This window comes from Canis lupus, chromosome 35 (assembly GCF_048164855.1).
Source record: "Canis lupus baileyi chromosome 35, mCanLup2.hap1, whole genome shotgun sequence".
NCBI classification, from domain to species: domain Eukaryota; kingdom Metazoa; phylum Chordata; class Mammalia; order Carnivora; family Canidae; genus Canis; species Canis lupus.
The window spans coordinates 33,163,739-33,307,917 of record NC_132872.1 but is presented as its reverse complement, the minus strand read 5'-3'; positions in this window follow the sequence as shown (position 1 = coordinate 33,307,917).

Sequence of the window (144,179 nt, the reverse complement as noted above, 5' to 3'; positions counted from 1 at the left end):
GGCTTAAAAAGCAGGATCCGGGATGCCTGGGTGGCACAGGGGTTGAGCCTCTGCCTTTGACTCAGGGTGTGATCCTGGAATCTGGGATCCAGTCCCATATTGGGCTCCTGGTGGGGAGCCTGCTTCTCTCTCTGCCTAATTTTCTGCCTCTCTCTCTCTCTCTCTCTCGCTCATAAATAAAATCGTTATTAAAAAAACCAGATCCATCGGTATGCTGTCTACAAGATGCTCACGTTAGACCTATAGACACCGGGAGATTGAAAGTAGGGCATGGAAAACCATCTATAAAAGGAATGGATATCAGGGGATCCATGGGTGGCGCAGCGGTTTGGTGCCTGTCTTGGCCTAGGGCGCAATCCTGGAGACCCGGGATCGAATCCCACATCGGGCTCCCAGTGCATGGAGCCTGCTTCTCCCTCTGCCTATGTCTCTGCCTCTCTCTCTTTCTCTCTCTGTGAATATCATAAATAAATAAAAAAAATTAAAAAAAAGTAATGGATATCAAAAGAAAGCTGGAAGACCCACACTTATATCAGACTAACTAGATTTGAAACCAAACCCTGGGAGACACCTGGTGGCTCAGTGGTTGAGCATCTGCCTTCAGATCAGGGGGTGATCCTGGGATCCAAGGATCGAGTCCCACATCGGCCTCCCTTTGGGGACCCTGCCTGTCCTTCTGCCTATCTTTCTGCCTCTTCTTCTCTGTGTATCTCTCATGAATAAATAAATAAAATATTTACATTTCAATAAAGAAAGAACAAATACTGTAAAAAGCGATGAAGAAGGGCATTATTTCATAATTTAAAAGACCCTCTATCAAGATCAAAAAACTAAATATTTATGCTGCCAACATGGGAGTACCTAAATATAGAAACCAATTAACAACAAACGTACAGAAACTCACTGATGATAATACAATGATAGGGGATTTTAACACCCACTTATGGCAATGGACCGATCGTCCATAGAGAAAATCAACAAGGGAAAAATAGCCTTGACACACTGGACCACAGGCACACAACAGATAGAGTCTGAACATTTCAACCTAAAGCAGAATACACATTCCTTTCAAGTGCACATGGGACATTCTCCAGAACAGATCATATCATGGTCCACAAATCAGCCCTCAACAGGTACAACAGGTACAAGAAGGTTGATAGCACATCCTGTACATTTTCAGACCACGACGCTATGAAAATCGAAGTCGACAGTAAGAAAAAATTTGGACATAGCAAAAATACGTGGAGATTATGAACATCCTACTAGAGAATGAATGGAGCAACCAGGAAATTAGAGAGGAAATTTAAAACAAATGAAAATGAAAACATGTTTCTCCAAACCTCTGGGATGTAGCAAAGGCAGTCCTAAGAGGGAAGTACATAGCAATACAGGCCTACCTCAAGAAACAAGAAGTCTCCAATGCACAGCCTAACCCTACACCTTAAGGAGCTGGAAAAGGAATAGCAAACAATGCCTAAAGGCTATAGAAGAGGGGGAAAAATGAAAGCAGAAATAAACAATACAGAAACAACAAAGCAGTAGAATGGAATAACAAAACAAAGGGACGGTTCTTCAAAACAATTAAGAAAATGGATCAAGCCCTAGCCACCCTTATCAACGGGAAAAGAGAAATGACCTAAACAAATAAAACCACAAATGAGAGAAGAGAGATCACAATCAACACCAGAAAAATTAGACAATTATAAGGGAATACTATGAAAGCTTATACGCGGGATCCCTGGGTGGCGCAACGGTTTTGCGCCTGCCTTTGGCCCAGGGCGCGATCCTGGAGACCCGGGATCGAATCCCATATCGGGCTCCTGGTGTATGGAGCCTGCTTCTCCCTCTGCCTGTGTCTCTGCCTCTCTCTCTCTCTCTGTGTGTGACTATCAAAAATAAATAAAAATTAAAAAAAAAAGAAAGCTTATACGCTAACATACTGGGAGACCTGGAGGAACTGGACAAATGCCTAGAAATGTGCAAATGAGTAAAACTGAAATAGGAAGAAATAGAAAATGTGAACAGACCCATAACTAGCAAAGGAATTGAATCAGCAATGCACCTGGGTGCCTCATTGGTTGAGCATCGGCTTTGGCTCAGGTCATGATCCCGGGGTCCTTGGGAATCAAGTCCCACAACAGGCTCCCCGCATGGAGCCTCAATTTCCCTCTGCCTATACCTCTGCCTCTCTGTGTCTCTCACGAATACATAAATATAATCTTTAAAAAAGAAAAAAGGTGAAAAGATGAGAAAGGACCCAAATAAAATCACAAATGAGAAAAGAGAAATAACAACCAACACTAGAGAAACACAAAGGATTATAAGAGAACATTATGAAAAATTATATGCCAGCAACCTAGAACCTGGAAGAAATAGATCAATTCCTAGAAATATTTAACACAGCAAAAATGAAAAAGGAAGAAATAAGAAACTTGAACAGACAGATAACCAGCAAAGAAATTGAATCAGCAATCAAGGGTCTCCTAACAGGAGATGCTTAGAACAATAGATCAGAATGGAAATCCGAAACAAGATACAAACCTGTAACTCTATGATTCATTAATCGACAACAAGGCAGGAAGGAATATCCAAAGGCAGAAAGACACTCTCATCAACAAACCCTAACCCTGAGCCCAGGATAAGAACAAATGGTGTTGGGAAAACCAGGCAGCCACATGCAAAAGAATGAAACTGGACCACTTTCTTACACCATATATATAAAAAATGAATTCAAAATGGATGAAAGACCTAAAAGTGAGACCTGAAACCATACAAAGAAGAAAAGATAGGCAGCAACGTCTTTGACATTGGCCATTGGATCTTCTTTCTAGATATGCCTCTGAGGTGAGGGAAACAAAAGCAAAAATACTATTGGGACTTCATCAAATTGAAAAGCTTCCACAAAGTGAAGGAAACAACCAAAGCTAAAAGGCAACAAACAAAATGAGAGGTGATATTTGTAAACAATACATCCAATAAAGAGTTAGTATGCAAAATTCATAAAGCAAATATAAATCTCAGCATCCTAAACACAAATTATACAACTGCAGATGGGCAGAAGAAATGAATGTACTTTGTCTCTGACAAGACATCCAGATGGCCACCAGACACACGGAAAGACACTCAGCGTCACCCATCATCAGGGAAATGCAAACCAAAACCACCATGAGATGTCACCTGACATCTGACAGCTGCCAGAATGGCTAAAATTAACAACACAAGAAACTATAGGTGTTGGTGAGGCTATGGAGAAGGGGGATCCCCCTTACACTCCTGGTGGGCATGTGAAAATGTGCAGCCACTGTGGAAAACAGTGTGGAGCGTCCTCGAAAATTTAAAAATAGGGGATCCCTGGTGGCGCAGCGGTTTGTCTCCTGCTTTTGGCCCAGTGCATGAACTTGGAGACCCAGGATCGAAACCCACATCGGGATCCAGGGACTCCTGTCAGGGTGATGCAGGCCCAGGGGCTCCTATCAGGGTGATTCAGGGTTATGCGGGCCCAAGGGCTGCTGTCAGGGTGATACGGGCCCTCATCTTTCTGAAGCCTCCCCGAGGGTCCTGAGGCGGCCCAGGGGCTCCTGTCAGCATGGATGCGGGCCCACAATTTCCTGAAGCCTCCCCGTGGGTCCTGAGATGGCCCAGGGGCTCCTGTCCGGGTGGATTCTGCCCCAAATCTTCCTGAAGCCTCACCGCGGGTCCTGAGGAAACCGGGACTCCTATCAGCATGAACACCGCCCAATGTCCCCCTGAAGACTGCCCGCGGGTCCTGAGGAGGCTGCAGCTCACCAGGGTGGACCCGTACCCACGTCCTCCTCAGGCCTCCCCAGCAGAGGCAGGCTCCTTTTAGTGCAGACAGAAGAGGCCGACTGGGCATGCGCGCCTCCTGTGTGGGGCCTGGGCTCGGGAGCCCCCTGCGGGATGCTCAGGCACTGCAGGAGGCCCTGCAGGAGGCAGCGGGGGCTCCAGGGGCCGCACCTGCCTCCTCCCAGGCTCCAGCTATGGCCTGTTAGTTTTGGAAACGTCTCATTGAAACGGAGCCCAACACCCGGCTTCCCCAGAAATACTTAAGGACGACGAATTGGTGCCTACAGGACACGAAATGAAATGTGGACCAGACTTTTACCACGTTCTGCAAAACTCACTCAACCCTTTCCACTGTGGGAGGGACTGCAGGTTGGTGCAGCTGCCCTGGAAACAGTGTGGAGGCTCCTCAGGAAGTTACAAATAGAGCCGCCCTGCGACCAGCAGGTGTAGGACCTGGAGCTCAATCCGAAGATAAAAATGCAGTGAGACTCAGGACACCTGCACCCCAATGTCCACAGCTGCCGGGTCCACAGTAGACACATTGTGGGAGCAGCATCAGTGCCCTCTGGCAGATGATGGATAAAGAGGATGGGAGATAGATAATGGTCATAGAAAGAGGAATGGAATGAAACTATCAAAGAGAAGGAAATCTTGCCATTTGCAATGACGTGGATAGTACTAGAGGGATCATGTTAATTGAAATAAGTCAGTCGGGAAAGAGAATGACCGGGTGGAGTCATTCATACGTGGAATTAAAGAAGCAAACCAGATGAACATCTGGAAGGAAAAACAAATAAGATGAAAACAGATGTAGGAAATACAGACTCTTAATGATAGGAAACAAACTGAGGGTCGCTGGAGGGGAGGGGAGGGGGGAGAGGATAACAGGCGACCGGCATGAAGAAGGGCACGTGATGTCACGAGGACTGCTGTTATCTCCAACTGGTGAATCCCTGAATTCTTCCTCTGAAAGTATAATACATTATACGTTAATTAATTGGGTTAAATTAAGTTAAGATAAAAAAAATCAGTTGTATCAGAATACATTTCCATCTGGACTCTCTGTTTTGCTCTTTCAGCTTATGCCGGGACCACCCCCCGAGGGTCTGGCTTGTTTAAGTAGGCACCACACCTAGTCCATGGCCCAGGCCAGGGCTAGAACTCACGACCCCTGAGATCAGGACCAGAGGAGAGGTCAGGAGTCGGATGCTTAACCGACGGAGCCAGCCGGGGGCCTGAGAACCACACTGCTTTCTCCTGTGTCTCTGTGACATCCTTTGAAATAGGAAAGTGCTGCATCCTGCTCTGTCCTGCTTCTCCAATACTGAGGTATTTGTGGGGGCGGATGGATGTTAGGGAGTTTTGTCCTATTTCTAAGATCTGCCACCATGATTTTGATAGGAATGACATTGAAACTGAGGGTGGCTTCAGGAACTGCGGATATTTTCACAAGATGGGGCTCCCACCCCACGAGCCCAGGACGGCCTCCCAGAGCCTGGTATGGCTCAGTGCACAAGTGTTGTGCTCCTTTGGTTCAGTCTCATTATTTATTTTCCTTGATGCTCCTGAGAAGGGAGTCACGTCCTTCATTTCCTTCCTGCGTGCTCATTGTCAGGACACAGCAAGGCTACTCTGCTCTGTAGCGTCAGTTTGGGTCCCGTGACTTTACTGAACTCACTCCTTAGTTCTAACAGGTTTTGGTGGAGGCTCTCGGGTTTCCTGTTTCTAGTACATGTCTTCAGCATATAGGGACAGTGTGACGTCCCTCTTCCAGATGTGGAACCTTTGTGTTTACAGCTTAATGTCCTAGAAAGCCCAGCAATTGAATAAAAACAGAGCCCAGGCCAAGGGCAGGAAGCCCCTATTAGAATGAGAACAGAGCTCAATGCCCAAGAAGTCCCCATATCAAAATGTAAACAGGACTTGAGGAATTGCTCCAGCCCTTCTGGATGTCCCCGAGACCAGCCCTTAATACTAAACTAAAACCCACCTCAGGGACCAAGTCCCTGCTCCGCTGTGTTGGGTATACTTGGACACAAGCTCGAGCATGGAAATAAACCCTCGTGTGTTTGCATCGGTGTCGGCTTCTCGGTGGTTTCTCGGATTCACAATCTTGGGGACAACAGTCTGAGAATAAAAAACAAAACCAAAAGAAGCTGGAACACAGGCAAAATAAATGCAGGGTATGGAGAGAAACGGCAGAGACCCGGGGGCTTGGGGAATCTTCTGTGAAGGCCCCTGCAGACTGGGGAGCGGGATGCTCAGCCCCAGAGCCACAGTACCCAAGCCCCACCGGCGTCTGGCCCAGTCTCAGGGAGCAGCACAGCGCCGCATGCTGGAGGCCAGAGGCGCTGACGCCCACCCCGCCTCTGACCCCGCAGGTGCATCTCCCAAGCAGATGTGCATTGGACAACCAGCGCCATGGCCCATCCCCAGACCCCGCACAGACCACCCGCTGCCACCAAGTTGTGGAACCACAGAGGCTGCAGAGCTTCATCTTCAGCTCTGCCTGGAAAGTAGGGTCTAGCCTCCTTTGTACTTTGTGCTTTATATTCATGTATTTTCTTTGATTCTTTTTTATTATATGCCTTATTTTAATTTTTATGTATGTACCTTATATATTTCTTATTTTTACTTTTATGGTATTTTAATTGTGTTTCTTTTTTTAATTATTTAAAATTTATTTATGATAGTCACAGAGAGAGAGAGAGAGAGAGGCAGAGACACAGGCAGAGGGAGAAGCAGGCTCCATGCCAGGAGCCCAACGTGGGATTCAATCCCGGGTCTCTAGTATTACGACCTGTGCCAAAGACAGGCGCTAAACCGCTGTGCCACCCAGGGATCACTTTAATTGTGTTTCTTATTTTGGGATTTAGAATCTTTTAACGAGCAGGCCAAAATAATCTTTTTTTTTTTTTTTTTTTTTTGAGGGCAGTCGTTATTGTTTTTCTTGGTTTTTCTTTTTCTTCCCTCATTCTTTTCTGGAAAAAAACAATGAGATTGAGAAATTCACCTCCATAAAATAACATGAGGTTCTACTCACAGCCAGGAAGTTCATTAATACACATATATGATGTCTAACTACAGTTTAAAACAATGATTATAAAGATAGCTGCTGGGCTGGAAAAAAAGCACAGAAGAAAACTAGAGAATCCCTTACTGTAGAAATAAAAGAATTAAAACCTAGTCACGCCAACGTTAAAAATGCTATAACTGAGATGCAGTCCCAAGTGGAAGCCTTAAAAACAAGAAAGGTTATGGACCATAGAGGCAGATTTAGGGAACTCAGCCACTTATTAAAACAATAACATTCATATCATAGGAGACTCAGAAGATGAAGAGAGAGAACAGGTGGGCCTTGCTCAGCCATTAGGAACGACAAATACCCACCATTTGCTTCAACGTGGATGGAACTAGAAGGTATTATGCTGAGTGAAGTAAGTCAATCGGAGAAGGACAAACATTGTATGTTCTCATTCATTTGGGGAATATGGATAATAGTGAAAGAGAATATAAGGGAAGGGAGAAGAAATGAGTCGGAAATATCAGAAAGGGAGACAGAACATAAAGACTCGAAACTCTGGGAAATGAACTAGTGGTGATGGAATGGGAGGAGGGCGGTGGGTGGGGGTGAAAGGGTGACGGGCACTGAGGGGGGCACTTGATGGGATGAGCACTGGGTGTTATTCTGCATGCTGGCAAATTGAACACCAATAAGAAAATAAATTTATTATTAAAAAAGAAAGAAAGAAGAAAGAAAGAAAGAAAGAAAGAAAGAAAGAAAGAAAGAAAGAAAGAAAGAGTGGTACTTGGGTGGTCATTCAGTTAAGCTTCTGCCTTAGGCTCAGATCAAGATCCAGGTCCCAAGTCAGGCGACCTGTTCAGCAGGGAACCTGATTCTCCCTCTCCCTCTGCCCCTCTCGCTCATGCTTTTTCTCTCCTCTCTCTCACAAATAATTAAACAACATCTTTGAAAAAGAAACAAACCCAGAAGGAAGAGAAATCTTCCATGTAGAATAATTTCAAGCAATTTGTGTAGACATTCCACCCTCAAGTTCATGAGCATGTGTGCAATGCTTATGTGTGCATTCTTATGTGTGCAATACATACAGTAAATTGCTTCTAGAAAATATATTATGAAAAACTTAAAATAACGATAATATAATAATAATAATAATAATAATAATAATAATAATAATAAAGAATCACTTTACTACGGAGAAAGCTGACAAACACCTCAGCAAGATGACCAGATCGATACCAAGACTGATAAATCTTGTAGATAGTATCTATTTTTTATATGATATAATGAAAATGGGAGTATATCTCTGTATATAATCCAAAAAAACAGTTCACTCATGAGATAAACAACAGAGATGTCCCACCTGAGGGAAATTTTACAAAATATTCTACTTCTCAAAGTGTTCCAGTTCAACAACAACAAGGAAATGCTGAAAGACTGTAACAATCGAGAGGAGCCTAAGAAAACAGGAGGACAAATGGAATGTGATATGAGGGGTGGTAACTTAGCAAAAACTAAGGAAATCTGAATAAAGTATGGTCTTTGGTTAATGCAACTATTTTAATATTGATTCATTAGCTAATATTTGTACCGTACTAATATAAGATATCAATAATTGGAGAAATTGAGTGCAAGTGCATGCGAATGCTCTGTACTATCTTCTCAATTTCCCTGTAAATCTTTGTTTTTTTCCTAATAAATAAGATTTATTTTGAAAATTGACTTAAATGAATCAGGCTCCAAGTCTGAAGACATTTTAAGAATCATTGAATGAACTTTTGCCTTATTCTTAAAGAGTTCCTTCGATGGGAACAAAGTAAGAATTTTATATCAGAAGGAAAGAAAAACACTTATGAACACGTATAATGCCTCCTCAACCTGAAAAGCAGGAACGGATACTAAATAGCAAAAATCAGATAAAAATACTTCTATTATAATAGACACCATATTGCAAGTGCATTTAAAATTAGCAGCGCATAACATTTATCTCCTTGACATTTGTCTTCCAAAGAGTTCACAGTGTTTCAGTGTCAGTTGAAACAGGGGAAGAATCTCAGGGAAGAATCCTTCACATAATAATAGGACCATTGGTACTAATGTCTCTCAATTAATTCCAAATCCATACAGATGCATTTCCTGATGAGTGACTGAGATGTGAAGAAAGAGATGAGAAACCCTCATCCCTCTGAATTACTTGTGTCAGAATATTTTCACCATAGTACTACAGAATGTAAATTATCCTTATTAACAGGAAATACGTCTCAGATTGGAATCTGAGCAATCAGATGGGCAGAGAAAAAACGCTTTGACTCGCTCCTCATCTTTTAAAGACAAAGGAGAGGTTTTCTATGTACAAAGTCAGTTGCCAAGAGAGCCTTAGGGAATAAGAGCCTGCAGCATCGAATCCCGCTGCACAACTGGGACGCCCGCGCCCCAGATCTTCCTGATCCCAAATCCCTGGGCCTGTCCCCCAACACACACTGCCAGGCTGAGGTCATTTGCAATTGCTCTCTTAGGAGCACCGGGGAAGGGTGAAGGAGCTAGATAGGATGGGAAGGGATGCAAGGAGGCCAAGAAAATGAAGGCCTATCCACTTTACGTTCAGCGTTTGAACAAATCCAGCCATCACAGGCCCCTGTGAAGAAGAGCTGAAATTTACATTACTTCAGTTACAGGAAAAAAAACAAAAGTTTACAGCTTAATGTCCTAGAAAGCCCCCACAATAAAATAAGAACTGAGCCCACGTCAAGGGCTGGTAGTGCCTATTAGAATGAGAAACTCCACCACAATCATACTTTTGCCCCCACACCATCTACCCCCACACCATTTATCCCGAGCAAGGACCCAGTACAGGTGCCCCCTGTGGGACATGCTCATCTCCCCGGGGTTCTTGGCATATCCTGATCCCATTAGAAGCCCGGGTGTCCCATAGAGTACCCAAAGGTTGCAGGGAGGAGGAAAGACAGGGAGCCCCCGACAGGGTGGGTGCACCTGAGTGGTGCAGAGGATGCGTCATGCCCTGCCTCTGCCCACTGTCCCTCATTTAGAGCGGCACACCCTGCACAGGACACCAGCCCCTAACCCATAGGGACCTGTGCTGACCTGGCCCTGGGCTCTGTGGGGGCTGAGTTGTTTTGAGCTCCCACCAGGCCCAACACAAAGACTAATAGGATCCAGCCCCCCATGGCCCTGGCCAGCCCTGGAATCTGGCCCCAGGCTGAGCGAGCCCTCTCACAGCTGGATGTGGCCTCTTGGGCCCTGGGTGTACCCCACAGATCCAGGTCGCTGACCTAGGGTGCCCTGTGGATCCTGGGACACCTCAGGGTGGGGAGGCAAGGGTAGGCCGTTGGGCCCCACCCGCACCCACACCAGGAGGCAGGCTTCTCTAGGTGCTGGGGCCCCAAGGACCCTGAGGCCGGGGACCAAGTGCCCTTCGAGGACCCATCACAGGAGCCCATGGGCTGTAGGTCCAGGTCAGCTCTGCTGTCCTCAGAACCGTCTCTCAGGCTAAAACCTCAGGACACATGTCCCCACCTGGATTCCACACATGCTCACAGGTGGGGGACTCCAGCACCCGCCCCCCCAACCCATGTCATACGTGCCCTCCCCTAAAGGACAGAATGGTCTCCCTCCCCAGGGAAGGCACGCACCCTCGGCTCTGAGCCCATTTGCTGTAGAAAGTAAATGAAGTGTTGTGGTGGGAAAATGCACAGCCAGCCCATTTCTGTGTCTCCCAGTAAACTGTGCATGGGGCTTAGAGAGACCCCCAGAGAGGAAGAGGGGGCACAACCCAGGCCCCACCAGCCCCTGCAGGGCGCAATGCACACACAGCCGACTTCCCCATGTGCCTTGCAGGGGCAGCCAGACGCCAGGGTCAGGACCTGACAGACTTTACTGGGACTCAGGCTGTGCCCCGCAGGCCAGGAGGGGTGGGACGGAGTGACAGCCAGGAAGCCTCAGGTCACCAGGGTCTGTGCAAAGCCACCCGGAGGTCTGTGCTCCCTCTGTCCAGGGGGCAGGGGCTGGCTGGGTTCCGGGGCAATTCCTCCACCCATCATCCCCGTGCCTGTGTGCCTGGGGCAGAGAGGGCCTGCGCGGTGGTCAGCATGGCCCTGGACGGGATGTCAGGACAGCAGTCCCTTGTGTTGTGCCCAAGATTGTGAATCCAAGAAACCACCGAGGAGCCAACACCGATGCAAACTCCCAAGGGTTTCTTTAGAAGCTGGAGCTTGTGTCCAAGTGCACCCGACACAGAGGAGCAGGGACTTGGACCCCGAGACTAAAAGGCGTAGTAGCTTTATAGGGGCCAGTGCACATGCATATGCAGAAAGTTGCACAGTCATGTCGGTTCACATGCAGGTAGCCGATTGAATTACACCTTACCCTATAGTATCCACTTGAGCTGGCGTATTACTTTGGTGAGAATCGGGGCACAGTTTTGGGGGGCACAAAGCAGGGTTACATTGTTATGAGCTGATTTCTGATTAGGGTGAGCCCAGCGGCCTGACTATGTTGGGGCAGTGCCTTAAGCCATAAGCAGGTCATGTGGGGGTCATCCTGGAGATGGCGGGTGTAGCACAAAATGGAAACAGTCCTGCACTGCTTGTCCAGGGCTAGGAGATTTTTGTAAAATTTCTTGGGTCCCACACTTGCAGCTCACGCACCTGAGCCACCCTCACTAGGTGGACTCAGCGTGCACACCTTGTGGTGTGGGATCTCTCACACCAGAGTGTGGAGGGCACCCTCCTTGCCCGAGTGAGTAGGGGCTGGGTGAGCATGGGGCTCGGCCTGAAGGCCAGGCATCACAGCAGACCGAGGAACCCCAGCCCCATCCCCACCCCAACTCCCACACACAGGGAGCCCCTGCGCTCTCCGTCATGGGCACCCAGCTCCTCAGGAGCTCCCCCCAGGGTGGCACCGAGGTCTAGCTCCCTGCTGGAGAGGCATCCGGGAGAAGATAAGCAGCCAGCGCATGGCACGACCCACTGCCGCACATGAGAATATGGCCAAGCCGGACCTTCCAGCTCAGCTGAACCTCCAGCAGAAAGTCACTGCACGAGCGAGCCCTGGGTCTGCCAGGAGAGCCTAGCTATCTGCCCATCACCAGCACCAGAAATGATGTTGTGCCAACCGTTTTGGCATTTGGGTGACCTAGCCAGAGGATCCAATAGCTGCATATGATAGCTGCATGTGATAGAGACACACACAGCACAAAACCAACAAAAGTCGGATTCCCCCCAGTGTTGTCTATCACCAGCCGGATGATTCCATACACGACGCTGTGGTCCCAAATAGGATACATGGAAGATGCAATAAACCATGACTGCAGTGCTTGAGGCACAGAGATGCAGTGTGCTTGAGGCTCAGAGACTGCAGTGCTTGAGGCACAGAGATGCAGTGCTTGAGGCACTGTGCTTGAGGCACAGAGATGTGCCTGCTGGGTTCCAACAAGGAGCACAGAGGGGAAGGAAGCATCCTACGGAGGGGAGGCCCTTCCTTGGAAAGGTCATCATGTCCCTGTGAAGGCTACAGATGGAGAAATCTGTCCTCCTCTCTTTCAGCTTCTGGTTTTCCTCCTAAATGCCATTTTCCTCAATCATAAGACCAAAAATTTATTTTATGTTTTTAAATTTCTTTTTATTGGAATCCAATTTGTATGAATTCTTGCTTCAGCAAGGGTGTCATTCAGGAGAGAAGGAGAGAGAACAATTTTCCCAGACAGGCAAAATATAAAGGAGTTCATGACCACTTAAACATTCCAGTAAGGAATTTTAAGAGGGACTCTTCTGGTGGGGGAAAAAAAGAGAACAAAAGCAACAAAGACTAGAAAGGCCCAGAGAACGTCACCAGAAACATCAACTCTTCCGGTAACACAAAGGCACAAAGTTCATATCTTTGAATAATCACTCTGAATGCTGATAGACTAAATGCTTCAATCAAAAGATATAGGGTACCCCAATGTTTATAGCAGCAATGGCCACGATAGCCAGACTGTGGAAGGAGCCTCGGTGTCCAACGAAAGATGAATGGATAAAGAAGATGTGGTTTATGTATACAATGGAATATTACTCAGCTATTAGAAATGACAAATACCCACCATTTGCTTCAACGTGGATGGAACTGGAGGGTATTATGCTGAATGAAGTAAGTCAGTCGGAGAAGGACAAACATTATATGTTTTCATTCATTTGAGGAATATAAATAATAGTGAAAGGGAATATAAGGGAAGAGAGAAGAAATGTGTGGGAAATATCAGAAAGGGAGACAGAACGTAAAGACTGCTAACTCTGGGAAACGAACTAGGGGTGGTAGAAGGGGAGGAGGGCGGGGGGTGGGAGTGAATGGGTGACGGGCACTGGGGGTTATTCTGTATGTTAGTAAATTGAACACCAATAAAAAATAAATTAAAAAAAAGATATAGGGTATCAGAGTGGCTTAAAACACATGATCTGGGATGCGAGGGTGGGTCAAGGGGTTGAGCATCTGCCTTTGACTCAGGCTGTGATCCTGGAGTCTGGGATCGAGTCCCATATTGGGCTCCTGGTGGGGAGCATGGTTTTCTCTCTGCCTAATTTTCTGCCTCTCTTTCTCTCTCTCTCTGTCTCTCTCTCTCTTTCTCATAAATAAAATCGTTATTAGAAAAACAAGATCCATCAGTATGCTGCCTACAAGATGCTCACGTTAGACCTATAGACACCAGCAGATTGACAGGGGAAGGAAAATCATCTACCACATTATGGATATCAAACAAAAGCTGGAGGACCCATACTTATATCAGACAAATGAGATTTGAAACCAAACCCTGGGGGACACCTGGTGGGTCAGTGGTTGAGCATCTGCCTTCGGCTCAGGGTGTGATCCTGGGATCCCAGGATCAGCCTCCCTTTGGGGAGCCTACCTCTCCCTCTGCCTGTGTTTCTGCCCCTGCTTCTCTGTGTATCTCTCATGAATAAATAAATAAAATATTTATATTTCAAAAAAGAAAGAATACTGTAAGAAGTGATGAAGAAGGGCATTATTTCATAATTAAAAAGGCTCTCTATCAAGAACAAACTACTAAATATTTATTTTCTGCCAACATGGGAGTACCTAAATATAGAAACCAATTAAAAACAAACATACAGAAACTCACTGATAATAATACAATGACAGGGGATTTTAACAACCACTTATGGCAATGGACCGATCGTCTATACAGAAAATTAACAAGGGAAAAATAGCCTTGACACAGTGGACCACAGGGACTCAACAGATATATTCTGAACATTTCAACCTAAAGCAGAATACACATTCCTTTCAAGTGCACATGGGACATTCTCCAGAACAGATCATTCATGGCCCACAAATCAGCCCTCAACAGGTACAACAGGTACAAGAAGGTTGATATCACACCCTGTACATTTTCGGACCAGGACGTTATGAAACTCAAAGTCGACAGTAAGAAAAAATTTGGACAGACCAAAAATACGTGGAGATTATGAACATCCTACTAGAGAATGAATGGAGCAACCAGGAAATTAAAGAGGAAATTTAAAACAAATGAAAATGAAAACATGTTTCTCCAAACCTCTGGGATGTAGCAAAGGTAGTCCTAAGAGGGAAGTACATAGCAATATAGGCCTACCTCAAGAAACAAGAAGTCTCCAATACACAGCCAAACCCTACACCTTCAGGACTGGGAAAAGGAGAGCAAACAATGCCTAAAGGCTATAGAAGAGGGGAAAAAAAGATGAGAGCAGAAATAAGCAATACAGAAACAACAAAGCAGTAGAATGGAATAACAAAACAAAGGGTCGGTTCTTCAAAACAATTAAGAAAATGGATCAAGCCCTACTCACCCTTATCAATGAGAAAAGAGAAAAGACCTAAATAAATAAAACCACAAATGAGAGAAGAGAGATCACAATCAACACCAGAAAAATAAGACCATTTTAAGGGAATACTATGAAAGCTTATACATTAACATACTGGGAGACCTGGAGGAAATGGACAATTGCCTAGAAATATGCAAAGAAATTGAATCAGCAATCAAGGATCTCCCAACAGGAGATGCTTAGATCAATAGAACAGAATGGAAAGCCGAAACCAGATACAAACCTGTAACTCTATGATCCATTAATTGACAACAAGGCAGGAAGGAATATCCAAAGCACAAAGACAGTCTCTTCAACGAACCCTATCCCTGACCCCTGGATAAGAACAAATGGTGTTTGGAAAACCAGGCAGCCACATGCAAAAGAATGAAACTGGACCACTTTCTTACACCATATATATAAAAAATAAATTTGGGATCCCTGGGTGGTGCAACGGTTTGGCGCCTGCCTTTGGCCCAGGGCACGATCCTGGAGACCTGGCATTGAATCCCATATTGGGTTCCCGGTGCATGGAGCCTGCTTCTCCCTCTACCTGTGTCTCTGCCTCTCTCTCTATCTCTCTGTGACTATCATAAATAAATAAAAATTTAAAAAAATATTTAAAAAAGGAAAAATAAATAAATTCAAAATGAATGAAAGACCTAAATGTGAGACCTGAAACCATACAAAGAAGAAAAGATAGGCAGCAACATCTTTGACATTGGCAATTGGATATTCTTTCTAGATATGCCTCTGAGGTGAGGGAAACAAAAGCAAAAATAATATTGGGACTTCATCAAATTGAAAAGCTTCTGCAAAGTGAAGGAAACAACCAAAGCTAAAAGGCAACATACAGGAGGAGGGGCAAGATGGCGGAAGAGTAGGGTCCCCAAGTCACCTGTCCCCACCAAATTACCTAGATAACCTTCAAATCATCCTGAAAATCTAAGAATTCGACCTGAGATTTAAACAGAGACCAGATAGAATGCTACAGTGAGAAAAGTTCGCGCTTCTATCAAGGTAGGAAGATGGGAAAAAGAACTAAAGAAACAAAAGGCATCCAAGGGGGAGAGGCCCCACGAGGAGCCGGGCTAAGGCCAGGGCGAGTGTCCCCCGGTCAGGAGAGCTCTGTATCAGAGAGGAGGAGCTGCACCAATCTTCCAGGGTGGAATGGCGTCCACAAGGAGTCAGAGCAGTACCCCAGGAGGGCAGAAATACCCTCGGGCTCCATGGGACACTCCCAGGAGAGTGCACCTAGCTCCTTAAGGGCTGCAGGGCACATGGATTGACCCAGGAGCAGCTCTGAGGGGCTCGGGTGGTGGCTCTGTGCGGAGGGGGTTGCCGGTCCCTGGGAGCAGCTAGGTGGCGGGGCCTAGGCCAGAGGAAGTAACTCCTGGAGCAGCTCAGAGGGGCTTGGGCGGCAGCTACATGGAGAGGTGGCTGCACGGCTGGGAACGAGAATCCAACTGCACAGGTTCCGGAGAATAGGTCGCTGGGACACAGCCCAGGATTTGGCCTCCCCCTGGACAGGCAGAGCCCCGGAAGGCCCAGGACAGTAAGGATGCTCCTGCCAAGAGCTCCGCAGATCAGCAGCCCCACCCCGGGCCCCCAGGCCCTGCAGATGGACTGCTCTGGAATTACTGTGGGGGTTGAATACCGGTTTTCAGACCTGGCCACTGTCACTGGGGTTGTTCCTTCTTGGGCTTCACGGGGTAAACAACCCCCACTGAGCGCTACACCAGGCAGGGGGAGAGGAGCTGCCCCAAGGGCTAACACCTGAAAATCAGCACAAGCCCCTCACCCAGAAGACCAGCTAGACGGACAAGTTCCAAGGGATGTCAAGGGACTTAAAGTATACAGAATCAGAAGATACTCCCCCAATTTTTTTTTAATTCTGATTGCTTCCCCCACCATTTCCCCCCCTTTCTTTCTTTTTCTTTCTCATTTTATTCTCTTTTTTGCATTTTTCCTCCTTTTTCCTTTTCTTTTCCTCTTCTCTTTCCTTCTTTCTCTCCTCTCTTTTTCTCCTTTTCCCAATACAACTTCTTTTTGGCCCCTCTGCACTGAGCAAAGTGATTAGAAGGAAAACATCACTTAAAAAGAAAAAAACAGTCCGCTCTCCCACAGAGTTACAAATCTGGATTACAATTCAATGTCAGAACAACAATTCAGAAGCACTATTATACAGCTACTGGTGGCTCTAGAAAAAAACAAAAAGGACTCAAGAGACTTCATGACTGCAGAATTTAGATCCAATCAGGCCGAAATTAAAATCAATTGAATGAGATGCAATCCAAACTAGAAGTCCTAATGACCAGGGTTAATGAGGTGGAAGAACGAGTGAGTGACATAGAAGACAAGTTGATGGCAAAGAGGGAAACTGAGGAAAACAGAGACAGACAACTAAAAGACCAGGAAAACAGATTAAGGGGAAAAAACGACAGACTGAGAAAGAAAAACCTATGTGAAATTGGGGTTCCCAATGGTGCCGAAATGGACAGAGGACCAGAATATGTATTGGTACAAATCATAGCTGAAAATTTTCCTAATCTGGGAAGGGAAACAGGCATTCAGATCCAGGAAATAGGAGATCTCCCCCGAAATCAATAAAACCTGTCCAACACCTTGACATTTAATAGTGAAGCTTGCAAATTCCAAAGGTAAAGAGAAGATCCTTAAAGCAGCAAGAGACAGGAAAATCCTGACCTTTATGGGGAGGAGCATAAGGGTAACAGCAGACCTCTCCACAGAGACCATGCACGCCAGAAATGGCTGGCAGGATATATTCAGGGTCCTCCATGAGAAGAACATGCAACCAAGAATACTTTATCCAGCAAGGCTCTCATTCAAAATGGAAGGAGAGATAAAGAGCTTTCAAGACAGGCAGGAACTGAAAGAATCTGTGACCTCCAAACCAGCTCTGCAAGAAATTTTAAGGGCGACTCTTAAAATTCCCCTTTAAGAAGAAGTTCAGTGGAACAATCCACAAAAACAAGGACTGAATAGATATCATGATGACACTAAACTCATATCTGTCGATAGTAACTCTGAACGTGAACAGGCTTAATGACCCCATCAAAGGTGCAGGGTTTCAAACTGGATAAAAAAGCAGGATCCATCTATTTGCTGTATAGAAGAGACTCATATTAGACAGAAGGACACGTACAATCTGAGAATAATGGGTTGGTGAACCATTTACCATTCAAATGGTCCTCAAAAGAAAGCAGGGGTAGCCATCCTTATATCAGGTAAACTAAAATTTACACCGAAGGTTGTAGTGAGAGATGAAGACAGACACTAAATCATACTTAAAGGATCTATCCAACAAGACGACTTAACAATCCTCAATATAAATGCCCCGAATGTGGGAGCTGCCAAATATTTAAACCAATTAATAATGAAAGTGAAGAAATACTTAGATAATTATTATCTTATACTTGGTGACTTCAATCTAGCTCTTTCTACCCTCGATAGGTCTTCTAAGCACAACATCTCCAAAGAAAGGAGAGCTTTAAATGATACACTGGAGCAGATAGATTTAGCAGAAATCTATAGAACTTTACATCCAAACTGAACTGAATAAACGTTCTTCTCAAGTGCACATGGAACTTTCTCCAGAATCGACCACATACTGGGTCACAAATCACATCTGAACCGATATCAAAAGATTCAGATCGTCCCCTGCATATTCTCAGACCATATGCCTTGAAATTAGAACTAAATCACAACAAGAAGTTTGGAAGGACTTCAAACACGTGGAGGTTAAGGACCATCCTACTAAAAGATGAAAGGGTCAACCAGGAAATTGAGCAACAATTAAAAAGTTTCATGGAAACTAATGAGAATGAAGATACAACCGTTCAAAATCTTTGGGATGCAGCACAAGCAGTCCTAAGGGGGAAATACATCACAATACAAGCATCCATTCAAAAACTGGGAAGAATGGAAATACAAAAGCTAACCTACCTCATAAAGCAGCTAGAGAAAAAAACAGCAGATAGATCCTACACCCAAAAGAATAAGAAAGTTAATTAAAATTCGAGCAGACCTCAAGGAAATCGAGACCAGAAGAAATGTGGAACAGATCAACAAAACCAGGAGTTGGTTCTATGAAAGAATTAATACCATACATAAAACATTAGCCAGTCTTATTAAAAAGAAGAGAGACAAGACTCAAATTAATAAAATCATGAATGAGAAAGGAGAGATCACTACCAACACCAAGGAAATACAAACGATTTTAAAAACATATTATGAACAGCTATACGGAAATAAATTACACAATGTAGAATAAATGGACGCATTCCTGGAAAGCCACAGACTACCAAACTGGAACAGGAAGACATAGAAAACCTGAACAGACCAATAACCAGAGAGGAAATTGAAGCAGTCATCCAAAACCTCCCAAGTCACAAAAGTCCAGGGCTAGATGACTTCCCAGGGGAATTCTATCAAACGTTTAAAGAAGAAACCATACCTCTCCTACTAAAGCTGTTTGGAAAATAGAAAGAGATGGAGTACTTCCAAATTCGTTCTATGAAGCCAGAATCACCTTAACTCCAAAACCAGACAAAGACCCCACCAAAAAGGAGAATACAGACCAATAGCCCTGATGAACATGGATGCAAAAATTCTCAACAAGATACTAGCCAATATGATACAACAATACATTAAGAAAATTATTCACCATGACCAAGTAGGACTTATCCCTGGGACATAAGGCTGGTTCAACACTCGTAAAACAATCAATGTGATTCATTATATCAGCAAGAGAAAAGCCAAGAACCATATGATCCTCTCATTAGATGCAGAGAAAGCATTTGACAAAATAGAGCATCCATTCCTGATCAAAACACTTCAGAGCGCAGGGATAGAGGGAACAATCCTCGATTTCTTAAAAGCCATCTAGGAAAAGTCCACAGCAAATATCATTCTCAATGGGGAAGCACTGGAAGCCTTTCCCCTAAGATCAGGAACAAGACAGGGATGTCCACTCTCACCACTCCTATTCAACATAGTACTGGAAGTCCTAGCCTCAGTAATCAGACAAAAAGACATTAAAGGCATTCAAATTGGCCAAAAAGTATTCAAACTCTCCCTCTTCACCGATGACATGATACTCTACCTAGAAAACACAAAACCCTCCCCGCAGGATTGCTAGAACTCATACAGCAATTTGGTAGTCTTGCAGGATACAAAATCAATGCCCAGAAATCAATGGCATTTCTATACAATAACAATGAGACTGAAGAAAGAGAAACTAAGGAGTCAATCTCATTTACAATTGCACCCAAAAGCATAAGATATCTAGGAATAAACCTAACCAAGGAGGTAAAGGATCTATACCCTAAAAACTATAGAAAACTTCTGAAAGAAATTGAGGAAGACACCAAGAGATGGAAAAATATTCCATGCTCATGGAATGGCAGAATTAATATTGTGAAAATGTCAATGTTACCCAGGCCATGTTCACGTTTAATGCAATCCCTATCAAAGTACCATGAAATTTCTTTAGAGAGTTAGAACAAATTATTTTAAGATTTTTCTGGAAACAGAAAAGACCCCGAATAGCCTGGGGAGTTTTAAAAAAGAAAACCATATCTGGGGGCATCACAATGCCAGATTTCAGGTTGTACAACAAAGCTGTGTTCACCAAGACAGTGTGGTACTGGCACAAAATTAGACACATAGATCAATAGAACAGAATAGAGAACCCAGAAGTGGACCCTGAATTTTATGGTCAATTCATATTTGATAAAGGAGGAAAGACTATCCATTGGAAGAAAGACAGTCTCTTCAATAAATGGTGCTGGGAAAATGGATATCCACATGCAGAAGGATGAAACTAGACCACTCTCTTTCACCATACACAAAGATAAACTCAAAATGGATAAAAGATCTAAATGTGAGACAAGAGTCCATCAAAATCCTAGAGGAGAATACAGGCAACACCTTTTTTAACCTTGGCCGCAGTAACTTCTTGCAAGATATATCCACGAATGCAAAGAAACAAAAGCAAAAATGAGCTATTGTGACTTCATCAAGATAAGAAGCTTTTGCACAGCAAAGGATACAGTCAACAAAACTCAAAGACAACTTACAGAATGGGAGAAGTTATTTGCAAATGACGCATGAGATAAAGGGCTAGTTTCCAAGATCTATAAAGAACTTATTAAACTCAACACCAAAAAAACAAACAATTCAATCATTAAATGGGCAAAAGGCATGAAGAGAAATCTCACAGAGGAAGACATTGACATGGCCAACATGCACATGAAAAAATGCTCTGCATCACTTGCCATCAGGGAAATACAAACCAAAACCACAATGAGATACCACCTCACACAGGTGAGCATGGGGAAAATTAACAAGGCAGGAAACCACAAATGTTGGAGAGGATGCGGAGAAAAGGGAACCCTCTTACACTGTTGGTGGGAATGTGATCTGGTGCAGCCACTCTGGAAACTGAGTGGAGGTTCCTCAAAGAGTTAAAAATAGACCTGCCCTACGACCCAGCAATTGCACAGTTGGGGATTTACCTCAAAGATTGAGATGCAATGAAAGCCCGGGACACCTGCACCCTGATGTTTATAGCAGAAATGTCCACAATAGCCAAAATGTGGAAGGAGGCTTGGAGTCCATCGAAAGATGAACGGATAAAGATGATGTGGTTTATGTATACAATGGAATATTACTCAGCCATTAAAAACGACAAATACCCACCATTTGCTTCAACGTGGATGAAACTGGAGGGTATTACACTAAGTGAAGTATGTCAATCAGAGAAGGACAAATAGTGTATGTTCTCATTCATTTGGGGAATATAAATAATAGTGAAAGGGAATATAAGGGAATGGAGAAGAATTGTGTGGGAAATATCAGAATTGGAGACAGAACATAAAGACACCTAACTCTGGGAAACGAACTAGGGGTGGTAGAAGGGTAGGAGGGTGGGTGGTGGGGAGAATGGTGGTGGACACTGAGGGGAGCACTTGATGGGATGAGCACTGGGTGTTCTTATGTATGTTGGTAAATTGAACACAAATAAAAAATTAATTTTGTAAAAAAATAGATTCATGGAAACTAATGAGAATGAAGATACAATTGTTCAAAATCTTTGGGACGCAGCACAAGCAGTCCTACGGGGGAAATACATCACGATAGAAGCCTACATTCAAAAACTGTAAAGAACTCGAATACAAAGGTAACCTTACACATAAACTAGCTAGGGAAAAAACAGCAGATAAATCCTACACCCAGCAGAGGAAGAGAGTTATTTAAGATTCGAGCAGAACTCAATGAAATCGAGACCAGAAGAACTGTAGAACAGATCGACAAAACCAGGAGTTGCTTCTTTGAAAAGAATAAGATACATAAACCATTAGCCAGTCTTATTAAAAAGAAGAGAGAGAAGATTCAAATTAATAAAATCATGAATGAGAAAGGAGAGATCACTACCAACACCAAGGAAATACAAACGATTTTAAAAACATATTATGAACAGCCATACACCAATAAATTAGGCAATCTAGAAGGAATGGACGCATTCCTGGAAAGCCACAAACTACCAAACCTGGAACAGGAAGAAATAGAAAACCTGAACAGGCCAATAAGAAGAGAGGAAATTCAAGCAGTCATACAAAACCTCCCAAGACACAAAAGACCAGGGCCAGATGGCTTCCCAGGGGAATTCTATCAAACGTTTAAAGAAGAAACCATACCTCTCCTACTAAAGCTGTTTGGAAAGATAGAAAGAGATGGAGTACTTCCAAATTCGTTCTATGAGGCCAGCATCACCTTAATTCCAAAACCAGACAAAGACCCCACCAAAAAGGAGAATACAGACCAATATCCCTGATGAACATAGATGCAAAAATTCTCAACAAGATACTAGCCAATAGGAGCCAACAGTACATTAAGAAAATTATTCACCATGAAAGAGTAGGATTTATCACAGGGACACAAGGCTGATTCAACACTCGTCAAACAAACAATGTGATTCATCATATCAGCAAGAGAAAAACCAAGAAGCATATGATCCTCCCATTAGATGCAGAGAAAGCATTTGACAAAATAGAGCATTCATTGCTGATGGAAACCCGTAAGAGCATAGGGATATCGGGAACATTCCTCGACATCTTAAAAGCCATCTACGAAAAGCCCACAACAAATATCATTCTCAATGGGGAAGCACTGGAAGCCTTTCCCCTAAGATCAGGAACAAGACAGGGATGTCCACTCTCACCACTCCTATTCAAAATATACTGGAAGTCCTAGTCTCAGCAATCAGACAAAAAAAGACATTAAAGGCATTCAAATTGGCCAAAAAGTAGTCAAACTCTCCCTCTTCACTGATGACATGATACTCTACCTAGAAAACCCAAAAGCCTCCATGCCATGATTGCTAGAACTCATACAGCAATTTGGTAGCATTGCAGGATACAAAATAAATGCCCAGAAATCAATGGCATTTCTATACACTAATAATGAGTCTGAAGAAAGAGAAATTAAGGAGTCAATCTCATTTACAATTGCACCCAAAAGCATAAGATACCTAGGAATAAACCTAACCAAGGAGGTAAAGATCGAAACCATAAACACTATAGAACTCTTCGGAAAGAAATTGAGGAAGACACAAAGAGTTGGAAATATATACCATGCTCATGGATTGGCAGAATTAATATTGTGAAAATGTCGTGTTACGCAGGGCAATGTACACGTTTAATGCAATCCCTATCAAAATACTGTGGACTTTCTTCGGAGAGTCAGAACAAATTATTTCAAGATTTGTGTGGAATTAGAAAAGACCCCGAATAGCCAGGGGAATTTTAAAAAAGAAAACCATATCTGGGGGCATCACAATGCCAGATTTCACGTTGTACTACAAAACTGTGGTCATCAGGGCAGTGTGGAACTGGCACAAAAACAGACACATAGATCAATGGAACAGAATAGAGAACCCAGAAGTGGACCTTGAACTTTATGGTCAACTAATATTCGATAAAAGAGGAAAGACTAGGGATCCCTGGGTGGCGCAGTGGTTTGGCGCCTGCCTTTGGCCCAGGGCGTGATCCTGGAGACCCGGGATCGAATCCCACGTCGGGCTCCCGGTGCATGGAGCCTGCCTCTCCCTCTGCCTGTGTCTCTGCCTCTCTCTCTCTCTGTGACTATCATAAATAAATAAAAAAAAATTTAAAAAAAAGAGGAAAGACTATGCATTGGAAGAAAGACAATCTCTTCAATAGATGGTGGTAGGAAAATTGGACATCCACATGCAGAAGAATGAAACTAGACCACTCTCTTTCACCATACACAGAGATAAACTCAAAATGGATGAAAGATCTAAATGTGAGACAAGAGTCCATCAAAATCCTAAAGGAGAACACAGGCAACACCATTTTGAACTCAGCCTCAGTAAATTCTTGCAAGATTCATCCACAAAGGCAAAAGAAACAAAAGCAAAAATGAACTATTGTTACTTCATCAAGATAAGAAGCTTTTGCACAGCATAAATACAGTCAACAAAACTAAAAGACAACCTACAGAATGGGAGAAGATATCTGCAAATGACGTATCAGATAAAGGGCTAGTTTCCTAGATCTATAAAAAAATCTTAAAATCAACACCAAATTTTCCCAGCACCATTTATTGAAGAGACTGTCTTTCTTCCAATGGATAGTCTTTCCTCCTTTATCGAATATTAGTTGCCCATAAAGTTCAGGGTCCATTTCTGGATTCTCTATTCTGTTCCACTGATCTATGTGTCTGTTTTTGTGCCAGTACCACACTGCCTTGATGACCACAGCTTTGTAGTACAACGTGAAATCTGGCATTGTGATGCCCCCAGATATGGTTTTCTTTTTTAAAATTCCCCTGGCTATTCGGGGTCTTTTCTGATTCCACACAAATCTTAAAATAATTTGTTCTAACTCTCTGAAGAAAGTCCATGGTATTTTGATAGGGATTGCATTAAACGTGTATATTGCCCTGGGTAACATTGACATTTTCACAATATTAATTCTGCCAATCCATGAGCATGGAATATTTTTCCATCTCTTTGTGTCTTCCTCAATTTCTTTCAGAAGTGTTCTATAGTTTTGAGAGTATAGATCCTTTACATCTTTGGTTAGGTTTATTCCTAGGTATCTTATGCTTTTGGGTGCAATTGTAAATGGGATTGACTCCTTAATTTCTCTTTCTTCAGTCTCATTGTTAGGGTATAGAAATTCCATTGGTTTCTGGGCATTGATTTTGTATCCTGCAACACTACCAAATTGCTGTATGAGTTCTAGCAATCTTGGGTTCGAGGCTTTTGGGTGTTCTAGGTAGAGTATCATGTCATCTGAGAAGAGGGAGATTTTGACTTCTTCTTTGCCAATTTGAATGCCTTTAATGTCTTTTTGCTGTCTGACTGCTAAGGCTAGGACTTCCAGACTATGTTGAATAGCAATGGTGAGAGTGGACATCACTGTCTTGTTCCTGATATTAGGGGAAAGGCTCCCAGTGCTGCCCCACTGAGAATGATATTTGCTGTGGGCTTTTCCTAGATTGCTTTTAAGATTACGAGAAATATTCTGTCTCTCCCTACGCTCTGAAGTGTTTTGATCAGGAATGGATGCTGTATTTTGTCAAATGCTTTCTCTGCATCCAATGAGAGGATCATATGGTTCTTGGTTTTTCTCTTGCTGATATGAAGAATCACATTGATTGTTTTACGGGTGTTGAACCAGCCTTGTGTCCCAGGGATAAATCGTACTTGGTCATGGTGAATAATTTTCTTAATGTATTGTTGGATCCTATTGGCCAGTATCTTGTTGAGAATTTTTGCATCCATGTTCATCAGGGATATTGGTCTGTAATTCTCCTTTTTGGTGGGGTCTTTGTCTGGTTTTGGAATTAAGGTGATGCTGGCCTCATAGAACGAATTTGGAAGTACTCCATCTCTTTTTATCTTTCCAAAAGCTTTAGGAGAATAGGTATTGGACATCCACATGCAGAAGAATGAAACTAGACCACTCTCTTGCACCAGAAACAAAGATAAACTCAAAATGGATGAAAGATCTAAATGTGAGACAAGATTCCTTCAAAATCCTAGAGAAGAACACAGGCAACACCCTTTTTGAACTCGGCCATAGTAACTTCTTGCAAGATACATCGACGAAGGCAAAAGAAACAAAAGCAAAAATGAACTATTGGGACTTCATCAAGATAAGAAGCTTTTGCACAGCAAAGGATACAGTCAACAAAACTCAAAGACAACCTACAGAATGGGAGAAGATATTTGCAAATGACATATCAGATAAAGGGCTAGTTTCCAAGATCTATAAAGAACTTATTAAACTCAACACCAAAGAACAAACAATCCAATCTTGAAATGGGCAAAAGACATGAAGAGAAATCTCACAGAGGAAGACATAGACATGGCCAACATGCATATGAGAAAATGTTCTGCATCACTTGCCATCAGGGAAATACAAATCAAAACTACAATGAGATACCACCTCACACCAGTGAGCATGGGGAAAATGAACAAGGCAGGAAACCACAAATGTTGGAGAGGATGCGGAGAAAAGGGAACCCTCTTACACTCTTGGTAGGAATGTGATCTGGTGCAGCCACTCTGGAAAACTGTGTGGAGGTTCCTCAAAGAGTTAAAAATAGACCTGCCCTATGACCCAGCAATTGCACTGTTGGGGATTTACCCAAAATATTCAGATGCAATGAAATGCCGGGACACCTGCACCCCGATGTTTTTAGCAAGAATGTCCATAATACCGAAACTGTGGACGGAGCCATGGTGTCCATCGAAAGATGAATGGATAAAGAAGATGTGGTTTTTGTATACAATGGAATATTACTCAGCCATTAGAAACAACAAATACCCACCATTTGCTTCTACGTGGATGGAACTGGAGGGTATTATGCTAAGTGAAGTAAGTCAATCGGAGAAGGACAAACATATGTTCTCATTCAATTAGTTAATATAAATAACAGTGAATGGGAATATAAGGGAATGGAGAAGAAACGTGTGGGAAATATCAGAAAGGGACACAGAACATAAAGACTCCTAACTCTGAAAAAAGAACAAGGGATGCTGGAAGGGGAGGAGGGCGGGGTGTGTGGGTGAATGGGTGAAGGACACTGAGGGGGTCCTTTGCCGGGATGAGCACTGGGTGTTATTCTGTTGTTTGGTAAATTGAAGAACAATAAAAAATAAATTTATCTTAAAAAAAAGTTCAAACAACTAAATACTGATGCTGCCAACATGGGAGTACGTAAATATAGAAACCAATTAACAACAAACATACAGGAACTCACTGATAATAATACAATGACAGGGGATTTTAAAACCTACCCACTTATGGCAATGGACCGATCGTCTATGCAGAAAATCAACAGGGGAACAATAGCCTTGACACACTGGACCACAGGGACTCAACAGATATAGTCTGAACATTTCTTCCTAAAGCAGAATACACATTCCTTTCAAGTGCACATGGGACATTCTCCAGAACAGATCATATCATGGCCCACAAATCAGCCCTCAACAGGTACAACAGGTACAAGAAGGTTGATATCACACGCTGTACATTTTCAGACCATGACTCTATGAAACTAGAAGTCGACAGTAAGAAAAAAATTGGACAGACCAAAAATACGTGGAGATTATGAACATCCTACTAGAGAATGAATGGAGCAACCAGGAAATTAAAGATCAAATTTAAAACAAATGAAAATGAAAACGTTTCTCCAAACCTCTGGGATGTTGCAAAGGCGATCCTAAGAGGGAAGTACATAGCAATCCAGGCCTATCTCAAGAAACAAGAAGTCTCCAATACACAAACTAACCCTACGCCCAATAGGCTGGAAAAGGAATAGCAAACAAAGCCTAAAGCCTACAGAAGAAGGGAAAAAATAAAGATGAGAGAAGAAATAAACAATGCAGAAAAAAACAAAACAGTAGAATGCAATAATGAAACTAAGAGCTGGTTCTTCAAAATAATTAATAAAATGGATCAAGCCTTAGCCAGCCTTATCAACGAGAAAAGAGAAAAGACCTAAATAAATAAAATCACAAATGAGAGAAGAGAGATCACAATCAACACCAGAAAAATTAGACAATTATAAAGGAATACTATGAAAGATGATATGCTAACAAACTGGGAGTCCTGGAAGAAATGGACTAATCCCTAGAAATGTGCAAACGAGCAAAACTGAAATAGGAAAAAATAGAAAATATGAACACACCCATAACTAGCAAAGAAATTGAATCAGCAAGGCACCTGGGTGCCTCAGTGGTTGAGCATCTGCTTTGGCTCATGTCATGATCCTGGGGGAATCACGTCCCACATCAGGCTCCCCACATGGTGCCTCATTTTCCCTCTGCCAATAATTCTGACTCTCTGTGTCTCTCATGAATACATAAATAAAGGTGCAGCCACTGTGGAAAACAGTCTGGAGGATCCTCGAGAAGTTAAAAATAGGGGATCCCTGGGTGCGCAGTGGTTTGGAGCCTGCCTTTCGCCCAGGGCCTGATCCTGGAGACCCGGGATCGTATCCCACGTCGGGCTCCCGGGGCATGTAGCCTGCTTCTCCCTCTACCTGTGTCTCTGCCTCTCCCTCTGTGAGTATCATAAAAAAAATTTTTTTTAAAAGAAGTTAAAAATAGAGCTACCCTACGATTCCAAAATTGCACAGCTAGGTATTTACCCCGAGGATACAAAAGTAGTTTAGTAGATTTGAAGAAGAACACGCAGCCAAGTGTTGGTAGAAGCATTATCAACAACAGCAAAACTGTGTATACACCCCAGATGTCCATCGACAGATGAATGGGCAGAGATGATGTGGTAAATATACACACTGCAACATCACTCGGTCATCAGGAAGGATGAAATGAAGCCATTTACAATGACGTGCGAGAAGTGGAAGACACTTATGCTAAATGAACTCAGTCAGAGAAAGACAGATACCAAATACCATACAATTGCATTCACATGTGAATTTTAAGAAACCAAACAAACTGGCAAAGGGGCAGAGGGGAGGAGGAGAGAAACAAACAAACAAAAAAAACACTCTTAGTCACAGAGAATAAAGTAATCAATACCAGAGGAAGGTGGGGGGGATGGGGAATCAGGGGATGGGGATAGTGGAGGTCACCTCTGACCAGTACCAGGCGTTGTATCCAAGGGTTGAATCACTATGTGGTAAACCTGAAACTATATCATACTGTGTTTACAAAGAGGAATTCAAGTAAAACTTTAAAATAATAATTGATAGTATTGATGAAACATGTACACACTAGAGATAAAATCAGAAAGGCAACTGAAAATCCAAATAAAGAATCTTTAGAGCCACAAATCCCCTCCTTACCTCAGCTCAGGAGAAGCCTGCCATGCCTATTCTCACCCCAGCAGAAGCCTGGATTTTGATTCTCTGGGGAGGCCACTGACTTGGTGGTGTCAGGCTACCTTTGAACCTGAAACCTAAATAGATGGCATAAAACTAAACTACCCAAGATGCTAGGATTCCCAGTGCAGGCACATGCCAAGACCCAAACTCTAACCATACACAGACATAACCCTAACCATACACTTAAGCCTAATGTTAAGGTCATCCTTAAACAAGAACTATCACTAATCAAAAACCAAACACAAACCCCAAGACCGAAACACATTGACTGAACCTTCCTGCCAGCCCTCACCCTAACTCTTAAACCTATTTTAAACCCTTAACTCTGACCCTTACCTAAAAACTAACCCTAAGCATAACCTCTAACCCTAACCTTATCTTAATGTACTCAATTCCTAATCCTAACCTTAACCTGTACACTAACCCTAACCCTCTAATACTAATCCTATCTTATACTCCAAACTGTACAATAAACTGTACCCTAAAACTAATCCCTAACCCACTGCCTAACCCTCTCTTACCCTTTTCCAAAACCGTACCCTGACCCTGACCTGCCCCTAACCCTAACCCCTAAACAAACACTAAACCTAACCCTAGCCCTAACCCCTATCCTAAACCTAACCCTCACCCTAACCCTAAACCTAGCCCTAACTTTAACTCTAACCCCTAACCCTAAACATTAACACTAACTCACAACCTAACCTGTAACCCTAACTGCAAATCTAGCCCAACCCAAACTCTAAGCATAACCCAAACCCCAACTCCTAATCTCCTGCCCTAATCCCTAAAGTCTAAACCCTAACCCTAACTCTAACTCCTGTCCCTAACCCAAACCCCCATCGTAACTCCTAACCACTTACCCTTACCCTTATCCCTCACCCTAACCTCTAATCCAGAACCATAAGCATAATGACTAAACCCTAACATGACTAAGTCCTAGGCCTAACCACAAACTGCCTCCCCTCCCCTGACCGTACCATTCATTCTACCCATTCACTTACCCTATGGTTTTGAGGAGTCCCTTCTGACATGGACGAGGCCCACAACGGCGCCTCCAGTGTCCTCCAGGGGGTCCTGAGGACGCGGGGCTCCTGTGAACGTGGACGTAGCTCCACGTGTTCCAGAGTCATAGTCAGCGGGTCCTGAGTACGCCTGGTCTCCTGTCACTGTGGAGTATTCCTCACATCCTCTGGAAGCCTCACAGCAGGTTCTCAGGAGGCCGGGGGCTCCTGTCAGCCTGGACATGGCCCCATGGCCCCTGAAAACTCACCCCAAGTCCTGAGGAGGCTGTGGGTTCCTGTCAGCCTAGACGCAGCCCCATGTGTCCCGAAGCCAAAGTGCAGGTCCTGAGGAGGACGGGGGTCCTCTCAGTCTTGACGTGGCCCCAGAATTGCCTCAGCCTCACCATAAGACCTGAGGAGGCTGGGGGCTCCTGTCAGAATGGACGTGGCCCCAAATCATCCCAATCATTCACAGTGGGTCCTGAGGAGGCCAGATACTCCTGTCAGTGTGGATTCGGCATCCACATTTTTCTTAGGCCTCACCACAGGCTCTGACAAGGCTGGGGTGTTCTGTCCAAATGGATGAATCCCGATATTTCCCAATGTCTACACCGGGGGTCCTGAGGACATCAGCGTCTGGTTGTGTGGACATGGCCCCATGTCCTCCTGAAGCGTCACTGCAGGTTCTAAGGTGGCCAGGGCTCCTGTCACTGTGGATGCGGCCCCCAGCTTCCAGAAGACTCAACTTATGTCCTGAGGGGCCCATTAGCTCCTGCCAGAGTGGTTGTGGCGCCACATGTTTCAGAAGCCTCCCCGCATGTCCTGAGGTGACCCAGGGGCTCCTGTCAGCGTGGATGCGGGCCCACATCTTACTGAAGCCTCCCCGTGGGTCCTGAGGCAGCCCAGGGGCTCCTCTCAGGGTGGGTGTGGGCCAACTATTTCTTGAAGCCTCCTGGGAGGTCCTGAAGTGGTCCAGGGGCTCCTGTCAGGGTGGATGTGGACCCACATCTTCCTGAAGCTTCACCGTGTGTCGTGAGGAGACTGGGACTCCTGTCAGCGTGAACGCTGAGCAATATCCCCCTGAAGACTCCCCACAGGCTCTGAGGAGGCTGTGCTCATCAGCGTGGATGTGTCCCCCCGTCTTCCTCAGGCCTCCCCAGCACAGGCTGGCTCCTGTTACTGGAGGCAGAGGAGGCCTACTGCGCATGAGTGCCCCCTGTGCAGTGCCTGGGCTCGGGCGCCCCCTGCGGGATGCTCAGATGCTACAGGAGGCTGTGCAGGAGGCACCTGCCCATCCCTGGGCCCACCTCTGCCTCCTTCCAGGCTCCAGCTGGGGCCTGTTAGCTTCGGAAACATCTCACTGAAAAGGAGCCCAACACCCGGGTTCCTCAAAAATACTTAAGGAGAAGGAATTGGAGCCCAAAGGACACGAAATGAAATGTGGACCAGACCTTTACCACGTCCTGTAAAACTCACTCAACACTCTTCCACTGTGGGCGTGACAGTGGGCTGGTGGAGCCGTCCTGGAAACAGTGTGAGGCCCCTCAGGAAGGTACAAGTAGAGACGCCCTGCGACCAGCAGGTGTACGGCCTGGAGCTCACTCCGAAGATACAGATGCAGTGAGACTCGGGACACCAGCACCCCAATGTCCACAGCAGACGTGTCCACAGTAGTCACATTGTGGGAGGAGCCTCGGTGCCCTCTGACTGATGATGGATAAAGAGGATAGGAAATAGATGATGGTCATAGAGAGAGGAATGGTACTCAGCTATCAAAGAGAAGGAAATCTTGCCATTTGCAATGACGTGGATAGAAGTAGAGGGATCATCTTAAGTGAAATAGGTCAGTCGGAAAAGAGAATGACCGTGTGGTGTCATTCATAGGTGGAATTAAAGAAGCAAAGCAGATGAACATCTGTGAAGGGAAGGAAAAACAAATAAGATGAAAACAGATGCAGGGAATACAGACTCTTACATATAGGAAACAAACTGATTGTCGCTGCAAGGGAGAGGACGAGGGAGGGGATAACAGGGGACCAGCATGAAGGAGGGCACATGATGTCACGAGGACTGCTGTTAGCTCCAACTGGTGAATCCCTGAATTCATCCTCTGATAGTATAATACGCTATACGTTAATTAATTGGCTTTAAATTAAATTAAGTTAAAAAATCAGTTGTATCAGAGCACGTTTCCTACTGGACTTTCTGTTCTGCTCCTTCAGCTTATGCTGGGACCACCCTCGTGGGTCTGGTTTGTTTACGTAGGCATCAGGCCTCGTCCATGGACCAGCCCTGGGCTAGAACTCACGGCCCCGAGATCAGGACCGGAGGAGAGGTCAAGAGTCAGATGCTTAACCAACAGAGCCAGGCGGAGTCCCGAAGACAACACTGCTTTATCCTTTGTCTCTGTGACATCGTTTGTTTTATTATTTTTTTTACATATTTTTTTTAATTTTTTAATTAACTTATAGTCAGAGAGAGAGGCAGAGACACAGGCAGAGGGAGAAGCAAGCTCCATGCACTGGGAGCCCGACGTGGAATTTGATCCCGGGTCTCCAGGTTCGCGCCCTGGGCAAAAGGCAGACGCCAAACTGCTGCGCCATCCAGGGATCCCTGTGACATCGTTTGAAATAGGAAAGTGCTGCGTCCCGCTCTGTCCTGCTTCTCCAATACTGATTTGCTCTCCGGGGTCATTTGTGGGGGCTGTTGGATGCTTTGGGTTTTTTTTTCCTATGTATAGGATCTGCCACCATGACTTGACAGGAATGACATTGAAATTGAGGGTGGCTTCAGGAACTGCGGACATTTTCACAAGATGAGGCTCCAAACCAAAGAGCCCAGGACGGCCTCCCAGAGCCTAGTGTGGCTCAGTGCACAAGTCTTGTGCTCCTTTGGTACAGTCTCATTATTTATTCTCTGTGATGCTCCTGAGAAGGGATTCACGTCCGTCATTTCCTTCCTGATTGCTCATTGTCTGGACACAGCAAGCCCCACAATAGAATAAAAACTGAGCCCAGGCCAAGGTCAGGAAGCCCCTATTAGAAAAGATCCACTGCCCTTGAAGGCCCCATATCAAAATGTAAACAGAACTTGAGGAATTCCTCCAGCCCTTCTGGAGGTCCCCGAGACCAGCCCTTAAAACTAAGCAAAAACCCACCTCGGGGTCCAATTCCCTGCTCCGCTGTGTCAGGTATACTTGGACAAAATATTGAGCTTGAAAATGGTCCCTCGTGTGTTTGGATTGGAATTGGCTTCTCGGTGGTTTCTCAGATTCGCAATCTTGGGCACAACAGTCTGAGATAAAAAAACAAAACCAAAAGAAGCTCGGACGCGGGCAGAGAGAAAGCAGGGTTCTGAGAGAAGTGGCGGAGACCCGGGGGCTTGGGGAATCTTCTATGGAGGACGTGCAGACTGGGGGGCGGAATGCTCAGCCCCAGAGCCAGAGGACCCAGAGACCCCACCCGCATACCGCCCATCAGTGTCGAGTCTCAGGGAGCAGCACAACACTGCCCACTCGAGGCCAGAAGTGCTGACGCCCACCCTGCCTCTGACCCCGCAGGTGCATCTCCCAGGCAGATGTGCACCTGACAATCAGCGCCATCGCCAAACACCAACCCTGCACAGACCACTCGCTGCCACCAAGGTGTCGGACCACAGAGGCTGCAGAGATTCAGCTCTGCCTGGTAAGTATGGTCTAGTTTCCTTTGTACTTTGTGCTTTATTGTCATTTATTTTCTTTGATTCTATTTTATAAATTGCCTTATTTTATTTTTATGTATGTACCTTATATATTTCTTATTTTTAGTTTCATGGTACTTTAATTTTGTTTCTTCTTTTGGGATTTAGAATCTTTTAACAACCAGGCCAAAATAATCTGGTGGTTTTTTTTGGGAGGGCAGTTTTTATTGTTTTTCTTTTTCTTCCTTCTTTCTTTTCTTGGAAAAAATAAAGAGATGGAGAAAATCGCCTCCATAAAATAACATGAGGTAGTACTCACAGCCAGGAAGTCCATCAATACAAATATATGATGTCTAACTACAGTTTAAAACAATGATTATAAAGATAGCATCTGGGCTGGAAAAAGAGCACAGAAGAAAACTAGAGAATCCCTTACTGTAGGAACAAAAGAACTAAAATCTAGTCAGGCCAATGTTAAAAATGCTATAACTGAGATGCAGTCCCAAGTGGAAGCCTTAAAAACAAGGAAGTTTATGGACCACAAACGCAGACTTGGAAACTCAGCCACTTATTAAAACAATAGCATTCATATCATGGGAGACTCAGAAGATGAAGAGAGTGAAAAGGTGGGCCTTGCTCAGCCATTAGAAATGACAAATAACCACCATATCCTTCAACGTGGATGGAACTGGAAGGTATTATGCTGAGTGAAGTAAGTTAATCAGATGAGAACAAATATTGTATGTTCTCATTCACTTGGGGGATATAGACAATAGTGAAAGGGAATATAAGGGAAGGGAGATGAAATGTGGGGGAAATATCAGAAAGGGAGACAGAACATAAAGACTCCTAAATCTGGGAAACGAACTAGGGGTGATGGAAGGGGAGGAGGGCGGGAGTGGGGGGTGAATGTGTGATGGGCACTGAGGGGGGCACTTGATGGGATGAGCACTGGGTGTTATTCTGTATGTTGGCAAATTGAACACCAATAAAAAGTAAATTTAGTATTAAGAAAAAAAAAAAGAAAGAAAGAAAGAAAGAAAGAAAGAAAGAAAGAAAGAAAGAAAGAAAGAAAGAAAGACAGGCACCTGGGTGGCTCAGTCTGTTAAGCTTCTGCCTTAGGGTCGGATCATGATCCAGGTCCAAGGAAGGCTCCCTGTTCAGCAGGGAACCTGCTTCTCCCTCTCCCTCTGCCCCTCTAGCACATGTTTTTCACTCCTCTCTCTCTCAAATAAATAAATAGCATCTTTGAAAAAGAAACAAACAAACCCAGAGGGAAAAGAAATCTCCCATGTAGAAGATTTTCAAACAATTTGTGCAGACATTACACCGTCAAGTAATAATATTAGTAGTAATAATAATAATAATCACTTTACTACAGAGAAATCTGACAAACACTACCTCAGCAAGATGATCAGATCGATACCAAGACTGATAAATCATGTTGATAGTATCTATCCTTTATATGATATAATGAAAATGGCAGTATATCTCTGTATATAATCCACAACAACAGTTCAGTCATGAGATAAACAACAGACATGTCCCAGCTGAGGGAAATTTTACAAAATACTCTACTTCTCAAAGTGTTCCAGTTCAACAACAACAAGGAAATGCTGAAAGACTGTAACAATCGAGAGGAGCCTAAGAAAACAGGAGGACAAATGGAATGTGATATGAGGTATGGTAACTTAGCAAAAACTAAGGAAATCTGAATAAAGTATGGTCTTTGGTTATTGGAAAAATTTTATTTATTTATTTATTTATTTTTATTTATGATAGGCACACAGTGAGAGAGAGAGAGGCAGAGACACAGGCAGAGGGAGAAGCAGGCTCCATGCACCGGGAGCCCGACGTGGGATTCGATCCCAGGTCTCCAGGATCGCGCCCTGGGCCAAAGGCAGGCGCTAAACCACTGCGCCACCCAGGGATCCCGGAAAAATTTTAATATTGATTCATTAGCTAATATTTGTACCGTATTGATATAAGATATCAATAATTGGAGAAATTGAGTGCAAGTGCATGAGAATTCTCTGTACTATATTCTCAATTTCCTTATAAAACTTTGTTTTCTTCTTAAGAAATAAGATTTAATTTGAAAATTGACTTAAATGAATCAGGCTCCCGTGTGAAGACATTTTAAAAATCGTTGAATTAACTTTTGCCTTATTCTTAAAGAGTTCCTTCGATGGGAACAAAGTAATAATTTTATATCAGAAGGAAAGAAAAACATTTATGAACATGTATAATGCCTCCTCAACCTGAAGCAGGAAAGATAATAAATAGCAAAAATCAGATAAAAATACTTCTATTATAATAGACACCATATTGCAAGTGCATTTAAAATTAGCAATGTATAACATTTATTTCCTTGACATTTGTCTTCCAAAGAGTTCACAGTGTTTCAGTGTCAGTTGAAACAGGGGAAGAATCTCAGGGAAGAATCCTTCACATAATAATAGGACCATTGGTACTAATGTCTCTCAATTATTTCCAAATCCATACAGATGCATTTCCTGATGAGTGACTGAGCTGTGAAGAAAGAGATGAGAAACCCTCATTCCTCTGAATTACTTGTGTCAGAATATTTTAACCATAGTACTACGGATAGTAAATTATCCTTATTAACAGGATATGTCTCAGATTGGAATCTGAGCAATCAGATGGGCAGAGAAAAAATGCTTAACTTGCTCAACTTCTAAAGACAAAGGAGAGCTTCTCTATGTACAAAGTCAGTTGTCAAGATAGCCTTAGGGAAAAAGAGTCTGCAGCATGGAATCCTGCTGCACAGCCGGGACGCCCGTGCCCCAGGTCGTCCTGATCCCAAATACCTGGGCCTGTCCCCCAACACATGCTGCCACGCTGAGGTCATTTGCAATTTCTCTCTTAGGAGCTCCAGGGAGAGAGGCATGAGCTAGATAGAACGGGACGGGATGTGTGGAGGCCGAGAACATTACGGCCATTCTACTTTAAGATCAGTATTAGCACAGGTCCAGCAATCCCAGGCCCCTGTGAAGAAGAGCTGAAATTTGCATTATTTCAGTTACTGGAAAAAAACAAAAGTTTACAGCTAATGTCTTAAAAGCCCCACAATAGAATAAAAACTGAGCCTAAGCCAAGGGCTGGAAGCCCCAATTAGAATGAGAAGAGAGCACAATGCCCTTGAAGGACCCATATCAAAATGTAAACAGAACTTGAGGAGTTGCTCCAGCCCTTCTGGAGGTTCCCGAGACAAGCCCTTAAATCTAAGCTAAAACCTTCCTTGGGGTCCAAGTCCCTGCTCCACTGTGTGGTGTATACCTGGAACCATGCTCGAGTTTTGAAATCAACCCTCGTGTCTTTGCATCCGTGTCTGCGCCTTAGTGGTTTCTCAGATTCGCAATCTTTGGCAAAACACCCCCATGACCCCTCCCCACCTGGACTGACCCCCTGTCCCCTCCCACCCAGGCTGACCCTCAGTCACCTCCCCACTGACAGCTGGGCACAGGCCCTCACACAGTTCCATGGGCATGGTGGGCACTCCAACTATCCCCAGCCTCCCAGGGGAAGGAAGGAGGGTTTGGCAGGACACACTCCCATGGTGACCCCAGGGCTCCCTGCCCAGGAGAGCACCTGGTGACAGGTCGGGGTCTGTGTTCCTGACGCCAGATCCTCCTCCCCAGTTTTCCCACTGGAAATGAAGGAGGAGGCCCTGGTCTCCTCCAGGGACATCACGCAGGTGGACCTGGACGTCAACAGGACGCTCAGCAGTCACATCATATTTTGGGACTACTACGGGGTAGGGTGAGGTTGAGGGGCCAGGGTGGATCAGGACCCATGGGCGGACCGGGGGATTCTGGGTAGGGAAAACGGGGCTTCTGAGGCAGGGGGCAAAACAGCAGCCAACGACACACCGCTCCATGGTAGGGTCTTGGGGATAACCTCTATGCCCACACCCCTGGGGCCACGGGGATGAGGAGGCCACTAGGATGGGGCCTCCAGGGCTTACCATGGGAGTTGAACCCCAAAGGGGAGAGGGACTGCCCCCTGAGAAGCAGGGGATGGGGTGGGGGACATGAGGGGCATGAACCGGACCTGGGGGCCAGGCGGCATGGCCGTGGAGCAGGGATTTGGACCCTGAGACTAAGAAGCGTAGCAGCTTTAAAGGGGCCAGTGGCCCATGGGATACACAGAAAGTTGCACAGTCGTGTCGGTCCACACGCAGGTGGCCGATTGAATTACACCTTACCCTATAGGATCCACTTGACCTGGCCTATTACTTTGGTCAGAATTGGCGTGCAGTTTTGGCAGGCACAAAGCAGGGTTACATTGTTATGAGCCGATTTCCGATTAGGTTGTGCCCAGCGGCTTGACTGGGTTGGGGCAGCGCCTTAATACATAAACAGGTTATGTGGGGGTCATAGGGGAGGTGGCAGGTGTATCACAAAATGGAATGAGTCCTGCTCTGCTTGTCCTTGGGTAGGGGCTTTTTGTTAAATTTCCTGGGTCCCACACTTGCAGCTCATTCACCTGGGCCACCCTCACCAGGTGGACTCAGTGTGCACACCTTGTGGTGCTGGATCTCACATCAGCGTGTAGAGGGCACCCTCCTCACCCTAGTGAGTAGGGGCTGGGTGAGCATGGGGCTCGGCATGAATGCCAGCCAGCATAGGGGACCGAGGAACCCCAGCCCCATCACCACCCCTACTCCCACACACAGGCTGCACCATGGCTCCCCGTAATGGGCACCCGGCGCCTCTGAAGATCCCCCCAGGGTGGCCCCAAGGTCCAGCTCCCTGCTGGAGAGGCATCGGGGAGAAGAGAAGCAGCTGGCTCTCAGCGGGAACCACTGCCAGACATGGGAATGTGGACGAGCCAGTCCTTCCAGCTCAGCTGACCTTCCAGTGGAAAGTCACTGCATGAGCCATCCCCGGGTCGGCCAGGAGAGTCCAGCAAGCTGCCCAGCGCCAGCACCAGAAATGATGTTGTGCCAACCATGTCGGTGTTTGGGTGACCCAGCCAGAGGATCCGATAGCTGCACGTGATAGCTGCATGTGATAGACACACACACACACACACACACACACACCCTGAAACCAACAAGAGTCGGAATCCCTCAATGTTGTCAAACAGCAGTCAAATGGTTACATACACGACGCTGTGTTCCCCAATAGGATACATGGAAGACGCTATAAATCACGACTGCAGAGGTGCTGGAGGCACAGAGATGTGCCTGTTGGGTTCCAACAAGGAGAGCAAAGGTGCAGGAAGCATACTTCAATGGGGGGGCCCCTCTTAGGAAAGGACACCAGGTCCCTGTGAAGGCTACGGATGGTGAAATCTTTCCTCCTCTCTTTCAGCTTCTGGATTTCCTCTTCCTTTGTTCTTCCTAATTCTAGTTTACCTCCACCCTGCATCCAAAACAATGACCAAAGAGGCTTCTTTATGATATCTGGTCCTAAAAGGAGGCTGAGCTCTGGCTACCGGGTTCAGAAACGATCATTTTCTAGGTGTATACTGATCCCCTGAACTCGTACCTTCATGACTCTTCTCTCCCTGCAGAACGAGGGGAACCACAGGTCTTACAACGAAAGATGCCCACTTCCACTCGGGCAGGACTGTCCCTTGTGGAGGACGTCATCTGGGCCATGTAGTGCAAGTGGGGTGATCAAGAATAGGTCGCAGGTGAGACATAAGCAAGCACTTACCTTTGATATCATGCTTTATTTTTTCATCCATTTAATATTTGTTAACTATTTTTTTAAATTTACTTATGTATGATAGTCACAGAGAGAGAGAGAGAGAGGCAGAGACACAGGCAGAGGGAGAAGCAGGCTCCATGCACTGGGAGCCCGATGTGGGATTTGATCCCGGGTCTCCAGGATCGCGCCGTGGGCCAAAGGCAGGTGCTAAACCGCTGCGCCACCCAGGGATCCCCTAACTATTTTAATTTTATGTCCTGTCTATACCCAACACGGTGTTCAAACTCATAACCCTGAGTTCAAGATACCCCAACCAGGACAGCCAGGAACCCCAGTCCCATGTTTTAAAACTCTTTGCTTCATTGCCTATCTCTGCATCGAACAGGAACATTGAGTCCATGACGGGGAGCTTTAGTAACCTCCGAATCCTAGAACGTTCTCACTGTATCCCAATCCTAGATTGACATTTACCATTGAATAGCACTTTAAGTAGTCAGTAAAATAACTACTACAGAAAAGGAAATTATCTAATTTTCACGTATGTGGTCCCTGCTCCCTGGGCTCCCAGGGAAGCTGTGGTTTCTTTAACATTGATCAAGGTCCAAATGACTCCACCACACCTCAAAGCGTGGGCTCAGTTTCTGCCCTGACACATGCAACACCCCTGCTTCAATTAACATGTATCAATCAATCAAAGGGAGCCTAACTGGCTCGGTGTGGTTTGTAAGAACATGGGACTCTTGTTCTTGGGGTAGCATGTTCAAGCCCAATGTTGGCTGTAGAGATTACAGAAAAATGAAATCTTAAAAAAAATCAATCAGTTTATCTTGGCGAGACATAGCCCCTGATCCCACAAGGGCAGGGAGCCAGCTGATGGTTCTACACACAATATTATGCAGCAGAGCACAAAATGTGAACTTTCAGAAGTCTCCTAGAGTGGGGGACACACCAGCTTTAAGGTGTTCAGGTGGAGAAGTCAGGGGCAGTCCCTGGAGCGACAGGGTGGGCTCAGGATCCCATGGGTCCCAAGGATGGTGGCACCAACTGTTCCCAGGCACAGGAGCGGGAATGCGGCTGAGAGTAGCAGGACTTGGGCCAGCTGTCTGCCCTGTGTGGCCAGAAGCTGCAAACCCCTGTGCAGTCACGGTGCCGCATTCCTGAGACAGACCAGCAAAGGCCAGGAGTGGGAGGACACCCTCCCGGGCAGGAAGAGCACAGGTGTCCACCAGGGCAGCCCCTAAAATTTGGAGTTTTAAACTTCAATATCTTGTCTGTGTGGAGGCTGACAAAATTGAGGCGGTTCCACTTTAAGTTCACTGTTAGCACAAGTACTGCCATCCCAGGCCCCTGTGAATAAGAGCTAAAATTTGCATTATTTCAGTTACAGGAAAAAAAGAAAAAAAAGCTTACAGCTTAAAGTCGAATAAAGCCCCATATTAGAATGAGAACAGAACTCAATGCCCTTGAAGACCCCATATCAAAATGTAAACAGAACTTGAGGAATTGCTCCAGCCCTTCTGGATGTCCCTGAGACCAGCCCTTAAAACTAAGCTAAAACCCACTTCGGGGTCCAAGTCCATGTTCCGCTGTGTCGGGTGTACTTGGGCGCAAGCTCGAGTTTGGAAATCAACCATTGTGTGTTTGCATCGGTGTGGGCTCCTCAGTGGTTTCTCAAATTTGCTATCTTGGGCACAAAACCTCCATGTCCCCTCCCCACCTGGGCTGACCCCACATCCCCTCCACCCCAGGCTGACCCTCAGTCACCTCCCCACCCACAACAGCTTGGGACAGGCCCTCACACAGGTCCCATGGGCTCAGTGGGCACTCCCGCCATCCTCGGCCTCCCAGGGAAAGGCAGGAGGTTTCAGCAGACCCACTCCCATTGTGGCCCCAGGGCTCCCTGCCCAGCATGGCAGCTCGTGACAGGTTGGAGTCTGTGTCCCTGACGTGGGCTCCTGCTCCCCGGTTTTCCCACAGGAAATGAAGGAGGAAGCCCTGGTCTCCTCCAGGGACATCACGCAGGTAGACCTGGACGTCAACAGGACGTTCAGCAGCCACACTATGTTTTGGGCCTGCTAGGGGGTTGGATGAGGCTGATGAGCCAGGGGGCTTAGGGGCCCCAGGGGAGGCTTGGGGACTTCGGGGTAGGGAAAACGGGGCTTCTGAAGCCGGGGGGAGCAACAGCAGCCAAAAACACACTGCTCCATGATAGGGTGATGGGGATGACCCACATGCCCCCAACCCCGGGGCCTCAGAGATGAGGAGGCCAATTGGATGGGGCCTCCAGTGGTTGCCATGGGAGCTGAACCCCAAAGGGGAGAGGGATGGCCCCCTGAGAAGCAGGGGATGGGGTGGGGGAAGTGGGGGGCAGGAACCAGATCTGGGGGCCAGGAGGCATGGCCGCGGCTGGAGCAGGACACACATCAATCCCATGAGGGTCGGACGGGACAGAGTGACACCCACTCTCGGTGCTTTATATATTTCTAAATTCTATGCATTTCATTTGAGACAATTTGCAATTTGAAAACATACATAGTATGATGACCCCCAGATAATGACCCCGGTCCAGCCAGGGCCCTGCACAGACCACACGGTGCCACAGGGACAGGTGTCACAGCAAACCCCAGACTGGGGTCGCCTATAACGGTAGACATCTCCTTGTGCATCTTAGAGGAAGGGGATGCCCTGTGTCCACAGGCCCCCCACGCCATCATGCTCATTCCCTACCCCCACATCATCCCCCTACATCATAATCCCCAATGGCATTCCACAAAACACCATCCCCCTCACAGCCACACAGCCCCACACAATCCTAAACCACACTACACCACTACACCATCCCCCCTACACCATCCCCCACACTCCACCACCATCATACCCCTAGTCCCACAACATTTACCCCACACCATCGGCCCCCAGCAAACCCGGTGCAGGTGCCCCCATGGGACATGCTCAGCCTCCCTGGGGTTCTCTGGATACCCTGTTCCCATCAGAAGACCGGGTGTTCAATAGAGCACACAGGGGTTGCAGGGAGGAGGGAAGCCAGGGAGTCTCCAACAGAGTGGGTGTAGGTGATTGGTGCAAAGAACCCACTGTGCCCTGCCTCCGCCCACTCTCCCTCCTGGAGGGTGACACAACATGCACAGGACAGCAGCCCCTAACCCAGGGGGACCTGGGCTGCCCTGGCACCAGGATCTGTGGGGGCTGAGTTGATTTGGGCCCCCCCATGGCAACACAAGTACGAATGGATTCCAGCCCCCCATGGCCCTTGCAGCCCTGGATTCTGGCCCCACGCTGAGCGAGCCCTCTCACAGCTGGGTGTGGCCTCCTGGGCCCTGGGCGTGACCCACAGATCCAGTTCGCAGACCTAGGGCAGCCCTGAGGATCCCGGTACACCCCAGGGTGGGGAGAGCAGGGGTAGGCCAGTGGGCCCCACCCGCACCCACACCAGTAGGCAGGTTCCTCCAGATACTGGGGCCCCAGGGGGTCCGAGGCCGTGGTCCAGCTGCCCTGCGGGAACCCAGCCCAGGAGCCCATGAGCTGCAGGTCCAGTTCAACTCTGCTGTCCTCAGAACCGTCTCTCAAGCTGAAACCTCAGGACGCACGCCCCCAACCGGAGTCCACACATGCTCCAGGTGGGGGACTCCAGCACTCGACCCCCAACCCATGTGATTCTTTTCCTCCCGTAAAGGACAGAAAGGTCTCCCTCCCCAGGTGAAGGCATGCACCCACGCCTCTGAGCCCGTTTACTGTAGAAAGTCAATAAAGTGTTGTGGTGTGAAAATGCACAGCCAGCCCTTTTCTGTGTCTCCCAGAACTCTGTGCACGGGGCGTCGAGAGACCCACAGAGAGGAGGGGGCATCACCTGGGCCCCAAACAGCCCCTGCAGGGGCACCACAAGGCACACACTGCTGATGTCCCCATGTGCCTTCCAGGGGTGGACAGACGCCAGGATCAGGACCCCACAGACTATACTGGGACTCATCCTGTGCCCCGTGGGCCAGAATGGACTAGGACAGAGTGACAGCCAGGGAACCTCAGGTCACCAGGTTCTGTGCAAAGTGACCTGTGAGGTCTGTGCTCCCTCTGTCCAGGAGGCCAGGGCTGGCCTGGTTCCGGGACATGTACTACCCTCCCCGCATCCCCATGCCAGTGTGCCTGGGACACAGAGGGCCTGTGGGGCGCTCAGTGTGGCCCTGGATGGGATGTCAGGAGAGTAGGCCCTAGTGTTGTGCCCAAGACTACGAATCTGAGAAACCACTTAGGAGCCAACACCTATGCAAACTCCCGAGGGTTTCTCTACAAGCTGGAGCTTTGGTCCAAGTGCACCTGACACAGCGGAGCAGGGACTTGGACCCCGAGACTAAGAGGCATAGCAGCTTTATAGGGTCAGTGGACCGTGGGATATGCAGAAATTTGCACAGTCATGTTGGTCCACACGCAGGTGGCTGATCGAATTGCACCTTACCCTATAGGATCCACTAGACCTGGCCTATTACTTTGGTCAGAATCGGTGCGCAGTTTTGGGGGACACAAAGCAGGGTTACATTTTTATGAGCCGATTTCCGATTAGGGTGTGCCCAGCAGCTTGACTTGGGTGGGGCAGCACCTTAAGATATAAGCTGGTCATTTGGGTGTCATAGGGGTGGTGGCGGGTATAGCACAAAATGGAATCAGTCCTGCTCTGCTTGTCCAGGGGTAGGGGATTTTTGTTAAATTTCCTGTTTCCAACTTGCAGCTCACGCACCTGGGCAACGCTCACCAGGTGGACTCAGCGTGCACACCTTGTGGTGCTGGATCTATCACACCAGCCTGTGGAGGACACACTCCTCGCCTTAGTGAGTAGGGGCTGGGTGAGCATGGGGCTCGGCCTGAAAGCCAGGCAGCACAGGGTCTGAGGAACCCCAGCCCCATCCCCACCCCGACTTCCACAAACAGGCAGCCTCAGGGCTCCCCGCCATGGGCACCGGGCTCCTCAGGAGCTCCCGCCAGGGCAGCCCCGAGGTCTGACTCCCTGCTGGAGAGGCATCGGGGAGAAGAGAAGCAGCTGGCGCTCGGCAATACCCATTGCCGGACATGAGAATGTGGCTGAGACAGACCTTCCACCTGAGCTGACCCTTCCAGCTGAAATTCACTACAGGAGCGAGCCCCGGGTCAGCAAGGAGAGCCCAGCTAGCCGCCCAGCATCAGCACCAGAGATAATGTTGTACCAACCATTTCGGTGTTTGGGTTACCCAGCCAGAGGATCCGATAGCTGCACGTGATGGCTTCATTTGATAGACACACACACACCCCACAACCAACAAAAGTCAGAATCCCCCCAATGTTGTCAAACAGCAGATGAATGGTTACATACACGACGCCATGGTCCCCAATAGGATACCTGGTAGACGCTATAAACCATGACTGCAGAGGTGCTGGGGGCACGGAGATGTGCCTGCTGTGTTACAAAAAGAAGCGCAGAGGGGCAGGAAGCATCCTACGGAGGGGGGGGGGCCTCCTAGGAAAGGACACCAGGTCCCTGTGAAGGCTACGGATTGTGAAATCTTTCCTCCTCTCTTTCAGCTTCTGCTTTTCCTCCTAAATGCCATTTTCCTCAATCATAATAGCAAAAATTTATTTTATGTTTTTAAATTTTTTTTATTGGATCCAATTTGTATGAATTCTTTCTTCAGCAAGGGTGTTATTCAGGATAGAGAGAAAGATTTTCCCAGAAAGGCAAAGTATAAAGGAGTTCATGACCGCTAAGCCAGTCCAGTAAGGAATTTTAAGAGGGACAATTCTAGTGGAGGGGAAAAGAGACCAAAAGCAACAAAGACTAGAAAGGACCAGAGAACGTCACCAGAAACAGCAACTCTACTGGTAACACAAAGGCACAAAGTTCATATCTTTGAATAAGCACTCTGAATGCTGATACTAAATGCTCCAATCAAAAGATATAGGGTATCAGAGTGGCTTAAAAAACAGGATCCAGGATGCCTAGGTGGCTCAGGGGTTGAGCCTCTGCCTTTGACTCAGGGTGTGATCCTAGAGTCTGGGATCGAGTCCCATATTGGGCTCTTGGTTGGGAACCTGCTTCTCTCTAGGGCTAATTTACTGCCTCTCTCTCTCTCTCTCTCTCTCTCTCTCTCTCTCATGCTCTCAAAAATAAAATTGTTATTAAAATAACAAGGTCCATCGGTATGCTGCTTAGTAGATGCTCACCTTAGAATTATAGACAACAGCAGATTGAAAGTCAGAGGATGGAAAATCATCAATCACGCTAATGGTTATGAAAAGAAAGCTGGAGTACCAATACTTATATTAGACAAACTAGATTTGAAACCAAACCCTGGGGGACACCTGGTGGCTCAGTGGTTGAGCATCTGCCTTCAGCTCAAGGTGTGTTTTTGGGATCCCAGGATCGAGTCCGACATCGGCATCCCAATGGGGAGCCTCTCTCCCTCCGCCTATGTTTCTGCCTCTGCTTCTCTGTGTATCTCTCATGAATAAATAAATAAAATATTCAATCTCAAAAAAGAAAGAATACTGTAAGAAGTGATGAAGAAGGGCATTATTTCATAGTTAAAGGACTCTCTAATAGGATCAAACAACTAAATATTTATGCTGCCAACATAGGAGTACCTAAATATGGAACCCAATTACCAATAAACGTACAGGAACTCACTGATAATAATACAAGGACATTGTATTTTAAAACCTACCCACTTATGGCAATGGACCGATCATCTATACAGAAAATCAACAGGGGAACAATAGCCTTGACACACTGGACCACAGGGACTCAACAGATATTTTCTGAACATTTCTTCCTAAAGCAAAATATACATTCTTTTCAAGTGCACATGGGACATTCTCCAGAACAGATCATATCATGGGCCACAAATCAGCCCTCAAGAGGTACAACAGGTACAAGAAAGTTGATATCACACCCTGTAGATTTTCGATACGGCGCTATGAAACTTGAAGTCGACAGTAAGAAAAAATTTGGACAGACCAAAAATACGTGGAGATTATGAATATCTTTCGAGAGAATGAATGGAGCAACAAGGAAATTAAAGAGGAAATTTAAAACAAATGAAAATGAAAACATGTTTCTCCAAACCTCTGGGATGTAGCAAAGGCAGTCCAAAAAGGGAAGTACAAAGCAATACAGGCCTATCTCAGGAAACAAGAAGTCTCTAATACACAACCTAACCTTACACCTAAAGGAGCTGGAAAAGGAATAGGAAACAAAGCTTAAAGCCTACAGAAGAAGCGAAAAAATAAAGATGAGAGCAGAAATAAACAATACAGAAACAGTAGAATGGAATAACGAAACTAAGAGCTGGTTCTTCAAAATAATTAATAAAATGGATCAAGCCCTAGCCAGCCAAATGAACAAGAAATGAGAAAAGACCTAAATAAATAAAATCACAAAAGAGAGAAGAGAGATCACAATCAACACCAGAAAAATAAGACAATCATAAGGGAATACTATGAAAGATTATATGTTAACAAACTGGGAGACCTGGAAGAAATGGACAAATCCCTAGAAATGTGCAAAGAAGCAAAACTGAAAAAGGAAGAAATAGAAAATGTGAATAGACCCATAACTAGCAGAGGAATTGAATCAGCAAGGCACCTGGGTGCCTCAGTGGTCGAGCATGTGCTTTGGCTCAGGTCATGATCCCAGGGTCCTGGGGAATCAAGTCACACATCAGGTTCCCCGCATGGAGCCTCATTTTCCCTGTGCCTATACCTACGCATCTCTCTGTCCCTCATGAATACATAAATAAAATCTTTAAAAAAGAAAAAAGGTAAAAAGATGAGAAAGGACCGAAATAAAATCAGAAATGAGAAAAGAGAAATAACAACCAACACTAGAAAAATACAAACAATTATAAGAGATTATGATGAAAAATTACATGCCAGCAGCCTAGAACCTAGAAGAAATAGATCAATCCCTAGAAATATATAACATAGCAAAAATGAAAAATGAAGAAATAAGAAATTTGAACAGACAGTTAACCAGCAAAGAAATTGAATCAGCAATCAGGGTTCTCCCAACAAGAGACGCTTAGATCAATAGAACAGAATGGAAAGCCAAAACAAGATACAAACATGTATCTATGACCCATAATGGACAACAAGGCTGGAAGGAATATCCAATGGCACAAAGACAGTCTCTTCAAGAAACCCTAACCCTGAACCCAGGATAAGAACAAATGATGTTGGGAAAACCAGGCAGCCACATGCAGAAGAATGAAACTGGACCACTTTCTTACACCATATATATAAAAAATGAATTCAAAATGGATGAAAGACCTAAATGTGAGATCTGAAACCATACAAAGAAGAAAAGATAGGCAGCAATGTCTTTAACATTGGCCATTGGATCTTCTTTCTAGATATGCCTCTGAGGTGAGGGAAACAAAAGCAAACATCCTATTGGGACTTCATCAAATCGAAAAGCTTCCTCAAAGTGAAGGAAACAACCAAAGCTAAAAGACAACATACAGGAGTAGGAGCAAGATGGCGGAAGAGTAGGGTCCCCAAGTCACCTGTCCTCACCAAATTACCTAGATAACCTTCACATCATCCTGAAAATCTAGGAATTCGGCCTGAGATTTAAACAGAGAACAGATCGGATGCTACAGTGAGAAAAGTTAGCGCTTCTATCAAGGTAGGAAGACGGGGAAAAAGAAATAAAGAAACAAAAGGTATCCAAGTGGGAGGGGCCCCACGAGGAGCTGGGCAAATGCCAGGGCGAGTACCCCCTGGTCAGGAGACCTCTGTCCCAGAGAAGCAGGATCTGAACCAATCTTCCTGGGCGGAATGGCGCTTGCAGGGATTCAGAGCAGGACCCCAGGAGTGCGGGGATACCCACGGGCTCCCTGGGACACGAACAGACACCTGCACTCCCAGGAGAGTGCACCAAGCTCCCTAAGGGCTGCAGGGCACATGCACTGACTTGGGAGCAGCTCAGAGGGGCTCGGGCAGCGTTCTTCGTGTAGGGGGTTGCATGCCCCGGGAGCAGCTTGGCGGCGGTGCCTCTGGCAGAGGAAGCGGCTCAGTGCAGTGGGGGCTGCGTGGCTCCAGGAGCAACACGGAGGTGCTCAGGCGGAGGCTCCCTGAGGGGGCTGCGCGACCAGGAGCATCTCAGAGGGGCTGGGCGGCAGCTCTAGGAATAGGCGGCTGCACAGCCAGGAGCGCGAATCCAACAGCACAGGCCCCAGAGCACAGGGCGCCAGGACACATCCCAGGATTTGGCCTCCCCCGGGACAGGCAGAGGGCCGGAGGGCCCAGGACAACAAGGACGCTCCTGCCCAGAGCTGAGCAGATCAGCGGCCCCACCCCAGAGCCTCCAAGCCCTGCAGATGGACTGCTCCCGAGTTACTGCGGGGGCTGAATACAGGTTTCCAGAGGTGGCCGCTGCCACTGGGGTTGTTCCTCCTTGGGCCTCACAGGGTAAACTATCCCCACTGAGCCCTGCACCAGGCAGGTGACAGAGCAGCTCCCCCAAGTGCTAACACCTGAAAACAGCATAACAGGACCCTCCCCTAGAAGACCAGCTAGACGGACAAGTTCCAGGAGGAAGTCAAGAACTTAAAGTATACATTATCAGAAGATACTCCCCCATGTTTTTTTTATTCCTGATTGCTTCCCCCACCCTTTTTCCCCCCGTTTCTTTCTTTACATTTCTGTTTTTATTCCCTTTTTTCTTCTTTCTTCCTTTATTCTTTTTTCATTTTCTCTTTTCTTTCCTTCTTTCTCTCCTCTCTTTTTCTCCTTTTCCCAATACAACTTGTTTTTAGCCACTCTGCACTCAGCAAAATGACTAGAAGGAAAACCTCAACTCAAAATAAAGAATCAGAAACCGTCCTCTCTCCCACAGAGTTACAAAATCTGATTTACAATTCAATGTCAGAAAGCCAATCCAGAAGCACTATTATACAGCTACTGGTGGCTCTAGAATAAAGCATAAAGGACTCAAGAGACTTTATGACTGCAGAATTTAGATCCAATCAGGCCGAAATGAAAAATCAATTGAATGAGATTAAATCCAAACTAGAAGTCCTAACAATGAGGGTTAACAAGGTGGAAGAACAAGGGAGTGATGTAGAAGACAAGTTGATGGCAAAGAGAGAAACTGAGGTAAAAAGAGACAGACAACTAAAAGACCAGGAAGACAGATGAAGGGAAATAAACGACAACCTGAGGAAGAAAAACCTATGTGTAATTGGGGGTCCCAGGGGCACCAAAATGGACAGAGGGCCAGAATAAGTATTTGAACAAATCATACCTGAAAACTTTCTTAATCTGGGAAGGGAAACAGGCATTCAGGTCCAGGAAATAGAGAGATCCCCCCCTAAAATCAATAAAAACCGTCCAACACCTCGACATTTAATAGTGAAGCTTGCATATTCCAAAGATAAAGAGAAGATCCTTAAAGCAGCAAGAGACAAGAAATCCCTGACCTTTATGGGGAGAAACATTAGGGTAACAGCAGACGACTCCACAGAGACCTGGTAGGCCAGAAAGGGCTGGAAGGATATATTCAGGGTCCTCAATGAGAAGACCATGCAACCAAGAATACTTTATCCAGCAAAGCTCTCATTCAAAATGGAAGGAGAGATAAAGAGCTTTCATGACAGGCAGGAACTGAAAGAATATGTGACCTCCAAACCAGCTCTGCAAGAAATTTTAAGGGGGACTCTTAAAATTCCCCTTTAAGAAGAAGTTCACTGGAACAATCAACAAAAACAAGGACTGAATAGATATCATGATGACACTAAACTCATATCTGTCCATAGAAACTCTGAACATGAACGGGCTTAATGACCGCATCAAAGGCGCAGGGTTTCAGACTGGATAAAAAAGCAGGACTAATCTATTTGCTGTCTACAAGAGACTCATTTTAGACATAAGGACACCTGCAATCTGAAAATTAAATGTTGGAGAACCATTTACCATTCAAATGATCCTCAAAAGAAAGCAGGGGTAGCCATCCTTATATCAGATAAACTAAAATTTACCCCGAAGACTATAGTGAGAGATGAAGAGGGACACTAAATCGTACTTAAGGGATCTATCCAACAAGAGGACTTAACTATCCTCAATATATATGCCCCGAATGTGGGAGCTGCCAAATATTTAAACCAATTAATAAACAAAGTAAAGAAATACTTAGATAATAATACATTTATACTTGGTGACTTCAATCTAGCTCTTTCTACCCTTGATAGGTCTTCTAAGCACAACATCTCCAAAGAAACGAGAGCTTTAAATGATACACTGGACCAGATGGATTTCACAGAAATCTACAGAACCTTACATCCAAACTCAACTGAATGCACATTCTTCTCAAGTGCATATGGAACGTTCTCCAGAATAAACCACATACTGGGTCACAAATAGGGTCTGAACCGATACCAAAAGATTGGGATCGTCCCCTGCATATTCTCAGACCATATGCCTTGAAATTAGAACTAAATCACAACAAGAAGTTTGGAAGGACCTCAAACACGTGGAGGTTAAGGACCATCCTGTTAAAGATGAAATGGTCAACCAGGAAATTAAGGAAGAATTAAAAAGATTCATGGAAACTAATGAGAATGAACATACAACCATTCAAAATCTTTAGGATGCAGCAAAAGCAGTCCTAAGGGGGAAAAACATCACAATACAAGCATCTATTAAAAAACAGGAAACTACACAAATACAAAAGCTAACATTACACATAAAGAGGCTAGAGAAAGAAAAGCAGATAGATCATACACCAAACAGAAGAATAGAGTTAATTAAAATTCGAGCAGAATTCAAGGAAATCGAGACCAGAATAATTCTGGAACAGATCAACGGAACGAGAAGTTGGTTCTTTGAACGAATTAATAAGATAGATAAACCATTAGCCAACCTTATTAAAAGGAAGAGAGAAAATATTCAAATTAATAAAATCATGAATGAGAAAGGCGAGGTCACTACCAACACCAAGGAAATACAAACGATTTTAAAAACATATTATGAACAGCCATACACCAATAAATTAGGCAATCTAGAAGAAATGGACGCATTCCTGGAAAGCCAGAAACTACCAAAACTGGAACAGGAAGAAATAGAAAACCTAAACAGGCCAATAACCAGGGAGGAAATTGAAGCAGTCATCCAAAACCTCCCTAGACACAAAAGTCCAGGGCCAGTTGGCTTCCCAGGAGAATTCTATCAAAGTTTAAAGAAGAAACCACATCGGGGGATCCCTGGGTGGCGCAGAGGTTTGGCGCCTGCCTTTGGCCCAGGGCGCGATCCTGGAGACCCGGGATCGAATCCCACATCGGACTCCCGGTGTATGGAGCCTGCTTCTCCCTCTGCCTGTGTCTCTGCCTCTCTCTCTCTCTCTCTCTCTATCATAAATAAAAATAAAAAAAAAGAAGAAACCACATATGTCCTACTAAAGCTGTTTGGAAAGATAGAAACAGAGAGAGTACCTCCAAATTCGTTCGAGGAGGCCGGCATCACCTTAACTCCAAAACCAGACAAAGACTACACCAAAAAGGAGAATTACAGACCAATAGCCCTGATGAACATGGATGCAAAAATTCTCAACGAGATACTAGCCAATAGGATCCAAAGGACATTAAGAAATTTATTCAGCATGACCAAGTAGGATTTATCCTCGGAACACAAGGCTGGTTCAACACTCGTCAAACAATCAATGTGATTCTACATATCAGCAAGAGACAAACCAAGAACCATATGATCCTCTCATTAGATGCAGAGAAAGCATTTGACAAAATAGGGCATCCATTCCTGATCAAAACACTTCAGAGCATAGGGAGAGACAGAATATTTCTTGTAATCTTAAAAGCAACCTAGGAAAAGCCCACAACAAATATCATTCTCAGTGGGGCAGCACTGGGAGCCTTTCTCCTAATGTCAGGAACAAGACAGGGATGTCCACTCTCACCACTGCTATTCAACATAGTCTGGAAGTCCTAGCCTTAGCAGTCAGACAGCAAAAAGACATTAAAGGCATTCAAATTGGCAAATAAGTAGTCAAACACTCCCTCTTCTCTGATGACATGATACTCTATCTAGAAAACTCAAAAGTCTCCACCCCAAGATTGCTAGAACTCATACAGCAATTTGGTAGCGTTGCAAGATAAAAACTCAATGCCTAGAAATCAATGGCATTTCTATACACTGACAATGAGACTGAGGAAAGAGAAATTAAGGAGTCAATTTCATTTACAATTGCACCCAAATCATAAGATACCTAGGAATAAACCTAACCAAGGAGGTAAATGATCTATACCCTAAAAACTATAGAAAACTTCTGAAAGAAATTGAGGAAGACACAAAGAGATGGAAAAATATTCCATGCTCATGGAATGGCAGGATTAACATTGTGAAAATGTCAATTGTACCCAGGCAATGTACATGTTTAATGCCAAACCTATCTAAATACCATGGACTTTATTCAGAGAGTTAGAACAAATTATTTTAAGATTTGTGTTGAATCAGAAAAGACCCCGAATAGCCAGGGGAATTTTCAAAAAGACAACCATATCTGAGGGCATCACAATGCCAGATTTCAGGGTGTACTAAAAAGCTGTGGTCATGAAGACAGTGTGGTACTGCCACAAAAGCAGACACATAGATCAATGGAACAGAATAGAGAACCCAGAAGTGGACCCTGAAATTTATGGTCAACTAATATTCGATAAATGAGGAAAGACTATCCATTGGAAGAAAGACAGTCTCTTCAATAGATGGTGCTGGGAAAATGGTCATCCACATGGAGAAGAATGAAACTAGACCACTCTCTTTCACCATACACAAAGATAAACTCAAAATGGATGAAAGATCTAAATGTGAGACAAGAGTCCATCAAAATCCTAGAGGAGTACACAGGTAACACCCATTTTGAACTCAGCCACAGTAACTTCTTGCAAGATTCATCCACGAAGGCAAAAGAAACAAGAGCAAAAATGAACTATTGTCACTTCATCAAGATAAGAAGTTTTGCACAGCAAAGGATACAGTCAACAAAACTGAAAGACAACCTACAGAATGGGAGAAGATATTTGAAAAAGACGCATCAGATAAAGGGCTAGTTTCCGAGATCTATAAAGAACTTCTTAAACTCAACACCAAAGAAACAAACAATCCAATCATGAAATGGGCAAAAGACATGAAGAGAAATCTCACAGAGGAAGACATTGACATGGCCAACATGCACATGAAAAAATGCTCTACATCACTTGCCATCAGGGAAATACAAATCAAAACCACAAAGAAAACCACCTCACACCAGTGAGAATGGGGAAAATTAACAAGGCAGGAAACCACAAATGTTGGAGAGGATGCGGAGGAAAGGGAACCCTCTTACACTGTTGGTGGGAATGTGAACTGGTGCAGCCACTCTGGAAAATGTGAGGAGGTTCCTCAAAGAGTTAAAAATAGGGGTCCCTGGGTGGCGCAGCAGTTTGGCGCCTGCCTTTGGCCCAGGGCGCGATCCTGGAGACACGGGATTGAATCCCACATCGGGCTCCCGGTGCATGGAGCCTGCTTTTCCCTCTGCCTGTGTCTCTGCCTCTCTCTCTCTCTCTCTGTGTGACTATCATAAATCAAAATTTTAAAAAAAGAGTTAAAAATAGATCTGCCCTAAGACCCAGCAATTGCACTGTTGGGGATTTTCCTCAAAGATTCAGATGCAATGAAACGCTGGGACACCTGCACCCCGATGTTTATAGCACCAATGTCCACAATAGCCAAAATGTGGAAGGAGGCTTGGAGTCCATTGAAAGATGAATGAATAAGGAATATGTGGTTTATGTATACAATAGAATATTACTCAGCCTATAGAAACGACAAATACCCACCATTTTTTTCAACGTGGATGGAACTGGAGGGTATTATGCTGAGTGAACTCAATCGGAGAAGGACACACAGTGTATGTTCTCATTCATTGGGGAATATAAATAATAGTGAAAGGAATATAAGGGAATGGAGAAGAATTGTGTGGGAAATATCAGAAATGGAGACAGAACATAAAGTCTCCTAACTCTGGGAAACGAACTAGGGGTGGTAGAAGGGGAGGAGGAAGGGGGATGGGGGTGAATGTTTGACGGGCACTGAGGGGGCTACTTGACGGGATGAGCATTGGGTGTTATTATGTATGTTGGTAAATTGACCACAAGTAAAAAGTTAATTTATTAAGAAAAATTTCATGGAAACTAATACGAATGAAGAAACTACCGTACAAAATCTTAGGAATGCAGCAAAAGCATTCTAAGGGGGAAATACATCACAGTACAAGCATCCATTCAAAAACCTGAATGAACTCAAATAGAAAAGCTAACATTACTCATAAAGGAGCGAGAGAAAAAGCAGCAGATAGATCCTACACCCAACAGAAGAGAATTAATTAAAATTCGAGCAGACCTCAAGGAAATCGATACCAGAAGAAATGTGGAACAGATAAACAAAACCAGGAGTTTGTTCTTTGAAATAATTAATAAGATACCTAAACCATTAGCCAGCCTATTAAGAAAAAGAGAGAATAAAGTCTCAAATTAATAAAATCATGAATGAGAAAGGAGAGATCACTACCAATACCAAGGAAATACAAACAATTTTAAAACATATTATGAACAGCCATATGCCAATAAGTTAGGCAATCTAGAAGAATTGGAAGCATTCCTGGAAAGCCAGAACCTACCAAAACTGGAACGGGGAGAAATAGAAAACGTGAACAGGCCAATAACCAGGGAAGTAATTGAAGTAGTCATCCAAAACCTCCCAAGAAACAAAAGTCAAAAGCCAGATGGCTTCCCAGGGGAATTCTATCAAACGTTTAAGAAAGAAACCATACCTATCCTACTAAAGCTGTTTGGAAAGATAGTAAGAGATGGAGTACTTCCAAATTCGTTCTATGAGGCCGGCATCACCTTAACTCCAAAACCAGACAAAGACCCCACCAAAAACTAGAATTATAGACCAATAGCCCTGATGAACATGGATGCAAAAATTCTCAACAAGTACTAGCCAATAGAATCCAACAATACATTAAGAAAATTATTCAGCATGACCAAGTAGGATTTATCCTCGGGACACAAGGTTGGTTCAACACTTGTAAAACAATCAATGTGATTCATCATATCCGCAAGAGAAAAACCAAGAACCATATGATCTTCTCATTAGATGCAGAGAAAGCATTTGACAAATAAAGCATCCATTCCTGATCAAAACACTTCAGAGCGTAGGGATAGAGGAAACATTCCTCATCATCTTAAAAGCCATCAATGAAAAGCCCACAGCAAATATCATTCTCAATGGGGAAGCACTGAGAGCCTTTCACCTAAGATAAGGAACAAGACAGGGATGTCCACTCTCACCAGTGCTATTCAACATAGTACTGGAAGTCCTCGCCTCAGCAATCAGACAACAAAAAGACATTGAAGGCATTCAAATTGGCAAGGAAGCAGTCAAACTCTCCCTCTTCGCCGATGACATGATACTCTACCTAGAAAAACCAAAAGCCTCCACCCCAAGATTGCTAAAACTCATACAGCAATTTGGTACCATTGCAGGATGCAAAATCAATGTCCAGAAGTCAGTGGCATTTCTATACACTAACAATGAGACTGAAGAAAGAGAAATTAAGGAGTCAATCCCATTTACAATTGCACCCAAAAGCATAAGATACCTAGGAATAAACCTCACCAAAGATGTAAAGGATCTATACCCTCAAAACTATAGAACACTTCTGAAAGAAATTGAGGAAGACACAAAGAGATGGAAAAATATTCCATGCTCATGGATTGGCAGAATTAATATTGTGAAAATGTCAATGTTACCCAGGGCAATATACACGTTTAATGCAATCCCTATCAAAATACCATGGACTTTCTTCAGAGAGTTAGAACAAATTATTTTAAGATTTGTGTGGAATCAGAAAAGACCCCGAATAGCCAGGGGAATTTTAAAAAAGAAAACCATATCTGGGGGCATCACAATGCCAGATTTCAGGTTGTACTACAAAGCTGTGGTCATCAAGACAGTGTGGTACTGGCACAAAAACAGACACATAGATCAGTGGAACAGAATAGAGAATCCAGATGTGGACCCTGAACTTTATGGGCAACTAATATTCGATAAAGGAGGAAAGACTATCCATTGGAAGAAAGACAGTCTCTTCAATAAATGGTGCTGGGAAAATTGGACATCCACATGCAGAAGAATGAAACTAGACCCACTCTCTTGCACCATACACAAAGATAAACTCAAAATGGATGAAAGATCTAAATGTGAGACAAGATTCCATCAAAATCCTAGAGAAGAACACAGGCAACACCCTTTTTGAACTCGGCCATAGTAACTTCTTGCAAGATACATCCACGAAGGCAAAAGAAACAAAAGCAAAAATGAACTATTGGGACTTCATCAAGATAAGAAGCTTTTGCACAGCAAAGGATACAGTCAACAAAACTCAAAGACAACCTACAGAATGGGAGAAGATATTTGCAAATGACATATCAGATAAAGGGCTAGTTTCCAAGATCCATAAAGAACTTATTAAACTCAACACCAAAGAAACAAACAATCCAATCATGAAATGGGCAAAAGACATGAACAGAAATCTCACAGAAGAAGACATAGACATGGCCAACATGCACATGAGAAAATGCTCTGCATCACTTGCCATCAGGGAAATACAAATCAAAACCACAATGAGATACCACCTCACACCAGTGAGAATGGGAAAAATTAACAAGGCAGGAAACAACAAATGTTGGAGAGGATGTGGAGAAAAGGGAACCCTCTTACACTGTTGGTGGGAATGTGAACTGGTGCAGCCACTCTGGAAAACCGTGTGGAGGTTCCTCAAACAGTTAAAAATATACCTGCCCTACGACCCAGCAATTGCACTGTTGGGGATTTACCCCAAAGATACAAATGCAATGAAACGCCGGGACACCTGCACCCCGATGTTTCTAGCAGCAATGGCCACGATAGCCAAACTGTGGAAGGAGCCTCGGTGTCCAACGAAAGATGAATGGATAAAGAAGATGTGGTTTATGTATACAATGGAATATTACTCAGCTATTAGAAATGACAAATACCCACCATTTGCTTCAACGTGGATGGAACTGGAGGGTATTATGCTGAGTGAAGTAAGTCAGTCGGAGAAGGACAAACATTATATGTTCTCATTCATTTGGGGAATATAAATAATAGTGAAAGGGAAAATAAGGGAAGGGAGAAGAAATGTGTGGGAAATATCAGAAAGGGAGACAGAACATAAAGACTGCTAACTCTGGGAAACAAACTAGGGGTGGTAGAAGGGGAGGAGGGCGGGGGGTGGGAGTGAATGGGTGATGGGCACTGGGTGTTATTCTGTATGTTAGTAAATTGAACACCAATTAAAAAAAAAATTTCTTGTGTCCCAGCTTGCAGCTCATCCACCTGGGCAATACTCACAAGGTGGACTCAGCGTGCACACCTTGTGGTGCTGGATCTCTCACAACAGCATGTGGAGGGCACCCTCCTTGCCCTAGTGAGTAAGGGCTGGGTGAGCATGGGGCTCGGCCTGAAAGCCTGGCAGCACAGGGGACTGAAACCCAGCCCCGTCCCCACCCCGACCTCCACACACAGGCAGCCCCAGGGCTCCCCGCCATGAGTAACCGACTCCTCAGGAGCTCCCCCCAGGGTTGCCCTGAGGTCTGACTCCCTGCTGGAGAGGCATCGGCGAGAAGAGAAGCAGCCGGTGCTCGGCGAGACCCATGTCGGACATGGGGTTGGCTGAGCCAGTCCTTCCACCTCAGCTGAACCTAGAGCTGAAATTCACTATAGGATCGAGCCCCGGGTCAGTCAGGAGAGCCCAGCTAGCCACCCAGCGCCAGCACCAGAAATGATGTTGTACCAACCATTTCGGTGTTTGGGTTACCCAGCCAGAGGATCCGATAGCTACACGTCATAGATTCATGTGATAGACAAACACACACCCCACAACGAACAAAAGTCAGAATCACCCCAATGCTGTCAAACAGCAGTTGGATGGTTACATACATGACGCCGTGGTCCCCAATAGGATACATGGAACACGCTATAAACCACGACTGCAGAGGTGCTGGAGGCATGGAGATGTGCCTGCTGGGTTCCAAAAAGGAGCGCAGAGGGGCAGGAAACATCCTACGGAGGGGGGCCCCATTAGGAAAGGACACCAGGTTCCTGTGCATGCTAAGGATGGTGAAATCTGTCCTCCTCCCTTTCAGCTTCTGCTTTTCCTCCTAAATGCCATTTTCCTCAGTCATACGAAAAAAATTTATTTTATGTTTTTAACTTTCTTTTTATTGGAGTCCAATTTGTATGAATTCTTTCTTCAGGAAGGCTGTCATTCAGGAGAGAAGGAGAGAGAACGATTTTCCCTGACAGGCAAAGTATAAAGGAGTTCATGACCGCTAAACCAGTCCAGTAAAGAATTTTAAGAGGGTCTCTTCTAGTGGGGGAAAAAAAGATACCAAAGGAACAAAGACTAGAAAGGCCCAGAGTACGTCACCAGAAACACCAACTCTACCACTAAGAACAAGGCACAAAGTTCATATCTTTGAATAAGCACTCTGAATGCTGATACTAAATGCTCCAATCAAAAGATATTGGGTGTCAGAGTGGCTTAAAAAACAGGATCCGGGATGCTGGGTGGCTCAGGGGTTGAGTTCTGCCTTTGACTCAGGGTGTGATCCTGGAGTCTGGGATCGAGTCCCATATTGTGCTCCTGGTGGGGAGCATGCTTCTCTCTCTGCCTAATTTTCTGCCTCTCTCTCTCTCATGCTCTCAAAAATAAAATTGTTATTAAAAAAACAAGATCCATCAGTATGCTGCCTACTAGAGGCTCACCTTAGACCTATAGACACCAGCAGATTGAAAGTCAGGGAATGGAAAATCATCTATCACACTAATGGTTATGAAAAGAAAGTTGTAGGACCAATACTTATATTAGACAAACGAGATTTGAAACCAAACCCTGGGGGACACCTGGTGGCTCAGTGGTTGAGCATCTGCCTTCAGCACAGGGGTTGATCCTGGGATCCCAGGATCGAGTCCCACATTGGCATCCTTTGGGGAGCCTGTCTCTCCCTCTGCCTATGTTTCTTCCTCTGCTCCTCTGTGTATCTCTCATGAATAAATAAATAAAATATTTAAATCTCAAAAAGAAAGAACAAATACTGTAAGAAGAGATGAAGGAGGGCATTGTTTCATAATTAAAAAGACTCTCTATCAGGATCAAACAAATAAATATTTATGCTGCCAACATGGCAGTAACTAAATATGGAACCCAATTACCAATAAACGTACAGGAACTCACTGATAATGATACAATGACAGGGGATTTTAACACCTATCCGGTAATGGCAATGGACTGATCGTCTATGCAGAAAATCAACAGGGGAACAATAGCCTAGACACACTGGACCACAGGGACTCAACAGATATAGTCTGAACATTTCTTCCTAAAGCAGAATACACATTTCTTTCAATTGCACATGGGACATTCTCCAGAACAGATCATATCATGGGCCACAAAACACCCCTCAACAGGTACAAGAATGTTGATATTACACCCTGTACCTTTTCGGAGCATGGTGCTATGAAACTCGAAGTCAACAGTAAGAAAAAATTTGGACAGACCAAAAATACGTGGAGATTATGAACATCCTACTAGAGAATGAATGGAGCAACCAGGAAATTAAAGAGGAAATTTAAAACAAATGAAAATGAAAACATGTTTCTCCAAACCTCTGGGATATAGAAAAGGCAGTCCAAAGAGAAAAGTACAGAGTAATATAGGCCCACCTCAAGAAACAAGAAGTCTCCAATACACAGCCTATCCCTACACCTAAAGGAGCTGGAAAAGGAATAGCAAACAAAGCCTAAAGCCTACAGAAGAAGGGAAAAAATAAAGATGAGAGCAGAAATAAACAATACAGAAATAAAAAAACATTAGAATGGAATAACGAAACTAAGAGCTATTTCTTCAAAATAATTAATAAAATGGATCAAACCCTATCCAGCCTTAGGAACGAGAAAAGAGAAAAGACCTAAATAAATAAAATCACAAAAGAGAGAAGAGTGATCACAATCAACACCAGAAAAATTATAAGGGAATACTGTGAAAGATTATATGCTAACAAACTGGGAGACCTGGAAGAAATGGACAAATCCCTAGAAATGTGCAAATGAGCAAAAGTGAAATAGGAAGAAATAGAAAATCTGAACAGATCCATAACGAGCAAAGGAATTGAGTCAGCAAGGCAACTGTATGCCTCAGTGGTTGAGCATGTGCTTTGGCTCAGGTCAGGATCCCAGGATCCTGGTGGATCAAGTCCCACATCAGGCTCCCCGCATGGAGCCTCATTTTCCCTCTGCCTATACTGCTGCCTCTCTGTGTCTCTCATGAATACATAAATAAAATCTTTAAAAAAGGAAAAAGATAAAAAGACGAGAAGACCCAAATAAAATCACGAATGAGAAAAGAGAAATAACAACCAACACTACAGAAATAAAAACAATAATAAGAGAATATGATTAAAAAGTATATGCCAGCAACCTAGAACCTGGAAGAAATAGATCAATTCCTAGAAATATATAACATATCAAAAATGAAAAATGAAGAAATAAGAAACTTGAACAGACTGTTCACTAGCAGAGAAATTGAATCAGCAATCAGGGATCTCACAACAGGAGATGCTTAGATCAATAGAACAGAATGGAAAGCCAAAACAAGATACAAACCTGTAACTCTATGATCCATTAATCGACAACAAGGCAGGAAGGAATATCCAATGGCACAAGGACAGTCTCTTCAAGAAACCCTAAACCTGACCCCAGGATAAGAACAAATGGTGTTGGGAAAACCAGGCAGCCACATGCAGAAGAATGAAACTGGACCACTTTCTTACACCATATATATAAAAAATGAATTCAAAATGGATGAAAGACCTAAATGTGAGACCTGAAACCATGCAAAGAAGAAAAGATAGGCAGCAAAGTCTTTGACATTGGCCATTGGATCTTCTTTCAGGATATGCCTCTGAGTTGAGGGAAACAGAAGCAAAAATACTATAGGGATTTCATCAAATTGAAAACCTTCTGCAAAGTGAAGGAAACAACTAAAGCTAAAAGGCAAAATACAGGAGGAGAGGCAAGATGGCAGAAGAGAAGGGTCCCCAAGTCACCTGTCATGACCAAATTACCTAGATAAACTTCAAATCATCCTAAAAATCTAGGAATTCAGCCTGAGACTTAAACAGAGACCAGATAGAATGCTACAGTGAGAAAAGTTCACACTTCTATCAAGGTAGGAAGATGGGGAAAAAGAAATAAAGATACAAAAGGAATCCAAGGGAGAGGGGCCCCACAGAGCCAGGCTAAGGCCAGGGCGAGTGCCCCCCGGGCAGGAGAGCTCTGTCCCAGAGAAGCAGGAGCTGCACCATTCTTCCAGGGGGAAATGACGCCCGCAGGGATTCAGAGCAAGACCCCAGGAGGGCGGCGATACCCCTGGGCTCCATGGACACAAACATACACCTGCACTCCCAGGAGATTGCACCGAGCTCCCTAAGGGCTGTAGGGCACATGCACTGACCCAGGAGCAGCTCTGAGGGGATCCGGCAGCGGCTCTGTGCGGAGGGGGCAGTGGGTCCCTGGGAAAAGCTAGGTGGCGGCACCTAGGGCAGAGGAAGTGGCTTCGTATGGAGGGGGCTGCGGGGCTCCAGGAGCAGCTCAGAGGGGTTATGGCGGCTCCGTGGAGAGGTGCCTACCCGGCCGGGAGCGAGAATCCAAGAGTGCAGGTCGGGGAGCACAGGGTCGGGACACAGCCCAGGATTCGGCCTCCCCTGGGACAGGCAGAGGACTGGAGGGCCCAGGACAGCAAGGACGCTCCTGGTCAGAGCTGAGAAGATCAGCAGCCCTGCCCCAGAGCCTCCAGGCCCTGCAGACGGACTGCTCCAGAGTTACTGGGGAGGCTGAATACAGGTGTTCCGACCTAGCTGCTGCCACTGGGGTTGTTCCTCCTTGGGCGTCACAGGGTATACAACCCCCACTGAGTGCTTCACCAGGCAGGGAGAGAGGAGCTCCCCCAACGGCTAGCACCTGAAAATCAGCACAACAGGCCCCTCCCCCAGAAGACCAGCTAGACGGACAAGTTCCAGGGGAAGTCAAGGGACTTAAAGTAGACAGAATCAGAAGATACTCCCCCATGTTTTTTTTAAATTTCTGATTGCTTCCCCCATCCTTCCCCCCTTTCTTTCTTTTTCTTTCTCCTTTTATTCTCTTTTTTGCTTTTTTCTTCCTTTTGACTTTTTTCTTTTTCTCTTCTCTTTTTTTCTTTCTCTCTTCTCTTTTTCTCCTTTTCCCAATACAACTTGTTTTTGGCCACTCTGCACTGAGCAAAATGACTAGAAGGAAAACCTCACCTCAAAAGAAAAAACAGTCCTCTCTCCCACAGAGTTACAAACCTGAATTACAACTCAATGTCAGAAAACTAATTCAGAAGCACTACTATATAGCTACTGGTGGCTCTAGAAAAAAGCATAAAGGACTCAAGAGACTTCATGACTGCAGAATTTAGATACAATCAGGCAGAAAGTAAAAAACAATTGAATGAGATGCAATCCAAACTAGAAGTCCTAATGACGAGGGTTAACGAGGTGGAAGAACGAGTGAGTGACATAGAAGACAAGTTGATGGCAACGAGGAAAACTGAGGAAAAAAGAGACAGACAATTAAGAGACCAGGAAGACAGATTAAGGGAAATAAACGACAGCCTGAGGAAGAAAAACCTATGTGTAATTGGGGATCCTGAGGGCGCCGAAAGGGACAGAGGGCCAGAATATGTATTTGAACAAATCCTAGCTGAAAACTTTCCTAATCTGGGAAGGGAAACAGGCATTCAGATCCAGGAAATAGAGAGATCTCCCCTAAAATCAATAAAAACCGTCTAACACCTCGATTTAATAGTGAAGCTTGCAAATTCCAAAGATAAAGAGAAGATCCTTAAAGCAGCAAGAGACAAGAAATCCCTGACCTTTATGGGGAGGAGCAGACCTCTCCACAGCGACCTGGCAGCCCAGAAACTGCTGGCTGGATATATTCGGGGTCCTCCATGAGAATAACATGCAACCAAGAATACTTTATCCAGCCAGGTTCTCATTCAAAATGGAAGGAGAGATAAAGAGCTTTCAAGACAGGCAGGAACTGAAAGAATATGTGACCTCCAAACCAGCTCTGCAAGAAATTTTAAGGGGGACTCTTAAAATTCCCGTTTAAGAAGAAGTTCAGTGGAACAATCCACAAAAACAAGGACTGAATAGATGTCATGATGACACTAAACTCATATCTGTTGATAGTAACTCTGAACGTGAATGGGCTTAATGACCCCTTCAAAGGCACAGGGTTTCAGACTGGATAAAAAATCAGGACCCAACTATTTGCTTTCTACAAGAGACTCATATTAGACAGAAGGACACCTACAATCTGAAAATAATGGGTTGGAGAACAATTTACCATCCAAATGGTCCTCAAAAGAAAGCAGTGAAAAAAAAAAAGAAAGAAAGCAGTGGTAGCCATCCATATATCAGATAAACTAAAATTTACCCCGAAGACTGTAGTGAGAGATGAAGACGGACACTAAATCATACTTAAAGGATCTATCCAACAAGAGGGCTTAACAATCCTCAATATATATTCCCTGAATATCGGAGCTGCCAAATATTTAAACCAATTAATAACGAAATTGAAGAAATACTTAGATAATAATTATCTTATACTTGGTGACTTCAATCTAAGTCTTTCTACCCTCGATAGGTCTTCTAAGCACAACATCTCCAAAGAAACGAGAGCTTTAAATGATACACTGGAGCAGATAGATTTCACAGATATGTACAGAACTTTACATCCAAACTGAACTGAATAAACATTCTTCTCAAGTGCACATGGAACGTTCTCCAGAATAGACCACATACTGGGTCACAAATCATGTCTGAACCGATACCAAAAGATTCAGATCATCCCCTGCGTATTCTCAGACCATAATGCCTTAAAATTAGAACTAAATCACAACAAGAAGTTTGGAAGGACCTCAAACACGGGGAGGTTAAGGACCATCCTGCTAAAAGATGAAAGGTTCAACCAGAAAATTGAGGAAGAATTAAAAGGATTCATGGAAACTAATTGGAATGAAGATACAAATGTTCAAAACCTTTGGCATGCAGCAAAAGCATTCCTAAGGGGGAAATACATCACAATAGAAGCATCCATTCAAAAACTGGAAAGATCTCAAATACAGAGATATTTATGCATATTTATGCTGCCAACATGGGAGTACCGAAATATAGAAACGAATTAACAACAAACGTACAGGAACACACTGATAATAATACAATGACTGGGGATTTTAACACCCACATTTGGCAATGGACCGATCGTCTATGCAGAAAATCAACAGGGGAACAATAGGCTTGACACACTGGACCGAAGTGACTCAACAGATATAGTCTGAACATTTCTTCCTAAAGCAGAATACACATTCATTTCAAGTGCACATGGGACATTCTCCAGAATACATTATATCATGGACCACAAATCAGCCCTCAACAGGTACAACGGGTACAAGAAGGATGGTATCACACCATGTATATTTTCGGACGACAACGCTATGCAACTTGAAGTCGACAGTAAGAAAAAATTTGGACAGACCAAATATTTGTGGAGATTATGATCATCCTACCAGAGAAGGAATGGAGTAACCAGGAAAATATTATTTTTTTTAATTTCTTTTTTTTAAATTTTTTTATTTATTTATGATAGTTACAGAGAGAGACAGAGAGAGGTAGAGACAAAGGCAGAGGGAGAAGCAGGCTCCATGCACCGGGAGCCCGATGTGGGATTCGATCCCGGGTCTCCAGGATCGCGCCTGGGCCAAAGGCAGGCGCCAAACCGCTGCGCCACCCAGGGATCCCGTAACCAGGAAATTAAAGAGGAAATTTAAAACAAATGAAAATGAAAACATGTTTCTTCAAACCTCTAGGATGTAGCAAAGACAGTCCTTAGAGGGAAGTAGATAGCAATACAGGCCTACCTCAAGAAACAAGAAGTCTCCAATACACGACCCAACACTACACCTAAAGGAGCTGAAAAAGGAATAGGGAACAAATCCTAAAGCCTCCTTAAGAAGGAAAAAATAAAGATGAGAGCAGAAATAATCAATACAGAAACAACAAAACAGTAGAATGGAATAATGAAACTAAGAACTGATTCTTCAAAATAACTAAGAAACTGGATCAAGCCCTAGCCAGCCTTATCAACAAGAAAACAGAAAAGAACTAAATAAATAAAATCACAAAAGAGAGAAGAGAGATCACAATCAACACCAGAAAATAAGACAATTATAAGGGAATAGTATAAAAGATTATACGCTAACAACCTGGGAGACCAGGACGAATTGGAGAGATCCCTAGAAATGTGCAAACGAGCAAAACTGAAAGAGGAAGAAATAGAAAATGTGACTAGACCCATAACTAGCAAAGGAATTTAATCAGCAAGGCACCTGCATGCCTCAGTGGTTGAGCATCTGCTTTGGCTCAGGTCATGATCCCGGGGTCCTGGGGAATCATGTCCCACATAAGGCTCCCTGTGTGGAGCCTCAATTCCCCCTGCCTATACCCCTGCCTCTCTGTGTCTTGCATGAATACATAAATAAAATATTTAAAAAAGAAAAAAGATAAAAAGATGAGAATGGACCCAAATAAAATCACGAATGAGATAAGAGAAATAACAACCAAAACTAGAGAAATAAGAACGTTTATAAGAGAACATTATGAAAAATTATATGCCAGCAACCTCGAACCTGGAAGAAATAGATCAATTCCTGGAAATATATAACACAGCAAAAATGGAAAAGGAAGAAATAAGAAACTAGAACACACAGATAACCAGCAACGAAATTGAATCAGCAATCAGGAATCTCCCAACAGTAGATGCTTAGATCAATAGAACAGAATGGAATGCTGAAACAAAATACAAACCTGTAACTCTATGATCCATTAATCGACAACAAGGCAGCAGGGAATATCCAATGGCACAAAGACAGTCTCTTCAACAAACCCTAACCCTGACCCCAGGATAAAAACAAATGGTGTTGGGAAAACCAGGCAGCCACATGCAGAAGAATGAAACTGGACCACTTTCTTACACAATATATATAAAAAATAAATTCAAAATGGATGAAAGACCTAAATGTGAGACCTGAAATCATAAAAAGAAGAAAAGATAGGCAACAACGTCTTTGACGTTGGCTATTGGATCTTCTTTCTAGATGTGCCTCTGAGTTGAGGGAAACAAAAGCAAAAATACTCTTGGGACTTCCTCAAATTCAAAAGCTTCTGCAAAATGAAAGAAACAACCAACGCTAAAAGGCAACATACAAAATGAAAGGAGATATTTGTAAATAACACATCCAATAAACAGTTAGTATGCAAAATACGCAAAGCATATATAAATCTCAACCTCCTAAACACAAATTATCCAACTGCAGATGGGTAGAAGACATGAATGGACTTTGTCACTGACAAGACAACCAGATGGCCACCAGACACCGAAAGACACTCCACGTCACCCATCATCAGGGAAATTCAAATGAAATCACAATAAGATGTTACCTGACAGCCGACAGAATGGCTAAAATTAACAACAGAAGAAACAACAGGTGTTGTTGAGGCTATAGAGAAGAGGGAGCCCCCTTACACTCCTGGTGGGCATGCGAACAGTTGCAGCCACTGTGAAAAACACTGTGGAGGGTCCTCGAGATGTTAAAAATAGGGGATCCCTGGGTGGTGCAGTGGTTTGGTACCTGCCTTTGGCCCATGTCGCGATCCTGGAGACCTGGGATCGAATCCACATCGGACTAACAGTGCACGGAGCCTGCTTCTACCTCTGACTGTGTCTCTGCCTCTCTCTCTGTGACTATCATAAAAAAAATTAAAACAGAAGTTAAAAATAGCGCTACCCTACGATTCCAAATTTGCAGAGCTAGGTATTTACCCCGAGGATACAAAAGTCTTTTAGTAGATTCCAAGTAGGACACGCAGACCAGTGTTTGTAGCAGCGTTATCAACAACAGCCAAACTGTGGATACAGCCCAGATGTCCATCGACTGATGAATGGGCACAGACGATGTGGTAAATATACCCACTGCGACATCACTGGGTCATCAGAAGCGATGAAATGAAGCCATTTACAATGATGTGGGAGAAGTGGAAAGGACTTATGCTTAATGAACTCAGTCAGAGAAAGATATGAAATACCATACAATTGCATTCACATGTGAATTTTAAGAAACCAGACAAACTGGCAAAGGGGCAGAGGGGAGGATTAGAGAAGCAAACAAAAAAACACACTCTTAACCACAGAGAATCAACTAATAAATACCAGAGGAAGGTGAGGGAGATGGGGAATCAGGGGATGGGGATAGTGGAGGGCACCTGTGGCCAGTACCAGGCGTTGTATCCAAGGGATGAATCATTATGTGGTAAACCTGAAACTATATCATACTGTGTATACAAACAGGAATTCAAGTAAAACTTTAAAATAATAATTGGTAGTATTGATGAAACATGTATGCACTAGAGATAAAATCAGAAAGGCAACTGAAAATCCAAATAAAGAGTCTTTAGAGCCACAAATCCCCTCCTAGCTCAGCTCGGTAGAAGCCTGCCATGTCTATTCTGACACCATCAGAAGCCTGGATTTTGATTCTCTGGGGAGGCCACTGACTTGGTGGAGTCAGGCTATCTTTGAACCCAAAACCTAAATAGAGTGCATAAAACTAAACGGCCCAAGATGCTAGGAGTCCCAGTGCAGGCACATGCCAAGACCCAAACTCTAAACATACACAGACATAACCCTAACCCTACACTTAATCGTAATGTTAACCTAACCCTTAAACAAGACACATCACTAATCGAAAAACAAACACAAACCCCAAGACCAAAACACATTCACTGAACCTTCCTGCCAACCCTCACCCTAACTCCTAAATGCAGGTGCACCTAAACTTAGGTTTCCTTAACCCTGACCCCTACATTAAATCTAACACGGACCCTAACCTCTAACCGTATCCTTAAAATAAGGTATTCAAATCCTATTCCTAACCTTAACCTGTACCCTAACCCTAAGCCTCTAATACTAATCCTATCTCATACCGCAAACTGTACCCTAACCCATACCCTAAAGCCAACCCCTAACCCACTCCCTAACCCTATATCTTGCCCTTTTCCAAAACCGTATCCTGACCCTGACCTGACCCTAACCCTAAACCCTAACCAAACACTAACACTAACCCTAGCCCTAACCCCTGTCCTAATCCTACCCTCGCCCTAACCCTAAACCTAGCCCTAACTTTAACTCTAACCCTTAACTCTAACCCCTAACTCTAACCCCTAACAATAACTCACACCCTAAACCCTAACCCTAACTGCAAACCTAAGCCCAATGCTAACTCTAACCATAACCCTATCCCCAACTCCTAACCTCCCGCCCTCATCCCTAGAGCCTAAACCCTAACCCTAACACTAAATCCTGTCCCTTACCCTAACCACCATCCTAACTCTTAACACTGACCAATACCCTTATGCCTCACCTAACCTCTAATTCGTAACCATAAGCATAATCACTAACCCCTAACATCTAACCTAAGGCTAACTACCAACTTCCTCCCCTCCCCTAACCCTACCATTCATTCTACCCTTTCACTTACACTGTGGTTCTGTGGAGTCCCTTCTGATATGGACGTGGCCCCCAATGGCTCCTCCAGATTCCTCCAAGGGGTCCTGAGGAAGCCGGGCTTCTGTGAGTGTGGACATGGCCCCACGTGTTCCTGAGTCATAGTCAGTGGGTCCTGAGGACGCTGGGTCTCCTGTCACTGTGGACTATGCCTCACATCCTCTGCAAGCCTCACAGCAGGTTCTCAGGAGGCCGGGGCTCCTGTCAGCCTGGACATGGCCCCACATCCCCCAGAAAACTCACCGCAGGTCCTGAGGAGGCTGTGGGCTCCTGTCAGCATACACGCAGCCCCTTATGTCCCGAAGCCAATGTGCAGGTCCTGAGGAAGACAGGGTTCCTGTCAGCATTGACGTGGTCCCACATTTTCCTCAAGCCTCACCATAAGACCGGAGGAGGCTGGGGGCTCCTGTCAGCATGGACGTGGCCTCAAGTCTTCCCAAAACTTCACAGTGTGTCCTGAGGAGGCTGGAGACTCCTGTCATTGTGGATGCGGCACCCACAGTTTTCTTAGGCCTCACCACAGTCCCTGACAAAGCTGGGGTCTTCTGTCCACATGGACGCATCCACATATTTCCCCAAGTCTACACCAGGTGTCCTGAGGGAGTCAGCGTCCTGTTGTGTCCATGTGGCCCTAAGTCCTCCTGAAGCGTAGCCGAGGGTTCGGGGAGGCCAGGGTTCCTGTAACCATGAATGCGGCCCCCTGCTTCCAGAAGCTTCAACTTATGACCTGAGGGGCCCGGGAGCTCCTGCCAGAGTGAACACGTCGCCACATCTTCCTGAAGCCTCCCCACAGTTCCTGAGGCTGCTCAGGGGCGCCTGTCAGCGTTGATGTGGGCCCACAATTTCCTGAAACCTCCCCGCCAGTCCTGAGGTCCTCAGGGCTCCTGTCACCGTGAATGTGGGCCCACATCTTCCTGAAGCCTCCCCGCGGGTCCTGAGGCGGACCAGGGGCTCTTGTTAGGGTGGATGCGGGCCCACATCTTCCTAAGGCCTCAACGCAGGTCGTGAGGAGACCGCGGTTCTTGTCAGCATGAATGTGGCCCAATTTCCCCCTGAAGACTCCCCGCGGGTCCTGAGGAGGCTGCAGCTCATCAGCATAGATGCGTCCCCATGTCTTCTGCAGGCCTCCCCAGCATAGGCTGGCTCCTGTTAGTGCAGACAGAGGAGGCCTACTGCACATGCCTGCCCCATGGGAGGTGCCTGGGCTCAGGCGCCCCCTGCGGGATGCTCTGGTGCTACAGGAGACTGTGCAGGAGGCAGCAGGTGCTCTATGGGCCGCACCTGCCTCCTTTCAGGCTCCAGCTGGGGCCTGTTAGCTTCCGAAACATCTCACTGAAAAGGAGCCCAACACCCGGCTTCCCAGAAATACTTAAGGACAAGGAATTGGAGCCCACAGGTTGTGAAATGAAATGTGGACCAGACTTTTACCACGTCCTGCAAAACTCACTCAACCCTCTTCCACTGTGGGCGGGACCGCGGGTTGGTGCAGCCACCCTGGAAACAGTGTGGAGGCCCCCCAAGAAGTTACAAATAGAGCCGCCCTGCGACCAGCAGGTGAACGGCCTGGAGCTTACTCCGAGGATACAGATGCAGTGAGACTTGGGACACCTGCACCCCAATGTCCACAGCAGCTGGGTCCACAGTAGCCACACTGTGGGAGGAGCCTCGGTAACCTCTGCCAGATGATGGATAAAGAGGATGGGAGATAGATGATGGTCATAGAGAGAGGAATGGTACTCAGCTATCAAAGAGAAGGAAATCTTTCCATTTGCAATAATGTGGATAGAACTAAAGGGATCATGTTAAGTGAAGTAAGTCTATCGGGAAAGAGAATGACCGTGTGGTTTCATTCATAGGTAGAATTAAAGAAGCAAAGCAGATGAACAACTGTGAAGGGAAGGAAAAACAAATAAGATGAAAACAGATGCAGGAAATACAGACCCTTATTGATAGGAAACAAACTGAGGGTAGCTGGAGGAGGGCAGATAACAGGGGACAGGCATGAAGGAAGGCACGTGATGTCTCGAGCACTGCTGTTATCTCCAACTGATGAATCCCTGAATTCTTCCTCTGAAAGTATAATACACTATACGTTAATTAATTGGGTTTAAATTAAGTTAAAAAAATCAGTTCTTTCAGAGCACATTTCCTTCTGGACTCTCTATTTTGCTCATTCAGCTTATGCCGGGACCACCCCCCGTGGGTCTGGTTTGTCTACGTAGGCTCCACGCCTCATCCTTGGCCCAGCATAGGGCTAGAACTCACAACCCCTGAGATCAGGACCGGAGGTGAGGTCAGGAGTCGGATTCTTAACCGACGGAGCCAGCCAGGAGCCTGAGAACCACACTGCTTTATCTCTGTGACATCTTTTGAAATAGGAAAGTACTGCGTCCCACTCTGTCATGCTTCTCCAATACTGATTTGCTGTCCGGGGTCATTTGTTGTGGGGGTTGGATGTTATAGGGTTTTTTTTCCTATTTCTAACATCTGCCACCATGATTTTGATAGGAATGACATTGAAACTGAGGGTGGCTTCAGGAACTGCGGACATTTTCACAAGATGAGGCTCCCATCCCACAAGCCCAGGACAGCCTCCCAGAGTCTGGTTTGGGTCAGTGCACAAGTCTTGTGCTCCTTTGGTTCAGTCTCATTATTTATTTTCCTTGATGCTCCTGAGAAGGGCGTCACATCCTTCATTTCCTTCCTGAGTGCTCATTGTCAGGACACAGCAAGGCTACTCTGCTCTGTAGGGTCAGTTTGTGTCCCGTGACTTTTGAACTCACTCCTTAATTCTAACAGGATTTGGTGGAGGCTCTCGGGTTCTAGTACCTCTTCTTCAGCATATAGGGACAGTGTGACTTCCCCCTTCCAGGTGTGGAACCTTTGCTGTTTACAGCTTAATGTCCTAGAAAGCCCCACAATTGAATCAAAACTGAGCCCAGGCCAAGGGCAGGAAGCCCCTATTAGAATGAGAACAGGGCTCAATGCCCTTGAAGGCCCCATATCAAAATGTAAACAGAACTTGAGGATTTGCTTCTGCCCTTCTGGAGGTCCCCAAGACCAGTCCTTAAAACTAAGCTAAAACCCACCTCAGGGTCCAAGTCCCTGCTCTGCTGTGTCGGGTATACTTGGATACAAGATCAAGCTTGTAAGTAATCCCTCGTGTGTTTGCATCGGAATCGGCTTCTTGGTGGTTTCTCATATTCGCAATCTTGGGCACAACAGTCTGAGGTAAAAAACAAAACCAAAGAAACTCGGACGCGGGCAGAGTGAAAGCAGGGTTCTGAGAGAAGCGGCAGAGACCCGGGGGCTTGGCGGCTCCTTTGGTTCCTGCAGCCTGCAGACTGGGGGACGGAATCCTCAGCCCCAGAGCCAGAGGACCCAGCGTCCCCACCCGCATCCCCCCATCAGCGCCGAGTCTCAGGGAGCAGCTCAGGGCCGCCTGCTGGAGCCCAGAGATACTGACGCCCACCCCGTCTCTGATCCCCGCAGGTGCATATCCCAGGCAGATGTGCACCTGACAATCTGCACCACATCCCATCCCCAGACCCCACACAGACCACTCGCTTCCACCAAGTTGTCAGACCACAGAGGCTGCAGAGCTTCAGCTCTGCCTGGAAAGTATGGTCTAGCTTCCTTTGTACTTTGTGCTTTATTTTCATTTATTTTCTTTGATTCTTTTATATTAATTGCCTTACTTTAATTTTTATGTATGTACCTTATAAATTTCTTATTTTTACTTTCATAGTATTTTAATTGTGTTTCTTTTTTTTAATTTTTTCAATTTATTTATGATAATCACAAACAGAGAGAAACAGAAAGAGAGAGAGAGAGAGAGAGAGGTAGAGACACAGGCAGAGGGAGAAGCAGGCTCCAGGCACTGGGAGCCCGATGTGGGATTTGATCCAGAGTCTACAGGATCGTGCCCTTGGCCAAAGGCAGGCACTAAACTGCTGCGCCACCAGGGATCACTTTAATTGTTTCTATTTTGGGAGTTAGAATCTTTTAACAAGCAGGCCAAAATAATCTGTTGTTTTTTTTGGGGGGGGGAGGGCAGTTATTATTGTTTTTCTTGAATTTCATTTTCTTCCTTCTTTCTTTTCTGGAAAAAATAATGAGATGGAGAAATTCACCTCCATAAATAACATGAGGTTCTAATCACAGCCAGGAAGATCATCAATACACATATATGATGTCTAACTACAGTTTAAAACAATGATTATAAAGATAGCAGCTGGGCTGGATAAAGAGCACAGAAGAAAACTAGAAAAACGTTTACTGTAGAAATAAAAGAACTAAAATCTAGTCAGGCCAATGTTAAAAATGCTATAACTGAGATGCAGTCCCAAGTGGAAACCTTAAAAACAAGAAAGGTTATGGACCACAGAGACAGACGTACGGAAGCCAGCCACTTATTAAAACAATAACATTCATACCATAGGAGACTCAGAAGATGAAGAGAGAGAAAAGGTGGGACTTGCTTAGACATTAGAAACGACAAATTCCCACCATGTACTTCAAGGTGGATGGAACTGGAAGGTATTATGCTGAGTGAAGTAAGTCAATCGGAGGACAAACATTGTATGTTCTCATTCATTTGGGGAATATAGATAATAGTGAAAGGGAATATAAGGGAAGGGAGAAGAAATGAGTGGGAAATATCAGAAAGGGAGACAGAACATAAAGACTCCTAACTCAGGGAAATGAACTAGGGGTGATGGAAGGGGAGGATGGCGGGCGTTGGGGGTGAATGGGTTACGGGCACTGAGGGGGGCACTTGACAGGATGAGCAGTGGGTGTTATTCTGTATGTTGGCAAATTGACACCAATAAAATATAAAATTATTATTAAAAATAAAGGAAGAAAGAAAGAAAGAAAGAAAGAAGAAAGAAAAGACACCATATTGCAAGTGCATTTAAAATTAGCAGCGCATAACATTTATTTCCTTGACATTTGTCTTCCAAAGAGTTCAAAGTGTTTCAGTGTCAGTTGAAACAGGGGAAGAATCTCAGGGAAGAATCCTTCACATAATAATAGGACCATTGGTAATAATGTCTCTCAGTTCATTCCAAATCCATAAAGATGCATTTCCTGATGAGTGACTGAGCTGTGAAGAAAGAGATGAGAAACCCTCATCCCTCTGAATTACTTGTGTCAGAATATTTTCACCATAGTACCACGGATAGTAAATTATCCTTATGAACAGGAAATATGTCTCAGATTGGAATCTGAGCAATCAGATGGGCAGAGAAAAATTGCTTTGACTCACTCTTCATCTTTTAAAGACAAAGGAGAGCTTCTCTATGTACAAAGTCAGTTGTCAAGATAGCCTTAGGGAATAAGAATCTGCAGCATGGAATCCCGCTGCGCAGCTGGGATGCCCGTGCCCCAGGTCTTCCTGATCCCAAATCCCTGGGCCTGTCCCCCAACAGAGGCTGCCATGCTGAGGTCATTTGCAATTGCTCTCTTAGGAGCTCTGGGGAAGGGGCCAGGAGATAGTTAGGATGGAACGGGAAGCCTGGAGGCCAAGAAAATTAAGGCCATTCCAATTTAAATTCAGTGTTAGCCCAAGTCCACCCATCCCAGGTCCCTGTGAAGAAGAGCTGAAATTTACATTACTTCAGTTACAGGAAAAAAAACAAAGTTTACAGCTTAATGACCTAGAAAGCCCCACAATAGAATCAAAACTGAGCCCAGGCCAAGGACAGAAAGCCTCTATTAGAATGAGAACAGAGCTCAATGCCCTTGAATGTCCCATATCAAAATGTAAACAACTTGAGGAATTGCTCCAGCCCTTCTGGAGGTCTCTGAGACCAGCCCTTAAAACTAAGCTAAAACCCGCTTCAGGATCCAAGTCCCTGCTCCACTCTGTTGGGTATACTTGGACACAAGCTCGAGCTTGTAAATAAACGCACGTGTGTTTGAATCAGTGTCAGCTTCTCCGTGGTTTCTTGGATTCGCAGTCTTGGGCACAACACTCTGAGATAAAAAAACGAAACCAAAAGAAGCTCGGACACAGGTAGAGTAAACGCAGGTTTCTGAGAGAATCAGCCAGACCCGGGGGCTTGGGGGCTCTTCTGTGGAGGCCCATGCAGACTGGGGGACCAGATGCTCAGCCCCAGAGCCAGAGGACCCAGAGACCCCACCCGCATCCCGCCCATCAGGGGGGTCTCAGGGAGCAGCACTGCACCGCCCACTGGAGGCCAGAGGTGCTTAGAAGGCCCACCCCGCCTCTGACCCCGCGGGTGCATCTACCTGCACCTGATAATCAGTGCCAGTGCCCATCCCCAGACCCTGCACAGACCACCCACTGCCACCATGTTGTCGGATAAAAATGGATGTTCTTTCTAGATATGCCTCTGAGGTGCGGGAAACAAAAGCAAAAATACTATTGGGACTTCATCAAATTGAAAAGCTTCTGCCAAGTGAAGGAAACAACCAAAGCTAAAAGGCAACATAGAGGAGGAGGGGCAAGATTGCGGAAGTGTAGTGTCCCCAAATCACCTGTCCCCACGAAATTACCTAGATAACCTTCAAATCATCCTGAAAATCTACGAATTCGGCCTGAGATTTAAACAGAAACAAGATCGAATACTACAGTGAGAAAAGTTTGTGAATCTATCAAGGTAGGAAGATGGGAAAAATAAATAAAGAACAAAAGACATCCAAGGGTGAGGGGCCCTGCAAGGAGCCGGGCTAAGGCCGGGGCGAGTGCCCACAGGACAGAAGAGCTCTGTCCTGGGAGAAGGAGGAGCTGCACTAATCTTCCAGGGTGGAATGGCGCCTTCAAGGAGTCAGAGAAGGACCCCAGGAAAGTGGAGATGCCCTCGGGCTCCCTGGGACACTAACAGACACAGCACTCCCAGAAGAGTGCACCGAGCTCCCTAAGGGCTGCAGGGCACATGCATTGACCCCGGACCAGCTCTGAGGGGCTTCGGCGGTGGCTCTGTGTGGAGGGGTTTGCATGGCCCCAGGAGCAGCTTGGTGGCGGCGCTTCCTGCAGAGGAAGAGGCTCCGTGTGGAGGGGGCTGCGGGGCTCCGGGAGCAACTCGGAGGGGCTTGGGCGGTGCCTCCGCAGTGTGGCGGCTATGAGGCTGGGAGTGAGAACCCAACAGGGCAGGCCCTGGAGCACAGGGCGCCAGGACACAGCCCAGGATTCAGCCTCCCCTGAGACAGGAAGAGGCCCAGATGGCCCAGGACAGCAAGGACGCTCCTGCCAGAGCTGAGCAGATAAGCGGCCCTGCCGCAGAGCCTCCAGGCCCTGCAGATGGACTGCTCCCAAGTTACTGCGGGGGCTGAATACAGGTTTCCAGAGCTGGCCGGTACCACTGGGGTTGTTCCTCCTGGGGCCTCACGGGTTAAACTACCCGCACTGAGACCTGCACCAGGCAGGGGACAGAGCAGCTCCCCCAAGTGCTAACACCTGAAAATCAGCACAACAGGTCCCTCTCCCAGAAGACCAGCTAGACGGATAATTTCCAGGGGAAGTCAAGGGACTTAAAGTATATAGAATCAGAAGATACTCCCCCATGTTTTTTTTCATTTCTGTTTGCTTCCCCACCCTTTTCTCCCCTTTCCTTCTTTTTCTTTCATTTTGTTCTCTTTTCTCCTTCTTTCTTCCTTTATTCTTTTTCGTTTTTCTCTTTTCTTTCCGTCTTTCTCTCCTCTCTTTTTCTCCTTTTCCCAATTCAATTTGTTTTTGGCCACTCTGCACTCAGCAAAATGACTAGAAGGAAAACCTTACCTCAAAGAAAGAATCAGAAACAGGCCTCTCTCACACAGAGTTACAAAATCTGGATTACAATTCAATGTCAGAAAGCCAATTCAGAAGCACTATTATACAGCTACTGGTGGCTCTAGAAAAAAGCATAAAGGACTCAAGAGACTTCATGACTGCAGAATTTAGATCCAATCAGGCCGAAATGAAAAATCAATTGAATGAGATGCAATATAAACTAGAAGTCCTAACGACGAGGGTTAAGGGGGTGGAAGAACGAGGGAGTGACATAGAAGACAAGTTGATTGAAAGAGGGAAACTGAGGAAAAAAGAGACAGACAACTAAAACACCAGGAAGACAGATTAAGGGAAAAAACGACAGCCTGAGGAAGAAAAAGCAACGTGTAATTTGGGTTCCCGAGGGCGCCGAAAGGGGCAGAGGGCCAGAATAAGTATTTGAACAAATCCTAGCTGAAAACTTTCCTAATCTGGGAAGGGAAACAGACATTCAGATCCAGAAAATAGAGAGATCCCCCCCTAAAATCAATAAAAACCGTCCAACACCTCGACATTTAATAGTGAAGCTTGCAAATTCCAAACATATAGAGAAGATGCTTAAAGCAGTAAGAGAAAAGAAATCCCTGACCTTTATGGGGAGGAGCATTAGGATAACAGAAGACCTCTCCACAGAGACCTGGAAGCCCAGAAAGGGAAGGCAGGATATATTCAGGGTCCTAAATGAGAAGAACAAGCAACCAAGAATACTTTATCCAGCAAGGCTCTCCATTCAAAATGGAAGGAGAGATAAAGAGCTTTCATGACAGGCAGGAACTGATAGAATATGTGACCTCCAAAGCAGCTCTGCAAGAAATTTTAAGGGGGACTCTTAAAATTCCCCTTTAAGAAGAAGTTCACTGGAACAATCCACAAAAACAATGACTGAAGAGATATCATGATGACACTAAACTCATATCTGTCGATAGTAACTCTGAACGTGAACAAGCTTAATGACCCCATCAAAAGGCGCAGGGTTTCAGACTGGATAAGAAAACAGGACCCACCTATTTGCTGTCTACAAGAGACTCATTTTAGACAGAAGGACACCTACAATCTGAAAATAAAATGTTGGAGAACCATTTATCATTTAAATGGTGTTCAAAAGAAAACAGGGGTAGCCATCCTTATATCAGATAAACTAAAATTTAACCCAAAGAGTGTAGTGAGAGTTGAAGAGGGACACTAAGTCATACTTAAGGGATCTATCCCACAAGAGGACTTAACAATCCTCAATATAGGCCCCGAATGCGGGAGCTGCCAAATATTTAAACCAATTAATAACCAAAGTGAAGAAATACTTAGATAATAATTATCTTATACTTGGTGACTTCAATCTAGCTCTTTCTACCCTTGATAGGTCTTCTAAGCACAACATCTCCAAAGAAACAAGAGCTTTAAATGATACACTGGACCAGATCGATTTCACAGATATATACAGAACTTTACATCCAAACTCAACTGAATACACATTCTTCTCAGGTGCACATGGAACTTTCTCCAGAATAGACCACATACTGGGTCACAAATAGGGTCTGAACTGATAACAAAGGATTGGGATCATCCCCTGCATATTCTCAGTCCATAATGCCTTGAAATTAGAACTAAATCACAACAAGAAGTTTGGAAGGACCTCAAACACGTCGAGGTGAAGGATCATCCTGCTAAAAGACGAAAGGGTCAACCAGGAAATTAAGGAAGAATTAAAATGATTCATGAAAACTAATGAGAATGAACATACAAGCATTCAAAATCTTTGGGATCAGCAAAAGCAGCCTTAAGGTGGAAATACATCACAATGCAAGCATCCATTCAAAAACGGGAAACTACTCAAATACAAAAGCTAACGTTACACATAAAGGAGCTAGAGAAAATACAGCAGATAGATCCTACACCCAACAGAAGAATAGAGTTAATTAACATTCGAGCAGAACACAAGGAAATCAAGACCAGAAGAACTGTGGAACGGATCAACGGAACGAGGAGTTGGGTCTTTGAACGAATTAATAAGATAGATAAACCATTAGCCAACCTTATTAAAAAGAAGAGAGAGAATATTCAAATTAATAAAATCATGAATCAGAAAGGAGTGGTCACTACCAACACCAAGGAAATAAAACGATTTTTAAAACATACTATTGGCTATAATATTATTATAATATTGGCTATAATTATTATTATATTATTGGGTATACACCAATAAATTAGGCATTCTAGAAGAAATGGACGCATTCCTGGAAAGCCAGAAACTACCAAAAAAATGGAACAGAAAGAAAGAGAAAAAATGAACAGGCCAATAACCAGGGAGGAAATTGAAGCAGTCATCCAAAACCTCCCAAGACACAAGAGTCCAGGGCCAAATGGCTTCCCAGGGGAATTCTATCAAACGTTTAAAGAAGAATTCATACCTATTCTACTAAAACTGTTTGGAAAGATAGAAAGATGGAGTACTACCAAATTCGTTCCATGAAGCCAGCATCACCTTCATTCCAAAACCAGACAAAGACCCTGCCAAAAAGGAGAATTACAGACCAATATCGCTGATGAATATGGATGCAAAAATTCTCAACAAGATCCTAGCCAATAGGATCCAACAGTACATTAAGAAAATCAACATGAACATGGAAAAATGTTCTGCATTACTTGCCATCAGGGAAATACAAATCAAAACCACAATGAGAACCACCTCACACCACTGAATGGGGATAATTAACAAGGCAAGAAACAACAAATGTTGGAGAGGATGCGCAGAAAAGGGAAGACTCTTACACTGTTGGTGGGAATGTGAACTGGTGCAGCCACTATGGAAAACTGTGTGGAGGTTCCTCAAAGAGTTAAAAATAGACCTGCCCTACGACCCAGCAATTGCACTGTTGGGGATTTACCTCAAAGATTCAGATGCAATAAAACGCTGGGACACCTGCACCCTGATGTGTATAGCAGCAATGTCCACAATAGCGACACTGTGGACGGAGCCATGGTGTCCATCGAAAGATGAATGGATAAAGAAGATGTGGTTTATGTATACAATGGAATATTACACAGCCATTAGAAATGACAAATACCCACCATTTGCTTCAATGTGGATGGACTGGAGGGTATTATGCTGAGTGAAGTAAGTCAATCAGAGAAGGACAAACGTATGTTGTCATTCAATGCGTTAATATAAATAATAGTGAAAAGGAATATAAGGGAATGGAGAAGAAATGTGTGGGAAATATCAGAAATGGAGACAGAACATAAAGACTCCTAACTCTGAGAAAGTAACTAGGGATGCTGGGAGGGGAGGAGGGCAGGGAGTGCGGGTGAATGGATGACGGGCACTGAGGGGGACACTTGACGGGATGAGCACTGGGTGTTATTCTGTATGTTGGCGACATGAACACCAATAAAAAATAAAATTATTATTATTATTTTTTTTATTGGTGTTCAATTTACTAACATACAGAATAACACCCAGTGCCCGTCACCCATTCACTCCCACCCCCCGCCCTCCTCCCCTTCTACCACCCCTAGTTCGTTTCCCAGAGTTAGCAGTCTTTACGTTCTGTCTCCCTTTCTGATATTTCCCACACATTTCTTCTCTCTTCCCTTATATCCCCTTTCACTATTATCTATATTCCCCAAATGAATGAGAACATACAATGTTTGTCCTTCTCCGACTGACTTACTTCACTCAGCATAATACCCTCCAGTTCCATCCACGTTGAAGCAAATGGTGGGTATTTGTTGTTTTTAATGGCTGAGTAATATTCCATTGTATACATAAACCACATCATCTTTATCCATTCATCTTTCGATGGACACCAAGCCTCCTTCCACATTTTGGCTATTGTGGACATTTCTGCTATAAACATCAGGGTGCAGGTGTGCCGGCGTTTCATTGCATCTCAATCTTTGAGGTAAATCCCCAACTGTGCAATTGCTGGGTCGTAGGGCACATCTATTTTTAACTCTTTGAGGAACCTCCACACAGTTTTCCACAGTGGCTGCACCAGATCACATTCCCACCAACAGTGTAAGAGGGTTCCCTTTTCTCCGCATCCTCTCCAACATTTGTGGTTTCCTGCCTTGTTAATTTTCCCCATTCTCACTGGTGTGAGGTAGTATCTCATTGTAGTTTTGATTTGTATTTCCCTGATGGCAAGTGATGCAGAACATTTTCTCATATGCATGTTGGCCATGTCTATGTCTTCCTCTGTGAGATTTCTGTTCATGTCTTTTGCCCATTTCATGATTGGATTGTTTGTTTCTTTGGTGTTGAGTTTTTTTTTTTTAATTTTTTTTTATTTATTTATGATAGTCACAGAGAGAGAGAGAGAGAGGCAGAGACATAGGCAGAGGGAGAAGCAGGCTCCATGCACCGGGAGCCCGACGTGGGATTCGATCCCGGGTCTCCAGGATCGCGCCCTGGGCCAAAGGCAGGCGCCAAACTGCTGCGCCACCCAGGGATCCCTGGTGTTGAGTTTAATAAGTTCTTTATAGATCTTGGAAACTAGCCCTTTATCTGATATGTCATTTGCAAATATCTTCTCCCATTCTGTAGGTTTTCTTTGAGTTTTGTTGACTGTATCCTTTGCTGTGGAAAAGCTTCTTATCTTGATGAAGTCCCAATACTTCATTTTTGCTTTTGTTTCTTTTGCCTTCGTGGATGTATCTTGCAAGAAGTTACTATGGCCGAGTTCAAAAAGGGTGTTGCCTGTGTTCTCTAGGATTTTGATGGAATCTTGTCTCACATTTAGATCTTTCATCCATTTTGAGTTTATCTTTGTGTATGGTGAAAGAGAGTGGTCTAGTTTCATTCTTCTGCATGTGGATGTCCAATTTTCCCAGCACCATTTATTGAAGAGACTGTCTTTCTTCCAATGGATAGTCTTTCCTCCTTTATCGAATATTAGTTGCCCATAAAGTTCAGGGTCCACTTCTGGATTCTCTATTCTGTTCCACTGATCTATGTGTCTGTTTTTGTGCCAGTACCACACTGTCTTGATGACCACAGCTTTGTAGTACAACCTGAAATCTGGCATTGTGATGCCCCCAGATATGGTTTTCTTTTTTAAAATTCCCCTGGCTATTCGGGGTCTTTTCTGATTCCACACAAATCTTAAAATAATTTGTTCTAACTCTCTGAAGAAAGTCCATGGTATTTTGATAGGGATTGCATTAAACGTGTATATTGCCCTGGGTAGCATTGACATTTTCACAATATTAATTCTGCCAATCCATGAGCATGGAATATTTTTCCATCTCTTTGTGTCTTCCTCAATTTCTTTCAGAAGTGTTCTATAGTTTTGAGGGTATAGATCCTTTACATCTTTGGTGAGGTTTATTCCTAGGTATCTTATGCTTTTGGGTGCAATTGTAAATGGGATTGACTCCTTAATTTCTCTTTCTTCAGTATCATTGTTTGTGTATAGAAATGCCACTGACTTCTGGGCATTGATTTTGTATCCTGCCACGCTACCGAATTGCTGTATGAGTTCTAGCAATCTTGGGGTGGAGACTTTTGGGTTTTCTATGTAGAGTATCATGTCATCGGCGAAGAGGGAGAGTTTGACTTCTTCTTTGCCAATTTGAATGCCTTTAATGTCTTTTTGTTGTCTGATTGCTGAGGCTAGGACTTCCAGTACTATGTTGAATAGCAGTGGTGAGAGTGGACATCCCTGTCTTGTTCCTGATCTTAGGGGAAAGGCTCCCAGTGCTTCCCCATTGAGAATGATATTTGCTGTGGGCTTTTCATAGATGGCTTTTAAGATGTCGAGGAATGTTCCCTCTATCCCTACACTCTGAAGAGTTTTGATCAGGAATGGATGCTGTATTTTGTCAAATGCTTTCTCTGCATCCAATGAGAGGATCATATGGTTCTTGGTTTTTCTCTTGCTGATATGATGAATCACATTGATTGTTTTACGGGTGTTGAACCAGCCTTGTGTCCCAGGGATAAATCCTACTTGGTCATGGTGAATAATTTTCTTAATGTACTGTTGGATCCTATTGGCCAGTATCTTGTTGAGAATTTTTGCATCCATGTTCATCAGGGATATTGGTCTGTAATTCTCCTTTTTGGCGGGGTCTTTGTCTGGCTTTGGAATTAAGGTGATGCTGGCTTCATAGAACGAATTTGGAAGTACTCCATCTCTTTCTATCTTTCCAAACAGCTTTAGGAGAATAGGTATGATTTCTTCTTTAAACGTTTGATAAAATTCTCCTGGGAAGCCATCTGGCCCTGGACTCTTGTGTCTTGGGAGGTTTTTGATGACTGCTTCAATTTCCTCCCTGGTTATTGGCCTGTTCAGGTTTTCTATTTCTTCCTGTTCCAGTTTTGGTAGTTTGTGGCTTTCCAGGAATGCGTCCATTTCTTCTAGATTGCCTAATTTATTGGCATATAGCTGTTCATAATATGTTTTTAAAATCGTTTGTATTTCCTTGGTGTTGGTAGTGATCTCTCCTTTCTCATTCATGATTTTATTAATTTGAGTCTTCTCTCTCTTCTTTTTAATAAGGCTGGCTAATGGTTTATCTATCTTATTAATTCTTTCAAAGAACCAACTCCTGGTTCTGTTGATCTGTTCCACAGTTCTTCTGGTCTCGATTTCGTTGAGTTCTGCTCGAATCTTTATTAACTCCCTTCTTCTCTTGGGTGTAGGATCTATTTGCTGTTTTTTCTCTAGCTCCTTTATGTGTAAGGTTAGCTTTTGTATTTGAGTTCTTTCCAGTTTTTGAATGGATGCTTGTATTGCGATGTATTTCCCCCTTAGGACTGCTTTTGCTGCATCCCAAAGATTTTGAACGGTTGTATCTTCATTCTCATTAGTTTCCATGAATCTTTTTAATTCTTCCTTAATTTCCTGGTTGACCCTTTTATCTTTTAGCAGGATGGTCCTTAACCTCCATGTGTTTGAGGTCCTTCCAAACTTCTTGTTGTGATTTAGTTCTAATTTCAAGGCATTATGGTCCGAGAATATGCAGGGGACTATCCCAATCTTTTGGTATCGGTTCAGACCCGATTTGTGACCCAATATGTGGTCTATTCTGGAGAAAGTTCCATGTGCGCTTGAGAAGAATGTGTATTCAGTTGAGTTTGGATATAAAGTTCTGTAGATATCTGTGAAATCCATCTGGTCCAGTGTATCATTTAAAGCTCTCGTTTCTTTGGAGATGTTTTGCTTAGAAGACCTATCGAGTATAGAAAGAGCTAGATTGAAGTCACCAAGTATAAGTGTATTATTATCTAAGTATTTCTTCACTTTGGTTAATAATTGATTTATATATTTGGCAGCTCCCACATTCGGAGCATATATATTGAGGATTGTTAAGTCCTCTTGTTGAATAGATCCTTTAAGTATGATATAGTGTCCCTCTTCATCTCTCACTACAGTCTTTGGGGTAAATTTTAGTTTATCTGATATAAGGATGGCTACCCCTGCTTTCTTTTGAGGACCATTCGAATGGTAAATGGTTCTCCAACCTTTTATTTTCAGGCTGTAGGTGTCCTTCTGTCTAAAATGAGTCTCTTGTAGACAGCAAATAGATGGGTCCTGCTTTTTTATCCAGTCTGAAACCCTGCGCCTTTTGATGGGGTCATTAAGCCCGTTCACATTCAGAGTTACTATTGAGAGATATGAGTTTAGTGTCATCATGATATCTATTCAGTCTTTGTTTTTGTGGACTGTTCCACTGAACTTCTTCTTAAAGGGGAATTTTAAGAGTCCCCCTTAAAATTTCTTGCAGAGCTGGTTTGGAGGTCACATATTCTTTTAGTTGCTGCCTGTCTTGGAAGCTCTTTATCTCTCCTTCCATTTTGAATGAGAGCCTTGCTGGATAAAGTATTCTTGGTTGCATGGTCTTCTCATTTAGGACCCTGAATATATCCTGCCAGCCCTTTCTGGCCTGCCAGGTCTCTGTGGAGAGGTCTGCTGTTACCCTAATACTCCTCCCCATAAAGGTCAGGGATTTCTTGTCTCTTGCTGCTTTAAGGATCTTCTCTTTATCTTTGGAATTTGCAAGCTTCACAATTAAATGTCGAGGTGTTGAACGGTTTTTATTGATTTTAGGGGGAGATCTCTCTATTTCCTGGATCTGAATGCCTGTTTCCCTTCCCAGATTAGGAAAGTTTTCAGCTAGAATTTGTTCAAATACATATTCTGGCCCTCTGTCCCTTTCGGCGCCCTCGGGAACCCCAATTAAACGTAGGTTTTTCTTCCTCAGGCTGTCGTTTATTTCCCTTAATCTATCTTCATGGTCTTTTAATTGTTTGTCTCTTTTTTCCTCAGTTTCCCTCTTTGCTATCAACTTGTCTTCTAGGTCACTCACTCGTTCTTCCACCTCGTTAACCCTCGTCGTTAGGACTTCTAGTTTGGATTGCATCTCATTCAATTGATTTTTAATTTCTGCCTGATTAGCTCTAAATTCTGCAGTCATGAAGTCTCTTGAGTCCTTTATACTTTTTTCTAGAGCCACCAGTAACTGTATAATAGTGCTTCTGAATTGGCTTTCTGACATTGAATTGTAATCCAGATTTTGTAACTCTGTGGGAGAGAGGACTGTTTCTGATTCTTTCTTTTGAGGTGAGGTTTTCCTTCTAGTCATTTTGCTCAGTGCAGAGTGGCCAAAAGCAAGTTGTATTGGGAAAAGGAGAAAAAGAGAGGAGAGAAAGAAGGAAAGAAAAGAGAAAAAGCAAAAAGAAAAAAAGAGAAGAAAAAGAGAAAGAAAAAGAAAGAAAGGAAAAAAAGGGGTGGGGGAAGCAAACAAATCAAAAAGCAAAAAAAGAAAACAAAACAAAACAAAAAAACCACGGGGGAGTATCTTCTGATTCTGTGTACTTTAAGTCCCTTGGCTTCTCCTGGAAGTTGTCAGTCTAGCTGGTGTTCTGGGGGAGGGGCCTGCTGTGCTGATTTTCAGGTGTTAGCAGTTGGGGGAGCTGCTGTGCCCCTGCCTGGTGCAGGGCTCGGTGGGGGTTGTTTACCCCGTGAGGCCGCAGGAGGAACAGCCCCAGTGGCGGGGCAGCTCTGGAAACCTGGATTCAGCTCCGGCAGGAACTCTGGAGCTCTCCGTCTGCAGGGCCTGGAGGCTCCGGGGCGGGGCCGCTGATGTGCTCAGCTGGGGCAGGAGAGTCCTTGCTGTCCTGGGCCCTCCCGGCTTCTGCCTGTCCCGGGGGAGGCCGGATCCTGGGCTGTGTCCCGGCGCCCTGTGCTCCGGGGCCTGCGCTGTTGGATTCGCGCTCCCGGGCCGCGCAGCCCCCTCCGCGGAGCCGCCGCCCAAGTCCCTCCGAGCTGCTCCTGGAACCGTGCAGCCCCCTCCGCACGGAGCCTCTTCCTCTGCCCGAGCCCCTTCAGCTGCTCCGGGTCCCGCTGGGTCCCGCCGTGCGCGCTGCAGCCCTTAGGGAGCTCGGCGCACTCTCCTGGGTGCGCAGTTGCTGTTACTGTCCCCGGGAGCCCGAGGGCATCCCCGCCCTCCTGGGTCCTGCTCCAACTCCCCGCGAGCCCCTTTCCCCCGGGAAGGTCGGTGCAGCTCCTGCTCCTCCGGGCGGGGCTCTCCTGCCCTGGGACACTCGCCCCGGCCTCAGCCCGGCTCCTCGCGGGGCCCCTCCCCCTTGGAGGCCTTTGTTCCTTTATTTCTTTTTCCCCGTCTTCCTACCTTGATAGATGCGCGAACTCTTCTCACTGTAGCATTCCAGCTGGTCTCTCTTTAAATCTCAGGCCGAATTCATAGATTTTCAGGATAATTTGAAGGTTTTCTAGGTAGTTTGGTGGAGACAGGTGATTTGGAGACCCTACTCTTCCGCCATCTTGCTCCTCCCCCAATAAAATTATTATTAAAAGAAGAAGAAAGAAAAAAGAAAGAAAGAAAGAAAGAAAGAAAGAAAGAAAGAAAGAAAGAAAGAAAGAAAGGAAGAAAGAAAGGGGAAGGAAGGAAGGAAGGAAGGAAGGAAGGAAGGAAGGAAGGAAGGAAGGAAAGAAGAGTGGCACCTTTGTGGCTCAGTTAGTTAAGTTTCTGCCTTAGGCTCAGATCATGATCCAGGTCCCAAGGCAGGCTATCTGTTCAGCAGGAAACCTGTTTCTCCCTCTCCCTCTGCCCCTCTCGCTCATGCTTTTTCTCTCCACTCTCTCTCAAATAAATAAAAAATATATTTGAAAAAGAAACAAACCCACAAGGAAGAGAAATCTCCCATGTAGAAATATTTCAAACAATTTTTGCAGACATTCCACCGTCAAGTTCATGAGCATAGTTTCCCACTCTTATGTGTGGAATACACATAGTAACTTCCTTCTACAAAATATAATGTGAAAAACTTAAAATAATATTGATAATATAATAATAATAATTAATAATAATAATAAAGGGTCAGTTTACTGCGGAGAAAGGTGACAAACACTACCTCAGCAAGATCATCAGATTGATACCAAGACTGACAAATCATGTTGATAGTATCTATCCTTTATATGATATAATGAAAATGGCAGTATATCTCTGTATATAATCCACAAAAACTGTTCAATCATGAGATAAATGAGACATGTCCCAACTGAGGGAAAGTTTACAAAATACTCTACTTCTCAAAGTGTTCCAGTTCAACAACAACAAGGAAAGGCTGAAAGACTGTCACAATCCAGAGGAGCCTAAGAAAACATGAGGACAAATGGAATGTGATATGAGGGATGGTAACTTAGCAAAAACTAAGGAAATCTGAATAAAGTATGGTCTTTAGTTATTGTGACTATTTTAATATTGATTCATTAGCTAATATTTGTACTGTACTAATATAAGATATCAATAATTGGAGAAATTGAGTGCAAGTGCATGTGAATGCACTGTACTATTTTCTCAATTTCCCTATAAATCTTTGTTTTTTTCCTAATAAATAAGATTTATTTTGAAAATTGACTTAAATGAACCAGGCTCCAAGTGTGAAGACATTTTTAGAATAGTTGAATTAACTTTTGCCTTATTCTTAAAGAGTTCCTTTGATGGAAACATAGTAAGAATTTTAGATCAGAAGGAAAGAAAAACACTTATGAATACGTATAATGCCTCCTAAACCTGAAAAGCAGTAAAGGATAACAAATAGCAAAAGTCAGATAAAAATACATCTAGTACAATAGACACCATATTGCAAGTGCATTTAAAATTAGCAATGCATAACATTTATTTCCTTGACATTTGTCTTCCAAAGAGTTCACAGTGTTTCAGTGTCAGTTGAAACAGGGGAAGAATCTCAGGGAAGAATCCTTCACATAATAATAGGACCATTGGCAATAATGTCTCTTAGTACTTTCTAAATCCATAAAGATGCATTTTCTAATGAGTGACTGAGCTGTGAAGAAAGAGATGAGAAACCCTCATCCCTCTGAACTACTTGTGTCAGAATATTTTAACCATAGTACTACCGATAGTAAATTATCCTTATTAACAGGAAATACGTCTCACATTGGAATCTGAGCAATCAGATGGGCAGAGAAAAAACACTTTGACCTGCTCCTCATCTTTTAAAGACAAAGGAGAGTTTTTATATGTACAAAGTCAGTTTTCAAGATAGCCTTAGGGAATAAGAGTCAGCAGCATCGAATCCTGCTGCACAGCTGGGACACCCACACACCAGGTCTTTCTGATCACAATCACTGGGCCTTTCCCCCCAACACAGGATGCCACGCTGAGGTCATTTGCAATTGCTCTCTTAGGAGCTCTTGGGAAGGGGGAAGGAACTAGATAGGATGGGACAGGACACATGGAGCCCGAGAAAATTAAGGCCATTCCAATTTAAATTCAGCATTCGCACATGCCCAGCCATCCCAGGCCCCTGTGAAGAAGAGATGAAATTTACATTACTTCAGTTACAGGAAAAAAACAAAAGTTACAACTTAATGTCCTAGAAAGCCTCACAATAGAATCAAAACAGAGCCCAGGCCAAGGGCAGGAAGCCCCTATTAGAATGAGAGCAGAACTCAATGCCCTTGAAGGCCCCATATCAAAATGTAAACAGAACTTGAGGAATTGCTCCAGCCCTTCTGGAGGTCCCTGAGACCAGCCCTTAAAACTAAGCTAAAACCCAACTCCGGGTCCTAGTCCCTGCTCCGCTGTGTTGGGTGTACTGGGACGCAAACTCGAGTTTGGAATTCAACCCTTGTGTGTTTGCATTGGTGTCAGCTCCTTAGTGGTTTCTCGGATACGCAATCTTGGGCACAATACCCCCATGTCCCCTCCCACCTTGGCTGAACCCCTATCCCCTCTCAACCAGGCTGACACTCCGTCACCTCCCCGCCCACAACAACTGGGCACAGGCCCTCACAAAGGTCCCATGGGCACGGTGGGGACTCCCCCCATCCCTGGCATCCCAGAGGAAGGAAGGAGGTTTTGGCAGGACACACTCCCATGGTGACCACAGGGCTCCCTGCCCAGCACAGCAGCTCGTGACAGGTCGGGGTCTGTCCCTGACTCCTGCTCCTCCTCCCTGGTTTTCCCACAGGAAATGAAGGAGGAGGCCCTGGTTTCCTCCAGGGACATCACGCAGGTAGACCTGGACGTCAACAGGACGTTCGGCAGCCACATCATATATTAGGACTGCTAGGGGTCGGGTGAGGCTGCTGGGCCAGGGGGCTTTGGGGCCCCGGGGGCTTCTGTGTAGGGAAAACGGGGCCTCTGACACCAGGGGGAGCAACAGCATCCAACAACACACCACTCCATGGTAGGGTGATTGGGATGACCACCGTGCCCACCCCTCTGGGCCTCAGGGATGAGGAGGCCACTAGGTTGGGGCCTCCAGGGGTTGCCATGGGAGCTGAACACCAAAGGGGAGAGGGACGGCCCCATGAGAAGCAGGGGATGGGGTGGGAGATGTGGGACCTGCAGGAACCGGACCTGGGGGCCAGGTGGCATGGCCGCGGCTGGAGCAGGATACACATCGATCCCATGAGGGTTGGACGGGTCAGAGTGACACCCACTCTCGGTGCTTTATATATTTCTAAATTCTATGCATTTCATTTGAGACAATTTGCAATTTGAAAGCATGCATATTATGATGACCCCCAGATAATGCCCCTGGTCCAGCCACGGCCCTGCACTGACCACACCGCGCCCCAGGGGCAGGTGTCACAACAAACCCCAGACTGGGGTCGCCTTTAACTGTAGATGTCTCCTTGTGCATCTTAGGGGAAGGAGATACCCTGTGTGCGCAGGCCCCCCACGACATCCCCCTCATTCCCCACTCCCACTCCATCCCCCTACATCATCATCCCCAAAGGCATCCCACCTAAATGATCCCCCTCACACCCACACAGCCCCACACAATCCCCACCCACACTATATCCCAACACCATCCCCCCTACACCATCCCCCACACTCCACCACAATCATACCCCTGCTCCCACAGGATCCACCCCCACACCATTTATCCCTAGCAACGACCTGGTGCAGATGTCCCCTGTGGGACATGCTCAGCCTCCCCGAGTTTCTCTGTATAACCTGATCCCATCAGAAGCCCGGGTGTCCCATAGAGTACCCAGGGGTTGCAGGGAGCTGGAAAGACAGGGAGCCCCCGACAGGGTGGGTGCAGGTGAGTGGTGCAGAGGATCCACCGTGTCCTGCCTCCGCCCACTGTCCCTCCTGGAGGGCGGGCACACCCTGCACAGGACACCAGCCGCTAACCCATAGGAACCTGGGATGACCTGGCCCCGGGCTCTGTGGGGGCTGAGTTGATTTGAGCCCCCCCCAGGCCTAACACAAAGACTAATGGGATCCAGCCCCCCATAGCCCTGGCCAGCCCTGGATTCTGGCCCCGGGCTGAGCAAGCCGTCTCACAGCTGGATGTGGCCTCTTGGGCCCTGGGCGTACCCCACCGATCCAGGTGGCTGACCTAGGGTGCCCTTTGGATCCTGGGACACCCCAGTGTGGGGAGAGCAGGGGTAGGCTGGTGGGCCCCACCCATACTCACACCAGGAGGCAGGCTGCTCCAGGTGCTGGGGTACCTGGGAGCCCGAGGCCGGGGTCCAGCTGCCCTGCGGGGACCCACACAGGAGCCCATGAGCTGCAGGTCCAGGTCAGCTCTGCTCTGACATTGGCCATTGGATCATCATATATATATATATATATATATATATATATATATATATATATATATTTGTTTGTTTTTTTAATTTTTATTTATCTATGATAGTCACACACACAGAGAGAGAGAAAGAGACATAGGCAGAGACAGAAGCAGGCTCCATGCAGGGAGCCTGACGTGGGACTCGATCCCAGGTCTCCAGGATCAGGCCCTGGGCCAAAGGCAGGCGCTAAACCGCTGCGCCACCCAGAGATCCCTGGACCTTCTTTCTAGATATGTCTCTGAGGTGAGGAAACAAAAGCAAAAATACTATTGGGAATTCATCAAATTGAAAAGCTTCCGCAAAGTGAAGGAAAAAAACAAAGCTAAAAGGCAACATACAAAATGAAAGGAGTAATTGGTAAACAACACATCCAGTGAAGAGTTAGTATGCAAAACACATAAAGGAAATATAAATCTCAAGATCCTAAAAACAAATTATGCAACTGGAGATGGGCAGAAAAATGAATGGACTTTGTCTCTGACAAGACAGCCAGATGGCCACCAGACACACGGAAAGACACTAAGCGTCACCCATCATCAGGGAAATGCAAACCAAAGCCACAATTATATGTCACCTGACAACCATCATAATGGCGAATATTAACAACACAAGAAACAACAGGTGTTGGTGAGGCTATGGAGAAGGGGTAGCACCCTTACACTCCTGGTGGGCATGCAAAAAGATGTAGCCACTGTGGAAAACAGTGTGGATGGTCCTCGAGAAGTTAAAAAAAGGGGATCCCTGGGTGGTGCAGTGGTTTGGTGCCTGTCTTTGGCCCATGTCGCGATCCTGGAGACCCGAGATGGAATCCCACGTCGGGCTCCCAGTGCATGGAGCCTGCTTCTCCCTCTGCCTGTGTCTCTGCCTCTCTCTTTGTGACTATCATAAAAAAAATTTTTAAAAAAGGAGTTAAAAATAGAGCTACCCTACGATTCCAAAATTGCAGAGCTAGGTATTTACCCCGTGGATACAAAAGTACTTTAGTAGATTCTAAACACGCAGCACAGTGTTTTTAGCAGCGTAATCAACAACAGCCAAACTGTGAATACAGCCCAGATGTCCATCGGCAGATGAATGGGCAGAAAGATGTGGTAAATATACACACTGCGACATCACTCGGTCATCAGAAGGGATGAAATGAAGCCATTTGCAATGACGTGGAAGGAGTGGAAAGGATTTATGCTAAATGAACTCAGTCAGAGAAAGACAGATACCAAATACCATACAATTGCATTCACATGTGGATTTTAAGAAACCAAACAAACTGGAAAAGGGGCTCAGGGGGGATGAGAGAAGCAAACCAAGAGACACACTCTTAGTCACAGAGAATAAACTAATAAATACCAGAGGAAGGGGGGGGATGGGGAATCAGGGATAGGGACAGTGGAGGGCACCTGTGACTAGTACCAGGCGTTGTATCCAAGGGTTGAATCACTATGTGGTAAACCGGAAGCTATATCATACTGTGTTTACAAACAGGAATTCACGTAAAACTTTAAAATAATAATTGGTAGTATTGATGAAACATGGGCGCAGTAGAGATAATATCCGAAAGACAACTGAAAATCCAAATAAAGAGTCTTTAGACCCACAAATCCCCTCCTTAGCTCAGCTCGGGAGAAGCCTGCCATGTCTATTCTGACCCCAGCAGAAGCCTGTATTTTGATTCTCCGGGGAGGCCACTGACTTGGTGGAGTCAGGCTATCTTTGAACCCAAAACCTAGAGTGCATAAAACTAAACTGCCCAATACTAGGAGTCCGAGTGCAGGCACATTCCAAGACCCTCACTGTAGCATTCACTAACCTCACTAACCATAAACAGACATAACACTAACCCTATACTTAATCCTAATGTTAACGTAACCCTTAAACAAAACCCATCACTAATCGAAAACCAAACACAAACCCCAAGACCAAAACACATTCACTGAAACTTTCTGCCAACCCTCACCCTAAATCCTAAACCTATTCTAAACCCTTAAGCCTGACCCCTACATTAAATCTAACCCTAACCTCTAACCTTAACCTTAACTTAATATACTCAAATCCTATTCCTAACCTTAACCTGTACCCTAGCTTTAACCCAATACCAATCCTATCACATACCCCAAACTGTACTCTAACCTGTACCCTAAAACTAACTCCTAAACTACACCCTAAACCTATCTCTTACCCTTTTCCAAAACCATACCCTGACCCTGACCTGACCCTAATCCCTAACTAAACACTAACCCTAAACCTAGCACTAACCCCTATCTTAAACCTAACCCTCGCCCTAACCCTAAACATAGCCTTTTACCCTAACCGCTAACCCTTACCCCTAACCCTAACTCACACCCTAACCCCTAACCATAAATGGAAACCTAAGCCCAACCCTAACTGTAACCATAACCCTAACACCACCTCCAAACCTCCTGCCCTAATCCCTAAAGCCTAAACCTTACTCTAAATCCTATCGCTGGGATCCCTGGGTGGCGCAACGGTTTGGCGCCTGCCTTTGGCCCGGGGCGCGATCCTGGAGACCCAGGATCGAATCCCACATCGGGCTCCCAGCATGGAGCCTGCTTCTCCCTCTGCCTGTGTCTCTGCCTCTCTGTCTCTCTCTGTGTGACTATCATGAATAAATAAATAAAATAATAAATAAATAAATAAATAAATCCTATCGCTAACCCTAACCCCGTTCCCTAATCCCTAACACCCATCCTAACTCCTAACCACTGACCCTTACCCTTATCCCTCACCTTAACCTGTAATCCGTAACCATAAGCTTAATCACAAACACCTAACATCTAACCTAAGCCTAACCACCAACTGCCTCCCCTCCCCTGACCCTACCATTCATTCTACCCATTCACTTACTCTGTGGTTCTGAGTAGTCCCTTCTGATGTGGACTTGGCCCCCAACGGAGCCTCCAGAGTCCTCCAGGGGGTCCTGAGGAAGCAGGGCTCCTGTGAGTGTGGACGTGGCCCCACGTGTTCCTGAGTCATAGTCAGCGGGTCCTGAGGATGCTGGGTCTCCTGTCACTGTGGACTATGCCTCACATCCTCTGGAAGCCTCAAGCAGGTCCTCAGGTGGCCGGGGGCTCCTGTCAGCCTGGACATGGCCCCACATCCCCCAGAAAACTCACGGCGCATCCTGAGGAGGCTGTGGGCTCCTGTCAGCATAGACCCAGCCCCATATTTCCATAAGCCAAAGTCCAGGTCCTGTCAGGATTGACGTGGCCCCACATTTTCCTCAGCCTCACCATAAGACCTGAGGAGGCTGGGGGCTCCTGTCAGCATAGATGTGACCACAAATCTTCCAAAAACTTCACAGTGGGTCCCGAGGAGGCTGGAGACTCCTGTCAGTGTGGATTGGCCACCCACATTTTTCTGAGGGCTCACCACAGGCCCTGACAAGGCTGGGGTCTTCTGTCCGCATGGACGTATCCCATATTTCCCCAAGTCAACACCGGGGGTCCTAAAGAAGTCAGCATCCTGTTGTGTAGATGTCACCCAACGTCCTCCCGAACATCACTGAGGGTTCTGAGGAGGCCAGGCTCCTGTCACCGTGAATGCGGACCCCAACTTCCAGAAGCCTCAACTTATGTCCTGAGGTGGCCCAGGGGCTCTTGTCAGCGTGGATGTGGGCCCATATCTTCCTGAAGACTCCCCGTGGGTCCTGAGTGGCCCAGGGGCTCCTTTCAGCCTGGATGCAAGCCCACAATTTCCTGAAGCTGCGGCTCATCAGTGTGGACGCTTCCCCACATCCTCCTCAGGCCTACCCCAGCACAGGCTTGCTCCTGTTATTGCAGGCAGATTAAGCCTACTGCCCATTCATGCCCCCTGGGTGGGGCCTGGGCTCGGGCGCCCCCTGTGGGACGCTCAGGCTTTGTAGGAGGCTGTGCAGGAGACAGCGGGCGCTTCAGGGACAGCACCTGCCTCCTTTCAGGCTCCAGCTGTGGCCTGTTAGCTTCGGAAACGTCTCACTGAAAGGGAGTCCAACACCCGGCTTCCCCAGAAATACTAAAGGACAAGGAATTGGAGCCCACAGGACACGAAATGAAACGTGGACCAGACTTTTACCACATCCCACAAAACTCACTCAACCCTCTTCCACTGTGGGCGGGACTGCGGGCTGGTGCAGCCACCCTGGAAACAGTTTGGAGGCTCCTCAGGAAGTTACAAATAGAGCCGCCCTGCGACCAGCAGGTGAAAGGCCTGAGCTCACTCCGAAGATACAGATGCAGTGAGAATCGGGACACCTGCATGTCCTGATGTTCACAGTATCCGGGTCAACAGTAGCCACACTGTGGGAGGAGCCTCGGTGCCCTCGGGCAGATGATGGATAAAAAGGATGGGAGATAAATGATGGTCATAGAGAGAGGAATGGTATTCAGCTATCAAAGAGAAAGAAATCTTGCCATTTGCAATGACGTGGATAGAACTAGAGGGATCATGTTAAGTGAAATAAGTCAGTCAGGAAAGAGAATGACCGTGTGGTGTCATTCATAGGTGGGATTAAAGAAGCAAAGCATATAACAACTGTGAAGGGAAGGAAAAACAAGATGAAAACAGTTGCAGGAAATACAGACTCTTAATGATAGGAAACAAACTGAGGGTCGTTGGAGGCGGGGTGGTGGGTTAACAGGAGACCGGCATGAAGGAGGGCATGTGATGTCATGAGCACTGCTGTTATCTCCAACTGGTGAATCCCTGAATTCTTCCTCTGAAAGTATAATACACTATCCGTTAATTAATTGGGTTTAAATTAAATTAAGTTAAAAAATCAGTTGTATCAAAGCACATTTCCTTCTGGACTCTCTGTTTTGCTAATTCAGCTTATACTGGGACCACCCGCCGTGGGACTGGTTTGCCTACATAGGCTCCATGCCTCGTCCATGGCCCAGCCCAGGGCTAGTACTCACCACCCCTAATATCGGGTCAGGAGGTGTGGTCAGGAGTCGGATGCTTAACCAACGGAGACAGGTGGGGGCCCGAAAACCACACTGCTTTATCCTGTGTCTCTGTGACATCATTTGAAATCGGAAAGTGCTGCATCCCGCTCTGTCCTGCTTCTCAAATACTGATTTGCTGTCCCGGGTCATTTGTGGGGGCGGATGGATGTTATGGATTTTTTTTCCTACTTCTAAGACCTGCCACCATGATTTTGATAGGAATGACATTGAAACTGAGGGTGCCTACAGGAACTGCAGACATTTTCATAAGATGAGGCTCCCACCCCACGAGCCCAGGACGGCCTCCCAGAGCCTGGTATGGCTCAGTGCACAAGTCTTGTGCTCCTTTGGTTCAGTCTCATTATTTATTCTCCTTGATGCTCCTGAGAAGGCCTTCACGTCCTTCCTTTCCTTCCTGAGTGCTCATTGTCGGGACACAGCAAGGCTACTCTGCTCTGTAGGGTCAGTTTGTGTCCGTGAATTTACTGAACTCACTCCTTAGTTCTAACACGTTTTGGTGGAGGCTCCTGGTTTTCCTGTTTCCAGTACCGCATTTTCAGCATATAGCAACAGTGTGACATACCCCTTCAGGTGTGGAACCTTTGCTGTTTACAGCTTAATGTCCTAGAAAGCTCCACAATAGAATCAAAACTGAGCACAGGCCAAGGGCAGGAAGCCCCTATTAGAATGAGAACAAAGCTCAATGCCCTTGAAGGCCACATATCAAAATGTAAACAGAACTCGAGGAATTCCTCTAGCCCTTCTGGAGGTCCCTGAGACAAGCCGTTAAAACTAAGCTAAAACCCACCTCGGGGTCCAAGTCCCTGCTCCGCTGTGTCGGGTATACTCGGACACCAGCTTGAGCTTATAAATAAACCATTGTGTGTTTGCTTCGGTGTGGGCTTCTTGGTGGTTTCTCGGATTCGCAATCTTGGGCACAACAGTCTGAGGTAAAGAAACAAAACCAAAAGCAGCTCAGACGTAGGCAGAGTGAAAGCAGGATTCTGAGAAATGAGCTTGGGGGCTCCTCTGTGGAGGGCCTGCAGGCTGGGGGTGGGATGATCAGCCTCAGACCCAGAGGACCCAGCATCCCCACCGGCATCATGCCAAACAGCGCTGAGTCTCAGGGAGCAGCACAGTGCCACCCGCTGGAGGCAAGAGTCACTGAAACCCACCCGGCCCCTGACCCTGCAGGTGCATCACCTAGGCAGATGTGCACCTGACAATCAGCACCATGGGCCATCCCCAGACCCTGCACAGACCACTCACTGCCAACAAGTTGTCGGACCACAGAGGCTGTAGAGATTCAGCACTGCCTGGAAAGTAGGGTCTAGCTTCCTTTGTAATTTGTGCTTTATTTTCATTTAATTTCTTTCATTCTATTTTATTAATTGCCTTATTTTAATTTTTATGTACGTACCATATATATTTCTTATTTTTACACTCATGGTACTTTAATTGTGTTTGTTATTTTGGGATTTAGAATCTTTTAACAAGGAGGCCAAAATAATCCGGTGTTTTTTTTTGGGGGGGGGGAGGGAAGTTGTTATTGTTTTTCTTGTTTTTTCTATTTCTTCCTTCTTTCTTTTCTGGAAAAAATAATGAGATGTAGAAATTCAACTCCATAAAATAACATGAGGTAGTACTCACAGCCAGGAAGTCCATCAATACAAATATATGATGTCTAACTACAGTTTAAAACAATGATTATAAAGATAGCATCTGGGCTAGAAAAAGAGCACAACAGAAAACTAGAGCATCCCTTACTGTAGAAATAAAAGAACTAAAATTTAGTCAGGCCAACGTTAAAAATGCTATAACTGAGATGCAGTCCCAAGTGGAAGCCTTAAAAACAACGAAAGTTATGGACCACAGAGACAGATTTAGGGAACTCAGCCACTTATTAAAACAATAACAATCATGTCATAGGAGACTCAGAAGATGAAGGGAGAGAAAAGGTGGGCCTTGGTCATCCATTAGAAAAGACAAATACTCACCATTTGCTTCAACGTGGATGTAACTGGAAGGTATTATGCTGAGTGAAGTAAGTCAATTGGAGAAGGACAAACATTGTATGTTCTCATTCACTTGGGGAATATAAATAATAGTGAAAGGGAATATAGGGGAAGGGAGAAGAAATGTGTGGGAAATATCAGAAAGGGAGACAGAACATAAAGACTCCTAACTCTGAGAAACGAACTAGGGGTGATGGAAGGGGAGGAGGGCAGGGGTGGGTGTGAATGTGTGACGGGCACTGAGGGGGGCACTTGACGGGATGAGCACTGAGTGTTATTCTGTATGTGGGCAAATTGAACACCAATAAAAAGTAAATTTATTATAGAAAGAAAGAAAGAAACAAACAAACAAAGGAAGAAGGAAACAAAGAAGAAAGAAAGAAATAGGGGCACCTGGGTGGCTCAGTCAGTTAAGCTTCTGCCTTAAGTCAGATCATGATCCAGGTCCCAATGTAGGCTCCCTGTTCAGCAGGGAACCTGCTTCTCCCTGTCCATCTGCCCCTCTCACTCATGGTTTTTCTCTCCTCTCTCTCTCTCTCAAATAAATAAATAAATAACATCTTTGAAAAAGAAAAAAAAACAACACACAAGGAAGAGAAATTTCCCATGTAGAAGAATTTCAAACAATTTGTGCAGACTTTCCACCGTCAAGTTGGTGAGCATAGCTTCCCACTCTTACGCGTGGAATACACATAGTAACTTCCCTCTACAAAATATATTATGAAAAACTTAAAATAATAATGATAATATAGTGATATTAATAATAATAATAGGAAGAAGAAGAAGAAGAAGAAGAAGAAGAAGAAGAAGAAGAAGAAGAAAGAAGAAGAATCACTTAACTACGGAGAAAGATGACAAACACTACCTCAGCAAGATGATCAGATCGATACCAAGACGGATAAATCATGTTGATAGTATCTATCCTTTATATGATATAATAAAAATGGCAGTATATCTCTGTATAGAATCCACAAAAACAGTTCAATCATGAGATAAACAACAGACATGTCTCAACTGAGGGAAATTTACAAAATACTCTACTTCTCAAAATGTTCCAGTGCAACAACAAGGAAAGGCTGAAAGACTGTCACAATCCAGAGGAGCCTAAGAAAACAGGAGGACAAATGGAATGTCATATGAGGGGTGGTAACTTAGCAAAAACTAAGGAAATCTGAATAAAGTTTCATCTTTGGTTAATGCGAATATTTTAATATTCATTTATTAGCTAATATTTGTACCGTACTGATATTAGATATCAATCATTGGAGAAACTGAATGCAAGTGCATGCAAATGCTCTGTACTATCTTCTCAAATTCCCTATAAATCTTTGTTTTTTTCTAAGAAATAAGATTTATTTTGAAAATTGACTTAAATGAATCAGGCTCCAAGTGTGAAGACATTTTAAGAATAGTTGAATTAACTGTTGCCTTATTCTTTTTTTAAAGATTTTATTTATTTATTCATGATAGTCACAGAGAGAGAGAGAGAGAGAGAGAGAGAGAGAGAGAGAGGCAGAGACACAGGCAGAGGGAGAAGCAGGCTCCATGCACCGGGAGCCCGACGTGGGATCCGATCCCGGGTCTCCAGGATCGCGCCCTGGGCCAAAGGCAGGCGCCAAACCGCTGCGCCACCCAGGGATCCCAACTGTTGCCTTATTCTTAAAGAGTTCCTTTGATGGAAACAAAGTAAGAATTTTATATCAGAAAGAAAGAAAAACACTTATGAACACGTATAATGCCTCCTCAACCTGAAAAGCAGGAACGATTAATAAATAACAAAAATCAGATAAAAATACTTCTATTATAATAGACACCATATTGCAAGTGCATTTAAAATTAGCAGTGCATAACATTTATTTCCTTGACATTTGTCTTCCAAAGAGTTCAAAGTGTTTCAGTGTCAGTTGAAACAGGGGAAGAATCTCAGGGAAGGATCCTTCACATAATAATAGGACCATTGGTAATAATGTCTCTCAGTTATTTCCAAATCCATAACGATCCATTTCTTGAGGAGTGACTGAGCTGTGAAGAAAGAGATGAGAAACCCTCATCCCTCTGAATTACTTGTGTCAGAATATTTTAACCATAGTACTACGGATAGTAAATTATCCTTATTAACAGGAAATACGTCTCACATTGGAATCTGAGCAATCAGATGGGCAGAGAAAAAAGGCTTTGACTGGCTCTTCATCTTTTAAAGATAAAGGAGAGCTTTTCTATGTATAAAGTCAGTTGTCAAGATAGCCTTAGGGAATAAGAGTCTGCAGCATGGAATCCCGCTGCACAGCTGAGAAGCCCGTGCCTCAGGTCTTCCTGATCCCAAATCCCTGGGCCTGTCCCCCTACAGACCCTGTCAAGCTGAGGTCTTTTGCAATTGCTCTCTCAGGAGCTCCGGGGAAGGGGGAAAGAGCTAGATATGATGGGAGGGGATGCAAGGAGGCCAAGAAAATGAAGGTCTTTCCTCTTTAAGTTCAGGGTTCGAACAGGTCCATCCATCCCAGGCCCCTGTGAAGAAGAGGTAAAAATACATTACTTCAGTTACAGGAAAAAAAACAAAAGTTTGCAGCTTAATGTCCTAGAAAGCCCCACAATAGAATAAGAACTGAGCCCACCCCAAGGGCTGGAAGCGCCTATTAGAATGAGAATAGAGGTCAATGTCCTTGAAGGCCCCATATCAAAATGTAAACAGAACTTGAGGAATTACTCCAGCCCTTCTGGAGGTCCCTGAGACAAGTCCTAAAAACTAAGCAAAAACCCACCACGAGGTCCAAGTCCCTGCTCCTCTGTATCGGGTGAACTTGGACGCAAACTCGAGTTTGGAAATCAACCCTTGTGGGTTTGCATCAGTGTCAGCTCCATAGTGGTTTCTCAGATTCACAATCATGGGCACAACACCCCCATGTCCCCTCCCACCTGGGCTGAACCCCTATCCCCTCCCACCCAGGCTGACACTCAGTCACCTCCCCGCCCACAACAGCTGGGCACAGGCCCTCACACAGGTGTCACGGGCACGGTGGGCACTCCCGCCATGCCCGGCCTCCCAGAGGAAGGAAGGAGGTTTCAGCAGTACACACTCCCATGGTGGCCCCAGGGTTCCCTGCCCAGCACGGCAGCTCCTGAGAAGTCGGGGTCTGTTTCCCTGACGCCTGCTCCTCCTCCCCGGTTTTCCCACAGGAAATGAAGGAGGAGGCCCTGGTCTCCTCCAGGGACATCACGCAGGTAGACTTGGACGTCAACAGGACGTTCGGCAGCCACACCATATTTTGGGATGGCTAGGGGGTCGGGTGAGGCTGCTGGGCCAGGGGGATTCAGGGCCCTGAGGGAGGCCTGGGTCCTTCTGGGTAGGGAAAATGGGGCTTCTGAGGACGGGGGAGCAATAGAAGCCAAAAACACACTGCTCCATGGTAGGATGCTGGGGATGACTCCCGTGCCCACACTCCCGATGCCTTGGGGATGAGGAGGCCAGAAGGATGGGGTCTTCAGGTGTTGTCATGGGAGCTGAACACCAAAGGGGAGAGGGACGGCCCCCTGAGAAGCAGGGGACGGGGTGGGGGATGTGGGGTGAGGAACCGGACCTGGTGGCCAGGCTGCATGGCCGCTGCTGGAGCAGGACAAATATCAAAATTGATTTTTGTTAAATTTCCTGGGTCCCACACTTGCAGCTCATGCACCTGGATCACCCACACCAGGTGGACTCAGCCTGCACACCTTGTGGTGCTGGATAACTCACACCAGCATATGGAGGGCATCCTCCTCACCCTAGTGAGTAGGGGCTGGGTGAGCATGGGTCTCGGCCTGAAGGCCAGGCAGCACAGCAGACTGAAGAACCCCAGCCCCATCCCCACCCTGACTCCCACACACAGGCAGCCCCAGGGCTCCCGCCATGGAAAACCGGCTCCTCAGGAGCTCCCCCCAGAGTGGCCCGAAGATCTGGATCCCTGCTGGCGAGGCATCGGGGAGAATAGAAGCACCCGGCGCCTGGCGGGACCCACTCCAGGTCATGAGAATGTGGTTGAGCAGAAATTTCCAGCTCAGCTGACCCTCCAGCTGAAAGTCATTGCACCAGTGAGCACAGGGTCGGCCAGGAGACCCTAGCTAGCTGATCAGATCCAGCACCAGAAATGATGTTGTGCCAACCATTTCAGCATTTGGGTGACCCAGCCAGAGGATCCGATAGCTGCACATGATAGCTGCATGTGATAGACACACACACACCCCAAAACCAACAAAAGGCAGAATCCCCCCAATGTTGTCAAAAAGTAGCCGGATGATTCCATTCACGATGCTGTGGTCCCCAAAAGGATACATGGAAGATGGTATAAACCGCGACTGCAGAGGTGTCAGAGGTACGGAGATGTGCTGGTGGGTTCCAACAAGAGGTGCAGAGGGGAAGGAAGCATCCTACAGAGGGGGGGCCTCCTTGGAAAGGACACCAGGTCCCTGTGAAGGGTACGGAGGATGAAATCTGTCCTCCTCTCTTTCAGCTTCTGCTTTTCCTCCTAAATGCCATTTTCCTCAATGAAAATAGCAAAAATTTATTTTATGTTTTTAAATTTCTTTTTACAGGTGTCCAATTCATATGAATTCTTTCTTCAGCAAGGGTGTCATTCAGGAAAGAAGGAGAGATAAATATTTCCCAGACAGACAAAGTATAAAGGAGTTCATGACCACTAAACCAGTCCAGTAAGGAATTTTAAGAGGGATTCTTCTAGTGGGGGAAAAAAGAGACCAAAAGCAACAAAGACTAGAAAGGACCAGAGAACGTCACCAGAAACACCAACTCTACCGGTAACACAAAGGCAATAAGTTCATATTTTTCAATAATCACTCTGAATGCTGATAGAAAAATTGCTCCAATCAAAAGATATAGGGTATCAGAGTAGCTTAAAAAACAGGATCCGGAATGCCTGGGTGGATCAGGGTTTGAGCCTCTGCCTTGGACTCAGTCTGTGATCCTGGAGTCTGGGATCCAGTCCCATATTGGGCTCCTGGTGGGGAGCATGCTTTTCTCTCTGCCTAATTTTCTGCCTCTCTCTCTCTCTCACTCCCTCATAAATAAAATCGTTATTAAAAAAACAAGATCCACCTGTATGCTGCCAACAAGATGCTCACGTTAAACCTATAGACACCGGGAGATTGAAAGTCAGGGGATGGAAAACCATCTATCACGGTAATGGATACCATACGAAAGCTGGAGGACCCATACTTATATCAGACTAACTTGATTTGAAACCAAACCCTGGGGGACACCTGGTGGGTCAGTGGTTGAGCATGTGCCTTCGGCGCAGGGTGTGATCCTGGGATCCCAGGACCGAGTCCCACACCGACCTCCCTGTGTGGAGCCTGCCTCTCCTTCTGCCTATGTTTCTGCCTCTGCTGCTCTCTGTGTCTCTCATGAATAAATAAATAAAATATTTACATTTCAAAAAAGAAAGAACAAATACTGTAAGAAGAGATGAAGAAGGGCATTATTTCATAATTAAAAAGACTATCAAGATGAAACAACTAAATATTTATGCTGCCAACATGGGGGTACCTAAATATAGAAACCAATTAACAACAAACTTACAGGAACTCACTGACAATAATACAATGACAGCGGATTTTCACACCCACTTATGGCAATGGACCGATCATCTATACAGAAAATCAACAAGGGAACAATAGCCTTGACACACTGGACCACAGGGACTCAACAGATATAGTCTGAACATTTCAACCTAAAGCAGAGTACACATTCCTTTCAAGTGCGCATGGGACATTCTTCAGAACAGATCATATCATGGGCCACAAATCAGCCCTAAACAGGTACAACAGGTACAAGAAGGTTGATATCACACCATGTACATTGTCGGACCACGACACTATGAAACTCGAAGTCGACAGTAAGAAAAAATTTGGACAGACCAAAAATACGTTGAGTTTATGATCATCCTACTAGAGAATGGAGCAACCAGGAAATTAGAGAGGAAATTTAAAACAAACGAAAATGAAAATATGTTTCTCCAAGCCTCTTGGATGCAGCAAAGGCAGTCCTAAGAGGGAACTACATATCAATACAGGCCTACCTCAAGAAACAAGAAGTCTCCAATACACAGCCTAACCCTACACCTTAAGGACCTGGAAAAGGAATAGAAAACAAAGCCTAAAGCTTATAGAAGAGGGGAAAAATAGAGATGAGAGCAGAAATAAACAATACAGAATCAACGAAGCAGTAGAATGGAATAACGAAACAAAGAGATGGTTCTTCAAAATAATTAATAAATTGAATCAAGCCCTAGCCAGCCTTATCAACGAGAAAAGAGAAAAGACCTAAATAAATAAAATCACAAATGAGAGAAGAGAGATCACAATCAACCCCAGAAAAATAAGACAACTATAAGAGAACACCATGAAAGATTATACGCTAACAAACTGGGAGACCTGGAAGAAATGGACAAATCCCTAGAAATGTCAAACGAGGAAACCTAAATAGGAGGAAATAGAAAATGTGAACAGACATATAAAAGCAAAGGAATTGAATCAGCAAGGCACCTGGGTGCCTCAGTGGTTGAGCATCTGCTTTGGCTCAGGTCATGATCCCAGGGTCCTGGGGGATCACGTCCCACATCAGGCTCCCTGCATGGAGCCTCATTTTCCCTCTGCCTATACCTCTGCCTCCCTGTGTCTCTCATGAATACATAGATAAAATCTTTAAAAAAGAACAAAGATAAAAAAGAGAATGGTCCCAAATAAAATCACAAAGGAAAAGAGAAATAACAACCAACACTAGAGAAATACAAACGATTATAAGAGAACATTATAAAAAATTATATGCCAGCAACCAAGAACCTGGAAGAAATAGATCAATTCCTGGAAATATATGACATAGCAAAAATGAAGAAGGAAGAAATAAGAAACTTGAACAGATAACCAGCAAAGAATTTGAATCAGCATTCAAAGATCTCCCGACCGTAGATGCTTAGATCAATAGAGCAGAATGGAAATCTGAAACAAGATACAAACCTGTAACTCTATGATCCATTAATCGACAATAAGGCAGGAAGGAATATCCAAAGGCACAAAGACAGTCTCTTCAACATCCCTAACCCTGACCGCAGGATAAGAACAAATGGCATTGGGAAAACCAGGCAGCCACATGCAGAAGAATGAAACTGGACCACTTTCTTATACGATATATATAAAAAATAAATTCAAAATGGATGAAAGACCTAAATGTGAGACCTGAAACCATACAAAGAAGAAAAGATAGGCAGCAACATCTATGACATTGGCCATTGGATCCTCTTTCTAGATATGCATCTGAGGTGAGGGAGACAAAAGCAAAAATACTATTGGGACTTCATCAAATTGAAAAGCTTCTGCAAGGTGAAGGAAACAACCAAAGCTAAAAGGCAACATACAGGAGGAGGGGCAAGATGGCGGAAGAGTAGGGTCCCCAAGTCACCTGTACCCACCAAATTACCTAAGTAACCTTCAAATCATCCTGAAAATCTACGAATTCGGCCTGAGATTTAAAAAGAAACCAGATCAAATGCTACAGTATGAAAAGTTCGCGCATCTATCAAGGTAGGAAGATGGGGGAAAAGAAATAAAGAAACAAAGGGCATCCAAGGGGAGGGGTCCTGCGAAGAGCCAGGCTATGGCCACAGCGAGTGCCCCCCAGTCAGGAGAGCTCTGTCCCAGAGAAGCAGGAGCTGCACCAACCTTCCAAGGTGGAATTGGGCCCGCAGAGAGTCAGCACAGGACCTTGGAGGGCGGGGATGCCCTCGGGCTCCCTGGGACACTAACAGACACCTGCATTCCCAAGAGAGTCCACTGAGCTCACTAAGGGGTACACGGCACATGCATTGACCCTGGAGCAGCTCCAAGGGGCTCGGGCTGTGGCTCTGTGCTGAAGGGGCTGCACGAACCTGGGAGGGGCTTGGCGGTGATGCCTAGGGCAGAGGAAAAGGCTCCGGGCAGAGGGGGCGGTGAGGCTCCAGGAGCAGCTCAGTGGGGCTGGGGAGGCGGTTTGGTGGAGAGGCGGCTGCACAGCCGGGAGCTCGAATCCAACAGTGCAGGCCCCGGAGGACAGGACTCCGGTACACAGCCCAGGATCTGGCCTCGCCCGAGACAAGCAGAGGCCGGGGGGGGGTGGGGCCCAAGACCGCAAGGACCCTCCTGCCCAGAGCTGAGCAGATCAGAGGCCCTGCCCCGGAGCCTCCTGGACCATCAGACAGACTGCTCTGGAGTAACTGGGGGGGGTGAATCCAGGTTTCCAGAGCTGGCCTCTGCCACTGGGATTGTTCCTCCTGGGGCCTCACGGGGTTAACAACCCCCACTGAGCCCTGCACCAGGCAGGGGGCAGAGCAGCTCCCCAAAGGGCTAACACCTGAAAATCAGCATAACAAGCCACTCCCCCAGAAGACCAGCTAGACGGACAAGTTCCAGGGGAAGTCAAGGGACTTAACGTATACAGAATAAGAAGATACTCCCCCATGTTTTTTTTTTTCATTTCTGATTGCTTCCCCCAACCTTTTCCCCCTTTCTTTCTTTTTCTTTCTCTTTTTATTCTCTTTTTTCCTTCTTTCTTCCTTTATTCTATTTTCTCTTTCTCTTTCTCTTTTCTTTCCTTCTTTCTCTCCTCTATTTTTCTCCTTTTCCCAATACAACTTGTTTTTGACCACTGTGCACTGAGCAAAATGACTAGAAGGAAAACCTCACCTCAAAAGAAAGAATCAGAAACAGTCCTCTCTCCCACAGAGTTACGAAATCTGGATTACAATTCAGTGTCAGAAAGCCAATTCAGAAGCACTATTATACAGCTACTGGTGGCTCTAGAAAAAAGCATAAAGGACTCAATAGACTCATGACTGCAGAATTTAGATCCAATCAGGCAGAAAGTAAAAATCAATTGAATGAGATGCAATCCAAACTAGAAGTCCTAACGACAAGGGTTAACGAGGTGGAAGAACAAGTGAGTGACATAGAAACAAGTTGATGGCAAAGAGGGAAACTGAGGAAAAGAGAGACAGACAATTAAAAGACCAGAAAGACAGATTAAGGGAAATAAACGACAGCCTGCGGAAGAAAACCCTACGTTTAATTGGGGTTCCAGAGGGCGTCGAAATGGACAGAGGTCCAGAATATGTATTTGAACAAATCCTTCCTGAAAACTTTCCTAATCTGGGAAGGGAAACAGGCATTCAGATCCAGGAAATAGAGAGATTCCCCCCCAAAAAATAAATAAAAACCGTCCAACACCTCCACATTTAATAGTGAAGTTTGCAAATTCCAAAGATAAAGAAAAGATCCTTAAAGCAGCAAGAGACAAGAAATCCCTGACCTTTATGGGGAGGAGCATTAGGGTCACAGAAGACCTCTCCACAGCGACCTGGCAGGCCAGAAAGGGCTGGCAGGATATATTCAGGATCCTAAATGAGAAGAACATGCAACCAAGAATACTTTATCCAACAAGGATCTCATTCAAAATGGAAGGAGAGATAAAGAGCTTCCAAGACAGGCAGGAACTGAAAGAATATATGACCTCCAAAGCAGCTCTGCAAGAAATTTTAAGGGGGACTCTTAAAATTCCCTTTTAAGAAGAAGTTCAGTGGAACAATCCACAAAAACAAGGGCTGAATAGATATCATGATGACACTAAACTCATATCTGTTGATAGTAACTCTGAATGTGAACGGGCTTAATGACCCCATCAAAAGGCGCAGGGTTTCAGACTGGATAAAAAAGCAGGACCCATCAATTTGCTGTCTAAAAGAGACTCATTTTAGACAGAAGGACACCTACAGCCTGAAAATAAATGTTTGGAGAACCATTTACCATTCAAATGGTCCTCAAAAGAAAGCAGGGGTAGCCATCCTTATATCAGATAAACTAAAATTTACCCCGAAGACTGTAGTGAGAGATGAAGAGGGACAGTAAATCATACTTAAAGGATCTATCCAACAAGAGGACTTAACAATCCTCAATATATTGCCCCATATGTGAGAGCTGCCAAATATTTAAAACAATTAATAACCAAAGTGAAGAAATAGTTAGATAATAATACACTTACACTTGGTGACTTCTATCTAGTTCTTTCTCCCCTCGATAGGTCTTCTAAGCACAACATCTCCAATGAAACGAGAGCTTTAAATGATACACTGGACCAGATGGATTTCACAGAAATCTACAGAACTTTACATCCAAACTCAACTGAATACACATTCTTCTCAAGTGCACATGGAACTTTCTCCAGAATCGACCACATATTGGGGCACAAATCGGGTCTGAACTGATACCAAAAGATTGGGATTGTCCCCAGCATATACTCAGACCATAATGCCTTGAAAGTAGAACTAAGGTATCCCTGAGTGGCGCAGCAGTTTGGCGCCTGCCTTTGGCCCAGGGCGTGAATCTGGAGACCCGGGATTGAATCTCACGTCGGGCTTCCGGTGCTAGAAGCCTGCTTCTCCCTCTGCCCATGTCTCTGCCTCTCTTTCTCTCTCACTGTGTGACTATCATAAATTTAAAAAAATAATAAAATAATGAAAAAAAGAAATTAGAACTAAATCACAACAAGAAGTTTGGAAGGAGCTCAAACACGTGGAGGTGAAGGATCATCCTGCTAAAAGACGAAAGGGTCAACCAGGAAATTAAGGAAAGATTAAAAAGATTCATGGAAACTAATGAGAATGAACATACAACCGTTCAAAATCTTTGGGATGCAGCAAAAGCAGTCCTAAGGGGGAAATACATCACAATACGAACAGGGGCAGCCAATGTGGAAAACACTGTGGAGGATCCTCGAGAAGTTAAAAAAAGGGGATCCCTGGGTGGTGCAGTGGTTTGGCACCTGCCTTTGGCCCATGTCGCGATCCTGGAGACCCGGGATGGAATCCCATGTCGGACTCACAGTGCATGGAGCCTGCTTCTCCCTCTGCCTGTGTCTCTGCCTCTCTCTCTGTGACTATCATAAAAAAAAAATTATAAAAGATGTTAAAAATAGAGCTACCCTACGATTCCAAAATTGCAGACCTAGGTATTTATCCCGAGGATACAAAATAGTTTAGTAGTTTCAAAGAGGGATACACAGCCCAGTGTTTGTAGCAGCATTATCAACAAGAGCCAAACTGTGGATACAGCCCAGATGTCCATCGACTGATGAATGGGCAGAGAGGATGTGGTAAATATACCCACTGCGACATCACTGGGTCATCAGAAGGGATGAAATGGGGATCCCTGGGTGGCGCAGCGGTTTGGCGCCTGCCCCTGGCCCAGGGCGCGATCCTGGAGACCCGGAATCGAATCCCACGTCAGGTTCCCGGTGCATGGAGCCTGCTTCTCCCTCTGCCTGTGTCTCTGCCTCTCTCTCTCTCTCTGTGACTGTCATAAATAAATAAAAAATTTAAAAAAAAGAAGGGATGAAATGAAGCCATTTACAATGACGTAGGAGAAGTGGAAAGGACTTATGCTAAATGAACTCAGTCAGTCAGAGAAAGACAGATACCAAATACCATACAATTGCATTCACATGTGAATTTTAAGAAACCAAACAAACTGGCAAAGGGGGAGAGGGGGGATGAGAGAAGCAAACAAAAAAAAAAAACCACACTCTTAACCACAGAGAATAAACTAATAAATACCAGAGATATGTGGGGGGGATGGGGAATCAGGGGATGGGGATAGTGGAGGACACCTGTGACCAGTACCAGGCGTTCTATCCAAGGGTTGAATCACTATGTAGTAAACCTGAAACTATATCATACTGTGTTAGAAACAGTAATTCAAGTAAAACTTTAAAATAATAATTGGTAGTATTGATGAAATATGTGTGCACTAGAGATAAAATCAGAAAGGCAACTGAAAATCCAAATAAAGAATCTTTAGAGCCTCAAATCCCCTCCTTAGCTCAGCTCGGGAGAATCCTGCCATGTCTATTCTGACCCCAACAGAAGCCTGTATTTTGATTCTCTGGGGAGGCCACTGACTTGGTGGAGTCAGGCTATCTTTGAACCCAAAATCTAAATAGAGTGCATAAATCTAAACTGCACAAGATACTAGGAGTCCCCATGGAGGCACATGCCAAGACCCAAACTCTAACCATACACAGACATAACCCTAACCCTACACTTAATCATAATGTTAACCTAAACCTTAAACAAGACCCATCACTAATCGAAAACCAAACACAAACCCCAAGACCAAAACACATTCACTGAACCTTCCTGCCAACCCTCACGCTAACTCTTAATCCTATTATGAACTCTTCACCCTGACCCCTAACTTAAATCTAACCCGAACACTAACCTCTAACCCTAACCTTAAAATAAGGTATTCAAATCCTATTCCTAACCTTAACCTGTACCCTAACCCTAACCCTCTAATACTAATCCTATCTCATACCCCAAACTGTACCCTAACCCGTACCCTAAAACCAACCCCTAACCCACTCCCTAACCCTATATCTTACCCTTTTCCAAAACCGTACCCTGACCCTGACCTGACCCTAACCCTAACCCCTAACCAAACACTAACCCTAACCCTAGCCCTAACCTCTATCCTAATCCTAACCCTCACCCTAACCCTAAAGCTAGCACTAACTTTAACTCTAACTCTTAACTCTAACCCCTAACTCTAACCCCTAACCCTAACTCACACCCTAACCCCTAACCCTAACTGCAAACCTAAGCCCAACACTAACTCTAACCATAACCCTAAACCCAACTCCAAAACTCGTGCCCTAATCCCTAAAGCCTAAACCCTAACCTAACTCTAAATCCTATCCCTACCCCTAACCCACATCCTAACTCCTCGCCACTGACCTTTACCCTTATCCCTCACCCTAACCTCTAATCCATAACCATGAGCATAATCACTAATACCTAACATCTAACCTAAGGCTAACCGCCAACTGCCTCCCCTCCCCTGACCCTACCATTCATTCTACCCATTCACTTACCCTGTGGTTCAAAGGAGTCCGTTCTGATATGGACGTGGCCCCCAACGGCGCCTCCAGAGTCCTCCAGGGGGTCCTGAGGAAGCCAGGCTCCTGTCAGTGCGGACATGGTCCCACGTGTTCCTGTGTCATAGTCAGTGGGTCCAGAGGACGCCGTGTCTCCTGTCACTGTGGACTATGCCTCACATCCTCTGGAAGCCTCACATCCTCACATCCTCACAGCAAGTCCTCAGGAGGCCGGGGGCTCCTGTCAGCCTAGACATGGCCTCACATCCCCCAGAAAACTCACTGTGGGTCCTGATGAAGCTGTGGGCTCCTGTCAGCATAGACCCAGCCCCATATTTCCCGAAGCATAAGTGCAGGTCCTGAGGTGGACGGGGGTCCTGTCAGTGTTGAGGTGGACCCACATTTTCCTCAAGCCTCACCATAAGACCTGAGGAGGCTGGGGGCTCCTGTCAGCATTGACAGGGCTCCAAATCTTCCCAAAACTTCACAGTATGTCCTGAGGAGGCCGGAGGTTCCTGTCAGTGTGCATGCGGCACCCACATCTTTCTTAAGCCTCACCAGAGGCCCTGACAAGGCTGGGGTCTTCTGTCCACATGGACGCATACCCATATTTCCCAAAGACTAGACCAGGGGTCCTGAGGAAGTCCACGTCCTTTTGTGTGGACATGACCACACGTACTACCAAAATGTCACTGAGGGTACTGAGGAGGTCGTGGCTCCTGTCACTCTGAATGCGGCCCCCAGCTGCCAGAGCCTCAACTTATATCCTGAGGGGCCTGGGAGTTTCTGCCAGAGTGGACGCGGTGCCACATCTTCCTGAACCCTCCCCGCGCGTCCTGAGGTGGCCCAGGGGCTCCTGTCAGTGTGGATGCGGGCCCACAATATCCTGAAGCCTCCCCGCGGGTCCTGAGGTAGCTCAGGGTTTCCTATCAGGGTGTATGCGGGCCAACATCTTCCTGAAGCCTCACCGAGGGTCCTGAGAGGACCGGTGCTCCTGTCAGCGTGAACACGGCCCAATATCCCCCTTTAGACTCCCTGCACGTCCTGAGGAGGCTGTGGCTCATCAGGGTGGATGCGTCCCCATGTCTTCATCAGGCTTTCCCAGCACAGGCTGGCTCCTATTAGTGCAGGCAGACGAGGCCTACTGCACATGCGTGCACCCTGGGTGAGGCCTGGGCTTGGGCGCCCCCTTTGCGATGCTAGGCACTGCAGGAGGCTGTGCAGGAGGCGGCTTGTGGTGTAGGGGGCCGCACCTGCCTCCTTTCAGGCTCCAGCTGTGGCCTGTTAGCATTGGAAACGTCTCACTGAAAAGGAGCCCAACACCCGGTTTCCCCAGAAATATTTAAGGACAAGGAATTGGAGCCCACAGACTGCAAAATGAAATGTGGACCAGACTTTAGCAAGTCCTGCAAAATTCACTCAACTCCCTTCCACTGTGGGCGGGACTGCGGGCTGGTGCAGCCGCCCTGGAAACAGTGTGGAGGCTCCTCAGGAAGTTACAAATACAGACGCCCTGCGACCAGCAGGTGCAGGGCCTGGAGCTGACTCCGAAGATACAGATACAATGAGACTCGGGGCACCTGCACCCCAATGTCCACAACAGCCAGGTCCACAGTAGCCACACTGTGTGAGGTATTTCGGTTCCCTCAGGCAGATGATGAATAAAGAGGATGGGAGATAATTGATGGTCATAGAGAGAGGAATGGTGCTCAGGTATCAAAGAGAAGGAAATCTTGCCATTTGCAATGACGTGGATAGAACTAGAGAAATCATATTAAGTGAAATAAGTCAGTCGGGAAAGAGAATGACTGTGGAGTGTCATTCATAGGTGGAATTAAAGAAGCAAAGCAGATGAACATCTGTGAAGGGAAGGAAAAACAAATAAGATGAAAACAGATGCAGGAAATACAGACTCTTAATTATAGGAAACAAACTGAGGGTCGCTGGAGGGTAGGGGCCGAGTGAGGGGATCACAGGGGACCGGCATGAAGTAGGGCATGTGATATCACGTGCACTGCTGTTATCTCCAACTGGTGAATCCCTGAATTCTTCCTCTGAAAGTATAATACACTATCCTTTAATTAATTGGGTTTAAATTAAATTAAGTTAAAAAAATCAGTTGTATCAGAGGACAATTCCTTCTAGAATCTCTGTTCTGCTCCTTCAGCTTATGCCGGGACCACCCCCCTTGAGTCTGGTTTGTTTAAGTAGGCTCCACGCCTCATCCATGGCCCAGCCCACGGCTAGAACTCAGGACCCCGAGATCAGGACGGGAGGTGAGGTCAGGTGTCGAATGCTTAACTGACAGCCAGCCCGGGGCGCAAGAACAACACTGCTATATCCTGTGTCTCTGTGACATCTTTTGAAATAGGAAAGTGCCATGTCCCTCTCTGGCCTGCTCCTCCAATACTGATTTGCTGTCCGGGGTCATTTTGGGGGGCGGATGGATGTTATGGGTTTTTTTTCCTATTTCTAAGATCTGCGACCATGATTTTGATTGGAATGACATTGAAACTGAGGGTGGTTTCAGGAACTGCGGACATTTTCACAAGATGAGGCTCCCACCCCCGAGCCCAGGAAGGTCTCCCAGAGCCTGGTATGGCTCAGTGCACAAGTCTTGTGCTCCTTTGTTTCTGTCTCATTATTTATTCTCTGTGATGTTCCTGAGAAGGGAGTCACGTCCTTCATTTCCTTCCTGAGTGCTCATTGTCGGGATACAGCAAGGCTATTCTGCTCTGTAGGGTCAGTTTGTGTCCCCTGACTTTACTGAACTCACTCCTTAGTTCTAACAGGCTTGATGGAGGCTCTCGACTTTCCTGTTTCTAGTACCACGTCTTCAGCATACAGGGACAGTGTGAGTCCCCCTTCCAGTTTTGGAATCTTTGCTGTTTACAGCTTAATGTCCTAGAAAGCCCGACAATAGAATAAAACCTGAGTCCAGGCAAAGGGCAGGAAGCCCTATTAGAATGAGAACAGAGCTCAATGCCCTAGAAGGCCCCATATCAAAATGTAAACAGAACTTGAGGAATTGCTCCAGCCCTCCTGGAGGTCCCGAGACCAGCACTTTAAACTTAGCTAAAGGGGATCCCTGGGTGGCGCAGCGGTATGGCGCCTGCCTTAGGCCCAGGGCGGGATCCTGGAGACCAGTGATCGAATCCCACGTCGGGCTCCCTGTGCATGGAACCTGCTTCTCCCTCGGCCTGTGTCTCTGCCTCCCTCTCTCTCTCTCCCTGTGACTATCATAAATAAATAAAAATTGAAAAATATTAAAAAAAATAAACTAAGCTAAAACCCACCTCGGGGTCCAAGTCCCTGCTCCGCTATGTCGGGTGCACTTGGACACAAGCTCGAGCTTGTAAATAAACCCTCATGTGTTTGCATTGGTGTCGGCTTCTCGGTGGTTTCTCGGATTCGCAATCTTGGGCAAAACAGTCTGAGAAAAAAAACAAAACCAAAAGAAGCTCGGACACAGGCAGAGTAAAAGCAAGGTTCTGAGAGAAGCAGTGGAGACCCGGGGTGTTGGCAGGTCTTTTGTGTAGGCCCTTGCAGACGAGGGGGGGGGGGGGCTCAGCCCCAGAGCCAGAGTCCCCACCCACAACCCGCCCATCAGGAGAGTCTCAGGGAGCAGGACAGCGCCGCCCACTGGAGGCCAGAGGTGCTGACGCCCACCCAGCCTCTGACCCCATAGTTGCATCTCCCAGGCAGATGTGCACCTAAGAATCAGTGCCATGGCCCATCCCGAGACCCTGCACAGACCACTCACTGCCACCAAGTTGTCGGACCACAGAGGCTGCAGAGCTTCAGCTCTGCCTGGAAAGAAGGGTCTAGCTTCCTTTGTTCTTTGTGCTTTATTTTCATTTATTTTCTTTGATTCTTTTTTTTTTTTTTTAATTTTTATTTATTTATGATAGAGAGAGAGAGAGAGAGGCAGAGACATAGGCAGAGGGAGAAGCAGGCTCCATGCACCGGGAGCCCGACGTGGGACTCGATCCCGGGTCTCCAGGATCGCGCCCTGGTCCAAAGGCAGGCGCCAAACCGCTGTGCCACCCAGGGATCCCTCTTTGATTCTTTTTTATTAATTACCTTATTTTAATTTTTATGTATGTACCTTATATATTTATTATTTTTACTATCATGGTACTTTAATTGTGTTTCTTATTTTGGAATTTAGAATCTTTAACAAGCAGGCCAAAATAATCTGGTGTTTTTTATTTTGGGAGGGTAGTTGTTATTGTTTTTCTTGGTTTTCCTTTTTCTTCCTTCTTTCTTTTATGGAAAAAATAATGATATGGAGAAATTCAACTCCATAAAATAACATGAGGTAGTACTCACAGCCAGGAAGTTCATCAATACACATATATGATGTCTTATTACAGTTTAAAACAATGATTATAAAGGTAGCAGCTGGGCTGGAAAAAGAGCACAGAAGAAAACTGGAGAATTCCTACTGTAGAAATGAAAGAAGTAAAATCTAGTCAGGCCAATGTTAAAAATGCTATAACTGAGATGCAGTCCCAAGTGGAAGCCTTCAAAACAAGAAAGGTTATGGACCACAGAGGAAGACATAGGGAACTCAGCCACTTATTAAAAAAATAACATTCATATCATAAGAGACTCAGATGATGAAGAGATAGAAAAGGTGGGCCTTGATCAGCCATTAGAAAAGACAAATGGCCACCATTTGATTCAATGTGGATGGAACAGGAAGGTATCATGGTGAGTGAAGTAAGTCAATCAGAAAAGGACAAACATTGTATATTCTCATTCACTTGGGGAATATAAATAATAGTGAAAGGGAATATAAAGGAACGGAGAAGAAATGTGTGGAAAATATCAGAAATGGAGACAGAACATAAAGACTCCTAACTCTGAGAAATGAACTAGGGGTGATGGAAGGGGAGGAGGATGGGGGTGGGGGTGAATGGGTGACGTGTACTGAGGGGGGCACTTGACGGGATGAGCACTGGGTGTTATTCTGTATGTGGGCAAATTGAACACCAATAAAAAGTAAATTTATTATTAGAAAGAAAGAAAGAAAAAGTGACATCTGGGTGGCTCAGTCAGTTAAGCTTCTGCCTTAGGCTCAGATCATGATCCAGGTCCCAAGGCAGGCTCCCTCTCAAATAAATAAATAACATCCTGAAAAAGAAACAAACAGAAGGAAGAGAAATCTCCCATGTAGTAGAATTTCAAAGAAGTTGTCCAGACATTCCACCCTCAAGTTGATTAGCATAGCCTCCCACTCTTACGTGTGGAATACAAATAAACTTCCTGGGATCCCTGGGTGGCGCAGCGGTTTGGCGCCTGTCTTTGGCCCAGGGCACGATCCTGGTAGACCCGGGATCGAATCCCACATCGGGCTCCGGTGCATGGAGCCTGCTTCTCCCTCTACCTGTGTGTGTCTCTGCCTCTCTCTCTCTCACTGTGTGCCTATCATAAATAAATTTAAAAAAATTATTAAAAAAAAAAAAAACAAAAAAAAAACAAATAAACTTCCTTCTACAAAATATAATATGAAACTCTTAATATAAAAATAAAAATAATAATAATAATAAAATCACTTTACTATGGAGAAAGCTGACAAACACTACCTCAGCAAGATGATCAGATCAATACCAAGACTGATAAATCATGTTGATAATATCTATCCTTTATATGATATAATAAAAATGGCATTATATCTCTGTATATAATCCACAAAAACAGTTCAATGATGAGATAAACAACAGACATGTCCCAACTGAGGTAAATTTTACAAAATACTCTACTTCTCAAAGTGTTCCAGTTCAACGACAACAAGGAAAGACTGAAAGACTGTCACAATCCAGAGGAGCCAAAGACAACACGAGTACAAAAGGAATGTGATATGAAGGATAGTAACTTAGCAAAATCTAAGGAAATCTGAATAACATATGGTCTTTGGTTAATGCGACTACTTTAATATTGATTCATTAGCTAATATTTGTACCGGACTAATATAACACCACAATCATATCCCTGCCCCACACCATCCACCACCACACCTCCGGCCCCCAGCAAGGACCCAGTGCAGCTGCCCCCCTGTGGGACATGCTCAGCCTCCCCAGGGTTCTCTGGATACCCTGCTCCCATCAGAAGCCCGATTGTCCCATAGAGAACCCAGGGCTTGCAGGGAGGAGGGAAGGCAAGAATCCCTGAAATGGTGGGTGCAGGTGAGTAGTGCAGAGGACACATTGGGCCCTGCCTCCGCCCACTGTCCCTCCTGGAGGTCGGCACACCCTGCACAGGACACCAGCCCCTAACCCAAAGGGCTGACCTGACCCCGTGCTCTGTGGGGGCTGAGGTGATTTGAGCCCCCACCCAGCCCCAACACAAACACTAATGGGATCCAGACCCCCATGGTCCTGGCTAGCCCTGGATTCTGGCCCCAGGCTGAGTGAGCCCTCTCACAGCTGGACGTGGCCTCTTGGGCCCTGTGTGTGCCCCACAGATCCAGGTCACTGACCTAGGGCAGGCTGGGGGATCCCGGGACAACCCAGGGTGGGGAGAGAGGATGGATAGGCCGGTTGGCCCCACCCGACCCCACACCAGGAGGCAGGCTCCAGGTATTGGGTAATGGGGTCCCAGAGGGCCCAAGGCCAGGGTCCAGCTGCCCTGTGGGTCCCAGTCAGGAGCCCATGAGCTGCAGGTCTAGGCCATCTCTGCTGTCCTCAAAACAGTCACTCAGGCTGAAATCTCAGGACACATGCCCCCACCCGGAGTCCACACATGCTCCCACAATGTGGGCTCTAGCACCCGCTCCCCCACACTGTGTGATTCTTGCCCTCCCCTAAAGGACAGAAAGGTCTCCCTCCCCAGGGGAAGGCGCACATTAGGCTCTGAGCCCGTTTGCTGTAATAAGTCAATAATTTTTGTGGTGCGAAAATGCATAGCCAGGCCATTTCTGTGTCTCCCAGACTCTGCATGGGGCGTGGAGAGATATCCAGAGAGGAGGAGGGGGCACCATCCAGGCCCCAAACAGCCCCTGCAGGGGCGCCGCCAGGTACACACAGCTGACGTCCCCACGTGCCTTCCAGGGGCAGCCAGATGCCAGGGTCAGGACCCACAGACTTTCCTGGGACTCAGGCTCTGCCCACTGGGCCAGGAGGGGCTGGGACAGAGTGACAGCCAGGGAGCTTCAGGTCACCAGGGTCTGTGCACAGCGACCTGGGAGGTCTGTGCTCCCTCTGTCCTGATGAACGAGGATGGCCGAGTTCTGGGGCACTTATTCCCCTCCCCGCATCCCCGTAGCTGTGTGCCTGGGGCACAGAGGGCCTGTGGGTCGGCCAGCGTGGCCCTGGAAGGGATGCCAGGACACCAGGCCCTGGTGTTGTGCCCAAGATTGTAAATCAGGGGAACCACCAAGGAGCCCACACCGATGCAAACTCCCGAGGGTTTCTTTACAAGCTGGAGCTTGGGTCTAATTGCACCCAGCACAGCGGAGCAGGGACGTGGGTCCCGAGACTAAGAGGAATAGCAGCTTTATAGGGGCCAGTGGCACATGGGATTCACAGAAAGTTGCAGGATCATGCCGGTCCACAAGCTGGTGGCTGATTGAATTATACCTTACCCTATAGTATCCAATTGAGCTGGCCTACTACTTTGGTCAGAATCGTCCCACAGTTTTGGGGGACACAAAGCAGGGTTACATTGTTATAAGCCGATTTCCGATTAGGGTGTGCCCAGGGCCTGACTAGGGTGGAGCAGCACCTTAAGCAATAAGCAGGTCATGTGGGGGTCATAGGGGAGATGGCGGGTGTAGCACAAAATGGAATCAGTTCTGCCCTGCTTGTCCAGGAGTAGGGGATTTTTGTTAACTTTCCTGGGTCCCACACTTGCAGCTCATGCACCTCGGCTATCCTGACCAGGTGGACTCAGCCTGCACACCTTGTGGTGCTGGATCTCTGACACCAGCGTGTGGAGGGCACCCTCCTTGCCCTAGTGAGTAGGGGCTGGGTGAGCATGGGGCTCACCACAAGGCCAGGCAGCACAGGGGACCGAGAACCCCAGCCCTCACCCCAACTCGACTCCCACACACAGGCAGCAACAGGGCTCTCCGCCATGGGCAGCTCCTCAGGATCTCCCCCAGGCAGCGCTGAGGTCTGGCTCCCTGATGGAGAGTCATCGGCGAGAAGAGAAGCAGCCTGTGCTCAGCGGGACCACCTGCTGGACATGGGAATTTGGCTGAGTCGGAACTTCAAGCTCAACTGACCCTCCAGAGGAAAGTCACTGCAGGAGCGAGCCCCAAGTAAGCAAGGAGAACCCAGCTATCTGCCCAGCGCCAGCACCAGAAATGATGTTGTGCCAACCATTTCGGCATTTGGGTGACCCAGCCAGAGGATCAGATACCTGCACGTGATATCTGCATGTGATAGACACACACACAACCCAAAACCAACAAAAGTCGGAATCCCCCAATGTTGTCAAACAGCAGTCGGATGGTTACATACACGACGCTGTGGTTCCCAATAGGATACATGGAAGACGCTATAAACCATGACTGCAGAGGTACTGGAGGCACGGAGATGTGCCTGCTGGGTTTCAAAAAGGAGCACAGAGAGGTTGGAAGCATCCTACGGACGGGGTGCCCCTCCTAGGAAAGGACACCAGGTCCCTGTGAAGGCTACAGATGGTGAAATCTGTCCTCCTCTCTTTCAGCTTCTGGTTTTCCTCCTCTTTTGTTCTTCCTAATTCTAGTTTAGCCTCCACCCTGCATCCAAGACAATGACCAAAGAGGCTTCGTTATGACATCGCGTCCTAAAGGAGGCTGAGCTCTGGCTACCGGGTTCAGAAATGGTCATTGCCTAGGTGTATGCTGATCCCCCGAAGTCGTGGCTTCACGGCTCTTCTCTCCCTGCAGAACGAGGGGAACCACAGGTCTTACAGTGAAAGACCCCCTCTTACACTGAGGCAGGACTATCCCTTGTGGAGGACGTCATCTGGGCTAAGTAGTACAAGCGGGGCGATCAAGAATAGATCGCAGGTGAGACATAAGCAAACACTTACCTTTGATGTCATGCTTTATTTGTTCATCCATTTATTATTTGTTAAATATTTTCATTTCATGTCCTCTCTATACCCAACATGGAGTTCAAACTCACAACTCTGAGATCAAGATCCCCCAACCAGGCCAGCCAATACCCCACTGCCATGTTTCATAACACTTTGCTTCCTTGCCTATCTCTGCATCGAACTGGAACATTAAGTCCTGGATGGGAAGCTTTAGTTACCTCCGAATCCTAGAACGTTCTCACTGTATCCCAATCCTAGATTTACATTTACCATTGAATAGCACTTTAAATAAATAGTAAAATAACTACTACAGTAAAGGAAATTATCCACTTTTCACGTGTGTGGGCCCTGCTCCCTGGGCTCCCAGGGAAGCTATGGTTTCTTTCACATTGATCAGGTCCAAATGACTCCACCACACCTCAGAGCGTGGGCTCAGTTTCTGCCCTGACACATGCAAGACCCCTGCTTCAATTAACATGTATCAATCAATCAAAGAGAGCCTGACCGGCTCAGTGTGGTTCGTAAGAACATGGGACTCTTGTTCTTGGGGTAGCAAGTTCTAGCCCCATGTTGGCTGTAGAGATTACAGAAAAATAAAATCTTAAAAAAATCAATCAGTTGATCTTGGAGAGACATAGCCCCGTATCCCACAAGGGCAGAGAGCTAACTGACGAATTTGGTCACAATATTATAAGCAGCACTGCACAAAAATTGAACTTTCAGAAGTCTCCTAGAGTGGGGGACACACCGGCCTTAAGCTGTTCAGGTGGAGAAGTGGGGGGCAGTCCCTGGAGCGACAGGGTGGGCTCAGGATCCCAAGGGTCCCAAGGATGGTGGCGCCAACTGTTCCCAGGCACAGGAGCAGGAACCCGGCTGAGAGCAGTGGGGCTCGGGCCAGCTGTCTGCCCTGTGTGGCCATAAGCTGCAAACCCCTGTGCAGTCATGGGGCCCAGTTCCTGGGACAGACCAGCAAAGGCCAGGAGTGGGAGGACACCCTCCCGGGCAGGAAGAGCACAGGTCTCCACCAGGGCAGCCCCTAAAATTTGGAGTTTTAAACTTCAGTCACTTGTCTGTGGGGAGGCTGAGAAAATTGAGGCCGTTCCACTTTAAATTCACGGTTAGCACAAGTACTGCTATCCCAGGACCCTGTGTATAAGAGCTAAAATTTACATTACTTCAGTTACAGGAAAAAAAGAAAAAAAATCTTACAGCTTAAGGTCCCAGAAAGCCCCATATTAGAATGAGAACAAAGCTCAATGCCCTTGAAGGCCTCATATCAAAATGCAAACAGAACTTGAGGAATTGCTCCAGCCCTTCTGGAGGACCCTGAGACCAGCCCTTAAAACTAAGCTAAAACCCACCTCGGGGTCCAAGTCCCTGCTCCGCTGTGTGGGCTATACTTGGACCCAAGCTCGAGTTTGTAAATCAAGCCTCGTGTGTTTGCATCGGTGTCGACTTGGACAATCTTGGGCACAACACCCCCAAGTTTTGGGCACTTGCAATCTTGGGCACAACACCCCCAAGTCCCCTCCCCACCTGGGCTGATACCCTGTCCCCTCCCACCCAGGCTGAACCTCAGGCACCTCCCGCCCACAGCGGCTCACCACAGCCCCTCACAGAGGTCCCACAGCCATGGTCGGCACTCTGGCCATCCCCGGCCTCCCAGGAGAAGAAAGGAGGTTTCAGCAGGACACACTCCTATGGTGGCCCCAGGGCTCCCTGCCCAGGATGGCAGCTGGTGACTGGCCGGTGTCTGTGTCCCTGACGCCGGCTCCTCCTCCCCGATTTTCCCGCAGGAAATGAAGGAGGAGGCCTCGTCTCCTCCAGGGACATCACGCAGATAGACATGGACATCAACAAGATGTTTGGCAGCCAAATCAAGTTTGGGGACTGCTAGAGGGTGGAGAGAGGCTGTTGAGTCAGGGGGCTTCTAGGCCCCGGGGGAGGTCCAGGGGCTTCTGGGTAGGAAACACGGGGCTTAAGAGGCCGGGGGAAGCAACAGCAGCCAGCAACACACCACTGTATGATTGGGTGCAGGGGATGACACCCGTGCCCCAACCCCCAGGACTTCGGGGTTGAGGGGGTCACTAGGTCGGTGCCTCTAGGGGTTTCCATGGGAGCTGAACCACACAGGGGCGAGGGATGACCCTTTGAGCAGCAGGGGGCTGCGGTGGGGCCCGTGGAGGGCAGTAACCGGACCTGCGGGCCAGGCGGCATGACCGTGGCTGGAGCAGGACACACATCGTTCCCATGAGGGTCGGACGGGTCAGGGTGACACCCACACTTGGTGTTTTATATATATCTAAATTCTATGCATTTAATTTGAGACAATTTGCAATTTGTAAACATACATAGTATGATGACCCCCAGATAATGTCCCCGGTCTAGCCAGCACCCTGCACTGACCACACGGGGCTCCAGGGTCAGGTGTCACAGCAAACCCCAGACTGGGATCGCCTTTATCTGTAGACGTATCCATGTGCGTCTGAGAGAAAGTGGATGCCTTGTGTCGGCAGGCCCCCATGTCATGCCCTCTTTCCCCACCCCCACACCATCCCCCTTCATCATCATCCCCAATAGCATCCCACCTATATCATCCCCCTCACACCGACACAGCCCCACACAATCCCCACCCACACTATTCCCTCCACCATCCCCCCTAAACCATCCCCCACACTCCACCACCATCATGCCCCTGCCCCCACAACATCCACCCCCACAGCATCTGTCCCCAGCAAGGACCCTGAGCAGCTGCCCCCTGTGGGACATACTCAACCTCACCGAGGTTCTCTGGATACCCTGCTCCCATCAGAAGACCGGGTTTCCCATAGAGTACCCAGGGGTTGCAGGAAGGAGGGAAGGCAGGGAGCCCCAGACAGGGTGGATGCAGGTGAGTGGTGCAGAGGACCCACTGTGCCCTGCCTCCACCCACTGTCCCTCCTGGAGGGCAGCACACCCTGCATAGGACACCAGCCCCCTACCCAGAGGGACATGGGCTGGCCTGGCCCCGGGATCTGTGGGGTTGGGGTGATTTCAGCCCCCCCCAGGCCCAACAGAAAGACTAATGGGATCCAGCCCCCCATGGCCCTGGCCAGCCCTGGATTCTGGCCCCAGGCTGAGAGAGCCCTCCCACAGCTGGATGTCGCCTTTTGGACCCTGGGTGTGCCCCACAGATCCAGGTCGCTGACCTAGGGCAGCCCTAGGAATCCCGGGACACCCAATGTTGGGGAGAGAAGGGGTAGGCCGGTGGGCCCCACCTGCACCCACACTAGGAGACAGGCTCCACCAGGTTCTGGGGCCCCAGGGCCCCGAGATCGGGGCCCAGCTACCCTGCGGGGAACAGTGCAGGAGCCCATGAGCTCAGGTCCAGCTCAGCTCTGCTGCCCTCAGAACCGTCTCTCTTGCTGAAACCTCAGGACACGTCCCCACCCGGAGTCCAAATATGCTCCCAGGTGGGGGACTCCAGCACTCGTCCCCACCCCACATGTGATTCTTGCCCTCCCCTAAAGGACAGAAAGGTCTCCCTCCCCAGGGGAAAGCACGTGCCCTCGGCTCTGAGCCCCATTGCTGTAGCTCATCAATAAACTGTTGTGGTGCAAAAATGCACAGCCAGCTCATTTATGTGTATCCCAGAACTCTGAGCAGAGGGCGTGGAGAGACCCCGAGAGAGGAGGAGGGGCTACATCCATGCCCCAAACAGCCCCTACAGTGGCGCTGCCAGTCACACCCAGCTGACATCCTCACATGCCTTCCAGGGGCTTCAGACGCCAGGGTCAGGCACCATAGACTTTACTGGGACTCAGCCTGTGCCCAGCAGGCCAGGAGGGGCTGGGACAGAGTGACAGCCACGGAGCCTCAAGGCACCAGTGTCTGTGGAAGAGACCTGGGTGGTCTGTGCTCTCTCTGTCCAGGGGGCCGGGGCTGGCTGGGTTCCAGGGCACTTCCTCCCCTCCCCGTATCCCCGTGCCTGTGTGCCTGGGGCACAGAGGACCTGCGGGGCGGTAGCGTGGCCCTGGAAGGGATGTCAGGACAACAGGCCCTTGTGTTGTGCCCAAGATTGCTAATCCAAGAAACCACCAAGGAACCCACACCGATGCAAACTCCCGAGGGTTTCTTTACAAGCTGGAGCTTGGGTCCAAGTGCACCAGACACAGAGGAGTAGGGATTTGGACCCCGAGACTAAGAGGTGTAGCAGCTTTATAGGAGCCAGTGGCACATGGGAATGCTGAAAGATGCGTAGTCATGTTTGTCCACACGCAGGTGGCTGATTGAATTACACTTTACCTTTTAGTATGGACTTGAACTGGCCTATAACTTTGGTCAGAATTGGCGCGCAGCTTTGTGTGGCACAATGCAGGGTTACATTGTGATGACCCGATTTCAGATTAGGGTGTGCCCAGCGGTTTGAGTCGGGTGGGGCAGCGCCTTAAGCCATAAGCAGGTCACATGGGGTCATAGGGGAGATGGCTGGTGGAGCACAAAATGGAATCAGTCCTGCTCTGCTTGTCCAGGGGTAAGGGATTTTTGTTAAATTTACTGGGTCCCACACTGCAGCTCACGCACGTGGGCCACCCTCACAAGGTGTACTCGGCGTGCACACCTTGTGGTGCTAGATCTCTCACACCAGTATGTGGAGAGCACCCTCCTCGCCTTAGTGAATAGGGGCTGGGTGAGCATGGGGCTCAGCCTGAAGGCCAGGCAGCACAGGGGACCAAAGAACCCCAGCCCCTTCCCCACCCAGACTCCCAAACACAGGCAGTCCCAGGGCTCCCCGCCATGAGGAGCTGGCTCCTCAGGAGCTCCCGCCAGGATGGCCCCGAGGTCTAGCTCCCTGCTGGAGAGGCATCAGGGAGAAGATAAGCAGTCAGCGCATGGCAGGACCCACTTCCGCACATGGGAATATGGACAAGCCAGACCTTCCAGCTCAGCCTGCCCGCCAGCGGAAAATCACTGCACGCGCGAGCCGTTGGTCTGCCATGAGAGCCTAGCTAGCCGCCCAACGCCAGCACCAGAAATGATGTTGTGCCAACCATTTCGGGATTTGGGTGACCCAGCCAGAGGATCCAATAGCTGCACGTGATAGCTACATGTGATAGACACACACACACCACACAATCAAGAAAAGTTGGAATCCACCAAATGTTGTCTAACAGCAGCCGGATGGTTACATACACGACGCTGTGGTCCCCAATAGGATACATGAAAGACGCAATAAACCATGACTGCAGAGGTTCTGGAGGCACAGAGATGTGCCTACTGGGTTCCAACAAGGAGCACAGAGGGGCAGGAAGCATCCTACGGAGGGGAGACCCCTCCTTGGAAAGGACATCATGTCCCTGTGAAGGCTACGGACGGTGAAATCTGTCCTCCGCTCTTTCAGCTTCTGGTTTACCTCCTAGATGCCATTTTCCTCAATCATAAGACCAAAAATTTATTTTATGTTTTTAAATTTCTTTTATTGGAGTCCAATTTGTATGAATTCTTGCTTCAGCAAGGGTGTCATTCAGGAGGAGAGGAGAGATAATGATTTTCCCAGACAGGCAAAATATAAAGGAGTTCATGACCACTTAACCAGTCCAGTAAGGAATTTTAAGAGGGACTCTTCTAGTGGGGGAAAAAAAGAGACCAAAAGCAACAACTCTAGAAAGGCCCAGAGTACGTCACCAGAAACACCAACTCTTCCGGTAACACAAAAGCACAAAGTTCATATCTTTGAATAATCACTCTGAATGCTGATAGACTAAATGCTCCAATCAAAAGATATAGGGTATCAGAGTGGCTAAAAACACAGGATCTGGGATGCCTGGGTGGCTCAAGGGGTTGAGCATCTGCCTTTGACTCAGGGTGTGATCCTGGAGTCTGGGATCGAGTCCCATATGGGGCTCCTGGTGGGGAGTCTGCTTCTCTCTCTCCCTAATTTTCGGCCTCTCTCTCTCTCTCATAAATAAAATCGTTATTAAAAAAACAAGATCCATCTGTATGCTGCCTACAAGATGCTCACCTTAGACCTATACACACCAGCAGATTGATAGTCAGGGGAGGGAAAATCATCTACCACGCTAATGGATATCAAACGAAAGCTGGAGGACCCATACTTATATCAGACAAACGAGATTTGAAACCAACACTGGGGGACACCTGGTGGCTCAGTGGTTGAGCATCTGCCTTCGGCTCAGGGTGTGATCCTGGGATCTCAGGATCGAGTCCCACATCGGACTCCCTTAGGGGAGCATGCCTCTCGCTATGCCTATGTTTCTGCCTCTGCTTCTCTGTGTATCTCTCATGAAAAAATAAATAAAATATTTAAATCTCAAAAAGGAAGAAAAATACTAAGAAGAGATGAAGAAGAACATTATTTCATAATTAAAAAGACACTCTATCAAGATCAAACAACTAAATATTTATGCTGCCAACATGGGAGTACCTAAATATAGAAACCAATTAACAACAAACATACAGGAAATCACTGGTAATAATACACTGATAGGGGATTTCAACACCCACTTATGACAATGGACCAATTGTCTAGCAGAATCAACAAGTGAACAATAGCCTTGACACACTGGACCACAGGAACTCAACAGATATAGTCAGAATATTCGATCCGAAAGCAGAATACACATTCCTTTCAATGGCACATGGGACATTCTCCAGAACAGACAATATCAAGGCCCACAAAACAGCTCTCAACAGGTACAACAGTTACAAGAAGGTTGATATCACACCCTGTACATTTTTGGACCACAACGCTATGAAACTTGAAGTCGACAGTAAGAAAAAAGTTGGACAGACCAAAAATATGTTGAGTTTATGATCATCCTACTAGAGAATGAATGGAGCAACCAGGAAATTAAAGAGGAAATATAAAACAAACGAAAATGAAAACATGTTTCTCCAAACCTCTGGGATGTACCAAAGGCAGTCCTAAGAGGGAAGTACATAGCAATACAGGCCTACCTCAAGAAACAAGAAGTCTCCAATACACATCGTAACCCTACACCTGAAGGAGCTGAAAAAGAAATAGCAAACATAGCCTAAAGCCTACAGAAGAAGGAAAAAAATAAAAATGAGAGCAGAAATAAACAATATAGGAAAAACAAAACAGTAGAATGGAAAAACAAAACTGAGAGCTGTTTCTTTAAAATAATTAATAAAATGGATCAAGCCCTAGCAAGCCTTATCAACGAGAAAAGAGAAAAGACCTAAATAAATAAAATCACAAATGAGAGAAGAGAAATCACTATCAACACCAGAAAAATAAGACAATTATAAGGGAATACTATGAAAGATTATACGCAAACAAACTGGGAGGCCTGAAAGAAATGGACAAATCCCTAGAAATGAGCAAATGAGCAGAACTGAAATAGGAAGTAATAGAAAGTGTGAACAGACCCATAACTAGCAAAGGAATTGAATCAGCAAGGCACCTGGATGCCTCAGTGGTTGAGCATGTGCTTTGGCTCAGGTCATGATCCCGGGGTCCTGGGGGATCAAGTCCCACATCAGGCTCCCCGAATGGAGCCTCATTTTCCCTCTGCTTATACCGCTGCCTCTCTGTGTCTCGCATGAATACATAAATAAAATCTTTAAAAAAGAGAACAAATACAAAGATGTGAAAGGACCTAAATAAAATCACAAATGAGAAAAGAGAAATAACAACCAACACTAGAGAAATATAAACGATTATAAGAGAACATTATGAAAAATTATATGCCAGGAACCTAGAACCTGGAAGAAATAGATCAATTCCTGGAAATATATAACATAGCAAAAATGAAAAAGGAAGAAATAAGAAACTTGGACAGATAACCAGCAAAGAAATTGAATCTGCAATCAAGAATCTCCCAACAGGAGATGCTTAGATCAATAGAACAGAATGGAAAGCCGAAACAAGATACAAACCTGTAACTCTATGATCCATTAATGGACAACAAGGCAGGAAGGAATATCCAATGGCACAAAGACAGTCTCTTCAACAAACCCTAACCCTGACCCCAGGATAAGAACAAATGGTGTTGGGAAAACCAGGCAGCCACATGCAGAAGAATCAAACTGGACCACTTTCTTACACCATATATATAAAAAATAAATTCAAAATGGATGAAAGACCTAACTGTGAGACCTGAAACCATACAAAGAAGAAAAGATAGGCAGCAAAGTCTTTGACATTGGCCATTGGATGTTCTTTCTAGATATGCCTCTGAGGTGAGGGAAACAAAAGCAAAAATCCTATTGGGACTTTATCAAATTGAAAAGCTTCCGCAAAGTGAAGGAAACCACCAAAGCTAAAAGGCAACATACAAAATGAAAGGAGATATTGGTAAACAACACATCCACTAAAGAGTTAGTATGCAAAACACATAAAGCAAATATAAATCTCAAGATCCTAAAAACAAATTATACAACTGGAGCTGGGCAGAAAAATGAATGGACTTTCTCTCTGAAAGACTGCCAGATGGCGACCAGACACAAGGAAAGACACTAAGCATCACCCATCATCAAGGAAATGCAAATCAAAACCACAATGATAGTTTACCTGACAGCCGTCATAATGGCTAATATTAACAACACAAGAAAAAACAGGTTTTAGTGAGGCTATGGAGAAGGGGTCGCTCCCTTACACTCCTGGTGGGCATGCGAAAAGAAGTAGCCACTGTGGAAAACTGTGGAGGGTCCTCTAGTAGTTAAAAATAGGTGATCCCTGGGTGGTGCAGTGGTTTGGTGCCTGTCTTTGGCCCAGGCCATGATCCTGGAGACCTGGGATCGAATCCCACGTTGGGCTCCCGGTGCATAAAGCCTGCTTCTCCCTCTGCCTGTGTCTCTGCCTGTCTCTCTCTCTCTCTGATGTGACTATCATAAATAAATAAAAATTTAAAAAATTTAATTTAAAAATTAAAAATTAAAAATTAAAAAAAGATCCATCAGTATGCTGCCTACTAGATGCTCACGTTAGACCTATAGAAACCGGGAGATTGAAAGTCAGGGGATGGAAAATCATCTATCACGCTAATGGTTATGAAAAGAAAGCTGGAGAACCCATACTTATATCAGACTAACTAGATTTGAAACCAAACCCTGGGGGACACCTTGTGGCTCAGTGGTTGAGCATCTGCCTTCAGCTCAGGGTGTGATCCTGGGATCCCAGGATCGAGTCCCATATTGGCATCCCTTTGGGGAGCCTGTCTCTCCCTCTGCCTATGTTTCTGCCTCTGCTTCTCTTTGTATCTCTCAAAAATAAATAAATAAAATAAATCTCAAAAAAGAAAGAACAAATACTGTAAGAAGAGATGAAGAAGGACATTATTTCATAATTAAAAAGACTCTCTATCAGGATCAAACAACTAAATATTTATGCTGCCAACATGGCAGTACCTAAATATGGAAACCATTTAACAACAAACATACAGGAACACACTGATAATAATACACTGACAGGGGATTTCAACACCCACTTATGGAAATGGACTGATTGTCTATGCAGAAAATCAACAGGGGAACAATAGCCTTGACACACTGGACCACAGGGACTCAACAGATATAGTCTGAACATTTCTTCCTAAAGCAGAATACACATACCATTCAAGTGCACATGGGACATTCTCCAGAACAGATCATATCATGGGCCACAAATCAGCCCTCAACAGGTACAACCGGCAAGAGAAAAAACAATAACCATATGATCCTCTCATTAGATGCAGAGAAAGCATTTGACAATATAGAGCATCCATTCCTGATCAAAACACTTCAGAGGGTAGGGATAGAGGGAACAATCCTCGACATCTTAAAAGCCATCTAGGAAAAGCCCACAGCAAATATCATTCTCAATGGGGCAGCACTGGGAGCCTTTCCCCTAAGATCAGGAACAAGACAGGGATGTCCACTCTCACCACTGCTATTCAACGTAGTATTGGAAGTCCTAGCCTCAGCAATCAGACAACAAAAAGACATTAAAGGCATTCAAATTGGCAAAGAAGAAGTCAAACTCTCCCTCTTCGCCAATGACATGATACTCTACATAGAAAACCCAAAACCCTCCCCGTGAAGATTGCTAGAACTCATACAGCAATTCGGTAGCGTGGCAGGATACAAAATCAATGCCCAGAAATCAATGGCATTTCTATACACTAACAATGAGACTGAAGAAAGAGAAATTAAGGAGTCAATCTCATTTACAATTGCACCCAAAAGCATAAGATACCTAGGAATAAACCTAACCAAGGAGATAAATGTTCTATACCTAAAAACTATAGAAAACTTCTGAAAGAAATTGAGGAATACACAAAGAGATGGAAAAATATTCCATGCTCATGGATTGGGAGAATTAATATTGTGAAAATGTCAATGTTACCCAGGCAATGTACACGTTTAATGCAATCCCTATCAAAGTACCATGGACTTTCTTCAGAGAGTTAGAACAAATTATTTTAAGATTTGTGTGGAATCAGAAAAGACCCCGAAAAGCCAGGGGAAGTTTATTTTATTTTATTTTTAATTTTTATTTATTTATGATAGTCACACACAGAGAGAGAGAGAGAGAGGCAAAGACACAGGCAGAGAGAGAAGCAGGCTCCATGCACAGGGAGCACTATGTGGGACTTGAACCCGGGTCTCCAGGATGGCACCCTGGGCCAAAGGCAGGCGGCAAACCGCTGCGCCACCCAGGGATCCCAAGCCAGGGGAATTTTTAAAAAGAAAACCATATCTGGGGGCATCACATGCCAGATTTCAGGTTGTACTACAAAGCTGTGGTCATCAAGACAGTGTGGTACTGGCACAAAAACACACATAGATCAATGGAACAGAATAGAGATCCCAGAAGTGGACCGTGAACTTTATGGTCAAGAAATATTCAATAAAGGAGGAAAGACTATCCATTGGAAGAAAGACAGTTTCTTCAATAGATGGTGCTGGGAAAATTGGACATCCACCTTCAGAAGAATGACACTAGACCACTCTCTTTCACCATAAAAAAAGATAAACTCAAAATGGATGAAAGATCTAAATGTGAGACAAGAGTCCATCAAAATCATAGAGGAGAACACAGGCAACACCCGTTTTAAACTTGGCCACAGCAACTTCTTGCAAGGTACATCCATGAAGGCAAAAGAAACAAAAGCAAAAATGAACTATTGTGACTAAATCAAGATAAGAATATTTTGCACAGCAAAGGATACAGTCAACAAAACTAAAAGACAACCTACAGCATGGGAGAAGATATATGCAAAAGACGTTTTAGATAAAGGGTTAGTTTCCAAGATCTATAAAGAACTTCTTAAAATCAACACCAAAGAGACAAACAATCCAATCATGAAATGGGCAAAAGACAGGAAGAGAAATCTCACAGAGGAGGACGTTGACATGGCCAACATGCACATGAAAACATGGTCTGCATCACTTGCCCTTAGGGATATACAAATCAAAACCACAATGAGATAACACCTCACACCAGTGAGAATGGGGAAAATGAACAAGGCAGGGAACCACATATGTTGGAGAGGATGCGGACAAAAGGGAAGACTCTTACACTGCTGGTGGGAATGTGAACTGGTGCAGTCACTCTGGAAACCTGTGTGGAGGTTCCTCAAAGAGTTAAAAATAGACCTGCCTGACGACTCAGCAATTGCACTGTTAGGGATTCACCCCAAAGATTCAGATGCAATGAAATGCTGGGACACCTGCACGCCGATGTTTATAGCATAATGTCCACAATAGCCAACTGTGGCAGGAGCCTCGGTGTCCATCAAAAAATGAATGGATATAAATAATAGTGAAAGGGAAAATAAGGGAAGGGAGAAGAAATGTGTGGGAAATATCAGAAAGGGAGACAGAACGTAAAGACTGCTAACTCTGGGAAACGAACTAGGGGTGGTAGAAGGGGAGGAGGGCGGGGGGTGGGAGTGAATGGGTGACGGGCACTGGGTGTTATTCTGTATGTTAGTAAATTGAACACCAATAAAAAAAAATAAAAATAAAAAATAAAATAAAATAAAAAAAATGAATGGATAAAGAAGATGTGACTTATGTATACAATGGAATATTACTGAGACATTAGAAACGACAAATACTCAAGATTTGCTTCAACGTGAATGGAACTGGAGGGTATTATGCTGAGTGAAGTAAGTCAATCAGAGAAGGACAAACAGTGTGTATGTTCTCATTCCTTTGGAGAATATAAATAATACTGAAAGGGAATATAAGGGAATGGAGAAAAAACGTTTGGGAAATATCAGAAAAGGAGAGAGATCATAAAGACTCCTAACTCTGGGAAAAGAACTAGGGTTGCTGGAAGGGGAGGAGGGAGGGGGTGGGGGTGAATGGGTGACGGGCACTGAGGGGGACACTTGACAGGATGAGCACTGCGTCTTATTCTGTATGTTGGTCAATTGAACACAAATAAAAAATAAATTTATTTTTTAAAAAAGATCAAACAACTAAACATTTATGGTGCCAACATGGGAGTATCGAAATATAGAAACCAAGACTCCAATACACAACCCAACACTACACCTAAAGGAGCTGGAAAAGGAATAGGAAACAAAGCCTAAAGCCTACAGAAGAAGGGAAAAATAAAGATGAGAGCAGAAATAAACAATACAGAAACAACAAAACAGTAGAATGGAATAATGAAACTAAGAAATGGTTCTTCAAAATAACTAAGAAAGTGGATCAAGCCCTAGCCAGCCTTATCAACAAGAAAACAGAAAAGAACTAAATAAATAAAATCACAAAAGAGAGAAGAGTGATCACAATCAACACCAGAAAATAAGACAATTATAAGGGAATACTATGAAAGATTATACGCAAACAAACTGGGAGACCAGGAAGAATTGGAGAGATCCCTAGAAATGTGAAAACGAGCAAAACTGAAAGAGGAAGAAATAGAAAATGTGAGTAGACCCATTACAAGCAAAGGAATTCAATCAGAAAGGCACCTGGGTGCCTCAGTGTTTGAGCATCTGCTTTGGCTCACGTCATGATCCCGGGGTCCTGGGGAATCATGTCCCATATCAGGCTCCCTGCATGGAGCCTCATTTTCCACCTGCCTATACCCCTGCCTCTCTGAGTCTCCCATGAATACATAAATAAAATCTTTAAAAAAGAAAAAAGATAAAAAGATGAGAAAGGATCCAAATAAAATCACAAATGAGATAAGAGAAATAACAACTAACACTAGAGAAATACAAATGTTTATAAGAGAACATTATGAAAAATTATATGCCAGCAACCTAGAACCTGGAAGAAATAGATCAATTCCTGGAAATATATAACATAGCAAAAATGAAAAAGGAAGAAATAAGAAACTTGAACAGACAGATAACCAGCAACGAAATTGAATCAGGAATCAAGAATCTCCCAACAGGGGACGCTTAGATCAATAGAATAGAATGGAATGCCAAAACAAGATACAAACCTGTAACTCTATGATCCATTAATCGACAACAAGGCAGCAAGGAACATCCAATGGCACAAAGACAGTCTCTTCAACAAACCCTAACCCTGACCCCAGGATAAGAACAAATGGTGTTGGGAAAATCAGGCAGCCACATGCAGAAGAATGAAACTGGACCACTTTCTTACACAATATATATAAAAAATAAATTCAAAATGCATGAAAGACCTAAATGTGAGGCCTGAAACCATACAAAGAAGAAAAGATAGGCAACAACGTCTTTGACATTGGCCATTGGATCTTCTTTCTAGATATGCCTCTGAGTTGAGGGAAACAAAAGCAAAAATACTATTGGGACTTCGTCAAATTCAAAAGCTTCTGCAAAGTGAAAGAAACAACCAACGCTAAAAGGCAACATACAAAATGAAAGGAGATATTTGTAAACAACACATCCAATAAACAGTTAGTATGCAAAATACGTAAAGAAATATATATCTCAGCATCCTAAACACAAATTATCCAACTGCAGATGGGCAGAAGAAATGGACTTTGTCTCTGACAATACAACCAGATGGCCACCAGACATCGAAAGACACTCAGCGTCACCCATCATCAGGGAAATGGAAATGAAAACCACAATAAGATGTCACCTGACAGCCATCAGAATGGCTACAATTAACAACAGAAGAAACAACAGGTGTTGTTGAGGCTTTAGAGTAGAGGAAGCCCCCTTACACTCCTGGTGGGCATGCGAACAGGTGCAGCCACTGTGGAAAACACTGTGGGGGGTCCTCGAGAAGTTAAAAATAGGGAACCCTGTGTGGTACAGGGGTTTGCACCTGCCTTTGGCCCATGTCGCGATCCTGGAGACCCAGGATCGAATCCCATGTCGGACTCACAGTGCACGGAGCCTGCTTCTCCTTCTGCCTGTGTTTCTGCCTCTCTCTGTGTGACTATCATAAAAAAATTTTCAAAAAGAAGTTAAAAATAGAGATACCCTACGATTCCAAAATTGCAGAGCTACGTATTTACCCCGAGGATACAAAAGTCGTTTAGTAGATTCCAAGTGGGACACGCAGCCCATTGTTTGTAGCAGCGTTATCAACAACAGCCAAACTGTGGATACAGCCCAGATGTCCATCGACTGATGAATGGGCACAGACGATGTGGTAAATATACCCACTGCGACATCACTGGGTCATCAGAAGGAATGAAATGAAGCCATTTACAATGACGTGGGAGAAGTGGAAAGACTTATGCTTAATGAACTCAGTCAGTCAGAGAAAGATACCAAATACCATACAATTGCATTTACATGTAAATTTTAAGAAACCAGACAAACTGGCAAAGGGGCAAAGGGGGGATGAGACAAGCAAACAAAAAAAAATATACTCTTAACCACAGAGAATAAACTAATAAATACCAGAGGAAGGTGATGGGGATGGGGAATCAGGGGATGGGGATAGTGGAGGGCACCTGTGGCCAGTACCAGGCGTTGTATCCAAGGGTTGAATCACTATGTGGTAAACCTGAAACTATATCATTCTGTGTATACAAACAGGAATTCAAGTAAAACTAAAATAAGAATAGGTAGTATTGATGAAACATGTATGCACTAGAGATAAAATCAGAAAGGCAACTGAAAAATCCAAATAAAGTCTTTAGAGCCACAAATCCCCTCCTTAGCTCAGCTCAGGAGAAGCATGCCATGTCTATTCTCACCCCAGCATATTCTCAGACCATAATGCCTTGAAATTAGAACTAAATCAGAACAAAAAACAAAAAAAAACAAAAAAAACAAAAAAACAAAACAAAAAAACAAAAAAAAAAACAAAAAAAAAAAAACAAAAAAAAAATAAATCAGAACAAAAAGTTTGGAAGGACCTCAAACACGTGGAGGCTAAGGACCATCCTGCTAAAAGATGAAAGGGTCAATCAGGAAATTAAGGAAGAATTAAAAAGATTCATGGAAATTAATGAGAATGAAGATACAACCGTTCAAAATGTTTGGGATGCAGCCAAAGCAGTCCTAAGGGGGAAATACATCGCAATACAACCATCCATTCAAAAACTGGAAAGAACTCAAATACAAAAGCTAACCTTACACATAAAGGAGCTAGAGAAAAACCAGCAAATAGATCCTACACCGAGGAGAAGGGAGTTAATAAAGATTCGAGCAGAACTCAACGAAATCGAGACCAGAAGAACTGTGGAACAGACCAACAGAACCAGGAGTTGGTTCTTTGAAAGAATTAATAAGATAGATAAACCATTAGCCAGCCTTATTAAAAAGAAGAGAGAGAAGACTCAAATTAATAAAATCATGAATGAGAAAGGAGAGATCACTACCAACACCAAGGAAATACAAACGATTTTAAAAACATATTATGAACAGCTATACGCCAATAAATTAGGCAATCTAGAAGAAATGGACGCATTCCTGGAAAGCCACAAACTACCAAAACTGGAACAGGAAGAAATAGAAAACCTTAACAGGCCAATAACAAGGGAGGAAATTGAAGCAGTCATCAAAAACCTCCCAAGACACAAAAGTCCAGGGCCAGATGGCTTCCCAGGGGAATTCTATCAAACGTTTAAAGAAGAAACCATACCTATTCTCCTCAAGCTGTTTGGAAAGATAGAAAGAGATGGAGTACTTCCAAATTCGTTCTATGAGGCCAGCATCACCTTAATTCCAAAACCAGACAAAGACCCCACCAAAAAGGAGAATTACAGATTCTCTGGGGAGGCCAGTGACTTGGTGGAGTCAGGCTATCTTTGAACCCAAAACCTAAATAGAGTGCATAAAACTAAACGGCCCAAGATGCTAGTAGTCTCAGTGCAGCACATGCCAAGACCCAAACTCTAACCATTCACAGACATAACCCTAACCCTACATTTAATCCTAATGTTAACCTAACCTTTAAATAAGACCCATCACTAATCGAAAAACAAACACAAACCCCAAGACCAAAACACATTCACTGAACCTTCCTGCCAAACCTCAACCTAACTCCTAAACCTATTCTAAACCCTTAACCCTGACCCCTACCTTAAATCTAACCCTAACCCTAACCTCTAAACTTAACTTAATGTACTCAAATCCTTTTCCTGACCTTAACCTGTACCCTAAACCTAACCCTCTAATACTAATCCTATCTCATACCCCAAACTTTACCCTAACCCGTACCCTAAAACTAACCCCTAGCCCACTACCAAAACGTATCTCTTACCCTGTTCCAAAACCGTACCCTGACCCTGACCCAGACCTGTCCCTAACCCTAACCAAGCAATAACCCTAACCCTAGTCCTCACCCCTATCCCAACCCTAACCCTCGCCCTAATTCTAAACCTAGCCCTAACTATAACCCTAACCCCTCACCCTAAACCCTAACCCTAACTCACACCCTAACACCTAACCCTAACTACAAACCTAAGCCCAACCCTTACTCTAACCATCACCCTAACCCCAACTCCTAACCTCCTGCCCTAAACCCTGGAGCCTAAACCCTAACCCTAACAGTAAATCCTGTCCCTTACCCTAACCCCCATCCTAACTGTTAACTACTGACCATTACCCTTATGCCTCACCTAACTTCTAATCTGTAACCATAAGCATAATCACTAACACCTAACATATAACCTAAGGCTAACCACCAACTGCCTCCCCTCCCCTAACCCTACCATTCATTCTATCCTTTCACTTACCCTGTGGTTCTGAGGAGTCCCTTCTGATGTAGACGTGACCCCAATGGCTCCTCCAGAGTCCTCCAGTGGGTCCAAGCGAGCCGGGCTCCTGTGAGTGTGGACATGGCCCAACGTGTTCCTGAGTCATAGTCAGCAGGTCCTGAGGACGCCGGGTCTCAGGTCATTGTGGACTATGTCTCACATCCTCTGGAAGCCTCACAGCAGGTCCTCAGGAAGCCGGGGGCTCCTGTCAGTCTGGACATGGCCCCACGTCCCCTAGAAAACTCACCGCGGGTCCTGAGGGGGCTGTGGGCTCCTGTCAGCATAGACGCAGCCCCATATGTCCTGAAGCCAAAGTGCTGGTCTTGAGGAGGACGGGGTTCCTGTCAGGGTTGACATGTCCCCACATTTTCCTCAAGCCTCACCATAAGACCTGAGGAGGCTCGGGGCTCCTGTCAGCATGGATGTGGCCCATAATCTTCCCAAACCTTCACAGTGGGTTCTGAGAAGGCTGGAGAATCCTGTCAGTGTGGATGTGGCACCCACATTTTTCTTAGGTCTCACCACAGGCCCTGACAAGGCTGGGGTCTTCTGTCCCCATGGACGCATCCCCATATTTCCCCAAGTCTACAACGGGGGTCCTGAGGAAGTCACCGTCCTGTTGTGTCCATGTGGCCCCAAGTCCTCCTGAAGTGTCACCAAGGGTTCTGAGGAGGCCGGGGCTCCTGTAACCATGAATGCAGCCCCCAGCTTCCAGAAGCCTCAACTTATGTCCTGAGGGGCCTGGGAGCTCCTGCCAGAGTGAATGTCGCACCACATCTTCCTGAAGCCTCCCCGCAGGTCCTGAGGTGGCTCAGGGGCTCCTGTCAGTGTAGATGCGGGCCCATATCTTCCTGAAGCCTCCCCGGGGGTCTTGAGGCTGCTGAGGGGCTCCTGTCAGTGTGGATGCGGGCCCACAATTTTCTGAAACCTCCCTGCGGGTCCTGAGGTGGCTCAGGGCTCCTGTCAGTGTGGACGTCGGCCTACATCTTCTTGAAGACTCCCCGCTGGTCCTGAGGCAGCCCAGGGGATCCTGTCAGGGTGGATGCGGGCCCACATCTTCCTAAAGCCTCACCGCGGGTCCTGAGGAGACTGGGGCTCCTGTCAGCATGAACGCGACCCAATTTCCCCCTGGAGACTTCCTGCGGGTCCTGTGGAGTCTGCAGCTCATCAGCGTAGATGCGTCCCCACGTCCTCCTCAGGCCTCCCCAGCACAGGCTGGCTCCTGTTAGTGCAGGCAGAGGAGGCCTACTGCACATGCCTGCCCATGGGAGGGGCCTGGCTTGGGCGCACCCTGTGGGACACTCAGGCGCTGCAGGAGGCTGTGCAGGAGGCTGTGCTGGAGGCACCGGGTGCTCCATGGGCCCACCTGCCTCCTTTCAGCGTCCAGCTGGGGCCTGTTATTTTCGGAAACATCTCACTGAAAAGGAGCCCAACACCCGGCTTCCCCAGAAATATTTAAGGACAAGGAATTGGAGCCCACAGGTTGTGAAATGAAATGTGGACCAGACTTTTACCACGTCCTGCAAAACTCACTCAACCCTCTTCCACTGTGGGCGGGACCGTGGGTTCATGCAGCCGCCCTGGAAACAGTGTGGAGGCCCCTCAGGAAGTTACAAATAGAGCCGCCCTGTGACCAGCAGGTGAACGGCCTGGAGCTCACTCCGAAGATACAGATGCAGTGAGACTTGGGACACCTGCACCCCAATGTCCACTGCAGCTGGGTCCACAGTAGCCACAGTGTGGGAGGAGACTCGGTGCCCTGTGGCAGATGATGGATAAAGAGAATGGGAGATAGATGATGGTCATAGAGAGAGGAATGGTACTCAGCTATCAAAGAGAAGGAAATCTTGCCATTTGCAATGATGTGGATAGAACTAAAGGGAAAATGTTAAGTGAAGTAAGTCACTCGGGAAAGAGAATGACCGTGTGGTGTCATTCATAGGTAGAATTAAAGAAGCAAAGCAGATGAACATCAGTGAAGGGAAGGAGAAACAAATAAGATCAAAACAGATGCAGGAAATACAGACTCTTAATGATATGAAACGAACTGAGGGTCGCTGGAGGGGTGGGGGCATAACGGGGGAAATAGGAAAGTGCTGAGTCTCACTCTGTCCTGCTTCTCCAATACTGGTTTGCTGTCAGGGGTTATTTGTTGAGGAGGATGGATGTTATGGGTTTTTTTTCCTATTTCTAAGGTCTGCCACCATGATTTTGATAGGAATGACAGTGAAACTGAGGGTGGCTTCAGGAACTGTGGACATTTTCACAAGATGAGGCTCCCACCCCACGAGCCCAGGACGGCCTCCCAGAGCCTGGTATGGCTCAGTGCACCAGTCTTGTGCTCCTTTGGTTCAGTCTCATTATTTATTCTCCTTGATGCTCCTGAGAAGGCCTTCACATCCTTCCTTTCCTTCCTGAGTGCTCATTGTCAGGACACAGCAAGGCTACTCTGCTCTGTAGGGTCAGTTTGTGTCCGTGACTTTACTGAACTCACTCCTTAGTTCTAACAGGTTTTGGTGGAGGCCCTGGGGTTGCCTGTTTCTAGTTCTGCATCTTCAGCATATAGGGACAGTGTGACGTCCCCCTTCCATGTGTGGAACATTTGCTGTTTACAGCTTAATGTTAGAAAGCCCCACAATTGAATCAAAACTGAGCCCAGGCCAAGGGCAGGAAGCCCCTATTAGAATGAGAACAGAGCTCAATGCCCTTGAAGGCCCCATATCAAAATGTAAACAGAACTTGAGGAATTGCTCCAGCCCTTCTGGAGGTCCCCGAGACCAGCCCTTAAAACTAAGCTAAAACCCACCTCAGGGTCCAAGTCCATGCTCCACTTGTTGGGTACACTTGGACACAAGCTCGAGGTGGTAAATAAACCCTCGTGTGTTTGCATCACTGTTGGCTTCTCGGAGGTTTCTCGGATTCGCAATCTTGGGCACAACAGTCTGAGATAAAAAAAGAAAACCAAAAGAAGCTCGGACGCCTGTCGAGTGAACGCAGGATTCTGAGAGAATTGGCGGAGACCCGGGGACTTGAGGGATCTACTGTGGAGGCCCCTGCAAACTGGGGGGCAGTATGTTCAGCCCCAGAGCCAGAGGACCCAGAGACCCCACCCGCATCCCGCCCATCTGGGCCTGGTCTGAGGGAGCAGCACAGCGCCCCCCACTGGAGGCCAGAGGCGCTGAGGCCCACCCCGCCTCTGACCCCACTGATGCATCTCCCAGGCAGATGTGCACCTGACAATCAGCGCCATGGCCAATCCCCACACCCTGCACAGACCACTCACTGCCACTAAGGTGTCGGACCACAGAGGTTGCAGAGCTTCAGCTCTGCTTGGAAAGTAGGGTCTAGCTTCCTTTGAACTTTGTGCTTTACTTTCATTTATTTTCTTTGATTCTATTTTATAAATTGCCTTATTTTAATTTTTATGTATGTACCTTATATATTTCTCATTTTTAGTTTCATGGTACTTTAATTGTGTTTCTTATTTTGGTATTTAGAATCTTTTAACAACCAGGCAAAAATAATCTGGTAGTTTTTTTGGGGAGGTCACTTGTTATTGTTTTTCTTGGTTTTTCTTTTTCTTCCATCTTTCTTTTCTGGAAAAAATAATGAGATGGAGAAATTCACCTCCATAAAATAATATGAGGTAATACTCACAACCAGGAAGTCCATCAAGTCCATCAAGTCTCTCTGTGACTATCACAAAAAAATAAAAATTAAAAAAAATAGACACCATATTGCAAGGGCATTTAAAATTAGCAATGTATAACATTTATTTCCTTGACATTTGAGTTCCAAAGAGTTCATAGTGTTTCAGTGTCAGTTGAAACAGGGGAAGAATCTCAGGGAAGAATCCGTCACTTAATAATAGGACCATTGGTACTAATGTCTCTCAATTATTTCCAAATCCATAAAGATTCATTTCCTGATGAATGACTGAGCTGTGAAGAAATAGATGAGAAAGCCTCATCCCTCTGAATTACTTGTGTCAGAATATTTTAACCATAGTACTACGGATAGTAAATTATCCTTATTAACAGGAAATACATCTCAGATTAAAATCTGAGAAATCAGATGGGCAGAGAAAAAATGCTTTAAATCACTCCTCAAGTTTTATTTTTTTTCAATTTTTTAAATTTATTTATGATAGTCACAGAGAGAAAGAGAGAGAGAGAGAGAGGCAGAGGGAGAAGCAGGCTCCATGCACCGGGAGCCTGATATGGGATTCGATCCCGGGTCTCTAGGATCGCGCTCTGGGCCAAAGGCAGGCACCAAACCGCTGCGCCACCCAGGGATCCCGCTCCTCAAGTTTTAAAGACAAAGGAGAACTTTTCTATGTACAAAGTCAGTTGTCAAGATACCTTAGGGAATAAGATTCTGCAGCATCGAATCCTGCTGCACTGCCGGGACGCCCGTGCCCCAGGTCTTCCTGATCCCAAATCCCTGGGCGTGTCCCCGAACACAGGCTGCCAGGCTGAGGTCATTTGCAATTTCTCTTTTAGGAGCTCCAGGGAGGGGGGCATGAGCTAGATAGGACAGGATAGGATGCGTGGAGGCCGAGAACATTACGGCCATTCTACTTTAAGTTCAGTATTAGCACACGTCCAAAACTAAGCTAAAATCCTCCTCGGGGTCCAAGTCCCTGCTCCACTGTGTGGGGTATACCTGGACCCTTGCTTGAGTTTGTAAAACAACCCACGTGTGTTTGCATAAGTGTTGGCTCCTTAGTGGTTTCTCGGATTCGCAATCTTGGACACAACAGCCGCATGACCCCTCCCCACCTGGACTGACCTCCTGTCCCCTCCCACCCAGGCTGACCCTCAGTCACCTCCCACCCACCACAGCTGGGCACAGACACTCACACAGTTCCACGGGCACGGTGGGCACTCCCGCCATCCCTGGACTCCCAGGGGATGGAAGGAGGTTTCGGCAGGACACACTCCCATGGTGGCCCCAGGGCTCCCTGCCCAGGAGAGCACCTGGTGACAGGTCGGGGTTTGTATCCCTGATGCCAATTCCTCCTCCCAGGTTTTCCCGCAGGAAATGAAAGAGGAGGACCTGGTCTCCTCCAGGGACATCACGCAGGTGGACCTGGACGTCAACAGGACGTTCAGCAGTCACATCATATTTTGGGACTACTACGGGGTAGGGTGAGGTTGAGGGGCCAGGGGGGATCAGGACCCAGTGGAGGACCGGGGGTATCTGGGTAGGGAAAACGGGGCTTCTGAGTCAGGGGGCAGAACAGAAGCCAACAACACAACGCTCCATGGTAGGGTGTTGGGGATGACCTCTGTGCCCCCACCTCCGGGGCCTCGGACATAAGGAGGACACTAGGATGGGGTCTCCAGGGCTTGCCATGGGAGCTGAACCCCAAAGGGGAGAGGGACGGTCCTCTGATTAGCAGGGGATGGGGTGGGGGACGTGGGGGGTAGGAAATGGATCTGGGTGCCAGGAGGCATGGCCACGGCTGGAGCAGGATACACATCGATTCCATGAGGGTCAGACGGGTCAGAGTGACACCCACTCTCGGTGATTTATATATTTCTAAGTTCTATGCATTTAATTTGAGACATTTTGCAATTTGAAAACACACATAGTATGATGAACCCCAGTTAATCAACCCCGGTCCAGCCCGGGTCCTGCAATGACCACACCCCGACCCAGGGGCAGGTGTCACAGCAAACCCCAGACTGGAGTTGCCTTAAGTGTAGACATCTCCTTGTACATCTTAGAGGAAGGGGATGCCCTGTGTCCGCAGGCCGCCCATGACATCCCCCTCATTCCCCACTCCCACTCCATCCCCCTACATCATCATTCCCCATGGCATCCTACCTACACCATCCCCCTCAAACCCACAGAGCCCCACACAATCCCCACCCACACTATACCCCAAGACCATGTCCCCACACCATCCACCCACACACCATCAGCCCCCATCAAGGACCCGGTGCAGGTGCCCCCTGTGGGACATGCTCAGCCTCCCCGGGGATCTCTCGATACCCTGCTCCCATCAGAAGCCCAGGGGTCCCATAGAGTACCCAGGGGTTGCAGGGAGGAGCGAAGACAAGGGGCCCCCGACAGGGTGTGTGCAGGTGAGTGGTGCAGAGGATGCACTGTCCCTCCTGGAGGGCGGCACACCCTTCAAAGGACACCAGCCCATAACCCAGGGGGATCTGGGCTGGCCTGAGCCCAGGCTCTGTGAAGGTGGGGGTGATTTCAGACCCCGCCTCAGGCCCAAAAAAAGACTAATGGGATCCAGCCCCCCATGGCCCTCTCTAGCCCTGGATTCTGACCCTACACTGAACGAGCCTTCTCACAGCTGGATGTGGCCTCCTGGGCCCTGGGGGTGCCACGCAGATCCAGGTCGCTGACCTAGGGCAGCCCTGGGGATCCCAGGACACCCAAGGTTGGGGAGAGCAGAGGTAGGACGGTGGACCCTACCCACACCCACACCAGAAGGCAGAATCCTCCAGGTGCTGGGGCCACAGGGACCCCACGACCGGGGTCCACCTGCCCTGCGGGGACCCAGTAAAAGAACCCATGAGCTGCAGGTCAAGGTCAGCTCTGCTGTCCTCACAACCATCTCTCACTCATGCTGAAACCTCAGGACACACACCCCCACCGGAGTCCACACATGCTCCCCAGTGGGGTACTCCAGCACTTGCCCGCCCACCCATGTGATTCTTGTCCTCCCCTAAAGGACAAAATGGTCTCCCTTCCCAGGGGAAGGCATGCACCCTCGGCTCTGAGCCCATTTGCTGTAGAATGTCAATAAAGTATTGTGGTGTGAAAATGCACAGCCAGCCTGTTTCTGTGTCTCCCAGAACTCTGTGTATGGGGCGTAGAGAGACCCCCAGAGAGGAGGAGGGGGCACCACCCAGGCCCCAACAGCCCCTGCATGGGCACTGCAAGGCACAGCTGATGTCCCCACGTGCCTTCCAGGGGCGGCCAGATGCCAGGGTCAGGACCCCACAGACTATACTGAGACTCAGCCTGTGCCCCATGGGCC